Genomic DNA, 125914 nt, shown 5'->3' with positions numbered 1-125914 from the left:
ATGCATGTTTTCCAACCGCAAGCTAGATACACTTGAATGCTAATTGGATTTAAGCATTCTCAGGTGGTATTTATTTGTGTAATGAGGGAGGGTGTGACCTAAAGTCATTAATACCCTATATTAAGGTGTGCATAATTATTAGGCAGCTTCTTTATCTCAGGCAAAATGGGCCAAAAAAGAGATTTAACAGACACTGAAAAGACAAAAATTGTAAAATGCCTATCAGAGGGATGCAGCACTCTTGAAATAGCTAAGCTATAGAAATGTGAGCACAAAACAATCAAACGTTTTGTTGCAAATAGTCAACAGGGTCGCAAAAAATGTGTGGAGAAGAAAAGACACAAATTAACCGCAAAAGACTTGAGAAGGATTAAACATGAAGCTACCAGGAACCCATTATCCTCCAGTGCCACAATATTCTAGAAATGCAACCGACCTGGAGTGTCCAGAAGGACAAGGTGTTCGGTGCTCAGAGACATGGCCAAGGTAAGGAAGGCTGAAACACGACCGCCACTAAACAAGACTCACAAGTTGAAATGTCAAGATTGGGCCAAGAAATATCTGAAGACAGATTTTCCAAAGGTTTTATGGACGGATGAAATGAGAGTGACTCTGGATAGACCAGATGGATGGGCCCATAGCTGGATAACTAATGGACACAGGGCACTTTGACTCAGACACCAGCAAGGTGGTGGAGGGGTAATGGCATGGGCTGCTATTATTAAGGATGAGCTAGTTTGACCATTTCAGGTTGAAGATGGACTTAACATCAACTCCCAAACCTACTGCCAGTTTCTAAAAGATACATTCTTCAAGCAGTGGTATGGGAAGAAGTCTGCATCATTCAGGAAGGCCATGATTGTTATGCAGAACAATGCACCATCACATGCACCCAAGTACTCCACTGCTTGGCGAGCCCACAAAGGCCTTAAAGATGACAAAGTAATGACATATGGCCCCCTTCCTCACCTGACTTAAACCCTATTGAGTACTTGTGGCCCCTTCTTAAGCATGAGATTTACAGCGAGGGAAGACAATACACCACTCTGAATAGCATTTGGGAGGCCATGGTTGCTCCTGCACAAAAAGTTGATCGTCAACAAATCAAAAAACTAACAGACTGGATGGAAGGCTCATGGCAGTTATTGAAAAGAAGGGTGGCTATATTGGTCACTGAATATTTTTGAAATGCTAGAAGTGTTTATTTGTTAATTCTGAGTTGTTTATTTGTTACACTGAAAATTAAAATAAACAAGTGAGATGGGAAACTTTAAGCTTTTCATTTAGTTGCATAATATTTCTGCACACTAAATGCTGCCTAATAATTCTGCACACTTGTATATTCCCCTGAGAAGGCCTAAACTCCCCTTTCCTTTGTTAATCATTCTGGTTTTAGGTTTATTAACAATTTGGATTGACTGAGAGCACTGTATTTGTTCAACGATAAAATTAATCATCAGGAATACAACTTGCCTAATAATTGTGCACACAGTGTATTGTCCAATTCTTGCCTGATATACAATTTCAGTTGCTCAACAGTTCAGAGTCTCCTTTGTCATATTTTGCGCTTCATAATGCGCCAAATGTTTTAAATGGGAGACAGGTCTGGACTGCAGGCAGGCCATTTTAGCACCCAGACTCTTTTACTACGGAGCCATGCAGTTTCAATATGTGCAGAAATCATCCTTCTTTCAGTCTTGCTGAAAGAAGGCCTTCCCTGAAAAAAGATTTTGTCTGGATGGCAGCATATCTAAAATGTATATAAAACTTTGATTTGCCTTATAACTGGTACAACTCTCTGAGCTGCTTTTATTGAAAATTAATCAACATTTGACCTGAGGTATACATCATTCAGCATTAATGATGCCTTCCCAGATGTACAAGTTACCCATGTCATGTGCACTAATGCCCCCTCATACCATCACAGATGCTGGCTTTTGAACTGTGCACTGATAACAAGCCAGATGGTCCCTCTCCTCTTTAGCCTGGAGGATATGGTGTCCATGATTTCTAAAAAGAATTCCTACTTTTGATTTGTCAGACCTCAGGACAATTTTCCACTTCACCTCAGTCCATCATAAAACAGCTCGGGCCCAGAGAAGGTGCTGGTGTTTCTGGATATTGTTTATATCTGGTTTTAACTTGCATTTGTGGATGCAGTAATGAACTGTTTTCACAGATGATGGTTTTCTGAAGTGTTCCTGAGCCCATACAGTGATTTTCACTTCAGACATGTGTCTGCTTTTAATGCAGTGTCGCCTGAAGGCCTGAAGATCACAGGCATCCAGTGTCAGTTTTCAGCCTTGTCTCTTGCATACAGAGATTTCTCCAGATTCTCTGAATCTTTTAATGATATAATGTACCATAGAAGACATGATTCCCAAATTCTTTGCAATTTTACTTTAAGGAATGTTATTCTTAAATTGTTGCACTGTTTGCCCACACAGTCTTTCACAGAGTGGTGAACCCCTCCCCATCTTTACTTCTGAGAGACTCCGCCTCTCTGGGATGCTCTTTTTATACCCAATCATCTTACTGACCTGTTGCCAATTAATCCATTTTTTTTGGCATTACACAACTTTTTAGTCTTTTGTTGTTCCCATCCCAACTTTTCTGAAACATGTTGCTGACTTCAAATTCAAAATGAGCATATATTTAAAAAATAAAATAAAAAAAATTTCTCAGTTTCAACATGGGCGGCACGGTGGTGTAGTGGTTAGCGCTGTCACCTCACAGCAAGAAGGTCCGGGTTTGAGCCCCATGGCCGATGAGGGTCTTTCTGTGCGGAGTTTGTGTGTTCTCCCTGTGTCCGCGTGGGTTTCCTCCGGGTGCACTGGTTTCCCCCACAGTCCAAAGACATGCAGGTTAGGTTAACTGGTGACTCTAAATTGACCGTAGGTGTGAATGTGAGTATGAATGGTTGTCTGTGTCTATGTGTCAGCCCTGTGATGACCTGGCGACTTGTCCAGGGTGTACCCCGCCTTTCGCCCGTAGTCAGCTGGGATAGGCTCCAGCGTGCCTGCGACCCTGTAGAAGGATAAAGCGGCTAGAGATAATGAGATGAGATGAGATGTTGCTGACTTCAAATTCAAAATGAGCATATATTTAAAAAATAAAATAAAAAAAATTTCTCAGTTTCAACATGGGCGGCACGGTGGTGTAGTGGTTAGCGCTGTCACCTCACAGCAAGAAGGTCCGGGTTTGAGCCCCATGGCCGATGAGGGCCTTTCTGTGCGGAGTTTGTGTGTTCTCCCTGTGTCCGCGTGGGTTTCCTCCGGGTGCACTGGTTTCCCCCACAGTCCAAAGACATGCAGGTTAGGTTAACTGTTGACTCTAAATTGACCGTAGGTGTGAGTGTGAATGGTTGTCTGTGTCTATGTGTCAGCCCTGTGATGACCTGGCGACTTGTCCAGGGTGTACCCCGCCTTTCACCCGTAGTCAGCTGGGATAGGCTCCAGCTTGCCTGCGACCCTGTAGAACAGGATAAAGCGGCTAGAGATAATGAGATGAGATGAGTTTCAACATTTGATATGTTGTCTTTGCACTATTTTCAATGAAATATAGGGTTTTCGTCATTTGCAAATCTTCACATTCTGTTTTTATTTGTTTTCCACAGTGTCCCAACTTTTTTGGAACTGGGGTTGTACTTATAGTTAATACAACTACTGTATTAAGTCCACTGGTTCAAACTGCGAGGCACATAGCATCTATATTTGTGACATATTAAACTCAGTGACCCTGGCTCATGCCAATATATCCTGTATCTTGTGGTGAGCAGGTTAAACCTGATCATGAGAGCAAGCAATCTTTGGTCTTTCTTTCAGGAAGTGGTCGTCTTAAAGATCCAAACTTTTATTAGAAGTTGTTGCAAACAGATCTCTGCGCTATACGGCTGCTGCTGGGAGATGGTTTGCTGTGAGGCAAACAGCCATAAAAGTGCTTCCTTGCTTTGTAGCTGATAGAAAGTTGAGATAGTAACCTACAAGCTCTCTGTGCTTGCTTTATGAGGTGAGGTGTCTCCTCTTGTCTTTGTAATGTGGGAAACTTGTATTCACCCTTGTATTTAGTTAGTGTGTTGTACAAGCTCAATCCTAGAGCTGCATTAGGTTTGTTGTTGGAAATTATTATTGCTTTATTGTCCAGGTTTGTGAATGTGATTATGATTTTATAAAGTTTAACATTATGACTTGTTATACTGTATAAGACGATCCCAATAAAATATTGCTAACAATTCTATAAGACTGACTGATAGGGTATTGAATGTCAAATTATAGGATGAAGATCTTCTTGAAATGAAAGGAAATGGCATACTGTATGTTATCATCGTAAGACAGGATCATGTAGAAAACAGGCTCACATAAACAAAGCTGTTACAATGTGAGCTTATCCATTTCTGTCCACTACATAAATCTAAAATGGATATAAACCTTTGGTTTGACTTATAGCTGGCACAACTGTCTGAGCTGCTGTTATTGAAAATTAATCAACATTTGACATGAGAATTCAATATCATTGTGGAATAATAATAGTTATTCTATCCATATTCACTGGATATGAGCAATCGTGCACTCTGATTGGTGACTCTACTACTAGGCTATCAGCTCATATACCATGAGTAGAGAAAAAGGAAATGGCGGAGCGTATTGCTGAGCCAACCGAGGATGAAATAAAAACTCTACTTGAAAACAAACCCAAAAAAATACAAAAAAATAAAAGTAGCAAAATATGGAATAAAAGTATTTGATGGTAAGAACATATCTTTTTTATTTTTCAAGAATTATTATTATCGCATTCTTCACAAATTGCTACTGTCATTTCGCCAGTTTGTTTACATTCTAAGTGGAAATTATTTTGTCAGACATTTTGTATAAAGTTTTTATTTATTGAATTTCCAAAAAACAAAAACAAAAATACTTGGTTTCTCAAAATCCAGTGAATGTGGATAGAATAAAACAGTTATTCCACTCAATCTCGTCGTACATGGCTTATAGCTGACTCGGTGCGACATGCCTCATTGGCTATCAGCTCGTGTATGACTCGATTTTGTGAGCCTTGTACAACAATGTGAGCTTAAGGTAATAAAGATATTTCTTCTGAAATGAAGAAATGCCATTAGCATGTTTCATTTATATTTCACCATTGACACAACTGTATTTGTTGCACTCACGTGAGTTCCACCCACCTGTCCCATGTTACATCTTCTTGGTGGCTGTTGGACAAGATTCATTTCAGGGCTCACACTGAGATTTAAATAAAAAAAAAAAAATTCTGGCCCTGCCAGAACTTTGTCATCAGCTGTCTTTGGAATAAATTGGTCACCAGTGAGCATGCCACATAATATGCTACAAGCCTATCTCAACTCAAGACCAAAGAATTCTCCTATGGTGTGAGATATTTGCTGGCTTTATATAAGTAACAATTACAGTTTTTTAATCAACTTATATTCCACATACAGTGAATGCTTCTGCTCTTCATTTGCTCAAATCAAGATGGTCTATTGATTTACAGTCCTGTGCAAAAGTCTTAGGCACATGTAAAGAAATGCTGTTGACCAAAAATAGCCTAAAAATAATGAAATGAAATGTTTCAACCTGAAAAAAATACTATAAACAGTAAGCAGTAAGCCATAATAAATGAAATAAAGTCAATATTTGGTGTGAGATGACTCTTTGCTTTAAAACAAGATCAACTATGAGCTACTGGTCACTTACGTATCCCCCCGCTCTTGCTTAGATCAGAATGCAAGCAATTGAAGGAATAGGACACTTATTATGAATGTTGACTTCAGCAAATAATTAACCCTGAAACAAGTAAGTAAAGGGCAGTGTTCTCCCCAGGGATTTCAAATAGCATCCTGGTAAACTGTCATTTTGAAATAGCGTTTTGCTTCTTGAAATAGCGTCAAAATCCACCCTATATGTTTTGTAAATACATTCAGTCGGTAAACAGGAAGTCGATGTGTGACAGACCTGAAAATGGTATACGTGATATAGAACCCCAAGTTGAAGCTCGGTACTAAATATCAAGCAGTTGTGCTTTGTAGTTGCTGAGAAAAATGTAACTAAAATTGTGTAAATCCACCCTATATGTTTCGTATGTACATTCAGTCGGTAAACAGGAAGTCGATGTGCAACAGACCTGATAAACGGTGTACGGTATATATATATATATATATACATGGTATAGAACCCCAAGCTGAAGTTTGGTACCAAGTGGCTATGATTGGTGGTTGCTGAGAAAAAGGGCATTTTGGACGGACGGAAATATGGAGATATGAACGAAAGTACAGAGGTAAAAACCAGTATCCCCCCCCCCCCCCCCCCCTTGGAGTGAGGCTTTTAAAAAATAGTAGACTCAGTTACAGTGAGTGCAGTTTTATGAGGAAATGAGCTGTAGGTTTTACTGAGCATCTTGAAGAACCAGCCACAGTTCTTCTGGACACTTTGACTGTCATACTTGCTTCTTAATTTTGCACCAAAACCCAGTAGCCTTCATTATGTTTTCTTTTTTAGTCTAAAAAGTGGGCTCTTATGTAATATGCTGCTCAGATACAAACTTTTTTTTTCTGTAGCATTAAATTTTGTGCTGGAAAACAAACATTTGGAACTCTAAAATGTTTCTGTGTTGTTGACTCTAGAATGTAGAAGACATAAAATAGAAATCTGTAACAAATTTTGTATGAAAAAAATAGGGTGCCAAGACTTTTGCACAGTACTGTATATCGAAACCTTAGCTTGGTCTGCTTAAAGCTAATGACAGCCTCTTTTCATCCTTTCATTTCAGAAGGCACTGGATGACATAAATATTTTGGCACATCACGTGGAACGGTTGTCACTGTGATATTTGGAAAAAGTAACATCTGGTATTCTCTCTCTCTCTCTCTCTCTCTCTCTCTGCTTTTTTTCTTTGTCTCTTTAAATGCTTTTAGACTTCCTCTCTCTGCAGCAATTAACATAAACTCCAGGTGCAAGCACACCCACACCACATCAAGTGCTAAAAGACAGGATTTAGCTGCCATTCCAGGACAAAAAAAAATCCAGTCCAATTCAAATGCACCTGAAAATGTTGTTTATCATGATGGGGAGAGAAAAATAGTAAAACCAAAAGGTTAGAGCATTGGCTTTTTTCATGTGAATGCCAATCATCAGTGTTTTATAGAATGAGAAAAGAAAGCAACACACCAGAAGAACAGAATGAACTTCCAACTTATGGTGTGCTTTTCTGGGAAAATAATCAACAACAGTATGTTGTGATGTTACCTAACATGAAGTCGAGTTTCTGTTACCACTGTGAAGTTCAGCATTTTTGAACCACAAACAGTATGTCCTGAACTTAACCGATGTTTACATTATTTAATTTATTAATGAATAACATGTACTTTTTCTCTCTTTATAGTTACATTTAAGTTCAGTTTTATTTGTCATATGCATGTTAACACAGGGTCAACATTACAATGAATTATGTTGGACGAGAGAAGAAACAGAAACAAGTCTCTCAGCATTAAAGCCCTACACTGTCAGAAACAGGAGTACAGTAGGAGTCTATTTCTGTCCCCCAAGGTGCAATCTACACTAATGTACTCCCTAAGGCTCATTATTGGACCTCAAGGTACCTATGTGTACCTTTTTAGGGCCAAAAAGATACATATATGTTCCCAATCAGTATATAAAGTGTACAAATAAGTACCTTAGAGGGTACTGATCCAGTGACAGCCATTGTACCTCTAAAGCTACTTTATTTTCTGAGAGTGTACAGACATTTAAAAGTACAGCGATGTACAATGTACAAAAGCCATAAATATAAATAGAATTAAAATAAGTTAAAATAGAAATAAAGTTAAAAGTCACATATAAAGGAAAGTATGTGCGTGCATTATCTCGGGGGGGGGGGGGGGGAGCAAATGTACTGTAATGTTACATTATAGAAGCTATAAACAGTTATTACCTCATTAGCCTCTCTACTGAACTCTCTTTTTGTCTCCTTCCCAAATTGAAAAATATACTGACTGTAAGAAAAGGCTGACACTGGAGACTTCTTCCAGAAATGTTATAAATAAATAGCCATCTCCTTACAGAACACTTCAGCATATCAAAGATTGTATGGCTTTCTTGTTAAATACCAAATACATTTTTCCTCAGGTTTAGTTTATGTGTTGCCTCCAACTAGTGGCGAACTGTGTTGTGGGATGGGGAGGTAATGCAGGGGTTACTGAGAAAAATAGGATTGATAAAATGAACAAAAGGGCAGGAAAAATGGTGGGGTTGACAATTACATTGGATAGAGTATACTATGAGGGCGGCACGGTGGTGTAGTGGTTAGCGCTGTTGCCTCACAGCAAGAAGGTCCGGGTTCGAGCCCCGTGGCCGGCGAGGGCCTTTCTGTACGGAGTTTGCATGTTCTCCCCGTGTCCGCGTGGGTTTTCTCCGGGTGCTCCGGTTTCCCCCACAGTCCAAAGACATGCAGGTTAGGTTAACTGGTGATTCTAAATTGACCATAGGTGTGAATGTGAGTGTGAATGGTTGTCTGTGTCTATGTGTCAGCCCTGTGATGACCTGGCGACTTGTCCAGGGTGTACCCCGCCTTTCGCCCGTAGTCAGCTGGGATAGGCTCCAGCTTGCCTGCGACCCTGTAGAAGGATAAAGCGGCTAGAGATAATGAGATGAGATGAGATGAGAGTATACTATGAGGGCGGCACGGTGGTGTAGTGGTTAGCGCTGTCGCCTCACAGCAAGAAGGTCCGGGTTCGAGCCCCGTGGCCGGCGAGGGCCTTTCTGTACGGAGTTTGCATGTTCTCCCCGTGTCCGCGTGGGTTTTCTCCGGGTGCTCCGGTTTCCCCCACAGTCCAAAGACATGCAGGTTAGGTTAACTGGTGATTCTAAATTGACCATAGGTGTGAATGTGAGTGTGAATGGTTGTCTGTGTCTATGTGTCAGCCCTGTGATGACCTGGCGACTTGTCCAGGGTGTACCCCGCCTTTCGCCCTTAGTCAGCTGGGATAGGCTCCAGCTTGCCTGCGACCCTGTAGAAGGATAAAGCGGCTAGAGATGATGAGATGAGATGAGAGTATACTATGACCGCCTGGAAAAAATTACCATTAAGATTATGCAGGACTCTGGTCATCCTCTCCATACTTGTTTGGGTAACAAAGTTATGGAGCGCAGTGGCCGGCTAAGACCACCTGTGACACGAACTAAGCGGTATGCTCTCTCCTTTATACCACAAGCGGTTAGGTGGCATAATGAGCACTTTAAACGCACCTTTGTAGAATTCTTTTAGCTGTATGTCTGTGTGTTTAATGTTAACTTATTATATCTCTCATCTCATCTCATTATCTCTAGCCGCTTTATCCTTCTACAGGGTCGCAGGCAAGCTGGAGCCTATCCCAGCTGACTACGGGCGAAAGGCGGGGTATACCCTGGACAAGTCGCCAGGTCATCACAGGGCTGACACATAGACACAGACAACCATTCACACTCACATTTACACCTACGGTCAATTTAGAGTCACCAGTTAACCTAACCTGCATGTCTTTGGACTGTGGGGGAAACCGGAGCACCCGGAGGAAACCCACACGGACACGGGGAGAACATGCAAACTCCACACAGAAAGGCCCTCGCCGGCCCCGGGGCTCAAACCCAGGACCTTCTTGCTGTGAGGCGACAGCGCTAACCACTACACCACCGTGCCGCCCCAACTTATTATATTGTATATACCTAATTTAATGTTATTTGTATTATATCAGTGCCTGTAACTATAGGTGCAGATGCATGTGTATACCCTCAACAGAGGCTAGTTTTATTTTATTATGTGGGCATGACGGTGGGCATATGCAATGTAATTTCCACTGACATGGATGCAATAAACTTGACTTTGACTTTGACTGTTACTATTAGACCTGGGACTTGAGCTCAGCCAAAACTTACCCAGATACATCAAAAAAGGAGCAGGACAAAGGATTTTGCAAGGGATTAGCGGCAGGCTGCCAGGTTGCTCTGTTGTGTGTAGTTGTCAATGTTGATTTTAAAACTAACTCAGTAAATTACACAGGGAAACGAATACTTAAGTCTGAATGAAAAATACTGTGGCGAACATGCAGTGTGGAAGAAGAGTCTGGAGACAGAAATCTTAGTTTCTCAGTCATTAGCCTGTGCTACTTGCTCTCGATAGCACTGACTTGATTGCTTTATTAGTATTCGCTAACACTACTAATGAACGCTACACTGGCTGGAAGGTGACTTCACTGCTGCACTGATGGCGCTGATGTGCGTTTAAGCTCGTGTTGGCCTTCGAGAAGGCTTCAGGCAATAAATTTTTGGTCCCTCCCACTATAAATCAAATCTGATTGGTTAATTCATCTGTCACTTCCTACATAAACATACACTGCCATGGCCTTCTGTCCCGGCAGTGAAGTCCTAATCAATGAGTGAGCCAGCTCTCAACTCTTCTCAGCCTAGAGACAACAAACAAAAAAATCTCACTGGATAACTCAATTTTAATGTTTTCAGGACAGTAACCCTTCATTTCTGAAGCAAATTTGATAGAAAATGAGACCAAATTAGAATTAGAAGAGAATAATTATAATGAAATTATGAATGAATGAAAGCAATTAAAGAATGAAAGAAATCAAAGATAATATTTGAAATGCTGATATGTTTGGGCCTTCTCTGAACACCTAGAAGGTCCTGATGGTTCCCTTCTGCATCCAACATACAAAGATGTGTGAATTAGTGTTTACTATATAAACGACAGCATATTAGAAATGCGAAATTAAATCGACCTGTGATTTGATTTATAGCCAGAACTAGGGTTAGAATTTCTGCTATAAAAATGTAATCACCACCTTTTGATCAATCACAAAATAGCGCTATGATCAATGCAAAAGCTTTTTAGAGCAGAATTCAATTCTACAAAGTGGTTATATTAAAGCTCTGGTTCCAAACTGGTTCTTTATTAAATCTGGTGATGATAACACCTGCAGAACACTGCAATGTGCTTGACCAACCATGGACTACTGACTCTGAATTAGTAGTGAAAAAGGAGGGGTGGAGCTAGCAGAGGAATGCCTAGAAGACCGCAGCACTGAGAGATCAGTGCCAACAGGCTGGCACAAGCAGAATTTTCCTGGCTCTCCAACCTCTTGATCCAAATGGGTAAAGCATCCCAGGATCCTTTATTTATACAGTGTGTATATTTACAGTGGTGAATGGTTCGGATGCTGCAATGTGCGAAAGCAAAGAGAAAGTGTTGCCCTCCTTACTGGGGGAAAGTTATTCTGAGGCAGAGAGAGGTGTAGTGTTAGTGTTAACTGAGGTGTTAGTGACGTTGCTGGGGCTTTCAGGGCGTGGGGCAGTAAAGTCTTGCCTCGGACTGACATTCAGAGCATGGTTCATGCCTGCCTATAACCATTCTAAGACTATTTATACAAAAATATTTAAGAGTAATCAGAGTCAGGTATTGAGTGTGCCATGGCAACAAAATATTCAGGCCTTTGGCAGACCATGACCTGGGAAAATACCGTGACCAATATGACGCTAGCGCTACCAAAAATTCAGATGCTATGTGAATAATATTCCAAGCAAAGGTTGGTCAAGGCAATTTAACCCTCATGTTATGCTTGTTACCTAGCAACATTATGTCCCGCTAGCCCTGGGTTTAGAATTTATCGAAATACAGTTGTAACATTTATCTTAAAATATCTGCAACATTCATTTTTCCGAATGGCAGGTCAGAGGAGAAACATGAGTTACTGCATTACCTTTTTGGTTCATATCACACAGCATGGCTGATTTGGTGAGGTTTTCTGTTACGAGATGTTTATTTACCATTAATGGAAAGCATGTCCCCTAATTTTCCTTACTAATCCATTTCAGAAACAACCCAGATTTTGGCAATAAACACAACCCTTAAACATCTTCTTCTCATATGTCAGCCATAGTTGACTATTTATTGCAGATTTGTTTGCTAGCTCAGGAGAGCTACCCAGGGTGGACATCAAGCAGTTCCCACCCAACCATTACATTAATGGTATTTAGCAGACATTCTTACCCAAGGCGATGTACAATGTACCCAGAGCAATTGGGGGTTTAGTACACTTCAGCCATTCCTGCTGGTCCAGGGAATCAAGCTAGTGACCTTTGGGTCCCAAAGCTGCTTCTCTAACCATTAGGCCATGGCTTCCCATTCACATGGGCAACCAGTTACCTAACCGCATGTCTTTAGGGGAAACCAAAGCACCCGGAGGAAACCCATGCAGACACAGGTAGAACATGCAAACTCCACATAGAAAGGCCCCCCTCAGCCGTGAGATTCGAACCCGGAACCTTCTCACTGGAAAGCTAACCACTGCACCACCATGCCACCACCCTTAACCATGATTTTTATGCTTTGACCCAGAACATAAAGATTAAAGCTCACTATCAAGAGCACTGTTACTTTCCAATACCATTTTCATTTAGCCCAAGGAGTACTCTATATGGCCAACATTATACCTTTAGAGGATTTTTTTAATGTTCCTTGAAGTGGCAGGTGTTGAATGGCAGACATTTACCTTTCAACAAGCTTGACATGCATGTTCATTTGACCATATCTGACAATATCACCATCCACCATTACTGCATTGACAGAACAATGTGCATATTAGCATACCTGTGTGATAACCACAGGGACCTGGGTTCAGTGGAGGTAGTGGTTTTCTTTTTATCATTGTGTAAGGTTCTGATCTCTGCAGCTGGAGGCACTACAGCCATACTTCAACACAACTGTATGGACTTTATAGCTATGCTGAGATGACTGAAGAGAAAATAACTTTCAAATCAAGAATATGGTTCTTAATTTCTTAAATACAATTTAGGTAAACTCTCAACCAAAAGACAATGCTGTGTTTCAACATCAACTCAAGCTTTCACCTTCAGACTATTTTTGGTTTGTTAAGTTCATCATACTCTTGATGAGGGACTTAAACCTCAGCAATTCAATTCACCTTGGCTGATGGTGGTCTTGGAAAAGGGCAAGGGTTTAAATTTATTTTTTTTAAAAAATTCAAATACAAACACAAAGGCTCCAATTCATCTTGAAAATGCAGTACATTTTGTGCAGAAACTATGTCATCAACATATTTTCTGAGGTGTTAGTTTAGGCAGAAATAATTAAATAATGTTGGCTGGCATTGAGTGGCATATCAGCTATATTCCATTCAGCTAGCATGATATTGAACAAGTCGAAGATGAGTAGCTGAATAGAATATACCTGATATACCATGAAAAAAGCCAGCAATTATTATTATTATTATTATTATTATTATTATTATTATTATTATTATAAATACACACTCTCTTCATATCAGCATTCTTGAAGGCCAATGCTAGCTTACTTGCGACTTGGTGCTGTTAGCACGGCAGTCTAGTTACCTTCTAGCCAGTGTAACATTGAGTAGTAGCATTACCAAAGGCAAATGCTAGCTTACCCACGACTCAGTGCTGTTAGCATGGTAGTCCAGTTACCTTCTATCCAGTGTAGCATTGAGCAGGCGCTTTAGAGAAGGCTAACACTAGCTTACCCGCAACTTGGTGCTGTTAGCACGGCAGTCCAGTTACCTTCCATCCAGTGTAGTGTTAGCAAAGGCTAATGCTAGTGCAGGCAAGCCGAATATTATTATTATTATTATTTTCCATGTTTAATTTACTTAGTTACTTTTAAAATCAACATCGACAACTACACACAATGAAGTGACCTGACAGCCAAAATTCTCTCAACATCTTCTGTTTTTAACAAAGCAAACCTGTCAGCCCTGTTTCTTTACAAATTGTCACAGTCCCTCACTAGCGTGGAAGTTTTACGTCTCCGACGTGTGACGTCATGTTGTTTTGACAATGTGCAATATTGTAACAATATTGCACACTCATTCTCCATTGGGTAGAGTGACATAATACACATAGGATAAGTGATATGCTAACAATATTGCATGCTATCGAACCAAATGAATGAAACCCAATATAAGGGAATAGAACACATGTTTTTATTCCATTGAAAAAGTGTCTTGTATGTATAACAATTTGGTATATTGTATGTACCATATCCTATTTGTATTTTGCAATATACTGGTAACATATTATGTTATTTTTTTATAGCATTTCCTGTAGCTTTCACACTTGACATGTAATCCTATAGGAAGTGCCTGCAAGGCGGGTGGAATGTGGATGATTTTAAAAAGCACTACTGTTTACTTTTTTTTTTTAAATCACAGTGGAATAGAAGTTGAAACAAAAATCACCTTTTCACAAAAGCACCCAGTGCCATCCAAGCACTTCTTTTTTTTTTTATTTCTTAAACCCTATGCATAACATAAACAAGCTCCAGTTAGTTCAAAATGCAGCAGCAAGAGTCCTTACTAGAACTAGAAAATATGACCACATCACCCCTGTCTTATCCACACTGCATTAGCTCCCAATCAGATTTCGTATTGATTATAAAATACAACTATTGACCTTTAAAGCACTGAATGGTCTCGCACCACAGTACCTGAGTGAACTTCTGGTCCTCTATGACCCGCCACGCCTACTTAGATCAAAAGGTGCAGGCTATCTGCTGGTACCTTGTATAGTGAAGGCTACATCAGGGGGCAGAGCCTTTTCTTACAAAGCCCCACAGTTATGGAACAGCCTTCCAAGTAGTGTTTGGGAATCAGACACAGTCTCAGTGTTTAAGTCTAGGCTGAAAACATATCTGTTTAGTCAAGCCTTGTGTTAATGGTGTTTATGAGGTAAAGGTGTAGATCTGGAGGGTCCTCAGACATAGCGTGTTTTGGTAAACTGGGATGTATGGATGCTGTCAGTCCCCACTCGCTTGCTCACTCGAGTTTGTTGACGGTGTAGTGGCTGCCGCTTTATGGCTTTATGTCCCGGGGTTCCCTCATGCCTGTGTTACCTTCTGGCTCTCCCCTTTTAGTTATGCTGTCATAGTTAGTTGCCAGAGTCCCTGCTTGTACTCAGTGCAATATGTATACTGTTCCTACTTATTCAAGTAACATTGGCATACCTAACAACCTGTGTTTTCTCTCCCCCCCCCCCCCCCCCCCCCCCCAAATCTGTCCCTCTGAGTTACATGTCAGTCCTGGGATTGAGATGCTGACCTCTTCTGCTCCTTGGACCTGCCTGATCCATCCTTGTGCCCTGTGTCTGGTTGGAGTCTCATCGCATCGCTCCTGTGGAAGACGGCCCCATGTGGACAGTTGGGGGTCGTGCCTGGAGGATGCTCTGGACTCTTGCAGTGGTGCTTTTCTGGCTGGGGACTGCAGTTGACTTGCTGACTTTGGGACAGCGGTTGTCGTGAATGGTTTTGCGCTCGGGTTTCCGTCGGTGGGGGGTTTATAGCATCAACAAAGCTGACTTTATGTTAGGACTGCTAATGTTATAGTCATGTTGTCTGTTGCCCAAATGAGGATGGGTTCCCTTTTGAGTCTGGTTCCTCTCAAGATTTCTTCCTCATGTCGTCTGAGGGAGTTTTTCCTTGCCACCGTCACCACAGGCTTGCTCATTGGGGATAGATTAGGGATAAAATTAGCTCATATTTTAAGTCGTTCAAATTCTGCAAAGCTGCTTTGCAACAATGTTTATTGTTAAAAGTGATATACAAATAAACTTGACTTCTTACTTGACACTATGTACTTGGTACCGAGTCCAATAGAATGCTACTATAATTGATTTCTGGTAAAACATTTAAAAAAAAAAGTTGTTTTGGTAAGTTCTATACTTCCTAAAATGTTTGTAGTATCTATGTACACTGTGGTATTTCTGTTTTTTTTTTTTTGTCCAGTTGTAGTTGAGGAGTTGCTGAATGAAAAAAGTGGCATCTTTGTGCATGGGACCATTACTATCATGATGTCATTCAATGGAATAGTGTTTAGGGCAATAGATCTTTTGGTCATAAGGTTCCCTCCTTTCACTGTCTAATCTAGAATAAAATTTAGGTGAAGATTTAAAAAAATGTAAATTTCTCATTTTGTTTATTACAGTTTACATAGGTGTAGTAACAGTCAAAATGCTACGGACACTGGAAATATATTTTCCTAAGGGCTCACATATCCATATAGACCAAGATTATATATATTGACCTGATAATTGTGGAACTATGTTTGATTAATTTTGGCTATGTCTGTCTAACCAAGCCACACCTCCCAGCACTCTCAGCCTTACGAGGTTAATCAAGGCAAACATGAAAAAACAAACCTTGTTACTGAGCAAATATAAAGCATTTTATGACACATTAAATCTACAATATTTAATTGCTAATATACATATACATATATGTATACACACACACACACAATATATATATATATATATATATATATATATATATATATATATATATATATATATATATATATATACACACGTACATACATACACACACATTATATATATATATATATATATATATATATATATATATATATATATATATATATATATATATATACACACACAAAATATCAACTTGTCTATTTTTGGGACATTCAGTGGTATACAATGTGACATCACGTCACATATGACCCTCAAATTTTCTTAATTCTCTTGATTGAGTCTATCTCCTATCTATCTCTCTATGTCATCCGCCAGGACGTCCCACTAACAAAACGCAACTTTTTCATTGATCTCTTTCCATTATAACAGTTCGCAGTTCCTGGGTGTTCGCTATTCCAGAGTCATTCAGTAGTGTAGTCGTGTTTCTTCATTGGAGTTTCTACTGAGCAAAAAAATACATACTTGTGGCGCCACTCAACAAAAATGGGCAGTAACTTAATGATGACGCTTATTGACCACAGCCATTGACGGATTATTCTTCATCTGCCTGACGTCATGTTAAGTACAATGTTTGTCTCTTCATGTAGACTCTCCCGCTGATTCACAACCACTGTGCTGATTTTGATTGAAAGCTACAGTGAAGGCAAACAACCTCCTCAACATCAGTGTTAAAGCAAACTTTATTTCAGATTTATTACTGATAATAATTATTATTCCATCCACATTCACTGGATATGAACAATTGTGCACTCTGATTGGCTACTCTACTACTAGGCTATCAACTTATATACCGTGAGTAGAGGAAAACAAAATGGCGGAGTGTGTTGCTGAACCAACCGAGGACAAAATAAAAACTCTCCCTGAAAACAAAACCTCAAAAAATACAAAAAAACCAACAAAATATGGAATGAAAGTATTTGATGTTAAGAACGTATCATTTTTTTGTTTTTTTCAAGAATTATTATTATAGCATTGTTCACAAATCACTACTGTTATTTCGCCGGTTTGTTTACATTCTAAATGGAAATGATTTTGTCTGACGTTTTGCATAAAGTTTTGATTTATTGAATTTGCAAAATATAAAAATAAAAATGCTCTGTTTCTTAAAATCCAGTGAATGTGGATAGAATAAAATAATTATTCCACTCAATCTTGCCATTCATGGCTTATCGCTATCAGCTCTTGTATGACTCGATTTCATAGAATAACTGTTAAATATATATAACAGTTAGTTAGTTCAGTGAAACTCAGAGTGACGAGAATTGTTATGATTACAAGGTTGTGTTTTTTTTTTTTCAATAAATTAGCACAAAAGTCCCTCGAGCTAGCATGTTTCTGGAAAAAAAAAATCCAATTGTGAAAGCACCCTAAAGAGACTGTTGAATATTAAATACAAAGCTCGATGGTCCTCTTTCTACAGTTCGGGAGATTAGCAGTTGGCCTGTGTGCCCACATTAGGAGCTTGACCGGTCATAAGTAAAGAGTATACCAAAGGTTATTTTAGCAAAGTAGCAAAATAGATGCACTGAACTCCTAAAGCATTCTGGGTATTCTGACTATGCTAACAGGGGGGCTTTCACAAGCGTTGCTAAGAACAGAACAGAGTAGTCCCAACCATGCACTAGAATAAACGGAGTACCCTTTATTTCTGCCTCCTTCACTAAAGGCATCATATGATAATGTTTCATGCTCCACATTGTTCCGTTGTGTTTATAATCAATATCTGCATAATGAACAGTCATAGGTTTCATAGTATTAAGGGTCCGCAAGGTGTTTCATATTAAAAATGACTGTGTCCACATTTTCATTTGGTAATTAAAGATGTAGAAAATTAACATGGCACCAACAGAGCAACTGAATGATTTAGATATGGAATTGAAATAATGAAATAATTTAAGCTATTTTTGGTAACTGCATTTGATCTCTTGTGAATAATGAATATATATATATATATATATATATATATATATATATATATATATATATATATATATATATATATATATATATACACACAGTATATACAGTACATATATATATATATACACACACACACACACACACACACACACACACACACAAAATTCCATATTTTATTACAAAATTACAAAAAGTCCAGATCAATCAATCAATCATCAATTGCTTTAATTATATAAATTATTATAATTAACATACTCAAATATAAGTTTGAATAATCTGTATTGTTTTTTTTAATCATGAGTATAAAATGTGTGAAATTATGGGAATAACTTAATGAAAATAATGAAAATAAAGACTGAAATAAAAATATTCTGCATGTTTTAATCATATACATTGAGCCTGGCTTCGTTTGCCATATCTGTTTGAAACACTGCTCCATAAATGGAAAGAGTGTATTTTTATCTTGATGTGGCCATCAGGTTTCCATGGACAGTGTGGCAGTGTGTAATCTGAAATATCTAGCCCAATTTTAATCACACTTAGTTCACACTGGGTCACCTCAGATCAATATGATGGAAGGAGAATGTTTTTGGGGTTTTTTTTGCATGCTATCTTTTGAAATTTTCATATTTTCAGCACTAATGGATGAACAGTTGTCCTTCTTTGCTCTGGATGCTGGGGGCTTGTATTGGTGTTCTAGATCATGTGTCACGTTATGGGATAAAGTCTTTTCTGTCCTGACAGCAATACAGGATTTCCATTTTTAGGCACTGCACATATTTAAATCTCATCCCCAGTGACAGCAACCGCAAAAGATATATTTGGACTTTCTTGGAATAAAATTATACGAAAAGTATTTTGTTAAAGAGGGTAACAGGTTTGTTCGAGTTACCCTGATTCCTGAACTTGGTCAAACATGTGCTGATACCGTACCATATGGTTGATAAATAATGTGTTACCTGATTCAAAATATCATTCAGCGATGCATGCTTAATTATATGAAAATACATACAGTGCATATAGAACATAAAATTAATAAAAACAGATTTATGTGCAGATATTTGTACTTAAAGGAAAAATAAACTTTACCTTTTTCAGATAAATAAAAAGTTAAATATGACTTCTGTGTTGGTAAGGTCTTGGGCCACTATGAGCCACCAGAATAGTTTCAATGCACCTTTAGATATTTTCTACAAGTCTCTAGAACTCAGTGGTGAACTGTTACTATTAGAGCTGAGACTTGAGCTCAGCCAAAACTGATTTCCACTGTTTGTCATTGTCGATGTTGATTTTAAAAGTAACTAAGCAAATTACACAGGGAAATGAATACTTAAGTATGAGTGAAAAATACTGTGGTGAGCGTGCCAGTATGGAAGAAGAGTCTGAAGACAGAAATCTTAGTTTCCTGGTTGTTAGCCTGTGCTACTTGCTCTCGATAGCAGTGGCTTGACTGATTATTAGCATTTGTTAACACTACTGATGAATGTTACACCAGCTGGAAGGTGACTTCGCTGCTGCGCTGATGGCGCCGACTCACGGTTAAGCTTGCATTGGTCTTTGAGAAGGCTGAGGGTGATAAATTTTTGGTCCTGCCCACTATAAATCAAAATCTGATTGGTTAATTCATCTGTCACTTCCTACATAAACATACACTGCCATGGCCTTCTGTCCCGGCAATGAAGTCCTAACCAGTGAGTGAGCCAGCTCTAAACTTCTCAGCCTAGAGACAACAAACAAAAAATCTCATTGGATAACTTGATTTTAATGTTTTCAGGACAGGAACCCTTTCATTTCTGAAGCAAATTTGATAGTAAATGAGGCCAAATTAGAATTAGAAGAGAATAATTATAACAGAATTACGAATGAATGAAAAAAAATAAATATAACATTTGAATGCTGATATGTTTGGGCCTTCTCTGAAGGCCTAGAAGGCCCTGACAGTTCCCCTCTGCTGGAACTCTATTGGAGCAATGAGCACTGTTCTTCCAAAAGATAGTCCCTCAATTGGTGTTTTGATGATGGAAGTGATGATGATACACACTCTTCCAAAATCTCCCACAGGTGTTCCATTGGGTTGAGATCCTGTGACTGTGAAGGCCATAGTACAAAATTTACATCCTCATGAAATTATTCAGTGAGTCCTTGTGTCCTGTGGATGGGGCATAATCTTCCTAGATGAGACCACGCCCATCCAGATAGAAATGTTTCATCATTTGATAAATGTGATCAGTCAGGAGATCTTTGTATTGATTTGCAGTGATGCTTCTCTCTGACACAAGAAACAAGTGGCAACAAACTATAACCGCAAAGCAAAGATATTCCTCTCAGGTTTATTCTTCCCTTTAATTTGTTTCTCATTTATATGCCATAATTCCACTGTATTCCCCTTGGTCCCTCTTGTCCACCTGTGCCATCAGGTACCACCAGTTGGGCATATTTGAAAGAGCTGTGAGACTGACATGTCCCTACTTGGTGACCTTTCATGACACAGACATATGAAAAAAAAAATCTGCCTAGCTTTCTTAATTCCCATCTCAGTTTAGCACTCCAAGAGAAAGGAAAAGGACCTGTCAGCAGGACTTGTATACTACTGATCTGTGGCTAATGAAAATATAGCAAATGGTAAATGGTTCTAAACCAGCATGTCCTCACACATTGGATTCAACTCAAGAGAAGACACTATCACTGTTTTAGGACAGGGTCAGGTTTAGTGCAAAAAGAACTATAAACTACACTCACCGGCCACTTTAATAGGAACTTGTTCTTGATTCTAAGATTCTTGTTCTTGGCTGCAGGAGTGGAACCTAATGTGGTCTTCTGCTGTTGCATGCTGAGATGCTTTTCTGCTCACCATGGTTGTAAAGAGTTGCTATAAATTACTATATCCTTCCTGGCAAAAAAAGATCAAACCAATCTGTCCATTTTCCTCTGAGTTCTCTTATCAACAAGGCGTTTGTTTCCACCCACAGAATTGTCGCTCACTCAACTCACTGTTTTTTTGTTTTTCACAACATTCTGTCTGTGTAAACTCTAAAGACTTGTGTGTGAAAACCCCAGGAGATCGGCAGTTTCTGAAATACTCAAACCAGTCCATCTGGCTCAAACCAACACCCATGCCACGGTGAAAGAAAGTCACATTTAGTTTGAGATCACAATTCTTCCCATATTGATGGTTGTAGTGAACATGAACTGAACCTCCTGATTTATATCTGCATGATTTGATGCATTGTGCTGCTGTTAAGGGATTGGCTGATTAGATAACTGCATAAAACAACAGTGAATGTATATTAATGGTTTAGTTGCATGCCTTATGCCATGTATTCAGCTTTCGAAGCATGTTAGTTATGCAGCAGATGAAAGACCTAGGCCGTTTAAATCTGTCAACATGCACAAACTGAATAAAATGATTAATGTCATAAATTGAAATACGACATTAATTACTAAGACAGCAATAATGTGGAGTCATGCAATTATTACAAATACATAATCAGTAATCAGCAGGGTATGTGTGTTAGGTATAATCAACAATAAGGTTGTGGGATGCTCTTTCTCTCTCTCTCTCTCTCCCTCTCTCTCTCTCGGTTAATAAGACAAACAAATGTAGATTGTATTGTTACTGATAAACCACAAAGCAAAAACTCTCTACCTCTACCTCTGATTATTACAAAGAGCCAACACTAGAGCCTTTTATAAAAGTTAAATAAGCATCTCCTCACAGAAAACTTCATGACATCAACCATTTATTCTGTTTTATGTGTCGTACGTTGTTACGATAGAAGAAATACCATATTAGAATGAATGCATTAATATCAGCTTTGCTGATATAGCTGGAACTATTGTCAGAGATGCTGTTATAGAAAATTAATCAACACCTTCTAACAAATTAGATTCGGTTAGATTTGAGCATTTAGCAGTGATCTGGTATAAACTAAAAATATATTACATTAACATTAGAGAATGCAACAACAACATTGACTATTAATCAAATGGCAAATTTGATGATGATGATGATGATGATGATGATTAATTCTTTTTTTATGACTCTTTAGTTGTTACTTGGGAAGAGCAGGAAGCTCTGGTGTCATTACAGAATGTTCTGCACAATGTGTTGCTATGGTTCCAAATGATACTGTTGTTGTTGTTGTTGTTGTTTCCTTTGCTTACAAATATAAAACACTATAACATGAATGAAGTATTTTTCTATGTGCATCACAGACTGTTTTTAATAGTTGCTGCTTCAAAGTTCATGAAAGTCCTTTAAATCCCTGTCTCTAGAGAAGGGCAGTGGGTAGGTGGGGGTGAATGCCATACCGAGGGGGGCTGTTGAAGTTGCTGCCTTAACTTAGTCATGGGAGAGGCTGCTCTGAGGGTGGAGTCTTGCGCTGTCACTGTGTTTCTGCTTAAGTATTACCTGCATTGCTTCAGCAGGAGGAGTTCACTTGTGCTGTGTGAATGAATGAGTAAGAGCAGAGGGAGAGTGAGACAGAGAGAAGAGGGACACCACTGGGAGAGCACAGTCCAAGTTTGACGTGATTCAACGGAGAACATTTTCTTGGAAAGCTCTTGCTAGAGATTGAAACAGGTCTATTTTGGCAAGTAACTTTCAAGACTGCAGTGCAACTAGCTCTGAACATGGCTGGTTGTCTGCAAAGGACAAGACTTTGTGGAACCCAGACACTTCTGAAGTCCCTCCTTGTATTATTTTCATTAGGTCTTTGCTTCTGCAGAGTGCAAGCAGATCCATTTGGTTCGGCTTTCCATTACAGGCACCGATCTGGACCTAATGCTGAAAACATCTTGGTGGCCAACAATGGGATTAGAGTTCCTTTTGGACGCTCTGTTTATTTGGATCCTATCAATGACCTTGTCACTGAAGTGAAACCAGGAGATCGTTGCCACATCACAGTACTAGACAATGACCCACTGGCACAGAGACCCGGAATGCTGACTCCAAAGAAATTCCCATGTCAATTTGGAGCTAAGGAAGTGAAATATACTCATTTTGGCTCACGTAGTCCAAGCAAGGACCAGGTGAAGTTACAGCTAAGGTATGACTCCCACACAGACACAGTGGTCATCCCGTTCATGCTAGAGGTAGAGGTTGTCTTCCAGCAGCTGGAGATCTTAACCCGTAACATGCCTCTTGTTGTGGAAAAGCTTAATGGTCAAAGCAACCCCATTGATAAAAAGGGCCTGGAGTTTGCTTTTGAGGATGGTGTCACAAAGTGCAAGGTGGCCACACTCATTGGAACAGGTGGCCTTCCCAGGTATGGCACTCTTTCAGACAACTCTATTAATGGACAGATGGTTGACTGTGATGAGTTTGTCAAAAAAGGTATAAGATACCAGCATACTGCCACCACTAAATCTCCTAACAGAGATTATATACCAATGATTGTGGAAGTACAAGATAATGATGGTAATACTATTCAACAAGAGCACTTCCAGATCATGGTCCGAATAAAAGAAGGCATTGAAAACACACCTCCAAAAGCCAGCTTTATAGCTATGATGATGATGGAGGTTGATCAGTTTGTAATGACTGCCATAACATCTGATATGCTGGCAGCTGAGGATGTGGAATCAGTTCCTGATGATTTAATCTTTAACATAACGTCTCCCCTGGGCCATGAGCAAGGATATATTATCAGCACAGATAACCACAATTTGCCAATCACTTCTTTTTATCAAAGAGATGTAAAAGATCTGAAAATTGCCTATAAGCCACCTACTGAAGATTCAGAAGTAGAGAGGATTTTTCAGATTGAATTTGAAATAGTTGATACTGATGGGGCTGTGTCTGATACTTTCGCATTTATGATTGTTGTGAAACCAATGAACACTTTAGCCCCAGTGGTGACCAAGAACACAGGCCAGTTGCTATTTGAGGGTCAGTCAAGGCCTCTTTCTAGTTTTCAGAATCTTGAAATCAGTGATGAGGATAACCTTGAAGATGTGAAGATTACTGTAATTGATGGCTTGAGACATGGTGAGCTGACAGTATTAGGATCTCGTCAAAAATTCTTTACACCAGCTGATCTAGATTCCGGCACTGTAATATACCAACATGATGGAAGTGATACTTACAGTGACAACATCATATTTAGAATGACAGATGGAAAAAATGAAGTGGAGTTTCTGTTTCCCATTACAATTGCCCCTACTGATGATGAGCCTCCCATCATTAATGCTAACACTGGTATTGTGCTGTTCAAGAATGAAATGATGCAAATTTCACCATTTATTTTGAGTGCTACTGACATAGACTCAGAGGATTCAACGATTAAATTTATACTGGAGGAACCTTATTCAGCTATTGGTGAACTGCTTCTTAGACAAGTGGAGCCCCCTGCAGATGCTTCTACTTGGAAATTTAGTGAGACAGATGAAATGTTTGAACAGGTGGTGACAGAATGGTCCCAGCAGGATATTCTTGATGGGAAACTGTTTTACCACCACAAAGGTCCACACAGCACCACCACTGTCACTGACCTGTTTGTGTTCAGAGTTCAGGATGATAATGACCCACCAAACCAATCAGGAGAACACACATTCACCATTAAAATCCATCCAGTAGATGATATACCACCATCACTTTACCCAGACACTACCCTGCACATGACAGTTAAAGAATATGAGTTGACATTTTTGAGAAAGAAGTATCTACGCTATACAGACCTGGACTGTGATGACCGGGATCTCAAGTATACCATCATTAAGCCCCCAATAGATACAGATGAAAACAATCCTGTGCCTCTTGGAGCCATCGTACTTACTGACAGTCCTGACACTGCCATTACAGAGTTTACTCAAGCTCAGATAAATCACCATAAAGTAGCATACAAACCCCCGGACCAGGAACTGGGTATCACTCCCAAAGTGGTTCAGTTCACCTTTACTGTTGAGGACACTGCTGGTAACTCAGCAGATGGCTTGTTCACAATATTCTTGCAGCCGGTTGACAATAAGCCTCCTGTAATCACCAATACTGGTTTTACTGTGCTGGAGAGAAGTAGCTACATAATAACAAATAAAGAACTGAATGCATCTGATCAGGACACAGAGGATGATAATATTATCTTTAAACTGATCCAAATTCCCAGATATGGGCAGCTACAATATTTAGGAATTGATATGTCTAATGGAGAAACATTCATGTTAGAAGATATTGAAAGTGGCCGGCTGGCCTATATCCATGGTGGTGACGAATCTCTCAGTGATGTTATCAAAATTGATGTCAGTGATGGCTTTCATGAAGTGCCCATAGTTATTAAAATTAATATCAAGCCAGTTGATGATGAGAGTCCAACTATTATGCTGCCAGCAGGTCTTTTAGGTGCTTCAATTGATGTTCTTGAGAATGGAGCTACAGAGATCACCAGTCATGTCATCCAGGGCCAGGATGAGGACACCGATGATCTAATGCTGACTTTTATAGTGGAGGAGCCTCCAAGACTAGGAGAGATCATGGTGAATGGTGCTCCAGCTGAGCGATTTACTCAGCAAGACATTATCAATGGTGTGGTTGTCTACGTCCACACAAGTGGCGAGATTGGACCCATTAAGGAGCATGACTCTTTCAACCTCACTATCTCGGACCTGTCAGATGAGTGGGTGGTAGGTGGTAACAAAGTTCAAGGAGTTCGTGTTCATGTCACCATCCTTCCTGTTGACAGTATTGCCCCTGTTGTTAGTGTCGGGTCTCAGTTTGTGGTAGTGGAGGGAGAAAAGAATGTTATTACACTAGAGCACATTGGAGCTGAAGATATTGACACGGATAATGAGGATATCCTCTGCACTATTATAGTCCAGTCAACATCTGGCTACGTGGAAAACATTTCTCCAGCCCCTGGGTCAGAAAAGTCAAGGGCAGGCACTGCTATCACTGCCTTTAACATCAAAGATGTTAGTCTCAGCCATATCTACTATGTCCAGAGCATTCATAAAGGTGTAGAGCCAGTGGAAGACAGGTTTACTTTCCACTGCTCCGATGGCATTAATTTTTCAGACAGGCACTTTTTCCCTATTGTCATCATCCCTGCCAATGATGAGAAGCCAGAAATATTTATCCGTGAGTTTGTAGTCATGGAAGGCATGAGCTTAGTCATAGACACTCCAATTTTGAATGCTGCAGATGCTGATATTCCAGGTGATGAATTAGAATTTGAAATCATCAAGAATCCCAAACATGGCAACATTGTCCAACAGTTGAGCACTGGGAGTACTCCTGTAGTGAAATTCTCCTTGGAACAGATCAAAGAGGCATCTAATATTGTTTATGAACATGATGACTCTGAAACCAAAGAAGACAGTTTTGAAATTAGACTCACTGATGGGAAACACACTGTTGAAGAGAAGGTTCTGATTATGGTTATTCCTGTTGATGATGAGACCCCAAGAATGACTATTAATGATGGACTGGAGGTTGAAATTGGAGAAACTAAAGTGATTAGCAACAGAGTCCTCAAAGCCACAGATCTGGACTCTGAAGACAAAGAGCTTACTTACATTGTGCGTTATGGCCCTGGCCAAGGCTACCTTCAGAGAATTACTAAGCATGGATATGTTATTGGCAACATCAGCATTGGAATGAATTTCACACAAGATGAAATTGATAAACAGCTCATTCAATATGTCCATACTGGTCAAGAGGGCATTCGTGATCTTCTAAAGTTTGATGTCACTGATGGTATCAACCCTCTTATTGACCGCTACTTTTATATCAACATTGGCAGTATTGATATGGTCTTCCCTGATGTCATCAACAAAGGGGTGACCCTCAAAGAAGGAGGCAAAGTAACCCTCACCACGGACCTCCTCAGTACAACAGACATTAATAGTCCTGATGAATACCTTAGTTTTACCATCACACGTGCTCCTAGCAGGGGTCACCTAGAGAGCACTGACCATCCTGGTGTACCAATATCCACCTTCACCCAACTGCAACTGGCTGGTAACAAAATCTACTACATACACACCTCTGATGATGAAGTGAAGATGGATAGCTTTGAGTTTGAGGTTACTGATGGTTACAATCCAGTATTCCGCACTTTCCGGGTGTCCATCACTGACGTGGACAACAAGAAGCCAGTCCTGACTATTAATAAACTGGTGGTGGAAGAGGGTGAAACAAAACTCATCACACCTTTTGAGTTGACAGTGGAAGACCGTGACACTCCAGACCATCTATTGCGTTTTGTGATTACTCAGGTGCCAGTGCATGGTCAACTACTGTACAATGGGACTCAGGTCATTACAACCTTCACCAAGCAAGACCTAAATGAGAACCTAATTAGTTATAAGCATGATGGCACTGAAACCAACGAGGACAGCTTCTCCTTCACTGTTACTGATGGAACTCACACAGACTTTTATGTTTTCCCGGATACAGTCTATGAGACACGTAAGCCTCAGATGATGATCATCCAGATTAACACAGTGGACAATGGCATGCCTCAACTTGTTGTCAACAAAGCTGCATCAACCCTCAGAGTTCTTCATACTGGGCATCTTGGATTTTTAATTACCAGCAAAGCTCTGAAGGCTGAGGACAGAGATAGCCCAAATAAAGTTTTGAAGTACTCTGTGTCTGAGGCACCTCTACATGGCTTCATCATGAATGCTGCTATGGGCAATGACAGCATCAAGACCTTCTCACAAGGTAAACTGTTATGTCATACACATTTTATGAAACAAGCCAAATTATACAACGTCTACAAAAATTATGAAAGCTGAATGTGAACTAGTTTGGTGCCAACAGATTTACTTTAATTGCAAAAAATATTTCTCTTTGATAGCTGATATTGATGACATGAAGATCTACTATGTGTTACTTGATACATCCAATGCCACAAGTGATATTTTCTACTTCACAGTGGAGGACAATGGTAAGAACATTTTGTCTTTCCAGCTAATAGCTAAGCTCTCAGCTTCTGCATGCTCTGAAGTTTAAAATTTTATACTTAATCACACACGTGGTCAGTTTTAATGATAGGTTTTATAAGAACTTTATAAATGTTTAAATCTTTCTCCGAAAGTGTATTATGCCTTGGACAGTTTGTTCTGCCTGTGATGATTGCTTTGAAGTACTTAATACTGTCACCTCACAGCAAGCAGATTCTGGGTTCGAACTTGCCAGTCAACTGGGACCTTTCTGTGTGGAGTTTGCATGTTCTCCTCATGGGTTTCCTCTGGGTACTCTGGTTTCTTCCCCCAGTCCAAACACATGCAGATTAGGTCAACTGGCTACTCTAGATTGTCCATAAGTGTGAATGGCTGTCTGTCCCTCTGTGTTAGCCCCATGATAGATTGACGAACTATCCAAGGTATACTCCACCTCTTGCCCAATGTCAGCTTTGAGCTGCAATGGATGATTGCTTTGATCTGTATAGAAAATGCATGAATGAACATTACATTAATGGTATTTAGCAGACGCTCTTATCCAAAGTGATGTACAACATACCCAGAGCAGCCTTGGGAGCAGTTAGGGATTTAGTGCCTTGCTCAAGGGCACTTCAGCCATTCCTGTTGGTCCAGGGAATCAAACCTGCAACCTTTTGGTCTCAAAGCTACTTCGCTAACCATTAGGCCATGGCTTCCCCACAAATGACCATCACTAGAAGAATATGTTAAGATGGACTTGAATCATGGTGAGCAGATTTATTTAAATTTGGATTGTGGGAGGAAACCCATGCAACCTTCTCATAGGAATATTGGCCATGAGGTTCAAACTCAGGACCTTCCTGCTGTGAGGTAACAGTACTAAGCACTGCACCAAGAATACCAAACACAACATTTCTCGAAATTATACAACCATGATATGTTATTATTGGGCTTTATATAGAAGCAATAATATAGTGGTGAGCTTATCAATAGCAAAGATGCTAGCATGGGATAGTGACTGGCAATGACAGCAACCATGTCTCATATCCTTGCAGACAGCACTTCCCCTTGCAACAGGACAAAGACCTGAAAGCTCCTTTTAAATCAATTATGAAAATGAATTTTTGGTAACAAAATATGAAGTGTTTTTGACTGGCTATCAATCTTTGACCTGAATCATACTGAACATGTATTTCATGTTCAGAGTAAGGGCAAAGGTTGTTCAAACAAACAGGAAGTGAAAATGTCTGGATTATAGGCCGGGTAGAACATCAACATGTGGAAAAAAAACTAGTCCTGGAGATGCAGTTATAAATTATAAACAACTGAATAACCAAGTTCAAAAGACAATTTTATTCAAGATGCAATTACTTATTGTTCCAAGTAGTTCCAAGATGTATACTCAGGACAGATGTTCCTCTGAACGGACCAAATATTCCTGTTGTTTGGATGTTCAGCTTTGACTATTTAGGAAGGCAATGAAGTGGCCTGTGTTGAAAAAGAAAACAAAGAGACCTTATAGTAACTTTGACCTCTGTTTGTCAGGACACTGTTTGAGATTCCATTCAGCTCATCAGTGGCAGCTGTGAACATGCTTACCTGTGTTTGGTTCAGTTTACTCTGTGTGTGGTCTCTCTCTCTCTGGACATAAGGTTCTTATACTGTCAGTTCTCCTACTCCCAACCCCCTACCGTATGCATACCTGAAAGAAGGAAAAGAAAAGAGAAATCATTATCTAATTAGACAGAGGAGCCAAGTCTGGACAGGACTTCAGAGGTTTGGTGGTCAGCAAACCACAGCACATGGCCAAGTAATGTGGCTACAATGACGAGAGTCTATCATACAACTGAAAGAAAAGATAAACAAACAAAAACCACTTTGGTGTGGCTATGTAAATGCATTTTCAGAAATATTATATTTGACAATTATAAATTGATAATGAAATGTATGTGGAGAGAAATTCACATCTTGATTTGCCTTCACTTAATTTCCCAGTCAGAAAGATTATTGATGGAGGTCTTCTAGTTGAAACCCAAGCCATCATTTATCTTGAAGCAAATTCTCTAGTGACTAGACTGGACCCCAGGCTTGGCATTTAGTCTCTTTGGCAATCCATCAGCTGGAAAGAACGTCCATTTGGAGCCAGCATTGTTGAAAAGGGAGAGTTTTCTGATGGTCAGAGACTTGGAGAGGCTGCCCAAGGCATGATAGTATTCAGTGATAGAAACAAAAGTATAGGACACTTTCTTAAAGGATTTTACATTGAAATAAAATAACTTGTCCAAGACTAGGCTTAAACCATGATGAAAAACATGGCTCATTTTGGTTTAGACTACATCTGATATTCAAGAACTTAATAAGTCAAGTGCTAATGATACACAATGCAGGAAATAAAGCCTGTATGAACCAATCAGTGAGTAGAAGCAGCTGTTTGAGAGTTCGTTGGTATCAGTCATTCTTCCTGTATGTGATTGCGGTTTCATGTTCAAACTTGTCCAAGTGGTCCAACCATAGAATCCCCCTTCATAAACACAACCACTTCAGTTGAAATGCTTCCTGTAGAATAGTTTCCTTCCCTCTGCCTTGTAGATTTGCTTTGCATTTATTTGCCTATATTTCGTTGGAGTCAGGTCTTATTTTATCTTTATTAACTAATTAAACATATTTGTTACACTTTAACTGTGATTTCTCTATGCATACATAAGTTAACTTTACTGTTCCACAAGGCTGGAGGTAAAAAGGCTGGGGTTTTTTTCTCTGTTATTGCTATATGTGAGTACAATTAAATTATACACAAATATGGTATTTATTTCCACTACGACAAGTACAGTGGTGCTTGAAAGTTGGTGAATCCTTTAGAATTTTCTATATTTCTGCATAAATATGACCTAAAACATCATCAGATTTTCACACAAGTCCTAAAAGTAGATAAAGAGAACCCAGTTAAACAAATGAGACAAAAATATTATACTTGGTCATTTATTTATTGAGGAAAATGATCCAATATTACATATCTGTGAGTGGATAAAGTATGTGAACCTGTAGGATTACCAGTTAATTTGAAGGTGAAATTAGAGTCAGGAGTTTTCAGTCAATGGGATGACAATCAGGTGTGAGTGGGCACCCTGTTTTACTTAAAGAACAGGGATCTATTAAAGTCTGATCTTCACAACACGTTTGTGGAAGTGTATTATGGCACAAACAAAGGAGATTTCTGAGGACCTCAGAAAAAGCGTTGTTGATGCTCATCAGGCTGGAAATAGTTACAAAACCATCTCTAAAGAGTATGGACTCCACCAATCCACAGTCAGACAGATTGTGTACAAATGGAGGAAATTCAAGACTATTGTTACCCTCCCCAGGAGTGGTCGACCAATGAAGATCACTCCAAGAGCAAGGCGTGTAATAGTCGGCGAGGTCACAAAGGACCCCAGGGTAACTTCTAAGCAACTGCAGGCCTCTCTCACATTGGCTAATTGTAATGTTCATGAGTCCACCATCAGGAGAACACTGAACAACAATGGTGTGCATGGCAGGGTTGCAAGGAGAAAGTCACTGCTCTCCAAAAAGAACATTGCTGCTCATCTGCAGTTTGCTAAAGATCACATGGACAAGCCAGAAGGCTATTGGAAAAATGTTTTGTGGACGGATGAGACCAAAATAGAACTTTTTGGTTTAAATGAGAAGCGTTATGTTTGGAGAAAGGAAAACACTGCATTCCAGCATAAGAACCTTATCCCATCTGTGAAACATGGTGGTGGTAGTATCATGGTTTGGGCCTATTTTACTGCATCTGGGCCAGGACGGCTTGCCATCATTGATGGGACAATGAATTCTGAATTATACCAGTGAATTCGAAAGGAAAATGTCAGGACATCTGTCCATGAACTGAATCTCAAGAGAAGGTGGGTCATGCAGCAAGACAACGACCCTAAGCACACAAGTCATTCCACCAAAGAATGATTAAAGAAGAATAAAGTTAATGTTTTGGAATGGCCAAGTCAAAGTCCTGACCTTAATCCAATTGAAATGTTGTGGAAGGACCTGAAGTGAGCAGTTCATGTGAGGAAACCCACCAACATCCCAGAGTTGAAGCTGTTCTGTACGGAGGAATGAGCTAAAATTCCTCCAAGCCGGTGTGCAGGACTGATCAACAGTTACCGGAAACGTTTAGTTGCAGTTATTGCTGCACAACGGGTTCACACCAGATACTGAAAGCAAAGGTTCACATACTTTTGCCACTCATAGATATGTAATATTGGATCATTTTCCTCAATAAATAAATGACCAAGTATAATATTTTTGTCTCATTTGTTTAACTGGGTTCTCTTTATCTACTTTTAGGACTTGTGTGAAAATCTGATGATGTTTTAGGTCATATTTATGCAGAAATATAGAAAATTCTAAAGGGTTCACAAACTTTCAAGCACCGCTGTATTACATTACAGGCATTTAGCAGACATTCTTATCCAGAGCAATATACAACAAGTCCACACACATATACCCAGCACCTGGGGAGCAGTTGGAGGTTAGGTGCCTTGCTCAAGGGCACTTCAGCCATGGATTCTCCTGCCGGTCCAGGGATCAAACCAGCAAACCTTTGGGCCCAAGGTTGCTTCTCTAATCTTTCGGCCATTGCTGCCCAAGTATAAGGATGTGTGTGTCTGATTGTAATAATCCTAGATAAGCCTGCTGTGGTACCAGAAGTCGAGAAACTCCTTATTAGACATGCAACCAGATCCTTTAGTTACTGTGACTAACATAGTGAGAAAAGAAATTGTAGAAAAATGATATATAACTACAAATATATTTATTTATGAAAGTGAAGAATCCAGAGAAGCAACTCCTGTTTACCGTTTACAGTTAAATAATGGATTTAAATAAACCAAACCTTTTTATTTAGAAATGAGAACTAATCTGCTATAAGTTGTTTAGAATGTTTTCTACATGATAAAGGCAAATGTGACTTACTATCGTAAGACATGCAGGTTTCTACATTGGATGAAATATGAGTAAAATAATAGTAAGTAAGAGAGATGATAAATTATTATTATTATTATTATTATTATTATTATTATTGAGCTATTCTAGTATAGGGAACAGAATGAAACTGACAAATAGGGAGTGCGGGTGGAGGTCACATTTTCTTGACATGAACTGAAGATTTACATTTGGGAACCACTGTTCTAGCCAATGGCAAGCTGCCGAGCATGTCCATGCATGGACATTTAGTCCTGTGTACATCCTTTCTAGCTGAGATGAATGGATCCCTGAATACTCGTACCCAATTTAAATCACTTTTTTTATTGTGAAAAGAAAGCAAAACAAGTACTATGTAGAATATTCTGCCCAAATATCCAGTTTCTCTTCTGTCATGTGAAACCAAATCTTAAATACTCTCTTCAAGTGACACGCTTCAACTTACACCAAAATAGGTCATTTGATCACTTATTATAACCAGGCTCACATTTCTTTTTTAAGACTCGTGTCTCCTGTAGTTACTTAACCTGGTCTGAGAGAGGAAGATGCAGCAGACAGGTGTGTTTGTGCATATGGGCAAGGAAGAGTTGATCTGCTTCCCAATCGCTTTTCAAAGCCTTCTCTACAGCAACCCTGTAACCCAAATCCAGGTCTAGATCTGCCGATAACCCCAGGGTTTCCTTTTGACTCAGGTTAAGGGCAACTTCTACTTCAGCAGGTTGGAGGAGCACTTGGGTGAGATCATTATTTTATTATAGTTTGAATGAAAGTCAGTAGTTAGAAACATTTAACAAAACCCTAGTGGTACCTATGACTGCAATAGCAGTCCTGAGGCAAGTCATTCCATTATATTATAATAATATGTTAACGGCATTTAGCAGATGCTCTTATCCAGTGTAACATACAACATACCCAGAGGGTATGGGGTGCCTTGCTCAAGGGCACTTCAGCCATTCCTGATGATCCAAGGAATCAAACTGGTGACCTTCTGGTCCCAAAGCTGCTTCTCTAACCATTAAGCCATGGCTTCCCTTTATTAAAAGGAAAAGTTCCACCTTGAAGCACATTAAATATGATTAAATTTAAATACAGTATCTAAGCTGTAGGGTGGCATGGTGGTGCAGTGGTTAGCACTGTTGCTGCACAGCAAGAAGGTTCTGAGTTTGAACCCCATGGTTGACAGGGGCCTTTCTGTATAGCGTTTGCATGTTCTTTCTGTGTTTGTCAGGGTTTCCTCTGGGTGGTCTGGTTTCCTCCCACAGTTCAAAGACATGCAGATTAGGTAAAAATACCCAGCTACTAGGGGTGTATACTTAGTGCTAGTCCCAAGCCTGAAAAGCTCAGGGAAGGTTGTGTCAGGAAGGGCATCTCGTGTAAAAACCTATGCCAAATCAAATATGTGGATAATGATGATCCACTGTAGTGACCCCTATCTGTGATGTGTTTAGAGATTGTGATTCTAATTTGATGGTTGGTGTTGTATTGTTGTTAATCCAGTCAGAACTTGCTCAGATACAATGGTGTTTAATAGGGAACAACAAGCATAACATATAGATAAAAAATCCAACATAGAATTAGTGGAGATAGGAGTGGTGTAGTATCCAAGATCAGTCTTGGTCTCAAAACCACTTTTTGATGGTATCATCTTGAAATTGACCACATTTTTACTTGGTCTTATCTCAGTCTCAGACAGTTAAAAGTCAAAATCCCTACCATGCCAGGACTTGGTCTTTCCAGGCAGTCTGCTGTCTCAGTACAAACCAGGCCCTTAAGGCACATCAAGCGGCACCAATCTCCATTTATATAGCCCTTGGCCTCTCACCTGTTTATACAGCTACTGTAGGATTACAATGGGGAGCTGGTCGTCTGGTAACTACAAGAGTCTGACTCCCCAATTACATCTGTATTGCAGCGTGCCTTGCCAGCTGGCAGTAGGTACCATTTTTATGATGGTCTTTGGTATTAACCAATCGCGAGTAGGACTCGCAATCTCCCAGTCGAGAGGTGGCCACACTAACCACTTGGCCAGCTTGCGATTCTTAGACATAGAGGACTCGGGGTTTTATTTCAAGACCACAACTGGGGGGATTTCACTAAATCACCTGTGCATTGTCTGACTTATTTATTAACATTGTTACTGTGATTGGATGTAAAATTTCCTGCTTCAAATGCAACCAATAACATGACCCATTACTAATTTGAAATTTTTGTTACAGTTAATGGCTGTTTCTCCTCCCCCACCCCCCTTCACACACACTGGTCTGGTTCTGGTCTTGACTCAGTCTCAACCCCTCAAAGTCTTAGTCTTGTCTCGATCTTGGTACACTCTGGTCTTGGTCATGATTTGGTCTTGGTTTAGGTGGTCTTGACTACAATGCCAGGAGACAGCAAGCATGGGGTTCAAAGTTCCAGCTATACACAGCTTGGCTAGTTAGTAATTTACGATGTGATGAGTAAGATGGCATTGGCATGAATGTTAAAGCTTTGGAAACTGGTTTGTTTGGGCAGATTGTACAGATGAAGAGGCGAGACAGATGGACAGGCTAAAGGACTAAAATGCTCCTGGATCATTCTCTTTAATTGGAAATGAATTCATATTGACAAAACTATCAGCAGGTAGTCAAAAAGCATTGTGAGTAATGTAGGAAATCATTAACCAGAGTGAAAATACACCAGCTTGTTTATGAAAGATGTTTAAACCAATAAAGTCAACTCATAAAATAAAGCTCTTGTTTTATTAATGATCGCATTGATTATGAATATTGATATGCAAGTTGTTCAGGGTGAATTTTTAATTCAAAAGACCATACAGTCAGTTGGCTCCTGAAGGGTGAAATTGGCCACTTGTCCAGAGCAGTTTCTTTTCCTGCCTCATGATCTGACATGTCAATCATGTCAACAGCTGCTAAAGTATTTCAATGTTCGCTGTTGCTCATGACTGTTGAACTTCCTCTTCAGTCCTCCTTCTTCATGTATCAGCATACAGATTTATAGAGGGTTTTTTGAACACCCTTGAGGACATGATGTATGGCTATGAGGTTATTTATAGCTCTTTCTCTCTCAGTCATGACATGAAGCATACGTTTTTAGGTGCATCTCTCTCACTCTGTTCTGCCATGCATTCACATTCTCCAGAGATATTGCATTTTCTCTCCTTCAGGCTCCCATTTTATCTCTTACCTTCTCACTTTCTCCTATGTTATGCACATTCTTGTGTTTCTCTGTAAGGATGCTAATATCACTCTTTTAGGTTATTTCTGTCCAAGCCTGGGGGATGAGGTGTCATCTTCAATACCGATGCCTCAGTTCACTGGTGTCAGTGTTAGGTGAGGGTAACTTGTCATCCCATCATTCATCACACCAAGGGTTGGGGATCACACCTCTTATGGGGATTTAGGTAGTTTACAGAAAGTAGAGACTGTTAATATAGAATATGTAGAATGATGTGAGAAAGTTATTGTAAGACACCATCATATCCTTAGGTGAGATGTTACTCAAGCTAGAGTCAGGGCTAGATACATTGATAACAGAACTGTATGGAAATGCATACTTTCCATAATTTTATCATGGCTAGTGTTCAAATTGTACAAAAACAAACAAACAACAAATTGGTTAGAAGTATTGTTACATTTATTTTTATTCACAACCCCAATTCCAAAAAAGTTGGGACACTGTGTAAACTGTAAATAAAAACAGAATCCGATAATCTGCATATCATGGAAACATATCAAATGATGAAACTGAGAAATTTTATTGTTTGCTTGTTTTTTGTTTGTTTGTTTAAATATATGCTCATTTTGAATTTGTCAGCAACACATTTCAAAAAAGTTGGGACAGGGGCATGTTTACCACTGTGTTGCATCACCTCTACTTTTAACAACACTTTGTAAACATTTGGGAACTGAGGAGACCAATTGCTGTAGTTTTGAAAGAGAAATGTTGTCCCATTTTTGCCTGATATACAATTTCAGTTGCTCAACAGTTCGTGGTCTCCTTTGTCATATTTTGGGCTTCATAATGCACCAAATGGGAGACAGGTCTGGACTGCAGGCAGGCCAGTTTAGCACCCAGACTCTTTTACTATGGAGCCATGCAGTTTTAATATGTGCAGAAAGTGGTTTGGCATTGTCTTGCTGTCTGTTACAGTTCTAACAGTTTTGGATCATAGAAAACACATACTAACCCAAAGCTGAATTTACAAAAAGGTGGAAGGTTAGGAGATGGCCTTTGGCTTGGGGCTAATTTTGTTCTGCATATACTGGCTTGAATTGGGTATGTGTTGAATACCTAACATGGCCCTATGATGAGTATATATAGAAAGAGAAAGCTAGGATAATTATAATCACCCTCCTCCTCATTCTGACTAGATATACATAGTACTATACTTGCACACACACTCTTGCTCACACTTGCATCATGCTGTATGAAGCAAATGTTGACCTCTTAAATGTCGGATCTCTCAAACCTTTGGCCCCTGAGTAGACTGCAAAGTGTTGGTGAAACGGTCGGTTATGTGATTTAGTGAAGGACCTAAATGGAGTAAATATGAGCACTTCCTCAACCATATAGCAAATCTTATTATTGTGCAAGGTTTGGGGAAAAAACTTATATATGGAGTTTGCATGTTCTCCCTGTGTCCATGTGGGTGCTCCGGTTTCCCCCACAGTCCAAAGACATGCAGGTTAGGTTAACTGGTGACTCTAAATTGACCGTAGGTGTGAATGTGAGTGTGAATGGTTGTCTGTGTCTACGGTATGTGTCAGCCCTGTGATGACCTGGCGACTTGTCCAGGGTGTACCCCGCCTTTCGCCCGTAGTCAGCTGGGATAGGCTCCAGCTTGCCTGTGACCCTGTAGAACAGGATAAAGTGGCTAGAGATAATGAGATTATATATATATAGACACACACACACATACATACACAATAGGTTCTATATCTAGCGTCATTGTTTAATAAGTATTGCATGATTGCCTCTGACCTCACAGATCTTCTTTTTCTTCCCTAACCCTTCCATCTCCTCCTGTCCTCTATATCTTTTTTCTGTCTTACCAACCAGCCTCATGTCCTCCTTCACCACATCCATAAATCTCATCTTTGGTCTTCCACATCCATTTCCTTTTACCTGGCAACTCCATCTCCAGCATTCTTTTCCCAATATACCCTGGGTCTCTCCTCTGTATGTGTCCAAAGCATCTTAATCTCACCTCTCTCACTTTGTCTCCAAGCCATCCTACATGTGCTGTCTCTCTAATATACTCATTTCTAATCTTGTCCAACTTTGTCACTCCCAGTGAAAATTTCAGGATCTTCAACTCTGCTACCTCCAGTTTGACCTCCTGTCTTTTTGTCAGTGTCACTGTCTCCAAACCATACTATCATATGCATGGCCTCTGACCTCACAGATACAAAGCTATATATATGATATGCTGTCAGGTTTTGAGAAAATTCAATATATAAAAAAAAAAAGTTATAAATCCACGCATATTACAAAGACAAAAAAATGGCTGTAGTTCACTGTTATGTATAAAGGGAGCAATGGAACAGTGTTCATGAATATAATGGGCATTTAAATTATAACGATATGCAATGACATACTGTATGTTTATAAATTGACCACAAGTGCATTTATTTATTTTTTATTTACTTACTTACTCACTCACTCACACCCTCAGTTCTGGGTTTCCAACAGGATGCCATCTTAAGAATCTTGGCAAACGTCTTTTAGAGGACAGTTAATATGGCAGTGCTAATTTAGCATGGCTCATGAGATATTAGCATCACAGCAAAACACATGTGGCCAAATATCATCCAAGGTATTTACAGATAACTCTACCATGAGCACATTTATATAAAAATGTTACTCTGGATCTGAAAGACCGCTATGTGTATTGGCTATTAACACAGCAATAAACAAAATACAATTTTACATGTCCCACCTATTAAACATTTAATTCTGCATGGAATAACATGGAAATCTGATGTGCCATATTGACACCCAATCTAAATGTTTATTTTAAAATGTGCATAGTGGGTATAAAAAGATCTTAGCCAGTTTGACTTCTGTTCCTTGTTTTAAAGGCCATTGTATGCCTCGGAGGATGTGGCTGTTACTGAGCCATGCATTCTTTCTTCATGTTATTACACCCATAAATACCTCAGGAACCCTGCAAGACTCTTAGAGGCATTCATGGAGACTCCCAGTGTTCTGGTGAATTACTGGCACCCTTTTTGAGGAGGTGACTTTATGGCTCTTTTCACCCATCATATTTTATATACAGACTACATCCGAGGGACATTTTATTATGATTTTAAACTCATTATTCATGAAAAAGACAAAACACTAAAGCAGAAATGCTAAACATCCACTGGGATGCTGTTCATCCCATACAAATTCCATTTACATTCTCCTGTTTGAGAAGGAGTGAGCACCCCATGGCAGTGGGTTTTGGCCCACCCAGTCAGTGCCTGCTGTCCTGCTTGGTTTTTTTTTTTTTCATTCTGTGCTGAAATAAAGGCTGACAAAAGGAAAGAGCAAGGGAGGGCAGAAGAGAGTACAGCTGTCAGTCTCTGTGCCTTGGAATCTAAAAACCAATGGGAGTCTGTGTAGTGTGAGAAAAAAGGAAGGAAAAGTGAGCATTGCCAAATGGAAGTGCCTGTGTGGGTGTGAGGTCGCCAAGCAGAAGAACGCATGGACCACCATTGGGCCGAACCTAAAAATGACCATCAAACACCACCTGGGTGTAAAGCTGTTTAGTAGGTAACAAAAAGTTACTCTAAACTCTGACAGCTGAGAACGCACTGGCAATGATGCAACTGTACTGCAAGTTAATGGTGCATACCAATGGATTTGAAACTAGTTAGAGACCAATATTATGTAGAGCAGTCTTTCAAGTACAGCTTCAGTTGTGCCACCAATGGCAGTGATGGCTAAAGTATATTATTCTATCCACATTCACTGGATATGAGCAATCACACACACTGATTGGCTACTCTACTACTAGGATATCAGCTCATATACCGCGAGCAGAGAAAAACAAAATGGCGGAGCATGTTGCTGAGCCAACCGAGGATGAAATAAAAACTACTTGAAAACAAAACCCCAAAATATACAGAAAGCAATAAAATATGGAATGAAAGCATTTTATGGTAAGAGCGTATCTTTTTTTATTTTTCCAAGAATTTTTATGATAGCATTTTTCACAAATTGCTCCTGTCATTTCGCCAGTTTGTTTACATTCTAAGCTGAAATGATTTTGTCGGACATTTTAGATAAAGTTTTTATTTATCAAATTTGCAAAATATAAAAATAAAAATGCTCCATTTGTCAAAATCCAGTGACTGTGAATAGAAGAAAACAGTTATTCCACTCAATCTCATCGCACATGGATTATAGCCAACTCGGTGCTACGTGACTCATCAGCTCATGTATGACTCAATTACATGGAATAACTGTCAAATATACAGTATTTAAACAACTTAGTTTCGGTTATTATTCACCGATATTCACTGAGCTTGAGGTGGATAATTGTTTTCGTATAAATACACAGGTGATTATTTAAAAAAAAATTAAAAATCATATTTTTAAACATAATTTATTTCAAACTTCAAGAGCAGCATGCAAATGTAATAACAGCATGGCACAGACCTGTGACACTTATCTACATAAAATACTCTGTTTTGAAATCGATAAAATAAATCACAGTTCCACCTTACCTTTGTATAGTTTTAGACCAAACTTTGTTGCATCTTTAGTGCTTTTAGGAACAGCATTTTCTTTCATCATTTGTAATTCTTCTTCACAGTGAGAAAGCGACTGGTCACCATTTTGCCGAGTCACTCAACATGATTATGGAGAAATAGTCCGAATTTCTCGACCAATCAGCACATGCAATTTCCTATAATCACCTCTGTATTTATACTAAAAACTATTATATACTAGTACACTAGTATGTAAATTATTATGGCTGAGCAATGCATTATGTCACATTTATCACAGTAGAGCATTTGTGGTCTGTAATGCTTTACTGGATTTATACAGTGTTTCCTCCAGATACCAAACATCATAAACACAAAAGTTTAATTCAAACCAAAATAAAAAATAACTACACTTTTTGTGTACTTTGATTGAAAAGTGTGTACTTGGTCTATCTATTTTAGTTCGTCCTTCACATGCATTCAAAAAAAAAACTGATGATAAATAAATAATCGAGCTAATTTCCATTCATTATACCCACAACTGTATTTCACATGATTTCTCAATAAATCAGTGGTGATGATGTGTTATAAATGTGCCAGTGTTATAGGCTAAAAAATGGATATCAAAACCAGGAAAAATGTCACTTTGAATCCATGAAAAGTGCAAGAGTCTACAGCCTGGGCTAAAAAGAAATGAGCCCCAGATTTGTTTCTTCCTACCATTCTGTGTATTTTTCTTAGATGTGTTGTTTCCACAAAAATCCAAAATAATCAGTTTAACAATCACATTTGTCAATCGCAAATAACTTAGATGGATGCAGAATGTACAATACAACAAGACCGTCGATGATGGCGTAGCTCACTCCAGAAGGAACGATCTATAAATGGGCCACCTGAGCAATAGTTACTGAAAGTAGAGTTTATAGTCTCACATTAAACTTTCCTCTGACCCTTCAGAGACATGGTCCCATAAAGCTGAAACACTTCCTATTTGAATTTAGCTGGAAAAAGGCCAGAATTGTGGACTGTGGTTGACAGCTTTACTTACCAGATGCACATAATCTCGAGCAGGGGTGCCAGGGTGAAATTGGTAAGGGGGCCAGATTTTTTTCAAGTGGGACCTTGGGGGCCGAATTACACTTTTGGCCTGAAAAGACCAGACACTAACTCAACAAAAGGACATTATTTTATATGATTTTTGAAGGCCTATATGCCCAAAAGGAATTGTAAAGCTATAGCCTCAAAATGAGGCGCACAATAACATGGCAGACAAAAGCAATTTACCCTCTGAAAATGTAACAGTCTAAGCATGCAAGTAGCCTACATTTATAAAAAAAATGCTACAGAAATGGACTAAGACACAAATAACACAAGTGTAAACTGTAAATGACTTAGATCAGATTGATTGATCTTGCACATCAAAAACATGTCAATGCATAGACCTAATTAGGCCAATTAAAACGATTGGCAAGTAGGCCTAAACGAGTCAAAAGAAAGAAGTGCCAGGGTAAATAATTCCACCAATAGGTCAAGTGACTAAATATCCAGTAGCATTAGTTTAAAAGAGCCAAATATGACTGAACATACCAATAAAAACAAACTACAGATGGCACATTAACTTTGCTGGTCAAGTCCCACATATATTTCCACACACCCATCCTGTTTATTCCCCCTCAAGCACACAGCACAAGGTTACATGGGGGAGAAATACCAGCTACATTTTACATGTGGAAGCCAGAAGTCTTTTACTTTTTACCAGCTTGTCAACATTGGGGGACAGACTCTGGGCAGTTGCTATTTTCATGACATCGTTGAGATGTCCATGGGTCAGACGACTACGCAGTTTCGATTTATTAATATTCATTACTGAAAATGCCTGTTCACATAAATATGTTGTCCCGAACATACAGAGTATTTTACCGGCAAAGGCCGTGATAACTGGGTACTCTGGTGGCAATGACTGATAGAAAGATTGGATTCCAACAGATGCGTATTTATCCTTGACGAATGCACCCTCCGAAAATGGCTTGGACACTTTTTTGCGATCTCCCACGCGATGATGTAGCTCGCCTTCACTGCCCCTAACATGAAATAAAATGTACAACAAAGATATTGAGACACCCCTCTTTGAAAACAGCCGCATTTAACATTAAAGGAGAACTGAAGATGATGTATGATATTAAAACGAACCTTCATGTGTCTCTCGAGACTTTGAGAAAGCTGCTTGCTGTTTTTGAAGGTTTGAGGCAAGCTCATTTAGCTTTTCAGTCCTGCGTTGCCCGGTGAATTGGCTGTATTCATCGGCGTGGGTCTCGTAATGTCTTTTGACATTGTATTCCTTCGGTACAGCCACTTGTTGCGAACAAATCAGACAAACAGGTTTTCCCCCTACTTCCCAGAAAAAGTATTTCTCTCTCCATTTTTCCTGAAAGATGCGACCCTCAGAATCAACTTTTCTCTTTTTAGACTGTTGTTGCTTGTGAATGAGCAACAACTAGCCTACTCTACATTAAATCCGGGTCATTGCACCTGCGCGTGCTGCAGCAAGCAGAGAGCAGCTAAAAACGAACCGATGGATTACATGAAAATGGAATCAAATTGAAACATTAGATTTAAAATCATTACAAAAAAACACAACATTCGATTTTTATTAATTTATTATTAAAAAAAAAAAGTCTCATGAACCACCGGGCCGGATGTGATGACCAATCGGGCCGTATCCGGCCCGCGGGCCGTTACCATGGCACCCCACTAGAGTAATAGTTTTATTCACCACACAGCACCACAGGTTGCTTGCATTGTCTTAACTGTTGCATGTTGAATGATTGGCTGATGCATTCTATTGTCACAGTTAGAGCAGGTCCAACGTTATGCGCACAGTAGGCGACGTGGATTTTTCAACAAGTGTTGCCAGTTGAAAAATCCATACATTTTCAGTAGCCCGTAACATGCATGTTGGGGAGTAGGTCAGATGTACGGACCACAGGATGTGAAAGAGGCTATTGCATTGTCTTGGTACGGTAGCAAGGTTCCTCCTGTTGTTGAACCACCTCCAATCTGCCAGATGTGGGATTGCTTTTGTGTGGAAATTGTTTGTGAGGGATTAATTAATCCCTGACTTTGTTAATAATTGTAATGAAGCAAATCTGTGTAGAAGCTATATAGATCCAAGGAATACCGACCTATTTGCCAGAAAGAATCCAAAACGGCGAGGAATTGACCGAGAAGAAGTAATTATTGTTGAACTGCTTATTAAGGCTTAACTAGCCCATAACTTCATTAATAATTGTAATGAAGCAAATCTGGGTAGAAGTTATATGCACCATAGGTACCCCTACCTTCATGCCAGAAAGAATCAAAATCGGTGAAGAATTGAGGGAGAAGAAGTGATTTGTGTGGAAACTGCTTGTTAGGGATTGATTAATTACTCCATATCTTCATTATTAATTGCATTTATGCAAATTTGGGTAGAAGCCATATGCACCCCAGGCAGACATATCTTCTTGCCAAAAAAGAATAAAATTTGGTGAAGAATTGAGAGACAAGAAGCAATTTTACTGAAGTGTAGATTACGCCAGATGGACGACAAACAACACATGATGGCATAAGCTCATCACCTGTCTGCCGGATGAGCCAATAATTAGTCCTTCTAACTCATTTATATCAGCGATCCTTGATCTGCTACTGTATTTACTTTAAACTGAGAGTAAATATTTCTAATCCAAAGACTTCATTAGTAATACCATAAAGATGTCAGTGGACTATTAGATGTGTTTGTCAAACTGGTGAAGTGTGTTCATGCATTTCTGTCAACAGGCGTGACATTTATATCCACATTAGTAATTCAATCCTGTTTTTTAACACCTTATGGATCAAGTGCTGAATGCTTAATTATAGACCAACTATTAACATCATTCAAAGAATGTACATAGCTCTTAGTTGTTGTTTTTTTCTTTAATCATTTGACAAATTTCACAGCTAAGCTTTTTTCACAAAAATCTATCTTCTTTCGTATTATTTTATTTCAAACAATGCAGTAGATTGAATATACAGTGTATTGCATGATAATGAACTACATCTCTAAGCTACAAAATCTTTTGTCTAAAGAAATACAGGTATAGTCATGTAGAAAGATATTTATTTTCTATATTCTTGAAAACAGAGTGGTATTATTCAGGGCCAGAGGAATGTTGCGGGGCTAACGAGGCCATGTACCGGATACCAGACTGAAAAAGAGCTTTTTGTCTAAGCAGTGTTCAGATGATAATCCTTTGGTACACAATCACTAAGCTCACTATCAACTTATTCTCACGCTGGGCACGTTGCCCATATGAAAGTTTTCTTCTATAGAACAAGCTGCAGTTTGTACCGTACCTTGACTATATGAATGGATTTGAAAAACCAAGAATCTGATTTTCTCATATTGCATATGCTTGATCATATTGGAAATGCACTACTATTAATTTTCTATTCGACCAGTAATTTGGGGGGAAAAAAAACGTGTGACTAGTTGTCTTTTCCTTAAGTAAAAATGATTTCAGGTCATCATTTATTTTTAGTATGTGCAGTTAAATGTTGATTAGCAGCAACAAATAATTATCAAACCAAACTTCATTTAACAGCTGTGCACGTGCTACTAATTACACTTCCAGTATCAGTGGGTTTTTTTTGTTTTGTTTTTCGGTTACAGTTTAAAATAACCAAATAAACAAATCATTGTCATAAAGGTACAAAATAATAAATCCCTGTATCATTTAAAATCATTAAACATTTAAACATGGAGCAGTTACGCTTGGTTCACACATTGGCGTTTCAGCCTTGCATATGTACAGCATATCAGGATATATGGCAGTAAGAAAGGAACGTCACAGCATCGCCAGCTTATGTAGCTAATACTCTAGGATGCATAACACGAGCTCCTTGTACGCCAGGATGCCGCATATTTTTAAGTCCGCACTTAAAAATCCGTAACACATACGTAGCAGCTTTGATACATCACACATACATCATGTGTACGCCGTAAAAACGAAAGCTATGCAGCAGGAATGTTGCTCGAACACCTATTATGCCGTGTGAACGCTTTAGTTGATGTGCCTGATGAAGGTGGCTCCAGGGCTGGCTGGGTGGATGCGGCTGATGTCTTCCCTTGCCCTTCTTGGGTCCTGACTTCTTCGTTGCCATGATGCTTTCTTGACTGTGACAAATGACAATGAACTCAGGATGGGGCCCCCTTTAGTACCCAACTGTGAATGCTGCAGATATGCCACAGGTACGCAGCAGCAACATCACACGTAAGAACAAAACGCCACACCAACGAAATGGTTACGCCACGGCAACACATCATATGCCACGCATACACCTCAGTACGCCATAACTTTACATCCCTTGAACCCCATACAAACCCCAGATACGCTACAGGAATGCCACACATACACCATGTATGTCACAGGACTTTAATTTTGGACAAAATACGCCTCATTTCTTGGCATTTGACCCCCACGCCGCTTACGTGGCAGGATACGAGACAGTGTGACACAAGCATTAAGTAGAACTGCACACAGGACTGAAATCCTGGAATCCTGTTGGACAAAAAAGTGACTTTCACTGTCATGGCATAGGGGTTAGTTATGAAGCTTGCAGGACAAAGAAAGGCCATATTGAATAATCATGCTCATCTCATCTCATTATTTCTAGCCGCTTTATCCTGTTCTACAGGGTCGCAGGCAAGCTGGAGCCTATCCCAGCTGACTACAGGCGAAAGGCGGGGTACACCCTGGACAAGTCGCCAGGTCATCACAGGGCTGACACATAGATACAGACAACCATTCACACTCACATTCACACCTACGGTCAATTTAGAGTCACCAGTTAACCTAACCTGCATGTCTTTGGACTGTGGGGGAAACCGGAACACCCAGAGGAAACCCACATGGACACGGGGAGAACATGCAAACTCCACACAGAAAGGCCCTCGCCGGCCCCGGGGCTCGAACCCAGGACCTTCTTGCTGTGAGGTGACAGCACTAACCACTACACCACCGTGCCGCCCTGTTTATATTTCTGAAAATAGTAAATTCATTAGAAACTAAAAGGGCACTCAGTAGGGTGCATACCTCCACCAAGCCACATATTCAGATTTGCATCAAAATCTAATTAATTGCTCCAGGGCCCATGACCAACCTGTCCTTAAATTTCATCAAAACCTGTTCACTACTTTTTGAGTTATGTTGGGAAAAGACAAAAAAAAAAAAAAAAACATGGAATCACATACATATCTGGCTTTGTATCAAAATCTAATCAATTGTTCCTTGGCCCATGTCTCACCTTACGTCAACATTTTCATCAAAATCCGTCACTACTTTTTGAGTTATGTTGGGAACAAATAATATAAAAAAAAAAAGAGGTGAAAACATAACCTCCTCCGACACAATTGGCAGAGGTAAATATTGCAAGCAGGTAAAAATAAAAATTATAACAGCGTGCAAGTAAAACAGTCTTATGCACACATCAACACTTAAGCATAAAAGTGATATGGATGTCCCATTAAAACAAAAGAAAACTAGAAGGTATTAGGCTTTGATCTGTCTATACCAAAGGAAATTGAATTGACAAAATATGATCTAGGAATGTAGATCTCTGCCGCCTAAGAGATTCTGCTTAACGAAACGATCCAGGAGCAGACAGTCACTGACACAGACACAGCTGCTCAGAGATGTTTCTCAGTTTATTGTAGGACAAAGATGAGTATATATTCACATTAAAGTGTGTGTTGTAACCACTACACCACCATGCCACCCTGATATACCAGTACATCACCTGTCAGGATCATAGTCTTATGAAAAGAAGAAAGACGTTACTAGTCAACATCACCTTCATTAAGCAGAGAGCAGAATGTGCGAGCAAAGATAAATCTCAAGGATTTAACTAAACAAAACAAGTAGCAATCAGACCAGTCTGTACCAGTTCCAAGCATGCTAAACCCATATCTCTATCAGAAGGGCACTCGGTAGAGTATGTGCCTCTGCCAAGCCACATATAAAGGTTTGCATCAGAATCTAATCAATTGTTCCTTGGCCCATGGCTCAATTTTCCTCTGAATTCCATCAAAATCCATTCACTACTTTTTGAGTTATGTTGGAAAAATACAAACAAACAAATGGAGGTGAAAGCATAACCTCCTCCACCAAAGTTGGCAGAGGTAATAAAGACTGCCCTACTGTAGTCTTACACAATGTCCAGTTGCCTATAGAATTGGAATCATCTAGTCTAAAATACATCTACTGTATTAAAGTATAATATAGTCTTCTTTCTTTCTTTCTTTCTTTCTTTCTGACTACTAGTGACTAGTGAATATTTAACAGTTATTCCACGAAATCAAGTTGTACATGAGCTGATAGCTGACGAGGTACGTAGCACTGAGTTGGCTATAAGCCATGTACAATGAGTGGAATAACTGTTTTATTCTATCCACATTCATTGGATTTTGAGAAACAGAAGATTTTTTAATTTTTATTTTTTGCAAATTCGATAAATAAAAACTTCATACAAAACATCCAACAAAATAATTTCCACTTAGAATGTAAACAAGCCGGCGAAATGACCGTCACAGTTTGTGAAAAATGCTATAATAATAATAATAATACTTGAAAAATAAAAAAGAAACATTCTTACCATCAAATACTTCTATTCCATATTTTGTTGCTTTTGTTTGTATTTTTTTGGAGTTTTGTTTTCAAGTAGAGTTTTTATTTCATACTCGGTTGGTTCAGTAACACACTCCACCATTTTGTTCTTCATCTTTAGAGTTTTTTGGTGGTTGGCAAACCAACTTAAAGGTGCGTTACCGTCACCAACTGGGCTGGAGTGTGGAAAAGGCGTTATTGGGGGGAAAAAAACTATTCTTTTAACTATTTCTGTTTCGTTTAAATACTTGATAAAGTGATATACCTGACTTGATGTGCTCTACCATTTTGTTTTTCTCTACTCATGGTATATGAGCTGATATCCCAGTAGTAGAGTAGCCAATCAGAGCGCGCAATTGCTCATATCCAGTGTACGTGGATAGAATAAACAATATTATTCAGCTAGTCCCGTGCAGCAAGGTAGGGTAGTGCTTTGCACTGTCTCCTCACAGCAAGAAGGTTCCGGGTTTGAGTCCCACAGCTGTGTGGAGTTGGCATGTTCTCCCTGTGTCTGCGTGGGTTTCCTGTGGGTGCTCTGGTTTTCTCCCACAGTTCAAAGACATGCAGGTTAGGTAAAAATACCCAGCCACTAGGGTTATACAAGACAGTGCATAGTTAGTGCCAGTCCCAATCCCAGATAGATTGGGAAGGGTTGTGTCAGGAAGGGCATCCAGTGTAAAACCAATGCCATATCAAATATGCAGAACAGATCCACTATGGCAACCCTTAATGGGAGCAGCCAAAAGAAGAAGAAATTGACTCATCGCATAGTTCCCAAAGTGGGGTCTGGAGGTCCAGGATGACACATTTTAGCAACTTACCCAATGTTTTCATGTAGATTATTTAAATAAGAGAGGTTAAGTACTGCACAATGCTCTTGCAAATGTTAAAGATTAAATTTGAGTTGAACATGTTTAAGTGAGACTAGAAGTGCAGTAAATCAGCCTGATGGAATGCAGAGCAGGCAAAAACGTATACAGTCAATATTTTTAGACATGACTATCAGATACCTGAGCTTGCTCAAGCATTAAGCTGTCTTCCCTACAACTAGAGAACTTTCCTTGTCCAGTATGCTGTGGGAAGTGGAAGAATGAGAGATGTTGGCTGTGATCCTATGTAATGCATATTGCAGGACCTTGACTTACTACATACCGTATCATGGCAATGACATGCTGGGTGTCATCCATTGCAAATGGTATTAGGACTTGTTTTGTCTACAAAAAACCTTGTGGTTTTGTGTTTGATGAGCAAGTCATAGAGTAGGCCCCATCCTATTTTTCTCTCCAACATCCCCACTGAGGTCTTCCTTCTTTAAAGTCACATAGCTGAACACCTATCTCCAAAGGCGTAGATGGATCAAATGCAGGTGGACTGTCTGCACTGTATGTTCTATTCATGAGATGATAAACACCCATCATTTATTTTTAACTATTTTCAAACTTGAAGGACACTACAGCAGACCATACTGGCACATCCTTAAAAGATCAGCTAAATAGGCATTCCTTGAAATCAGAGAAGGCTTCACATTGACCTGACTGGATCATCTTACTCGCATGCTTGGTCTGAAAGGTTCGGGTAACAGTCATTCAGACAGGAAGTGTGAACAGGACCATACTATGTCCTTTATTCCTGATTAAAAATCTGATGCTATGTTACAAGTCCTCTGGCATTCTTCCACAGTATAAAAATTCTCAGATAATCCAGATTTAAAGGCTTCAGGAAAGACAGTATCAGAGGCAATGATCCGAATAGGATCACTCCATCTCATAAGACAAGTCTGCTTTAAGAATTGTTCAGCATATATCTTGAAAAGTATTTATTACTCTTTTTAAAGTTAGTTTTAGAGTTTTACACCAGATTTTGCTCTCACATACAAAAATCACACATCAGGAAAGAACTTGGGCTAGGAGTTGGGATCAGCAAGATTGGAATGTATTATGGGACCTGTTCACTGGTGACAGATGTCATGCCATTATGACCAAAGGTAGCAAATGACAACTTCCTAGCAGTTTTTAGTTTTTTTAGCTCATCTGGCTGATCAGTGATGAGCTTATCCCATCATGTGTTGCCTGTCATCTGTCCGACGTCGTCCACATTTCACAAAAATCGCTTCTTCTCTCTCAATTCTTCACCGATTTTAATTCTTTTTGGCAGGAAGGTAGGTCTGCCTGGGATGCATATAACATCTACTCAAATTTGCATAATTACAATTAATAATGAATATATGGAGTAATTAAGCCCTAACGAACAGTTTCCACACAAATTCTTCTTCTTCTTCTCCCTAAACTCTTCACCAAATTTGATTCTTTCTGGTATGAAGGTAGGGGTACCTAGGGTGCATATAACGTCTACCCAGATTTGCTTAATTTCAATTATTAATGAAGTTATGGACAAATTAAGCCTTAATGAGCAGTTCAACAAAAATCGCTTCTTAATGGTCAATTCCTTGCTGTTTGGGATTCTTTCTGGCAAATAGGTCGGTATTCCTAGGGTGTATTAAGCTTCTTATATAGCTTGTATATAGTGTATATAGCTTGCAACATTTATAGAGCAAAGTGGCCCACTTTAGATTGTTCCTTCTGGACTAGACAGGGCCAGAGTGAGCTACCCCATCATTGACGGTCTCATTTTAATTAAAATCTGAGTGTTCCTGCTGCTACAATGCTCATCTAAAAGCCACCAGTTGGAGGACCAGTTTTCTTAAACCTCCCAATTAGGCAAAGCTCCTAACTGCTCCGGGGTTCTACATGAAAACTACTAATTTGGGAAAACAATTAAATTTTAATGAAAATTTAAACTAAGTGTAAGTAAAACATACATTTTTTATTTGTAAATGTACATTTTGTCTTAGTAACTAATTTCAACCAGAACCATTATCAAAGTTTTAATGAAGGATGAAAAATATTGAGTCCAGTGTCCAAACCTTTCACTGTTTAACATTTTCAGAAAAATATTCTTTCTTTCTTTCTTTCTTTCTTTCTTTCTTTCTTTCTTTCTTTCTGTGAGTTTTAGCATGATAGTTAGCATGATACACAAAACTAACTGCATATTTATTTGAGCAGAGCTTGAAACTGGGGGGGGGGGGGGGGGGGGGGCAGTACTTGTAGCAGCAGGTAATAAATGGTCCCTCATATGTTTATATGTCCATAAAGGATATTTAACAGTCATTCCACAAAAATGAGTCGTACATGAGCTGATAGCCGACGAGGCGCGTCACACCAGGTTGGCTATAAACCATATATGACCAGATTGAGTGGAATAACTGTTTTATTCTATCCACATTCACTGGATTTTGAGAAACAGAGCATTTTCATTTTTATTTTTTGCAAATTTGATAAATAAAACCTTTATACAAAATGTCTGACAAAATCACTTTCGCTTAGAATCTAAACAAACTGGAAAAATGACCATTGCAATTTGTCAAAAATGCTGTAATAACAATTCTTGAAAAAATAAAAAAGATATGTTCTTACCATTAGATACTGTTATTCCATATTTTGTTGCTTTTTTTTTTTTTTTTTTTTTTTTGAGGTTTTGTTTTCAAGTACAGTTTTTATTTCGTCCTCAGTTGGTTCAGCAACACAAACCGCCATTTTGTTTTTCTCTACTCATGGTATATAAGCTGCTAGCCTAGTAGTAGAGTAGCCAATCAGAGTGTGCAATTGCTCATATCCACTGAATGTGGAGAAAATAACACTCATTACTTTTTAATTAACTTTATTTCAATGGTCAGTTCTACTTTTTTTTTTTTTTACTTCATTTGACCACTTGTCACTTTTTAGTTTTAGAAAATATGCACTTGACAAATACAGTACATGTTTTAAAATCAAAAGGAAGTGCTACCCCAGTGCTGAGATGAATGAAACTTTGCACAGCATTGAATTTGAATCTGGAATCTGGACCTGAATAAATCATACATGTCGTTGAGAGCTGTGGTTGGTAAACAGGCTCAAGGGGTCAATATGAGTTGCCCAGAGCTCCTGTGGCTCTTGTCACAGTTGATGATCATAGCAGTAACTGAACCTCCTTCATTTCTTGTTCCACTCTTTAGTCCCATGACCTTCACTTTCAACCTAACTGTCTGAACCTATAGCTTAAGATACCTGGGTATACTTACACACTCTTTTTACACAAAGTGCTAAGTGTTACTTGTTACACTCCTCAAAATTAGACCTATCTGTTAATGAAGATAGCTGAAAGAGACAGCACAGTGACCATGATAGTGATAGTGCCCCAAATAACAGTCAATCTGCCTCTCCATAAGATTTAATGTACTGAGCTCAGAGTTTGGCTGTTACATACATTAAATCTGTTCTTGTAACTTGAGTACCATGACAAAGGCAGTTGATTAGTAACAACCCCAAAGGTTGTGAGTGCAAAGTGCATGAACAGAGGGAATTCATCAAGATTCATTTCTTTCAAGCATTTACTTGACCCCATTGTATTATGAAGCATAAAGTGACATGATCAGCACAGTGGCACTGTTACTGGGGTTACCATCTGTACAGAGTTTCACATATTCTCATTATGTCTGACAGGGTTTCTTCTGGGTTCTCCTGTTTTTTCCTCTCATAAACATGCCAGGACGTGGATTATCCATCCATCCATTATCCATAACCACTTATCCTGTGCAGGGTTGCAGGCAAGCTGGAGCCAATCCCAGCTGACTATGGGCGTCTCAGAGGCAGGGTATACCCTGGACAAGTCGCTAGGTCATTGCAGGGCTGACACATGAAGACAAACAATCATTCACACTCACATTCACACCTATGGTCAATTTAGAGCCACCAATTAGCCTAACCTGCATGTCTTTGGACTGTGGGGGAAACCGGAGCACCCGGAGGAAACCCACGCAGACATGGGGAGAACATGCAAACTCCACACAGAAAGGCCCTCGCCGGCCACGGGGCTCGAACCCGGACCTTCTTGCTGTGAGGCAACAGCGCTAACCACTACACCACCATGTTGCCCAGGAAGTGGATTAGCTACCCCAAATTGTTCTTGGGACTGAAAGTGTGTAGGTATTGTGCCCTATGTGTTCCCACTTCACGCCAAGTATTTCTGCAATAGTCTCCAAATCCAGTCTAACCTTGACCAGGATAAAGCAGTTACTGAAGATGACTGACTAAATAAATAAAAAAATGATCAATTGACAGCTAAAATGGCCCCCATTCTGTTTTCTAATTTACTTCTGTTAAAACAGGGGGCAACAAACTAAAGGCACAGCCGTTCCGCTTGAACTGGGCGTGGATCTCTCTGGAGAAAGAGTACTACTTGGTAGACGAGGATGCAAAGTTCCTGGAGGTGACGCTCAAACGGAGAGGATATTTGGGAGAGACATCATTTGTCAGTAAGTATTTACTGAAATTAGTTGCACTGTTTTTACCAGAGGGGAACCATCAGGGCCTTCTAGGCCTTCAGAGAAGGCCCAAGCATGTCATCATTTCAAATGTTATATTTAATTTCTTTCATTCTTTAATTGCTTTCATAATTTAATGATAATTATTCTCTTCTAATTTTAAGTTGGCCTCATTTTCTATCAAATTTGCTTCAGAAATGACAGGGTTACTATCCTGAAAACATTAAAATCAAGTTATCCAATGAGATGTTTTTGTTTGTTGTCTCTAGGCTGAGAAGAGTTTAGAGCTGCTCACTCATTGGTTAGGACTTCATTGGCGGGACAGAAGCCCATGGCAGTGTATGTTTATATAGAAAGTGACAGATGAATTAACCAATCAGATTTTGATTGGTTTTGATTGATTTTGGAGGGACCAAAAATTTATCTCCCTAGGCCTCCTCAAAGGCCAGTGCAAGCTTAACCGTGAATCAACTCTATTAGCACAGCAGTGAAGTAACCTTCCAGCCAGTGTAGCATTCATCAGTAGTGTTAGTGAATGCTAATAAAGCAGTCAAGCCAGTGCTATCGAGAGCAAGTAGCACAGGCTAATGACCAAGAAACTAAGATTTCTGTCTCCAGACTCTTCTTCCATGCACACTCGCCACAGTATTTTTCACTCAGACTTAAGTATTCATTTCCCTGTGTAATTTATTTAGTTACTTTTAAAATCAACATTGACAGCTACACACAGCGGAGCGACCTGGCAGCCTGCCACTAATCCCTTGAAAAATCCTTTGCCCTGTTGCTATTTTGATGTCTGGCTAAGTTTTGGCTGAGCTCAAGTCCCAGCTCTAATAGTAATGGTTCGCCATTGGATTTTACTATAATTCTTTAACAATTATGTGAGTGTGGTGTCTGGAGTGACTACAGGAAAATAATGTTTGGGTTTTGTTTTTTTGTTGTTTTTTTTTTTCACTTTCATGACATTGTTATCATGAAATAGCATGTTATTGCTATCAATTTATGTACAAGATAAAATCTGGGGCTATGACTGGAGTAAAGGTTTAACATGGAGCCATTTCTTTAAATTATTTTCTTGTTAGTGAGTGGGCTCTTATCAGAAGCCAGTAATTTATGCTTATTAGGTGATATATGTGGATTGATTACGTATTCATATTTTTGTTGTATATCTTTACTGCCGGGGCGGCACGGTGGTGTAGTGGTTAGCGCTGTCACCTCACAGCAAGAAGGTCCGGGTTCGAGCCCCGTGGCCAGTGAGGGCCTTTCTGTGCGGAGTTTGCATGTTCTCCCCGTGTCCGCGTGGGTTTCCTCCGGGTGCTCCGGTTTCCCCCACAGTCCAAAGACATGCAGGTTAGGTTAACTGGTGACTCTAAATTGACCGTAGGTGTGAATGGTTGTCTGTGTCTATGTGTCAGCCCTGTGATGACCTGGCGACTTGTCCAGGGTGTACCCCGCCTTTCGCCCGTAGTCAGCTGGGATAGGCTCCAGCTTGCCTGCGACCCTGTAGAACAGGATAAAGCGGCTAGAGATAATGAGATGAGATGAGATCTTTATTGCCTCTTGAAGGTGGTGTTTTTACAGCCTTGTAACAGTGATTTATTTCATCTTAAACTATAACATCTCTTTTATGACTTAACAGGTATGACATTCTTTTTATAAAATCTTTGTCAGAGTTGCTATGAAGTAACTAGATGCAAAATGAATCCTGTCTAAAAAAACTTTAACCAGAATGTCAAGGACGTAGCCACTAATCTGGCCTGCCATCAAAACAACCATGACTATTGAAACATCAAACAGAACTGAAATGTGACAATGTGAGAAAGGACCAACCTCCATGACAAATTGTTGACAACAGGAAAATCAACAAAGGACTACATTTTGTTCCCTGAGGGAAGATCGACCCAAAAAATCGATCAGAACTGAATTTGCATGATAAATGAGAGAGGAGATACAATTCTAGTCAGAAGAAAATGTGTTAAGTTGACCTAATTACTAATTTATTAGCAAAAAATTGACACAATGACCAAGTGTTGTACAGAAGGACTAGTTTTTTCAAACAAAACAATCAGAACTGAAATCCATTGAGAACTGAGGGAGGAGATATGATTTAACTGAAAATAAACAAAGTTGTAAACAAATTGTTTACAACAGGAAAATCAACAAACAAATGACCAAGTTTTGCTCCTCAAGGGAAGATCTACCCAAAACATCCATCAGAACTGAAATTGGATGAGAAATGAGAGAAGAGATAAAATTCTAGCGAGAGGCCTGGAAAATTTATTAATTTGACCTAATTAGTAACTCGTTAGGAAAAAATTTAACAAAACAACAACCAAGTTTTGTGTAGAGTGATGAGATCTTTCAAACAAAACAATTGGTATGGAAATCCATGGAAAACTGATGGAGGAGATGCGATTTAACTGAATTGTGGAAGACGGATGGATGACAGACATCATGCCATGGCAATAACTCATCAGCCTTATGGTCAGATGACCTAAATATAATAAGGGTGCTGTCAGATGTAGTCATACTTACATATATAACTGCAACTTTCATTCTATTCTATTTTAGATGTCTAGAGCTTTTAACAATACACTTTCTCGCAAAGGTCCCTGATAAACTTTTGAAGGAACCTTGAGAGGAACCAAACTCATCCTCTTATGGGTGACACCAGATAAAGACATACAGTGCTAATTGTATGGAAAGGATGTTCAATGTGAACACATTGTGAAGAGTCCTGGGATAAGTACAGGACAGCCTTTATGATTATACATGCTCTATTTGTTTTCTTCAAGGCATCGCCACTAAGGATGGCACAGCTGAAAAAGACAAGGACTTTCGTGGAAAAGCCCAGAAGCAGGTCCAGTTTAATCCAGGCCAGACTACAGCTACCTGGAGAGTGAAGATCTTCACTGACCAGGAGTTTGAAACCTCAGAAACCTTTGAGATCCAACTTTCAGAACCAGTTATGGCAGTTCTAGAGTATCCAGATAAAGCCACTGTGGAGATTGTGGACCCTGGTGATGGTAAAGATCATTTTTCCAAGGAGTAATACTCCACAGGAATGAAAAGAAATAAAATTAATAATAGGCTTAAATTAGACATAGATGCATGTAGTGTATGTTCCCAAATTTTGACAAGTGTTGTGTCTGATACTTACATTTCATCAAGATATGTGTTAGTCCAACAGATTTTACCAGATGTTCACATTATGGATTTTGAGTTATACCTACTGCATTACACTATTAAGCCTCTGTATGCAGGAAATACAAACCAAAGTGAAACTGGACCCAGGAAAGTTACTGTAAATCTGACATGAAATCATGTGCATGCAACCCAAAATGGTCCATTTTCCAGGCAGAAATTTGGCCTTCAAAATATCCATGATGTATATGATGTTTCAGCTTGGTCTATAGTGTATTTTTGGATCAGAATGGCACTACTTTTACTATGGATTTGCAAAACAGCTATAGGTATTTTAATTTGATGCCTCACTGATTGGTTAGCACCATGCCAAATTCATTTTTGGCACTGTCCCAATTACGTCAGAATATTAGTTGACGATACTCTGTTTCTAAACAGAGGACTGAAAGTCAGCAGGAAAAAGACAGAATATGTATGTATAAATTGTGGAGACCAGACAGAAGGAACAATAAAAATCCAAGATGAACCAATCCCAAAAAGGAAATCTTTTAAGCACCTTGGGTCCACAGTACATGAAGATGGAGGTTCAGATGAGGAAGTTTTGAAAAGAGTACAAGCAGGCTGGAGTCCTTGGAGAAGGATCTCAGGGATAATGTGTGACAAAAATGTACCAGTGTGAGTCAAGGGGAAGATGTATAAAATGATTGTAAGACCAGCAATGCTTTACGGCACTGAAACCCTACCCCTGACAAAAATGCAAGAAAGAAAAATGGAAACAGCTGAGATGAAAATGCTAAGATTCTCTCTGGGAATTACAAGATTGGCCCACATAAAGAATGAAGTGATTAGAGAAAAGCTAAAAGTAGGACAATTGTCTGAAAATTTGAGGGAATATAGGCTGAGATGGTTAGGTCATGTGTACTGGAGGGATGAGGATTATGTCAGAAAACAAGTACAAGAACTGAAAGTTGATAGTAGGAAAAGAGGAAGACCAAAGAGGAGGTGGAAAGATTGTATAAGAGAAGATATGGCTTCTGTTGGTGCAAAAGTGGAGGATGCCATGGACAGGAAAGAGTGGAAGAGAAAAATCCACACCGGCGACCCCATATAGTGGGAATAAAGCCAGTAGAAGAAGAAGAAGCAGAAGACTCTGTTTCTAATATGGGACCAACTTTAACCTGGACAAAATGTTACCAACAAAGCTAGAACTGTTGTTGATGCAAGATAGTCACTCATAAAATGTGTTTTTATTCTTTCTAACCTCTGAACATGCAGTGTGGAAAACATGGAGACCAGGACTCAGAATCAGTCAGGACATGTACAATGAATGGATGCTGTCGAGTGTTGACTCATTTCCAGTTCTGGACAGTAACTACACAGTAGTCATTTAAATTGAGTCCCTATCTCAAGTCGTCTAGAACCAGCCTCAGTCCAACACAGTCATGGATGACGTTAAAATTGGTAAATGTATCCTGTAGTGGCACTATTGAGGTGATTATTCATTGACAGTTACTGGGTCAGCCAGCAAAAATGGTACAAGATATCGCACACTTTTCAACGCCATTTCTGCGCATTCTGTAAACAGAGCATCTGGTACAAAAATCCCATGGCAAGACACATATATATTTTTGTCAAAGGAAGTGTTCCATGCTCAGGTGTGAGTTTTATTTTTGTCTTTTGTAGAGTCCACTGTATTCATCCCTCAGTCTGAATACCTAATAGAGGAGGACATTGGAGAGTTGCTGGTTCCTGTACGCAGATCTGGAGATGTTAGCCAGGAGCTTATGGTCATTTGTTACACAGAGCAAGGTAAGTGCTTACACCTCAGCTACTCATTTTCCTTACGCTGGAGCAGTATTAAAATCCTTTCAGTTCATTTTGCTAGTCTAAACTGTGATCAGACTTGTATGAAAACTGATCATGTTTTTGTGTTTTATTTCCAATTTGAATTTTGACATGGTGTTTTATTCAGGCAGTGCCACGGGGACCATCCCCAGCACAGTGCTCTCATACTCTGACTACATCACTCGGCCTGAGGACCACAGCAGCGTGCTGCGCTTTGACAAGGATGAACGGGAGAAGCTATGCCGCATCATCATCATCGATGACTCGCTGTATGAGGAAGAGGAAAGCTTTAATGTGTCATTGAGCATGCCAATGGGAGGTCAGGTGGGAGCCAGCTTCCCTAGTGCCAAAGTGATCATCCTGACAGACATCAATGATGGTGAGTGATAAACATACAAGATAACATACATACAGTAACCATTATTAGTTCACTTATATGAGGCTGCGAGGGTATTTGAGGAAAATAGTGCCTTTATTATTCATTCGTTAGCTTGGGGTGGTGACACAAAAGAAGAACATGTCCAGCTTGGTTAATCATATTGCACTGAATAGGTAAGGAATAGAAGATTTGGAGGCATTCTGTTACAGGAAAACTATCAAAGTTGTGGTGGTCCCGTGTAGCCTGACACAAAGTGGAGCTATTTTTACCTCCTTGATTATTTTCTAATGATAGCATGTCTCAAGGTGTTTTATTCCTCTGATAACAGAGCAATTCACCAATGATCACATTTTTTATGAACTAAATAATGACACATTTCATTTTTATCCATTTATGGTTGCATTTAATGTTAAGAAACAGCCAAGTAAGTTACTGATATCACTTATGTTATAACAGCTATAAAAAGCCTTTCTGACACTGGAGACTCCTTCCTTAAACATTAAAAAAAACCTGTCTCCTTTAAGCATCACTATATTTAACAGTTATTCCACAAAATTGAGTCATACATGAGCTGATAGCTGATGAGGTGCATCAGTGTTGTAGTCAAGTCACTAAACCTCGAGTCCGAGTCCAGTCTCAAGTCCCCAGTGTTCAAGTCCAAGTCAAGTTCGTCATTAGGGAAAATTTCAAGTCAAGTCCGAGTCGAGTCCAAGAACATGACTCCAACTGCACCATTTGATGGTGGCTGTTGCTGCCTTTATGTGAAACCGTCTCTGCTACTGTCAGTGCGTTTACATGCACATCCAAATCGAGCTACTGTCGGTAATCGAGCTAAGGGTCCCAGCAGGGGTGCCAGAGAAATCCAATCCTACATGCACACAAGGAAATCGAGCTATTGTGTGAGGTACATTGTGCACCCAAGCCACAGGTGGCGCTACACGCCCCATCGTGTTGGTACACTTCCGGTTGTCGTCATGAAGAAGAGCTATTCAAGAGTATAAACAAAGTTATCAGTTCCGTGTTCACAAGAAGAACGACGACGAGGACAGCAACATCGAGAGATGTTGTTCCTCCTGACCTCTTCTGCTGCTCGCTACTACTACTGTTGTCATGCCGACGAGGCTGTTGTGTTTCCCGCTTGTGGTCTCATCACTCGTCACTTTCGGAAGGGGCAGCGCTGAAGTAAGTAGCTCGACTACGTAGCTCGATAGGGTTTACATGCACTAAGTAGCTCAGCTACAATCGCATAATCTAGGTCGCTCAATTACGAGAAATCCAGTTCGGTTCGATTTCAGCCAAGCTAAGGTGTTTCCATGGCATTTAGAACTTCGATTTCAGTCGAGCTACGGCAGAAATTCGATTTTCTCTATGTGCATGTAAACGCACTGAGTGTTGGACTAATGTTACTGCTCAACTGCCCCATTTTAGTTAATAGGCTACAGATAAAAAGCTTGTTCATCGCTCAGCAGGCCCCACCCACTATCAACAGGGCAAATAACATGAAAGAGGGTTAACACTAGCTAGTTCATCACTCAGCAAGAAAGCCCCACTATCAACAGAGCAATGAACATCATGTGTCACTTCCTTCTCTGGGTGGAGTCTTACCAAATGACGAATGAAGTTCAAGGTTGTCCCCGTCGTCCCCTCGATAATTCTTCTACATATGGAACACACAGCAATGCATTTTTCTCACTGCACGAGAAGTCTGTATAAGCAAAGCGTTCAATCCTAGGGGCATTCTCTCCAGGCATTTTAGCGCCATTAATGTTAGTTTGTTCCTGAACATGGCATATGAACAGGTGAATGTGCATTCTCTTGCACGAAATTGGTATAAAAATTAATGTAGATATAAATATCTTATGCCAAATTATTATGGCATGTTACAAAAAATAAAGAAAAAAATCGGTCCTCATCTCCAATTTATGAGTCCCAATGAAGTTAATGCACGAGTCTGAGTCATCAGTGCTCAAGCCCAAGTCAAGTCACAAGTCCTTAAAATTAGGGCACAAGTCAGACTTGAGTCCGACTCCTGGACTCGAGTATGACAAGCCTGAGGCGCGTAGCACCGAGTTGGCTATAAGCCATGTATGATGAGACTGAGTGGAATAATTGTTTTATTCTATCCACATTCACTGGATTTTGAGGAACATAGTATTTTTCTTTTTATTTTTTGCAAATTTGATAAATAAAAACTTTATACAAAACATCTGACAAAATCATTTACACTTAGAATGTAAACAAGCCGGCGAAATGACAGTAGCAATTTGTGAAAAATGTTACAATAATAATTCTTGAAAAATTAAAAAAGATACATTCTTCCCATCAAATACTTTTATTCCACATTTTGTTGCTTTTCTTTTTTTTGGTATTTTTTGGGGTTTTTCTTCTTCTTCTTCTTGAGGTTTTTTTTTTTTTTTTTTTGTGATTGGCAAATCAACTTAAAGGTGCATTACCACCACCGACCACACTGAAATGTGGAACAGGAGATATGGGGGGGGGGGAATATATTCTTTAAGCTATTTCTGTTTCTTTTAAATACTTGATGATAATTTTTGGGGTTTTGTTTTCAAGTAGCATTTTTATTTCGGCCTTGGTTTGTTCAGCAACACGCTCAGCCATTATTTTCTTTTTCTCTACACATGGTATATGAGCTGATAGCCTAGTAGACAGTAGCCAATCAGAGCATGTGATTGCTCATATCCAGTGAATGTGGATAGAATAACAATGATTATAAAACTTTCTTTGCTAAATAAAAATACATTGTGTCCCTGTGAATTAGTTGTTATAGAAACAATAGTGTATTATAATGAGTGCATTAATATAAAAAAAAAACATCTGAAACATTTTAGTAAAGCTATAGAAAGATGTAAGTAAAAGTAAGATGTGACCTTTGAGATCACAGATGTGGCTCACAATGTGGCACATTTAGAAGACTAAAGGGAGATATCAGATTGAGTCAGTTCAGGTTGGCATTCTACAGTGAAAGCAAGCCCAAAAATACAGCCATGTCTGATAACACTCGAAGTGCTCTTTTTTCATTGTTTTCGGGGTTTTTTTTTTTTTGTTCTTCTTACCTACCCCATTTAGCTAGACTGAACTGAACAACTGTATTGACGAGTGAAGTTTCATATACACAGAAGAGTCAGTTTGCACCAGGGTGGATTCAAAGGGAAGACAAATGAGGAGGAGATAAGCTTTTAGTCTGTAACATGCAAAACCACAGCTAGAGTCTATCTGGAGGTCTATGTGGATAATATGAATTTGGTCATATATTCAGCTTAGTAGAATCTTAAAAACCACATTGTAGGACTGAATTAAGGAATTTTCAGAAAAAAATGGGTCAGAAAATTTGACTTTAGCAATATTTAACTATTATTCGCTGAAGGCGAACTGAAATATCGGTGATTATTATATATACAGGACATGTTTTCAATGGAATAAAACATGTTCTTTTCCCTTCTAGCGGGTTTCATTCATATGGTTTGATAGCATGCAATATTGTTAACATATCACTTATCCTACGCGTATTATGTCACTCTATCCAATGGAGAATGAGCGTGCAATATGGTTACAATATTGCACAGTTGTCAAGGCAACATGACATCACACATTGGACCTGATGTGAATATTCAGTGAGAAAGTTTTCTGCTGCACATGCACAGAAGCATTTCTTTGTTCGCTAGGAAAGAGCAAGACACACTGAACACTCAAAAGGCTACCAAAACTTCATTAGATATTCTTCACACATAGTTACAAGAGAAAAACATCAAAAAACTGGAAAAGAGACATGTCAGAGACATCAAACTTCCACGCTAGCGAGCAACTGTGACAATTTGTAAACAAGCATGGCTGACAGGTTTGCTTTGTTAAATAAGGAAGATTTTGAGAGAATTTTGAAAGAGAAAGACGCGCTGAACACCCAAAAGAAATGTATAATAATAATAATAATCTCATCTCATTATCTCTAGCCGCTTTATCCTTCTACAGGGTCGCAGGCAAGCTGGAGCCTATCCCAGCTGATTACGGGCAAAAGGCGGGGTACACCCTGGACAAGTCGCCAGGTCATCACAGGGCTGATACATAGACACAGACAACCATTCACACTCACACCTATGGTCAATTTAGAGTCACCAGTTAACCTAACCTGCATGTCTTTGGACTGTGGGGGAAACCGGAGCACCCGGAGGAAACCCACGCAGACACGGGGAGAACATGCAAACTCCACACAGAAAGGCCCTCGCCGGCCACGGGGCTTGAACCCGGACCTTCTTGCTGTGAGGCGACAGCGCTAACCACTACACCACCGTGCCATCCAATAATAATAATAATAATAATAATAATAATAAGTGGCTTTTTTGTGCTATATCAGATATATTCCACTCATTCAGTATCATGCTAGCTGAATGGAATATATCTGATATACCACTCAACACCAGCCAATATTATTTAAACATTACCTGAGACAAAGTCGAGGTTATTATTCACCGATATTCAATGAGCCTGAGGCAAACAATTGTTTTAGTATAAATACACAGGTGAAAAAAAATTATTTAAAAAATTATTTATTTCAATCTTCAACAGCGGCATGCAGATGTAATGCACGCAGACTCGTGTCACTTATTTGTGCCGACTCACATAAAATACTTTGTTTTGAAATCGATAAAATAAATCACAATCCCACCTTACCTTTGAATCGTTTTGGACCAAACTTCATACCATAGCATCTGTAGTGCTTTTAGGAACAGCATTTTCTTTCATCATTTGTAATTCTTCTTCACTTACAGTGACAAAGCGATTGGCCACCATTTTGCTGAGTCATTTGAGGAGATTATTGAGAAATAGTCCAAATTTCTCAACCAATCAGAGTATGCAATTTTCTATAATCACCTCTGTATTTATACTAAATAGCAATATTACTGACCCTGAAACTTATTTACCAAAATTATTGTCTGTATTGCCTTTTTCTTACACGTTATACATAATATCTGTTTGATAGCAAAATGTTCTCTCTCTCTTTTTCGATCACATTATTACCCATTTTCATGACTCCCAAGCTCATAATGCACATCTCCAAAATTCTTTGCACATCCAAAAGCATTTGCTCATTTCCTGTTTCTAGTTCCAGGTTTGATGCTTTGCCCATTCTTCCCACCTCATTTCTCCTTTATTTCCTACTTTCCATGGTTAAAATCAATCATACTCAGTGCATGACAGTTATCTGTCACTGTGCCACAGCCATCTTTAGAAGCCTTGTAACCTGAGAACCCAAAACATGGAAAAGGAACAGAATTCAAAGGAGAGGTCTAATGAGTCACAAGCCCCTGCAAGGACAGATCAGTGTGAGCATGTCCATACAGGTAGAGAGGAAGGAAGGAAAAAAGTTTGTATTGTTCTTATATGGGGGTGGCACGGTGGTGTAGTGGTCAGCGCTGTCGCCTCACAGCAAGAAGGTCCGGGTTCGAGCCCCGTGGCCGACGAGGGCCTTTCTGTGTGGAGTTTGCATGTTGTCCATGTGGGTTTCCTCCGGGTGCTCCGGTTTCCCCCACAGTCCAAAGACATGCAGGTTAGGTTAACTGGTGACTCTAAACTGACCGTAGGTGTGAATGTGAGAGTGAATGGTTGTCTATGTGTCAGCCCTGTGATGACCTGGCGACTTGTCCAGGGTGTACCCTGCCTTTCGCCTGTAGTCAGCTGGGATAGGCTCCAGCTTGCCTGCGACCCTGTAGAACAGGATAAAACGGCTAGAGATAATGAAATGAGATGTTCTTATATGTTTATTAAATTAGTCTCATTCTTAGACACTCCATCCATTCCCTTTGGGGTGTCTGATAGATACTGGAAAAAAAGTTATTATCAAAATCTTGAATCTGATTGGATATATGCACCTCCATGTAGATGCACTTCCATGCATTGGTTTCTGAAAGAAAAATATTTGGAGACTGGGACTCAAGCCCACAGAGCTGATCAGGTTGCAGTCTTCAATATTCTGAAGTTTGTGCCAAAAAGTTTACAAAAGATAATGGATGCTCTTTATTCTGTAGGCGGAGAGTCTGAAGCTAGATTAAGGATATAAATAGTCGTGTATGTAAATGACTTGTTTTGGCCACTCTACATTCTTGACATGTATGCCTATAAAAATTGTACTTTGGGTATGTACAAAGCTAAAGTATATTGACATTTATTCTATCCACATTCACTGGATATGAGCAATCATGCACTTGTTTGGCTACTCTACTACTAGGCTATCAACTCAGATACCATGAGTAGAGAAAAACAAAATGGCAGAGTGTGTTGCTGAACCAACCGAGAAAAAAATAAAAACTCTACTTGAAAACAAAACCCCAAAACATACATTACATTAGAGGCATTTAGCAGACACTCTTGTCTAGTGACAGCCATTCCTGCTGGTCCAGGGAATTGAACTATCAACCTTTTGGTCCCAAAGCTGCTTCTCTAACCATTAGGTCATGGCTTCCCCAGTACAAAAAAAAAATATCGAATGAAAAGTATTTGATGGTAAGAAGGGTTTTTTTTTCAAGAATTATTATTATAGCATTTTTCACAAATTGCTACTGTCGTTTCGCCAGTTTGTTTACATTCTAAGCAGAAACAACTTTGTCAGACGTCTTGTATAAAGTTTTTATTTATCGAATTTGTAAAAAAAATGCTCTGTTTCTCAAAATCCAGTGAATGTGGATAGAATAAAACTGTTATTCCACTCAATTTCGTCAAATATCAACTCGTCGTCTATCAGCTAATGTACGACTCAATTTCATGGAAGAACTGTTTTCTTTCTAATGCTTTCTTCTGAATTCCTGGTCAGCATTTGAATTTTATTTAAATAAAAAAAAAAAACTTTTTATGGATCTAAAAAAAAAAAGTTGATCAAGAGTGAATTGCAAGAAGATACAGTCCAAATAAGGGCCTTGATCAAAACCCCAAAAATGGCTCTCTGATATCCTAAACTCTGAATTCACCTTTTTTATGATCACTAGCACAAAGCTTCACACATTAACACAGGGGAAGCCATGGCCTAAAGGTTAGAGAAGCTGCTTTGGGACCAAAAGGTTGCTGACTTGCTTCCCTGGACCAGCAGGAATGGCTGAAATGCCCTTGAGCAAGGCACCTAACCTGCAACTGCTCCCTGGGCTGCCCACTGCTGTGGGTACATCAGGGTCTTCTTGTGCATCGCTAAATGCCTGTAATGTAATAATAATTAAACCCATTGGTGTTACCCACAGGCTGTGGTTAATAATAATCAGAGGAGAACTGTCAGGGCCTTCAGAGAAGATCCAAACATTTCAGCATTTCAAATGTTATCCTTAATTGTTTTCATACTTTAATTGCTTTCATTCTTCATTATAATTATTCTCTTCTAATTCGGCCTCATTTTCTATCAAATTTGCTTCAGAAATGAAAGGGTTACTGTCCTGAAAACATTAAAATCGAGTTATCCAATGAGATTTTTTTTTGTTTGTTGTCTCTAGGCTGAGAAGAGTTTAGAGCTGACTCACTCATTGGTTAAGACTTCATTGCCAGGACAGAAGACCATGGCAGTGTATGCTTATGTAGGAAGTGACAGATGAATTAACCAATCAGATTTTGGTTTATAGTGGGAGGGACCAAAAATGTATCCCCCTCGGCCTTCTTAAAGGCCAGTGTGAGCTTAACTGAGAGTCAGCGTCATCAGCGCAGCAGTGAAATCACCTTCCAGCCAGTGTAGCATTCATCAGTAGTGCTAGCGAATGCTAATAATCGGTCAAGCCAGTACTATTGAGAGCAAGTAGCACAGGCTAATGACTGAGAAACTAAGATTTCTGTCTCCAGACTCTTCATCCATGCTGCACGCTCACCACAGTATTTTTCACTCAGACTTAAGTATTTCTTTCCCTGTGTAATTTACTTAGTTACTTTTAAAATCAACATCAACAGCTACACACTACGGCGTGACCTGGCAGCCTGCTGCTAATCCCTTGCAAAATCCTTTGCCCTGTTGCTTTTTTGGTGTCTGGCTAAGTTTTGGCTGAGCTCAAGTCCCAGCTCTAATAGTATCGGTTCACCACTGATAATACTGGTTATATTTTATAAATATATACAGTCCAACTTATATATCTTTCCAGTAAAAGCAAGAACAACATGGTCGTTGCCCTTAGTGACATGGAACCTGAGCCTGAGACAGATTTATATGTAAATAATATATGTACATTCACAGACTTGACTTCTGTATTGTGACAGAAGAGGATTCATGCACACAATGTAGGCCAGAAGTGTGGCCAAAACGTCTTGGTAGGTCTAACAGATCTTGCTAGTGTATTTGTATATGTATGTGTGTGGTAGGGGCCAAACAGGGATGTGGGAGGTTCAATTGGAGAGGCCTGTGGTTTGGATCGAAGCCAAAAAACAGGGTCTGATTGTTATGTTCCTCTGGTTTCTGGAGGACTTCTATGGGAGTCACTTTCTTCCCTCTGCATCTAACCTCTTTTTTTATCCTTTCTTTTTTCTGCTCTCACAAAGACACATTAGTGTGTCTTGGCTGGAATAACAGACCTGTCTTGCTTGTCATCTTTGGCAGGACGTAAGTAGGGGCAAGGTGCTTCCTGTGCTGTTAGATGGTGATGACACAGGGAGTCTGTCTGTCTCTCTCTCTCTCTCTCTCTCTCTCTCTCTCTCTCTAAGAACTCCAAGTCATTCTGACGTTCCTTTTGACTGAGGGAATGGCATTGTACAATGCAGCAGGTTCTCTACTCAGGGCTTGTTTTCCTAAAATCACCCTTATGACACCGTTATACTTGTTACACTGTCGCAATTTGCCAAGAACGATGTACTCAATGTTGTTTACCATCCACACATCAAGTTAGTTCTTGTTCTCACTTGCATTAGAGCAGCTACAGACAGTATAAACATTCATTTGCTCACCGTCCTCTCTCTTTTCTCTCTCTTAATGTTAAAACAAAAAATGCAGCTTGCCATGTTACCAAAAAAGGGGAAAATCTTGCACAACCTTCTCCCCTGGGAACATGATACGGATGTGGTGATATGGTTGGAAATAACGAGTCAAAATTGTATGAGTGAAAGTGTCGACACATAAATGAACATGAAAAAAAGTAAATTATTTGACATTTTTTTCCCACATGGTACTGTATCATACACACATTCTGAACTTGCATGATTCAGTTCCTGTTGAAAAGTTACAAAGGTTATAATTAGGTGTGGAATTAGTGTTCATACTTTATCTTATCTCTCCTTCAGAAATGAAGCAAAACCTACCTTGATCACACTTGTTTGTTTGAATTCCTGTAAAGGTTTTATGAAATGAGACTTGTTTTATTTAAGTAAGTCGATGTGTACCCTTACAAAAAAGAAGTTTATTCAAATGTGCTTCTAGTATACTTCTTTTAAACTAAAAATAAGAGAGTATGCTTTCAGTTTACTTTTTATTTACTTATCAGAGATCTCATCTCATCTCATTTTCTCTAGCCGCTTTATCCTGTTCTACAGGGTCGCAGGCAAGCTGGAGCCTATCCCAGCTGACTACGGGCGAAAGGCGGGGTACACCCTGGACAAGTCGCCAGGTCATCACAGGGCTGACACATAGACACAGACAACCATTCACACTCACATTCACACCTACGGTCAATTTAGAGTCACCAGTTAACCTAACCTGCACGTCTTTGGACTGTGGGGGAAACCGGAGCACCCGGAGGAAACCCACGCGGACACGGGGAGAACATGCAAACTCCACACAGAAAGGCCCTCGCCGGCCACGGGGCTCGAACCCGGACCTTCTTGCTGTGAGGCGACAGCGCTAACCACTACACCACCGTGCCGCCTTATCAGAGATATACTTAATAAAGTTATACATAAGTATACTTGGCTTATACTGAAAAGTATATAGAAAAGTCAAAGAATATTAAGCTTATACTTAAACTTTTGATTGATATACTCAACAAAAGTGTAATAAAGTATTAAAATATTTGTGCCTTATGTTTAAGTGTACTTGCCCTATAGTTGTGCTTATCCTTTTAATAGTAGCCTATAAAATACTAATTTTTCACAAATATTGGCTGCTTTGTGATATACAGCAGCATGTTTTAAATCCCATCTTTTAAACCTACATGTATCATAAGTTTGTGGTCAGCTCAAAACACTTAAGTTGTCTACTGGTAGTGTGCATGAGGTAAGGGTTAGGGATAGAAAACTAATACAATAAGTATACTGCAATTACCTAGAAGGGTAATTGCAGTATATTTCAAAACTAAAAAGTGGAATAGATGTATATAAACAGTAATGAATAATATATTTCTAATATGCTATGAAGTATACTTTTATAAACTAAAAAGTGGATTAGAAGTGTGTAACAAGTAAACCAATAGTATATTTCCAGTATACTACAAAGTATACTTTAGTAAACTAAAAAGTGGACTAAAAGTATAAAACAAGTAAACTCAGTATATTTCCAGTATACTATGAAGTATGCTTTTGTAAACTAAAGAGTGGACTACAAGTATAGAATGAGTAAACTATTAGTATATAAGTTTACTTGTGGTATACTTGCAGTACGAAATAAAAAAAAATACTAGTTGTATACTCAATGTTTACATCTCTTAGACTTAAAGTCTACTTTTTATAAACTAAAAGTGGGCTAAATTAGTCTCAAAAAGTATCAGATTAGTTTACTTACAAGTATACTGTAAGTACATTGATATCAGTATACTTGGTACACAAAAGTATACTTAAGGAAATATACTTTAACTTTACTTAAGTATACTTAATAAAATTAACTTGAAGTCTCCTTCTTTTTGATAAGGGTAAAGTACAGGTGAGACTAACAGGAGGTGCTTATGCAAATATCTTGGCCTGTAGTATGCATACAGATTAGTCTGGATTTGATTAGATGTTTAACCAAGCATAACCAAGCATCATGATCTGTAAAATGTACTCAGAAGGTCCAAATATAATAATAGTAAATAAATATATTCAATATTATAATAAGTATATTGTATTTTTGCGTGGATGAGTGTTTCTGTGAATACTGAGAAATTTGGGGTGGGCAACTTGGCAAAAATGGAGTATGTTGGATTTTGGGACAAATACTGCCAAATGATAGTACCACATCCCAAGTGAAAGGTACACAGCAGAGCCATGCTCAAATGCTTTTATATTTTTCAGTATACAACATTAATCACATCCGTCATTTTGTGAGATGTCAACTATCTGACAGATCGACCAGCTACTATCTATTCCTGTAATACAATCCTGGTGGCTGTAATCCTTAAGGATTTTGATCAAATGGCTTGTTGTCGAGAATTTGGCTTCATCAGTAGACATTGTTGGTGGAATTGTAGCCTGCACTCAGTATCCAGCAGCATTCACTGCAAAAAATAAAAATCTTAGGAAGTTTATTTATTTGTGGCGGCACGGTGGTGTAGTGGTTAGCGCTGTCGCCTCACAGCAAGAAGGTCCGGGTTCGAGCCCCGTGGCCGGCGAGGGCCTTTCTGTGTGGAGTTTGCATGTTCTCCCCGTGTCCACGTGGGTTTCCTCCGGGTGCTCCAGTTTCCCCCACAGTCCAAAGACATGCAGGTTAGGTTAACTGGTGACTCTAAATTGACCGTAGGTGTGAATGTGAGTGTGAATGGTTGTCTGTGTCTATGTGTCAGCCCTGTGATGACCTGGTGACTTGTCCAGGGTGTACCCTGCCTTTCGCCCGTAGTCAGCTGGGATAGGCTCCAGCTTGCCTGCGACCCTGTAGAACAGGATAAAGCAGCTAGAGATAATGAGATGAGATGAGTTTATTTGTCTATTTTCAAGTCAAAACATCTAGCCACCCTTATTATAAGACATAATTGCCCAACAAGCAAAACCTCATTTAGCTAGAAAGGCTAGTTTTTAGACAGTCCATCTTGAAAATCTTGAAATGTCTTGAAAAAGTCTTATTTGGAGCACCTTTGAAAATAAAACAAGTTTTTTTTTTTAAAACAAGTAAGTACATTTTGGACATTTGTCAAATGCGGTTCATCTTGTTTCAAGAAAAAAAACAAAGTATGCTTGTTTTGGGAATAAATGAACTTTACTGAAATCTTTGAATCTTTCATTACAATTCATACATTTCAAAACATATACTCTAGACAAGTGCCTTCGAAAAGGCTATGAGTGAGTGGAGGGCGTTTTAGTGAGGTCTTTTTGGAATGCTGTGAGTTAAGTTCAGTGTTTTTTTGTTTGTTTGTTTGTTTGTTTGTTTGTTTGTTTGTTTGTTTGTTTGTTTGTTTTGTGTCTGATCTTGTAAACCCCTCATACACATGAATAGTCAGTGCCCCCAAAATGCACTGTTGCTTTGGCGTTGTGTAAGCACTGTAAGTCAAAATGCATAGACTTTTTTTTTTTTTTTGTGCCTGATCTTGTAAACCCCTCGTACACTGCACTGTTGCTTTGGCATTGTGTAAGCACTGTAAAGTCAAAATGCATAGACTTTTTTTTTTTTTTTTGGTGCCTGAGGTCCTGGGGAAGTGGAATGTTAAGACATGTTTTAATGTTTGAATGTTGAAATGGGAAAAAAAAAAACTTGTTGCAATGCTACATGTGTCGTCAACTTGATTCAAGATAGTCTCTGGTCTCATATCTAGAGTATTTTACTAATTACAGGTCACAAAAGGAGAATCTTTTAAGCTAGCAATGCTTAGTTGTAGAATTTAACAATCCTAATATTAGTATATTTATTTTAAATTCAGTTTTTACTGCTAAGACTTCGTCATGAATTTAAGTGAAATACCCTTAAAATGAAATAAATAAAAATGACTTGAATGGCTAAATGCAAGAAGTACAATCTTGTTATAAGGACTATTTTGATTATTTTGAGTTAATCAGATCTCGCATAATAAGTTCCCCAATCTTATTTTGGAATTATTTCATCTAAAAACAGGTTAGATTTTTCATCTTACTTTAAGAAATCTTACCAAGTTAAATTTGACTAGTTCCATTGGCAGACTTTTTCACCTGATTCAAGCAAATATGCTTTGTTTTAATCTTTTGTTTCTTATTTTTGAAAGGCCATTTTTTGCAGTGCAATGCTACATCTACCTTCAATTAAACGTCACATAGATGATGTCACATAATTGACAAATTTGGGGCTTTTTGACTTGCCATGTCCATTGGTATCAACCTATTATTGCCCAGGGTCGTGTGTGAAGGCAGTGGGCTGCCACTTTGTTTCATCATACTGACTACGTACCACAGTCAATCACGCAGATGTAATCACTGTCACATAGTTGACACGTAAAAAAGGTACGCTTCAGTTTTTACACACTCACATGTAAAAAGCATACTAAAAGCAGTACACATGATCATGTGTACAAGATGTTGTTCTGTTGCCCTGCCAGATAACACGAGGCAGGTGAATCTTTTATCTGAGTAACCGTTGCAATGCTGGGGCTGAATTCAGCACCATCACAGAGTTGACCGCAAGTTCATGGGACACCTACTTTGGTTGAGTTGCAGTCAAAATGATTAAAAGCTGCATCGATTTGAGTTGTATTTTCTTTAAACGCACTCATATCCTTGATATGCACAGAGGGTAATCTTGTCTGCTGGCTTTCAGTGGAGAAATAATACTGTTAGTTCAAACCAAGGTTGCAGGTAGGACAAGCCAAGTTGGTCATTTTCACACTTATTTCAACTTTTTCCAACAACTGAGAAATGTCTGAGAGGTCTGCTGAATTTTTTTCAGGGAGTACTTGCTGTACGTACAGGTTTTAGGCCTCGCCACATTACACAAGCCTATAGATGGCTGTTGGACACAAATTTCTCAGGATACACAGAAACACTCGGACATGTTTAAAATTCTAATTTTTTGTTGATACTCCAATATAGTAAATATCCCCTAAATTAATACTGCAATACACAATAACCACCTCTGTATAGTACATCAGTGATTTAGACTCTTGTGTACCCTACAGAGCCAGCTATGTATTTTGGAGAGATGGAGTACACAGTGGATGAGAGTGCTGGCTACGTGGAGGTATTAGTATGGAGGACCGGTACTGACCTCTCCAAGACGGCTACAGTGACCGTGCGCTCTCGGAAGACGGAGCCCGTCTCAGCTGAAGGTAGAAATACATGTAGAAAAACACAAACTACCGTACAAACATGCTGCTCCAGTGTTACAGATTTATATATGGAACAGATCTATATAGAACAATATATATACACTGTTGCTTTTTACTCTGACTGCCTATAGCTGGTCTGGATTATGTTGGCATCAGTCGCAACTTGGATTTTGCTCCTGGCGTCACCATGCAGACATTCCGTGTGACCATCCTGGATGATTTGGGCCGTCCAGAGCTAGAAGGGCCAGAGAAATTCGAGCTGGTATTGCGCATGCCCATGAACGCTGTGCTGGGAGAGCCGAGCAAGACTGTCATCACCATCAACGACACTGTTACTGACCGTGAGTCATCCATTGTGCTCAGTAACCTTGATGCTAGCTTCTTACCATTACAGTACTGACTGTATGTAAGTGGTTTATGGAAATAGGCATATAACGATTCACCCAGTTCACGATTTGATTCAATTTACAATATTCACGATTTGATTTTCCGTCAATATTTTTAAGAAATTAAATTAAGAAAATCTCATTACCTAAAAATGCAACATCTCATCTCATCTCATCTCATCATTTCTAGCCGCTTTATCCTGTTCTACAGGGTCGCAGGCAAGCTGGAGCCTATCCCAGCTGAATACAGGCGAAAGGCGGGGTACACCCCGGACAAGTCGCCAGGTCATCACAGGGCTGACACATAGACACAGACAACCATTCACATTCACACCTACGGTCAATTTAGAGTCACCAGTTAACCTAACCTGCATGTCTTTGGACTGTGGGGGAAACCAGAGCACCCAGAGGAAATTATTATTATTATTATTATTATTATTATTATTATTATTATTATTAAGAAGAAGAAGAATTTGTGCTAGCAGCACTGGCACAAATTGTTACTCTCACTCAGGATCTTTCTACTTTATTTATTTATTTATTTATTTATTATTATTTTTAATCCTAACATTTTTAGGACACTATTGGCCCTTTTCCACTACCCTTTTTCAGCTCACTTCAGCTCGCTTCAGCTCACTTCAGCCCGACACGGCTCGCGTTTCGACTACCAAAAACCAGCACGACTCAGCTTGTTTCAGCCCTGCTTAGCCCCTAAAACTCGCACCGTTTTGGAGTGGGGCTGAAGCGAGCCAAGCCGTGCCGAGTGAGGCTGGGGGCGTGAGCAGACACTCCCCTGTGCACTGATTGGTGAGGAGGAGTGTCCTCACATGCCCACACACGCCCCGCGAGCGCGCTGGGATCTGTAAACACCGCAAACCCGGAAGAAGAAGAATTACGAATTACGAGAATTTCTGAAGCCTTATGCGCCTCGCCTCATCTATACGCTCTTGCCAGTATCTGTCCGCGTTGTCGGTGACAACAAGCCACAGCACCAAGACCAGCAACACTAACGACTCCATGTCCTCCATGTTTATTGTTTACTATTCGGGTCGTGAGACTACCGCTTAAAAGCTCACTGAATCAGTGACATACAGAGCATCGTGGACGAGTTCGCGGAGCGCAAGGCTCGTCGTATGCCCTTCAAATAATGCGCGCAGTAGGCTATTGATGTTTTATTATGAGCCATGTACAGTATGTCACCTAATGTTTTTTTGTTTCTGAGTTACATGTTCGTTTGAAGGACTTAATGTACAAAATAACATAGTTGCACCCCGTAGTGTTGAAATTGGTAAACACAGTGCATTCAGTGAGGTTTGCACCGCCGTCCTTTTATTTCTGACTCTTCCTGTCACCGTTACAACCTCTGAGCGCTCATTCGTATGCCCTTCAAATAATATGCGCAGTATAGGCTATTGATGTTTTATTATGAGCCATGTACAGTATCCTAATGTTTTTTGTTTCTGAGTTACATGTTCGTTTGAAGGACTTGATGTACTAAATAACATAGTTGCACCCGGTAGTGTTGAAATTGGTAAACACCGCAGTTGCGGACATTTTGTAGCCTAAAATGATGTTATGATAAGCTTTAATAAAGGGCCCGGTCATTTGCCCCGCCCCCGGCCCGGCTCTGACTTGTTCCGCCACTGTCACTGATGTCACTGTTTGCGCTGCTTAACGACATCACGTGACGTCCACCCACTTTCGCTAACTCCACCCAATGTGTCCACCCACTTCCAGCCAGCACGGTTCAGCGCGGTTGTAGTCGAAATGCAACTCCAACAGCCCCGCTCAGCACGACTCAGCTCGACTCGGCACGGCACGGCTCAGCCGCGTTTGTAGTGGAAAAGCGGCATATTTCTCCCTCAGTTTTCAACCAATCATGACCAAATTTCAAATGAAGAATACCTCTGAGCTGAATTACATTGCTATAACTTTTGGTGCTGATCCAGATCAGTGATTTGGAATGATACATGAAATATAGGATTTTTTTCAATCACTTATAACTTTTCATTCAGGGTTTTTTTTTTTTTTTTTGTTCAGGGCGACAGGGCACAACTTTTCCTCATGAAGCATCATTCTCTATCTCTTACCGTTTTGGATCTATAGGGTACGATGACCAGATATCCCAGTTTGTAACAGCTAGCACAAATTGCTGTGACTTTAGCTACAGTTATCTAATTATTATTATTATTATTATTATTATTATTATTATTATTATTATTAATGTTCTATTCTTTATCAACTTAAATATTTCTTTGCTAAATTAAAAAAAAATTATTTGTTTCATTTTCTTAATAACCAATAATAATTATTTACCCACATTTGTAAAGTTTGGAGTCAACTATAATAGCCTATTAACTAAAATATTCCTTTTATTAAATGAAAAAAATAACAAACAGACCTTTTCTTAGGAAACTTTTCTGAACATTTCTACTTCCTCCATTTGCGTCTTTTCTCTTTATCTTTCAGCAGTCTGTAAAAAGATAGCTACGATTTCTTGTTTAAGCTATTTATACAGTCACACAACATGTCTTTCCCATTTTAGATCTTTTTTTTGTGTGTTTTTTCACAGCATTACAGCTGTGTTACTTCTGTCTGTAGTGAAGTCACGTGTATTATCGCTACTGTATATTATTGTGCTCTCTGCCGTTTAAACAAAGCAGTTGCCATGAGGAAAAACTAAGAAATCACACAGCCTAATAATAATTACAATTCATTTTTTATTTCATTAATTTTGAATCATAAATTTGTATCGCGATTTATCATCACATGATATATCATTACACGCCTCTGTGGAATGCATGATAGATCTAATACCAAAATAAGATCTCATATTTGATGATCTGTGTTGTGCTTCTTTATTGGCAGTTCCCAGAATGCAGTTTAAAGAGGCAGAGTATAAGGTGGACGAAGCTGATGGACAGGTGAAGGCCATCGTGTACCGCAGTGGTGACATTAGCCAGAAATCCACTGTTCGCTGCTACACTCGCCAAGGATCTGCCCAGGTCATGCTGGATTACAATGAGCGACCCAACACTGATGCATCCATTATTACCTTCCTGCCAGGTCAGCAAGTCTCTAATTCCATTCATCCACTGTATTACTACAACCCCAATTCCAAAAAAGTTGGGACACTGTGTAAACTGTAAATAAAATTAGACCAACAATTTGCAAATCATGGAAACCTTATATTTAATTGAAAATAGTACAAAGACAACATATCAAATGTTGAAACTAAGAAATTTCATTGTTTTTTTTGGAAAATATATGCTCATTTTAAATTTAATGTCAGCAACACATTTCAAAAAGGTTGGGACGGGGCATGTTAACTCTGTGTTGCATCACTTCTTCTTTTAACAACACTCTGTAAATGTTTGGGAACTGAGGAGACCGATTGCTGTAGTTCTGAAAGAGAAATGTTGTCCCATTCTTGCCTGATATACAATTTCAGTCGCTCAACAGTTCGGGGTCTCCTTTGTTGTATTTTGTGCTTCATAATGTGCCAAATGTTTTAAATAGGAGACAGGTCTGGACTGCAGGCAGGCCAGTTTAGCACCTGGTCTCTTTTACTACAGAGCCATGCAGTTCTATTTCATTTCTCCTGACCGCCAGAGGCGGTGCTGTAAGCACCTGGATGTCCATCACATGCACATGCAGTTCGAGTGTCTGTATACCAACAAGGTCGCTTGCAACAGGGGGTGACGTATATCACTGCACCGGTACTTAAGGTGCATTCACCCCGGAAGCGTTCTCTTGCATCTTCTCATGCAGAGCAGATTATTCGAGTAGTACTATTTTCTAAGAGCAATTGCTGGAGTCTTGCAAACCCTTAACGGGTTGGAGCTGCGTTTTTTTTCGCCCTCTTAAGACTGCGATTTGCCATTTGCTTAAGGTAAGAAACTGTTTATGAGTAAGTTCGCTGACTTTGGCAGCTAGCAACTTCCAATTATAAATTTCAGTTTTACCGCTATCATAGGGGTGTTTTCTCGCCTTGTAATGATCTAATAAGTATCGTTTTGTTGCAAGTATGACACTTATTTGGTGCTTGTGTGCGCTTCTGATTCGCACGGTAGCTTGTTTACTTCAGCTAATTGCTGAGTGAAGTTCGCTCTGACTTCGGCAGATAGCAACTTCTAATTATAAATTTCAGTTTCACTGTGATCATAGGGGTGTTCTCTCGCCTTGTAGTGATCTAATAAGTAGCGTTTTGTTGCAAGTATGACACTTATTTGGTGCTTGTGTGCGCTTCTGATTCGCACTGCAGCTTGTTTACTTCAGCTGATAGCTGAGTGAGTTCGCTCTGACTTCGGCAGATAGCAACTTCTAACTATAAGTTTCAGTTTCACCGCGATCATAGCGGTGTTCTCTCGCCTTGTAGCGATTTAATAAGTATCGTTTTGTTGCAAGTATGATACTTAATTAGTGCTTGTGTGCGCTTCTGATTCGCACTGTAGCGTGTTTACTTCAGCTGACTGCTGATTACCTAAACGCGGCTGGGTGAGCGTGTTCGCTCCTGACTCTGCTGCGGATATTTCATTTGGTTGCTTGGCTCTGTATTGGTACTTCGACACTGCTTGTTTACCGTCACCTAATCCATATTTAGGTAAGTAGAATAAACAGCGGTCATGTTTATGTGCCGATTGTCTCAAACCTTTAAGGTAAGTAAAGTATTTTCAACTAAACCGGTTATGAGTGAGTCCACTCGGACTTCGGCAGCCAGCAACCTCTAATTATAAGTTTCAGTTTCACCACGAGCACATGGGTATTTTCTTACCTTGTAGCTTGTTTATTTCAGCTTTGATTGCTGATTACCTGAACGCGGTTGGGTGAGTAGGTTCGCCCGACTCCACCGTGGATATTTCGTTTTGTTTGCTTGACGCACTGCTAGGCTTGCTCAGCTGGAAAGCAGTTTGGGTTCTTGACTGCCCCCAGCACCGAGCGACTACGCTCTGCCTCCTAAGTCTAGGAAGCACCCTAAGCAGCCGTCATGGGAGGCTCCCTGTAGGCCCAAGTACCAGAAGGTGGACCCCTTGGCGCAACAAGTGGGCACCTTGGCTCTTTTTGTATTGTATTGATTTATTTTGCAATAAAAACATAAAATGTAAACATAATATAAATATAAATATTACAGAGGATAACACAAAAGTAAAAATACTTTTTTCCATTGTGGTCCTTCAGAGCTTGCTGAGATTAAGGCTTTGCTCTATAACCTACAACCGCCTGAAGCACAGCCTGCTGATGCTCTCGCCTCTGCTGCTTCATTTACTCCTCCTGAGCCACAGCCTCCGGTGCTGTCCCCGGCCGCGGAGCTTCAAGAGGAGGACGTGCTTTCCACTATGGTCAAGCCCGCGATAAAAATGGAGCCTGGAGTTGGACACGGCACCATCTGAAGTGCGGATGCAGAGTGCCTTTTTTAGACTCCCCCTCTGCTGTTTTCACTGTTCCACCTTCAGCCCCCTTTATTGAGGAGCTGTAGAGATACAGGATGCGTCCAGTCAGGGTCTGGTCATCATGGAGGCGTTGAGACCCGACACTCGCTGTCCACGGCCACAGTGTCATTTGACCAATGACTTCATCAGGAAGAGCTATGACTCTGCAGCACGGGCTGCACGCATAGGCAATTAATTATCTCACCTGATCCTGGCCCATCACTGCAAAGCCTAAGCGAGGCCTCGCTGCAGGCATTTGCTTTCATGTCCAGGGAGCTGGGCAGACTAATGTCGTCTTTAACTCTCGCCAGGCGTCAGGTATGGTTGGCTCAGTCACCACTCTCAGATCCCTGCAGGAGGGCCCTCCACACTCTCCCAGTGATTCCGGGACAGCTCTTTGGTGCCACCGCAGGCACGTCGGGGTACAATTCCCACTCCCCCCCCCCCGTAGGTGGCGTGGAGGCAGACGTTGGCTACTCCACTCCGGCGGTTGGACACTTCACCAGTCAACAACTTGCCTACTGGGAAGTGGTAACATCGGACCCCTGGGTTATATCCACCCTCTCTCAGGGTTACAGCATACAATTCAGAGGACGACCGCCGAGATTTCAAGGGGTCAAAATGAAAGCTCTGGCAGTACGCCAGGAGGTCTTGACCCTCCTGAAAAAGGGGGCCATCGAGCCATTAGATCCACCTTCACAAAACAGTGGGTTTTATTCCACCTATTTCATCATCCCCCCAAAAAAAAGGGGGTGGGCTTCGCCCCATACTGGATCTGAGACATTTGAACAACCATCTCAAGGTCTTCAAATTCCGTATGCTGCGCACATCCGATGTCTTAAACAGCATCAGACGGGACGATTGGTTCACAACCATCGATCCGAAGGATGCATACTTCCCAGAATCTTTGAGATTCGTCGCAGCAGCACTGTCCCTACTTCAGAGCAGGGGAATGCGTATCCTCCCCCTACCTGGATGACTGGTTGATTGGTTCTCAGTCAAGGGTAGACGCGCTCAGCGACCCAGCCGTGTTGGTTTTCTCACATCACCAAACTTGGGCTCAGGGTGAACCACGCCAAGAGCTCCCTTACGCCCAGCCAGAAGACTGTTTTTCTTGGCCTTCAGCTGGATTCTCAGCTGTTGAAGGCAACCCTGTCTTAGCGATGGGTGAGCGATATTGTCCGATGGCTACATCGCTTCAGGAAGGGACGAACCCTGACCTTCAGGTCTTTCCAGACACTACTAGGTATACTCACCGCGGCCTCGTTGGTAGTTCCGTTGGGCCTCCTCACACTCAGGCCTCTACAAATCTGGATGAACAGCCTTGGGTTACATCCACAACATCACAGGCACAGGCCAGTCAGAATCACAGCCAGTTGCTCCTCATGCCTACATCCATACCCTCTCGCAGAGAAGTAGTCGCCACCGATGCATCACTGATCGCCTGGGGCACAGTGTGGCAGTGCAGGACTGCCCGGGGCATATGGGCCCCACAACAGCAGGGACAACACATCAATGTGTTAGAGCTGCGGGCCGTTTTCCTCGCCCTGAAACATTTCCATCCGGTTTTAGCAGGTCGGCATGTCCTTATAAAGACCGACAATACATCTGTGGTCTATCATATAAACCACCAGGGCGGCACCAGGTCACTACCTTCCCTGAAAGCTCACTCGGCACCTACTGACATGGGCTTATCCTCGTCTGGTGAGCCTGAGGGCAATGCATTCACCAGGAGTGAGGAACACTGCTGCAGATCTTCTGTCACAACAGAACCCCGATCCGGGGGAGTGGAAGCTGCACCCGGAAGTGGTGCAGAGTATTTGGCTGCAATACAGCAGGACAGAGGTGGACCTTTTCGCCTCCCAGGCCATGACACATTGTCCCCTGTGGTTTACACTGAAAGAAACGTCAAGCCCCTTGGGCCAAGACACACTGGCACATGAGTGGCCACAGCAGCTCCTATATGCTTTCCCACCACTCCCGCTAATTCTGCCCACTCTCGAGAGGATCCTCAAGGAGGGTCACAGGGTGCTGTTGATAGCCCCCGATTGGCCGGGGAGAGTCTGGTTCCCTACCCTGTACAAATTGCTGCACAAGGAGCCTTGGTGTCTCCCTGCACGGATGGACCTCCTCTCACAGATGGAAAGTCAAATTTGGCATCCGAACCCAGTACGGTTGCAGCTGTGGGTGTGGCCTCTGAAGGGCCCAACCCACTGCTAGCAGAATGAGTCGACCGTTGTGTGGACCATCCGGTGTTCCCGCGCACCTTCCACCAATGCGCTCTATGCCAATAGGTGGAAGCCCTTTGTAAGTTGGTGCCAAGCACGCCATCAGGAACCAGCATGTTGCCCGATACCAGGGATTCTCAGCTTTTTTACAGTCTCATCTGGACGAGGGCCTTGCACCCTCCACCATCAAGGTGTATGTAGCGGCTATATCCGCAATGCACAACAGGGTAGACGGGCTGACTGTGGGATCCCACACATGGGTGAGCCACTTTCTTAAAGGTGCTCAGCGCATAAGACCCCCTCAACGCAGCCCAAGACCAGCTTGGGACTTGCCTCTGGTTTTAAGTGCACTGTGTAAACCTCCATTTGAGCCCCTACAGGGGACGGAGCTCAAGTGGCTATCTTTAAAGACAGCCGACGTCATAGCTAAAAGGAATGCTAAGAGAGCGGGCGAACTACACACCCTGTCTATCGGCCGGGAGTGCTTACAATGGAGCCCGATGGCACGGGTGTAACATTGTGGCCTAATCCTTCGTTTATGCCCAAGAACTTCTCCTCCTCTTCATACACCAATCAGCCCCTCAGCCTGGAAGCCTTCAGACCACCACCTGAGGAGAATGAGCAGGGCCAAGGTCACGTCCTTCTTTGCCCAGTTCGAGCACGGAGGGCATACATTGAAGCGACTGCTGCATTTCGGCAGTCGGATGCACTGTTTGTGGGCCACGCTGGACATAGGCGCGGCCATGCGCTGTCCAAACAGACTGTCAAACTGGACCGTGGAGGCCATTAGCAGCAGCCTCCCGGTCCCTCCCCACATCCGAGGCCACTCCACTCAGAATGTGGCTGCATCATGGGCAGCTCTACGTGGAGTTCCACTCTCTGATATCTGCGCCGCTGCCTCATGGGTCTCAACTTGCATGTTTGCAAGGTTTTATAGGGCGAATGTGGCCATGCACAATCCACTGGCCACAGCCACCCTTTTCAGCCATTCGTAGGGTAAATAGGTCTTCCTCGTGACCATGTTGGTATAAGTCATCCAGGTGCTTACAGCACTGCCTCTGGCAGTCAGGAGAAATGAAATAGAATGATGGTTACGTATGTAACCACGGTTCTATGAATTTCGGATGAAAGTCAGAACTTGGCTGTCACTCGGAAGGCTGACGAGAAGACTGCCAAGAGAACGCTTCCGGGGTGAATGCACCTTAAGTACCGGTGCAGTGACATACAGTGGTGCTTGAAAGTTTGTGAACCCTTTAGAATTTTCGATATTTCTGCATAAATATGACCTAAAACATCATCAGATTTTCACACAAGTCCTAAAAGTACATAAAGAGAATCCAGTTAAACAAATGAGACAAAAATATTATACTTGGACATTTATTTATTGAGGAAAATTATCCAATATTACATATCTGTGAGTGGCAAAAGTATGTGAACCTCTAGGATTAGCAGTTAATTTGAAGGTGAAATTCGAGTCAGGTGTTTTCAATCAATGGGATGACAATCAGGTGTGAGTGGGCACCCTGTTTTATTTAAAGAACAGGGATCTATCAAAGTCTGATCTTCACAACACATGTTTGTGGAAGTGTATCATGGCACGAACAAAGGAGATTTCTGAGGACCTCAGAAAAAGCATTATTGATGCTCATCAGGCTGGAAAAGGTTACAAAACCATCTCTAAAGAGTTTGGACTCCACCAATCCACAGTCAGACAGATTGTGTACAAATGGAGGAAATTCAAGACCATTGTTACCCTCCCCAGGAGTGGTCAACCAACAAAGATCACTCCAAGAGCAAGGCGTGTAATAGTCGGCGAGGTCACAAAGGACCCCAGGGTAACTTCTAAGCAACTGAAGGCCTCTCTCACATTGGCTAATGTTAATGTTCATGAGTCCACCATCAGGAGAACACTGAACAACAATGGTGTGCATGGCAGGGTTGCAAGGAGAAAGCCACTGCTCTCCAAAAAGAACATTGTGGCTCATCTGCAGTTTGCTAAAGATCACGCGGACAAGCCAGAAGGCTATTGGAAAAATATTTTGTGGATGGATGAGACCAAAATAGAAGTTTTTGGTTTAAATGAGAAGCGTTATGTTTGGAGAAAGGAAAACACTGCATTCCAGCATAAGAACCTTATCCCATCTGTGAAACATGGTGGTGGTGGTATCATGGTTTGGGCCTGTTTTGCTGCATCTGGGCCAGGACGGCTTGCCATCATTGATGGAACAATGAATTCTGAATTATACCAGCTAATTCTAAAGGAAAATGTCAGGACATCTGTCCATGAACTGAATCTCAAGAGAAGGTGGGTCATGCAGCAAGACAACGACCCTAAGCACACAAGTCGTTCTACCAAAGAATGGTTAAAGAAGAATAAAGTTAATGTTTTGGAATGGCCAAGTCAAAGTCCTGACCTTAATCCAATGGAAATGTTGTGGAAGGACCTGAAGTGAGCAGTTCATGTGAGGAAACCCACCAACATCCCAGAGTTGAAGCTGTTCTGTACGGAGGAATGGGCTAAAATTCCTCCAAGCCGGTGTGCAGGACTGATCAACAGTTACTGGAAACGTTTAGTTGCAGTTATTGCTGCACAAGGGGGTCACACCAGATACTGAAAGCAAAGGTTCACATACTTTTGCCACCCACAGATAAGTAATATTGGATCATTTTCCTCAATAAATAAATGACGAAGTATAATATTTTTGTTTCATTTGTTTAACTGGGTTCTCTTTATCTACTTTTAGGACTTGTGTGAAAATCTGATGATGTTTTAGGTCATATTTATGCAGAAATATAGAAAATTCTAAAGGGTTCACAAACTTTCAAGCACCACTGTACGTCACCCCCTGTCGCAAGCGACCTGGTTGGTATACAGACACTCGAACTGCATGCACATGTGATGGACATCCAGGTGCTTACAGCACCGCCTCTGGCGGTCATCCGAAATTCATAGAACCGCGGTTACATACGTAACCATCGTTTTAATGTGCAGAAAGCAGTTTGGCATTGTCTTGCTGAAAGAAAGAAGGATTTCCCTGAAAAAGATTTTGTCTGGATGGCAGCATATTGCTCTGAAACGTGTATATATCATTCAGCATTAATGATGCCTTCCCAGATGTACAAGCTACCCATGTCATGTGCACTAATGCACCCTCATACCATCACAGATGCTGGCTTTTGAACCGTGCACTGATAACAAGCCAGATGGTCCTTCTCCTCTTTAGCCCGGAGGACATGGTGTCCATGATTTCTAAAAAGAATTTCTACTTTTGATTCATCAAATCTCAGGATGATTTTCCACTTCGCCTCAGTCCAGTGTAAAAGAGCTCAGGCCCCAGAGAAGGTGGCGGTGTTTCTGGATATTATTTATATCTGGTTATAACTTGCATTTATGGATGCAGTAATGAACTGTTGTCACAGATGATGGTTTTCTGAGGTGTTCCTGAGCCCATACAGTGATTTCCACTACAGACGCGTGGTTGCTTTTAATGCAGTGTCGCCTGAAGGCCTGAACATCACTGACATCCAATGTCAGTTTTCAGCCTTTTCTCTTGCATACAGAGATTTCTCCAGATTCTCTGAATCTTTTCATGATATGTGCCATAGATGATTCCCCAATTCTTTGCAATTTTAAATTGTTGCACTGTTTGCCCACACAGTCTTTCACAGAGCGGTGAACCCCTCCCCATCTTTACTTCTGAGAGACTCCGCTTCTCTGGGATGCTCGGCGAGAGGCCGAGGACTGCAGAAACAGAGATCGGCGCCGCCTGATGCGCCATATGGCACGGGAAGGACTTTAGACTTAGACATCTTACTGACCTGTTGACAATTAACCAAATTTGGGGGGGGGGTTTTCACATTACACAACTTTTCCAGTCTTTTGTTGCCCTTGTCCCAACTTTTTTGAAATATGTTGCTGACATCAAATTCAAAATTAGCATTTTTAAAAAAATAAAAAATAAAATTTCTCAGTTTCAACATTTGATATTTTGTCTTTGTACCATGTTGGCCTAGTGGTTAGCATGTCTGCCTCTCGATTGGGAGATTGCAAGTTCTACACGCGGTTGGGTCAGACCAAAGACCATCATAAAAATACTACCGTCTGGCAAGGCATGCTGCAATACAGATGCGAGTGGGGAATCAAACTCTTGCAGTTACCAGAGGACTAGCCCCCCACTGTAACCCTAGCTGTATAGGCGAGAGGCTGAGGGCTATCGAAACGGAGATTGGTGCCACACCCATACACTTCAAAGAGCTGGTTAGTACTGGGACAGGAGACTGCCTGGGAAGACCAGATTCTGGCATGAGAGAGACTTGGCTTTTTTTTTTTTTAACTTTGTACTATTTTCAATGAAATATAGGATTTCCATGATTTGCAAATAATCATATTCTGTTTTTATTTATGTTTTACAGTGTCCCAACTTTTTTGGAATTGGGGTTGTACCCGGTGCCTTGCAATAAACTGGCTTCCCAGGTTTTATAGATTCAGCTCCAGATCTAGCTCCACTCTGTCCAAGATAAAGTGCTTACTGAAGATGAAATAATGAATGAATAAATATCTATGTAACTCCTTTCCCAAACCCTGAAAGTTTTCACACAGTCTGTGTTTCTATGTGTGTCTGTTTGTAGGTGAGAATGAGAAGCCATGTGTGGTCACTTTGTTGGACGATTCCATTCACGAAGATGATGAGGAGTTCAGACTCGTTCTGGGAACACCCAAAAGCAAGTCACAGTACGGAGCTGCGCTTGGGGAGCAGAAGGAAACTCTCGTCACCATCACTGACAAGAAAGACAGTGAGTTCAAACACACTCACACTGCTAAATCACTACTTACAAAATGAGCAATTCTCACCACCTGGTCCTTATTGAAAGTCTTTCAATTCAATCCAATTTTATTTGAATGGTGCTTTTAATAACAGACATACACGATAGTCCCAATGCTGGGTGGCACCAAATAGCGAGAAGCATACTAGGAGCAGGAGACTTGGGACTTACTCATGGAAAGCTATGTCCATTTCTCAAAAGTGCCCCATAATAGATAACCCAAATAGCTAGCCTAGTTATGGCTGAATGACATCCAGGAATGACAATTACTGTAGTTATATAACTTTGTGGGAAATTGTTGATGGTTAGGTGTTTAGCTATTGCTTTAGATGTCGGTGCTCAATTCAAGCAAAGATTACATCTTTTGAACTAAACCTGAGTGTGCAAACTTCTTTTTCAGTCATTATGAATGGAATGGTTGATAGTATCAGTTTGGATGATTTGCACATTGAATGATTAGTATCAGAGCTCCCAAGCTAGCATGTTAAGTAATTTCTTTGCATTAATTTGGTGACTGACCCCTTGAAAATGGTTCCTCCAGGAACGATGACGTTTCAGTTGTCAAGACAACGGAAAAACTAAAATACAAAAACAGAAAGATACGTCACAATGCTCTTGTGCACAAAACAAAATGCTCTTGTATTTGTATTTGTATTTTAGTTTTTCCGTTGTCTTGACAACTGAAACGTCATGGTTCCTGGAGGAACCATTTTCAAGGGGTCAGTCACCAAAGGGCTAAAGATGCAAAGGACCAGTTAAATTTTAAGTCCCTGTTAATAATTTCTCATGCATTCCAGCCAAGCATTCAAAATCCTTATGCATATAGTATATGTGCTGGAATAGACAGAGGTTGTCCACATCTTATTCTTAAAAGTGGTAGCTAGTTAAAAGGAGTTTTCTGCTTACATTTCAATTTCTATTGAAATTGTTATTTTGTATACTATTTAACAAGACCTACCATGCTAAAGTATTTGCAAAAGCCAAGCCTGCTCACTAATAATTTGGATCTATGGCTAATTTGTGAAATAAATATATACATTAAAAATTAATGGTTGAAAACAACTATTTCGATTCTGTTTTGAATGGATATTTTATAAATTATAAAAACAGTCAGGTGTGGCTTGGATCAGTGAGCTAGCAGGGCTAAGTCCCGCCTATCTTTCAAAGGTTAAAAAAAAATCAATATAAGGTTTCATATTTTGGGCATCCACATCATCTTTTCTGTGCTTAAAAAACATTATAAAGAAGATTATTTGTGATTTTTTTTAAACCGAGTGTAACAGTACCATGAGCAGTTGTACAAAAACACAGAATGATATGAAGCGAGGCTGAGGGCGAACTGAAATGAGCCCAGTGCTGTAGGTTCATGAAGCCAATCAGGGACAGTCAACAGTTTACCATGTGTGACCAGTAGGCATGTTATGGACCATGTCGCAGATGTCTTAAATGTGAACCAAAGAATATTTAGTCTATCATTATTTTTCTGCTAAAATATGTTTGGAGGGGAATCTGGAAGTTGATATACTGAGCACACATGGCCTAATCAAAGTATGATTACAACAAAAGGACAGATGCCAAAACCAAAAGTTTAGTGTTTTGTACATCCATCCATTTTCTGCTGCTTATCCAGGTCTGGGTTGCGGGGGTAGCAGCCTAAGCAGAGCAGCCCAGACTTCCCTCTCCCTGGCCACCTCCACCAGCACTTCCCAGGGAATAATGAGGCATTCCCAGGCCAGCCGAGAGATGTAATCTCTCCAGCATATCCTGGCTCTGCTCCGGGGTTTCCTCCCGGCAGGGCATGCCCAGAAAACCTCCCCTGGGAGGTGTCCAGGGGGCATCCTAACAAGGTGCCTGAACCATCACAACTGACTCCTTTCAATGTGGAGGAGCAGTGGTTCTACTCTGAGTCTCTCCCAAATGACTAAGTGTAGTGAATCCCTGATGTGGGTGGAGTACAGAAGCATGGCAGGTGGGAACTGAAGTTCTTGCAAACTTTATTTCTGTCAGCTTTTCAGCTTCACTCATGTGCTATTCTCTCTCTCTCTCTCACACACACACACACACACACACACACACACACACACACACACACACACACACGTGGTCTGGTCAGGACTCAGCTCTTCTTTGCTCTCCCCCTCCTTTTATGCTCAATCCCTGCAACAAACACACATACACCCACATTAATTGACACCAGGAGTAATGACTTAGCCACTTACCTTCCCCGACCCTGCCCTCCATTCACAAACTGCCACTTGCCCACGCCCCCGTTGCCACATACCCCCACTGCCCGACTCAGGCCAGGGAGCCATCCGGCCTGAAGCAGACTCCCCCCCCCCGAGGGGACAGGAAGTCTGCTACCACCATCTGTGCCCCTGGCCTGTGGACCACCTCGAACTTAAACAGCTGGAGGGTGAGATACCAATGGGTGATCCGTGCATTGGCATCCTTCATGTGGTGGAGCCACTGGAGGGGCGCGTGGTCCAAACAGAGAGTAAAAGGGCACCCCAGCAGATAGTGTTGGAGGGCGAGGACCACCCACTTGATGGCAAGACACTCTTTTTTGATGGTGTTGTACTTGCTTTCACGCATCGAGAGTTTACGGCTGATGTACAGCACAGGGTGCTCCTCGCCCTCCACCTTCTGGGACAAAACGGCCCCCAGCCCTCTGTCCGATGCATCAGTCTGCAAAATAAAGGGAAGAGAGAAGTCAGAGGAGTGCAAAAGTGGCCCCCCACACAGTGCAGATTTTACCTTAGAGAAAGCCTGTTGGCACTGCCCCGTCCACTGGACTGGATCTGGAGCCCCCTTTTTAGTGAGATCGGTTAACAGGCTGCTGACATCAGAATAATTAGGTATAAACCTACGATAATAGCCAGCCAGCCCCAGGAACTGTCTCACCCCCTTTTTGGTCTTGGGCCTTGGGCAGGCCACAATCACTGCAGTCTTGTTAATTTGGGGACGCATCTACCCATGACCCAAATGGAACCCCAGATACAGTACTTCCACCCTCCCAGTTGCACACTTCTTCAGGTTAGCTGTGAGACCTGCATGCTTCAGCGACTTTAGAATGGCCCTCAGATGTTCCAGGTGCCACAGCCAATCATGGCTATAGATTATTATGTCATCTAGGTATGCAGCTGCGTAGGCAGCATGAGGGCAGAGGACCTTGTCCATGAGCCACTGGAACATAGCAGGTGCCCCAAATAACCCAAAAGGGAGCATGACAAATTGGTGTAATCCAAATGGTGTGGAAAAGATCATTTTCTCTCAGGATAGAGGAGTCAAGGGGATCTGCCAATATCCCTTCGTTAGATTCAGTGTCGAATAAAAGTGAGCAGGACCTAACCAATCAAGTGACTCATCAATGCAAGGCATTGGGTATGCGTCAAATTTAGACACCACGTTGACTTTTCTATAGTCCACGCAGAACCGGACTGACCCGTCGGACTTGGGAACCAGGACCACTGGGCTGCTCCAGTCACTGTGGGACTCCTCAATTATGCTCATTTCAAGCATGGCCTTGAGTTCATCCTGAACCACCTTTTTCTTGTGTTCAGGCAAGCGGTAAGGGCGGCTACGCACTACCACCCCGGGGGCATCTCAATGTGGTGTTCTATGAGGTGGGTATGACCGGGAAGGGGTGAGAACACGTCAGAAAATTCCTTTTGCAACTGGGCCATCTCCGTGAGTTGGGCCGGTGAAAGGTGGTCTCCACAAGGGACCGGAGTGGTTCAAGATGTTACATTTTTTACCTCCGGCCCCAGCTCCGCCTTCTCCAGGACTACCAACGCCACAGGGACCTCCTCGTTCCAATGTGTTAACAGGTTGAGGTGGTAAATTTGCAATGCCCCACCCCTATCTGTTCGCCTCATCTCAAAGTTGACGTCCCCGACTCGCCGTGTGACCTCGAAGGGTCCTTGCCACTTGGCGATTAATTTGGAGCTCGACGTGGGCAATGATACGAGCACTTTGTCTCCCAGTGTGAATTCTCTAAGGTGTATGCCCCGTCATACAGCTGGATTTGACATTCTTGTGCCTGCTGTAAATTCTCCTGGGTTAGGTGCGTGAGTGTGTGGAGTTTTGCGCGCAGGTCGAGAATGTATTGAATTTCATTCTTGCTAGGCGAAGGTCCCACCTCCCAATTTTGCCAGCAGATGCTGGAACACCTGGCAATCTTCCCACTGGGCCAGCATCAAGGCTTCAAAGTGTTGCTCTTGCTCCTTCCGGAGGGTAGTCAGCGCTTGATGCTGGTTCTGCTGGGCAGCAGCGAGGGCATGGACGAGCTTCATAAATGGGGAGGACTCCATGGGGTGGTTTCCTTCTGTACTTCCTGGGTTTTGGCACCACTGTAGTGAATCCCTGATGTGGGTGGAGTACAGAAGCATGGCAGGTGGGAACTGAAGTTCTTGCAAGCTTTATTTCTGTCAGCTTTTCAGCTTCACTCATGTGCTATTCTCTCTCTCTCTCTCTCTCTCTCTCTCTCTCACTCACTCACTCACTCACTCACTCACACACACACACACACACACACACATGCACGCACGTGTTCTGGTCGGGAGTCAGCTCTTCTCTGCTCTCCCCCTCCTTTTATGCTTGATCCCTGCAACAAACACACACATTAATTGACACCAGGTGTAGTGACTTAGCCACGTACCTTCCCTGACCCCACCCTCCTTTCACAAACTGCCACTTGGCCACACCCCCGTTGCCACACCAAGCTTCTCACCCTGTCTCTAAGGGAGAGCCCAGCCACCCTGTGGAGAAAACTCATTTCAACCACTTGTCTCCGCAATCTCATTCTTTCGGTCACTACCCACAGCTTATGACCATAGGTGAGGATGGGAACATAGATGGACCAGTAAATTGAGAGCTTTGCCTTTTGGCTCAGCTCTCTCTTTATTACAACAGACTGGTTTAGCGTCTGTATCACTGCTGACGCTGCCCTGATCCATCTGTCCAACTCCCGCTCTCCCCTACCCTCACTCATGAACAAGACCTCGAGATACTCAAACTCCTCCACTTGAGGTAACAACTCCCCCCTGACCCGAAGTAGGCACACCACCTGTTTCTGGCTGAGCGCCATGGCCATGGACTTGGAGGTGCTGATCCTCATCCCAGTCACTTCACACTCAGCTGCAAACCATCCCAGCACATGCTGTAGGTCGCAAATTGATGAACCCAACAGGACCACATCATCCACAAAAAGCAGAGACGCGATCCTGATGCCACCAAACCAGACACCCTCCGCCCCTTGGCTGCGCCTACAAATTCTGTTCATAAATGTTATGAACAGAACCAGTGACAAAGGGCACCTATTTAAAAGGGTTTTTTGGTTTCAGTAAGTTTTGAAAAAACTTTTCTGTATACCATGTTTGTTATTTAGATGAAATGCAGTTCAGATTCAAATGGCAAAAATTATATATAAACTTTTAAATTATACATTATTGATATATATTATTACTGTGAGCAGGCCTAATGGTTAGCATGTCCACCTCTCAACCAGGAGATTATAAGTTCTACTTGCAGTCGGGTCGTACCAAAGACCATTATCAAAATGGTACCGACTGCCACCTGGCGAGACATGCCGCAATACAGATGTGAGTAGGGAGTCAAACTCTCATGGTTACCAGAGGACCAGCCCCCCACTGTAACTCATAGATGTAATCCATCTATGTAATAGGTGAGAAGCCGAGGGCTTGTTGTCGGCTGTCCATCACTAGCAATGATGACTGCTTCTTTAGGATGCACAAAAACGCAGATGGGCCACAAGGCCCGCACCAAAGCATCAGAGTCATCCGCAGCAGTGACATGAATGGCCTGGTTGAGCTGTTATGGAAAGCCTGGATTCGTGAGCTCTTGTATACTCGCTTTGACACTTGTCTTCAATTGCAGACACTGAGCTTTTAACCATCCTTCACCATGTTGCTCTATCCGAGACATCCCTTTCCCATGTATTCTTCTCCTAATGAAGTGCCTTGCACAGTAAGGTAAGATGAACGATGGTGTGCCCCCATCGTGTTGTCTCTCTGGACCTCCAGACTTGATGCCAAGTGGTGCACAAAAGTGCTACAGACCTGACAGGTATGGAAGTTGCCCCACAGTGACAACTGACTTGCCGAGTGATGCCATCCATTGGCTATTGGCCTCTTCCGCATGCCATCTGATGGTGTGCCATTAACCCTGTTGGGTTCATCTGCCACATTGCACCGAGAAGTGCCCTGCTGCCAGAGCCTTGTTAGTGATGTACTATTTAACCCATAGCTGGAATCCAGGCAGGTGCTACCACTCTGGGTCAGAGCAGACCTGGGAGCAATGGTGATTAAGGGGTAACTCCACTTTTCCCAATACTCAAGTCCTCCTGGACCTGAGACTCACCACCGGTTGCAGTTTAAAGTCATACCCAGGACTAGCCAAGGGCTACTAAAACGGAGATTGGTGCAGCCCAATGCACAGGGCCTGGTTAGTACTGGGACAGGAGACTGCCTAGGAAGATCAGGTCCTGGCACAGGAAGGGACTTTGAATATATATTGTTCACTGCAAACCCTACATCCCCCCAAAAAAACAAAATAGCATTACCACCAGACACCACTGAAAACAGGTGTAGGTAAATGATACTTAGGACCAGAATATACTTACCGCTCAGAACGCTTCTGTGCACGAATCATGGCTGTTACACGTTCCCAGTGCTCTTTTGACACATCCTCTGAGCACATCATCAGAAATTAAAGTGACATGTCTGTGAAGATTCTCAGTCATCCAAGTCATAGTAAACTGTGGGTGGTAAAAGAAAGCAACTGGACTTGTTTGAAGATTCTTGAAGACGTTTCACCTCTCATCTGAAAGGCTTCTTCAGTTAGTCAGACAGAACTGAAGAAGCCTTTCGGATGAGAGGTGAAACATCTTCAAGAATCTTCAAGCAAGTCCAGTTGCTCTCTTTTACCACCCACAAATTAACGTGACACATGTGCGAGTTGCAGTACCAGCAAAAATTGGGGTGGCAGTGTTCATGTTTTGGTACGTGATATTAGCATCATTGTTTCCTTGTCTGAAGTGATCAACATGGCTGAACGCTTCGAGGAAGAGAAATTTTTATCTTTAATTTTTAATAATTTTTTAAAAATTTTAAATTTTAAAATAATTTTTTATATTCAGCATCTTTTTTCCCTCAATTCACAGCAGAGCAAAACTGGACATTGTTTTCTCACCATGATGATTTCTCGCACTGCCACCTGTTGGAATCCTCCAGATTTACATAAAGTACGTGCATATGTAAAGTCAGTACATTGCTTGCGTAGCAGCAGCATCCGCAAGCATACAAGTTGCATACCGTCAAGTATATCCTGGCCCTTATGGAAATTATACTGTATTGATTTTGAAATAAAGATGATGATTGTCCATACTTCTGTCCTCAATTACTTAAAAATAATAAGCAAATGATTTTAAGACCACTGTCGGCTCACAGCAAGAAGGTCCAGGTTCGAGCCCCGTGGCCGGCAAGGGCCTTTCTGTGCGGAGTTTGAATGTTCTCCCCGTGTCCGCATGGGTTTCCTCCGGGTGCTCCGGTTTCCTCCACAGTCCAAAGACATGCAGGTTAGGTTAACTGGTGACTCTAAATTGACCGTAGGTGTGAATGTGAGTGTGAATGGTTGTCTGTGTCTACGGTATGTGTCAGCCCTGTGATGACCTGGCGACTTGTCCAGGGTGTATCCCGCCTTTCGCCTGTAGTCAGCTGGGATAGGCTCCAGCTTGCCTGCGACCCTGTAGAACAGGATAAAGCGGCTAGAGATAATGAGATGAGAGATGAGATTTTAAGACTTTTTTTTTTGCCATAATCTCAAATTCACAAAGTCAACAATGTGACAAAGTCCTATTTATGACAAACCACAACCACTGTAACTAAACACAAGCATTTTGTTTCTATCCTCCAGAGTCTATTATTAGATTCTCTGAGGTTAAGTACAGCATACAGGAGCCTCAGGTTCCTGGAGAGATTGCTGTGGTGAAGATCCCTGTTGTCCGTCTGGGTGACACCTCCAAGGTATCGGTGGTTAGAGTCCACACCAAAGATGGCTCTGCTACATCAGGAGAGGACTACAACCCACTGTCTCAAGGTCAGTAGATATGATTACACACACATAGTCCAAGCTATAAATCTGAGAAATAAACCTGGTTTGCTCTTAAAGACAGACTTTATATACTTATAGATATTTTTTTCATGGTCCATGTATTATCTTTATGACTGCATGTGTGTATAGATGTGGAGTTTAAAGAAGGTGAGACGGAGCATGTGGTGGAGGTCCAGGTTCTATATGATGGACAGAGGGAAATCCGTGAGGCCTTCACTGTCCACTTGAAGCCTGATGAATACATGGTGGCTGAGACACAGGTCAGAGGTCATTAAATGTATAAATATTCCCACTGACACAGAGTAATGTGCTTTGGCTTCACTTGCTAAAATAGTCACCTAGCAGCTGTCTCTGTCAGCAGGGGCAGGTCACTGTCTCCAGTAGAGACAGACGCTGTCTCCTCATGCGCACTCTTTGTAATATGAATGTGTCTCAGCGGACATGCTGACCTATATGCAAGCATTCAAGTCAAGTCAAGTCAAGTTTATTTGTATAGCGCTTTTAACAATAAACATTGTCTCAAAGCAGCTTTACAGAATTCAGTATGTTATTTCCTGTACAGCCCTGAGCAAAGAAGGCTTAATGTAGTGCTCAGCATATGGGCATTAAGGCATAATGTGCTGTATCAAGTATCATAGATAATAGACTACATGCTCATATTGAAATTGTGCCCACTGGTATGAAGAAGTTAAAACAGCAGTGTCTCAGTTATGTGCAATTCTGACCCTGAACTTACTGAACTTACCCTGAAGTTAATTTTTCGATTTGAGCAAAGAGTGTCCAGCCGTACTCTCTAATAGTTTGAGCTAACCACAACATGTTCCATTAAAATTTAGATTTTGGTCATTGCCTGCATTCCATTGTATATATGTGTTGCGCCACGGGATTTATGTACCAGATGCTCTCTTTACAGACTGCGTAGGAACGGTATTGAAAAGCGTGCAATATTTTACACTGTTTTTGCTGGCTGATCCAGTAACTATCAACCATTATTATACAAGCCCAATTCCAAAAAAGTTGGGACAAAGTACAAATTGTAAATAAAATCGGAATACAATGATGTGGAAGTTTCAAAATTCCATATTTTATTCAGAATAGAACATAGATGACATATCAAATGTTTAAACTGAGAAAATGTATCATTTAAAGAGAAAAATTAGGTGATCTTAAATTTCATGACAACACCACATCTCAAAAAAGTTGGGACAAGGCCGTGTTTACCACTGTGAGACATCCCCTTTTCTCTTTACAACAGTCTGTAAACGTTTGGGGACTGAGGAGACAAGTTGCTCAAGTTTAGGGATAAGAATGTTAACCCATTCTTGTCTAATGTAGGATTCTAGTTGTTCAACTGTCTTAGGTCTTTTTTGTCGTATCTTCTGTTTTATGATGCGCCAAATGTTTTCTATGGGTGAAAGATCTGGACTGCAGGCTGGCCAGTTCAGTACCCAGACCCTTCTTCTACGCAGCCATGATGCTGTAATTGATGCAGTATGTGGTTTGGCATTGTCATGTTGGAAAATGCAAGGTCTTCCCTGAAAGAGACGTCGTCTGGATGGGAGCATATGTTGCTCTAGAACCTGGATATACCTTTCAGCATTGATGGTGTCTTTCCAGATGTGTAAGGTGCCCATGCCACACACACTAATGCAACCCCATACCATCAGAGATGCAGGCTTCTGAACTGAGCGCTGATAACAACTTGGGTCGTCCTTCTCCTCTTTAGTCCAAATGACACGGCGTCCCTGATTTCCATAAAGAACTTCAAATTTTGATTTGTTTGACCACAGAACAGTTTTCCACTTTGCCACTGTCCATTTTAAATGAGCCTTGGCCCAGCGAAGATGTTTGCGCTTCTGGATCATGTTTAGATATGCCTTCTTCTTTGAACTATAGAGTTTTAGCTGGCAATGGTGGATGGCACAGTGAATTGTGTTCACAGATAATGTTCTCTGGAAATATTCCTGAGCCCATTTTGTGATTTCCAATACAGAAGCATGCCTGTATGTGATGCAGTGCCGTCTAAGGGCCCGAAGATCACGGGCACCCAGTATGGTTTTCCGGCCTTGACCCTTACGCACAGAGATTCTTCCAGATTCTCTGAATCTTTTGATGATATTATGCACTGTAGATGATATGTTCAAACTCTTTGCAATTTTACACTGTCGAACTCCTTTCTGATATTGCTCCACTATTTGTCGGCGCAGAATTAGGGGGATTGGTGATCCTCTTCCCATCTTTACTTCTGAGAGCCGCTGCCACTCCAAGATGCTCTTTTTATACCCAGTCATGTTAATGACCTATTGCCAATTGACCTAATGAGTTGCAATTTGGTCCTCCAGCTGTTCCTTTTTTGTACCTTTAACTTTTCCAGCCTCTTATTGCCCCATCCCAAATTTTTTGAGATGTGTTGCTGTCATGAAATTTCGAATGAGCCAATATTTGGCATGAAATTTCAAAATGTCTCACTTTCAACATTTGATACAGTATGTTGTCTATGTTCTACTGTGAATACAATATCAGTTTTTGAGATTTGTAAATTATTGCATTCTGTTTTTATTTACAATTTGTACTTTGTCCCAACTTTTTTGGAATCGGGGTTGTACATATGGGCCACTTTCTCCATGGAATAAAACATGTATTCTGTTCCTTTCTAGTAGGCTTATTGATAGCATGAAATATTGTTAAAATATCACTTATCCTCCATGTATTATGCCACTGTATCCAATGGAGAATAAGCATGCAATATTATTACAATATTGCACATTGTCAAGACAACACAATGTCACATGTCAGAGACGTAAAACTTCCACATTAGCGAGCGACAGTGACAATTTGTAAACAAACATGGCCATCAGGTTTGCGTCGTTAAAAACGGAAGATTTTGAGAATTTTTGCTGCCAGGTTGCACCATTGTATGTAGCTGTCAATGTTGATTTTAAAAGTAACTAAGTAAATTACACAGGGAAAATAAAAATAATAATATTTGGCTTGACTGTGCTAGCATTGGCCTTTGCTAATGCTACACTGGCTGGAAGGTAACTGCACTGCCACGCTAACAGCACCGAGTCGCAGATAAGCTAGTGTTGGCCTTCGCTAAAGCTACTGCTACACTGGCTAGAAGGTAACCGGACTGCCGTGCTAACAGCACCGAGTCACAAGTAAGCTAGCATTGGCCTTCACTAATGCTACTGCTACACCGGCTGGAAGGTAACTGGACTGCTGCACTAACAGCACCGAGTTGCGGGTAAGCTAGCGTTGGCCTTTGAGAATGCTGATATACAGTAAAAAGAATGTGTATGTATTATAATAATAATAATAATAATAATAATAATAATATTGGCTGACTTTTTTTCATGGTCTATCAGATATACTCCATTCAGCTACTCGTCTTCAACTTTTTCAATATCATGCGAACTGAATGGAATATATCTGACATACCACTCAAAGCCAGCCAATATTATTTAAATAAATCACCTCCATAGCACTCCTACAGGATGCATTTACCACTTTTAACATCAACCACGACTGAGACAAGTATAGATCTTCCTTCCGCCATGAAAATTGCTGAATGACATTTTGATTTGTAGTGAAAATGCATCGATCATGCAGGCGCAGTTTTTGCACAACATTTGCTTGGCAGTGCTAATAGTTCACCATGTGTTTTCTTGACCTTCTGAGCAGCATTTTCTGGTCTGTTGCTCAACAAATCTAGGAAACTCCCCAATAATCTACAGTCGAGATGGTCTCCTGATGGAGTCACAAGGTTCTGTATTATCTGTAGTCAGTGTCTGGAAAATAGACCATTTTGGGTTCTGTGCACATGATTTCATGTCGGATTTACAGTAACTTCCTTTGGTCCAATTTTACTTTGGTTTGCATTTCCTGCATCCAGAGGCTTGGGAGTGTAATGCAGCAGGTATAACTCAAAATCCATAATCTGAGCATCTGGTATGAAAATCTGGTGGACTGACCCATATTAAGATTTCATGAACTAATTTTTAGTATCTCATGGCTTCATTAATTTGTGTGTGAAACTGACTGTCAGCCCATGATATAAAAAATTGTAAAATACTAGCAATAATTTTTTTCTTCACTTGTTCGTTTCAGATGAGCAAAGCCATTGTGTACATTGAGGAGATGGACAGTGTAGCTGATGTTACTTTCCCAGCGGTGCCCCAGGTGGTGTCCCTGCTCTTGTATGATGATACAGCTCGGGCAAAGGAGCATCCATACCCGTCAACAGGCTACCCTGTAGTATGTGTGACTGTGAGTGTAACACACAACCTCACACTAACTCACAATGCATTTGCCCAGACTGTGCTCCATACAGCATAGCTGATATTTTCTGAATGTTAGATGTGCATTGCTAGATTTAGTTTGCATTTATTCCACAGTACTGTTGAATTCTCAAATATGATTGGTCAAAAGGTTTTAATTAATTGTCCATAACAGCAGCTCTGATAGGAGTTCAGGCTGCAACTTGAAGTAAAATGAATACAGTATATTAAACGTGCTTCATCTAATACATTATTGTTTCTTGGGTAAAAACTTACACAGGGACTTGTATGGTAGATACACATACAGCAATCAGCCATAACATGATGACCACTGACAGGTGAAGTGAATAACGCTGATTATCTCATTACAGTGGCACCTGTCAAGGGGTGGGATATATTAGGCAGCAAGACACTGGTCAGTTCTTGAAGTTGATGTGTTGGAAGCAGGAAAAATGGGCAAGCGTAAAGATCTGAGTGACTTTGACAAGAGCCAAATTGTGATGGCTAAATGACTGGGTCTGAACATCTCCAAAATGGCGCATCTTGTGGGGTGTTCCCTGTATGCAGTGGTTAGTACCTACCAAAAGTGGTCCAAGGAAGGACAACCGGTGAACCGGCGACAGGGTTATGGATGTTGAAGGCTCATTGATTCGCATGGGGCATGAAGGCTAGCCCACATGATCCAATCCCACAGAAGAACTACTGTAGCACAAACTGCTGAAGAAGTTAATGCTGGATAAAACAGAAAGGTCTCAGTATTAACTTCTTCAGCAGTTTGTGCTCCAGTAGCTCTTGTGTGGGATTGGACCATATGGTCTAGCCTTCATGCTCCATGCTGATAATGTTATGGCTGATTGGTGTAAGCTGAACATGGTGACTAAATTGTTCCACAACATTAAAAAAAATGTAATCATTGGTGAATTACTGTGGTATAAAAGGAATAAACTCCTGGACACGCTTTTATGGGAAAATAATCAACATTGAATAAAGGTATTTTTAAAACATAGATAAAACTGTTTTTGCTCCACTTTAGGAGCCAAAATATACATTTGCACTTAAGTGATACTTCTGAAGTAGTGAAGTTTCTAATTCTTTTAATTCTTCCTGGAATTTTTATCTGTGTCCACTCACTGTTTCATTTTTTTTTTCAGGCCTGCAACCCTAAATACTCTGACTTTGACAAGACTGGTTCTATCTGTGCTGTGGAGAACATTAACGACACCCTGACTCAGTATCGCTGGCTTGTCAGTGCCCCCACTGGGTTGGATGGAGTCACCAGTCCCATGCGTGAGGTCGACACCAACACCTTCTTCACCAATACCAAATCCATCACGCTGGACTCCATTTACTTCCAAGCAGGCTCACGTGTGCAGTGTGCTGCCCGGGCTTTTAATGCTAATGGAGATGCCGGGCTGGAGCTCAGTTCCCCTATTGTGATCATCAGCCGGGAGGAGGGTGAGCTCAGTATCAGTCAGCTCTTCATTGACGTTTTAGTATTAACATCATAACGCTACAGTTACAGCTACTGTTATCTAATTAAAATGACCTTTGAGTTGAAACCGGTTCAATATTGTTTGACTGTGTGATGTATTTCTATCTTCTGTGATGTTACCATGAGTGTTATAGGGCATTGGGTGTTTCTCAATGTCACTATTATTTTCTTTATTTAGGATTATTTTTGATTGTTCCAATACATTCAACTTCAAATTTATTTGATACTAAGCATAGAAGAACTAAAATTCTTCTAAGCATTGCTGTCATCAAGTTGGGATGAAATGAAAATCTGTAAACCATTTTGAACATTTTCTGTAGGTCTTTGCCAGCCTCGCATTCCTGGAACTGTTGGTGCGGAGCCATTTTCAGCAAAAATCCGTTACACTGGACCCGATGACCCTGACTACCCCAACCTCATCAAACTAACTGTCACCATGCCACACATGGACGGTGAGTATCATCGTTTACACAACTATATTGACCTCGTGCATCAGCAATATCCAACACAAAAACTTTGAGCACCTATGCCAAATAAAACACTTTTGATCACAAATATTAGACAAATATTGCAAGTATTTTAAGTAATTGGATTAGCAACACATTTAATTTAATAGCTATAAGGCCATGTATTCCTGAACACCTGAACATCACCTCAACAACAATTAACTCATCATCTAACTAGAACAGCACTCGGTACTAGGTACATCACTAGGTACACCAAGCCACATATTCTATGTATTGCATCAAAATCTAAGCAATTGTTCCTTGGCCCATGGCCCACCTTTCCTCAAAATTTTATTAAAATCTGTTTACTACATTTAGTTACATTGGGAACAGCCTAAAAATAAAAAATAAATCCTGGATCCACATACAGTTGTGGTCAGAACTTTACATACAGTGACATGACTGTCATCTTGGATATGAATGTCATGGCAATATTTGGGCTTTCAGTAATTTCTTTGAACTGTTCTTTTTACAGCATACATCTTTAATAGAATAAAAGAACACTAGAATTTGGTGTACAAGTTTTAATTTTCTTTGGGTTTTCTGAAATCAACACAGGGTCAAAATTATACATACAGGGTCAAAAATTTACATATGCTCACTTAGATTATTAATTCAGAGGTGCTGAAACTTCCAAAATGTCTCTTATCTTGCCAAGGCTGAAGTCTCTTAACTTCCTGTTAGTGATCATGATTGACTACAGCTGGTAGCTTCTCTGTGCCTTCATAAAAAGGGTTTGTTTACAGCACTCATTGGATTGACCAACACACAGTAAAATGGGAAAGTCCAGGAAGCTCAGTGCAGATCTGAGAAAGAGGATCACATATATACAGAACTTCTGAATGTCTCTTGGAGCTATTTCTAAACAACTGCAAATTCCAAGATCAGTTCAAACAATTGTATGCAAGTTATTTGCCAAGCCACTTTGCTTCAAGAAAACCCAAACTGTCACCCTCAGCTGAAAGGAAATTGGTTTTGGATGGTCAGGAACAACCTGGGAACCACCATGGCACAGCCCTGCCATGAACTGGAAGCTGAAGGATCACTGTCTACAGTTCAGATCACCATGGACTAAGAGGCTGCGATCCAAGAAATAACCCCCTGCTGCAAAATTGACACCTTCAAGCTTAACTAAAGTTTGAAGCTGACCACATGGACAAAGAAAAAGCCTTCTGGAGGATAGCTGTATGATCAGATGAGGCAAAGATTGAGTTGTTTGGCCACACTGACCACCATGTACAGAGGGACACTGTACCAGCTGGTGGTGGTGATAGGATCATCATGCTCTGGGGCTGTTTAGCTGCCAGTGGAACTGGTTCATTGTACAAAGTGGATGGAATGATGAAGAAGGAGGACTACCTCAGAATTCTTCAGCATAAATCATCAAAAACTTGAACACAACTCGGAACTTGGGAGTTACAACAGGACAATGAGCCCAAACAGGCATCAGAGCTGGTTGTGGAGGATAAAGAAGGCTAATATTAAAGCTTGAAACAAGTCCTGACTTCAACCCTATTGAAAATATATGGACCGTGCTTATAAGTCGAGTCCATGCCAAGAAAAAAAAAATTTAATTGAACTCTACCAATTCTACTGTGGAGAGTCATGAAATATCCAACCAGAATTCTGCCAGAAGCTTGTTTATGTTAAACAAAAATGTTTGGTCAAGGTGAATCTTGAGAAGAGACATTTTACCCAAATATTAGGTGTGCTGTATGTATATTTTTGACCCAATATGTATAATTTTGACCCTGTGTTGATTTCAGAAAACCCAAAGAAAATTAAAACTTGTGCACCAAATTCGAGTGTTTTTTTTAATTAAAGATGTATGCTGTACATTCTGCCACAGAAAAAGAACAGTTCAAAGAAATTACTGAAAGCCCAAATATTGCCATGACCTTCATATCCAAGATGACATTCATGTCACTGTATTTAAACTTCTGACCACAACTGTACATATCCAGATTTGAATCAAAATATAATCTATTGTTCCTTGGTCCATGGCCCACCTTTCCTTGAAATTTCATTAAAATCCGTTCACTACTTTGTTACATTAGGAACAACCAAAAAAACAAAAATCCTGGATCCGCATACATATCCGGAATTGTCTCAAAATCAAATCAATTTTTCCTTGGCCCATGGCTCACCTTTCCTCCAAATTTCATCAAAAGCCATTCACTACGTGTTGAGTTACGTTGGGAAAAATCAAAGAAACAAACAAACAGAGGCAAAAACATAACGTCCTCAAACAAAGCTGACAGAGGTAGTTATTCAAATTATTAGAACATTATGAGCTGAAGTATGAGTGAATTCAAATACAACAATGTAACCATTCAAGATCACAGAATACAGTATGGTGTTGGGGAAGCCATGGTCTAATGGTTAGAGAAGCAGCTTTGGTACAAATGGTCACCAGTTTAATTCCCTGGACCAGCAGGAATGGCTGAAGTGCCCTTGAGCAAGGCATCTAACCCCCCACTGCTCCCCAGGCTGCTCTGGGTATGTTGTATGTTGCTCTGGATAAGAGTGTCTGCTCAATGGCATTAATGTAAATGTAAAAATCTGCACTAATTTATGCTCTTGTTACCTGGCTGTACTACTCAGGCATGCTGCCGGTCATCTCCACACGCCCTCTCTCAAACTTTGAGCTGACTCTGAGTCCGGATGGTACGCGGGTTGGGAACCACCGCTGCTCCAACCTGCTTGATTTCAATGAGATCCAGACAGGTCATGGCTTTATCACAGATGCCACCAAGAACCCAGAGATCATTGGTGAGACGGCACCCTACCAGTACAGTGTGTTCATGCGCAATGCCAACTCTCTACGATTCTACCGCAACCTGAACCTAGAGGCCTGCCTGTGGGAGTTCAGCAGCTACTATGACATGTCTGAGCTACTCAATGAGTGTGGAGGATCCATTGGCACTGATGGACAGGTGAGAGATACAGGGGCTGTACTCAGAACTGGCTTTAAGTTTTTTTGTTTGATTGTTTGTTTTTTAAGAATATATTGCTTGATTCTGCAGGATATGACATCATTAATAATTATTCCACGAAATCAAATTATACATGAGCTGATAGCCAACGAGGCACAGAGCGGCAAGTCACATACAATGAGATTGAGTGGAATAACTGTTTTACTCTTTCCACATTCACTGGATTTTGAGAAACAGAGCATTTTTATTTTTTGCAAATTTGGTTAATAATAACTTTATGCCAAACATCTGACAAAATCATTTCCGCTTAGAATGTAAAAAAGCTGGCGAAACGACGGTAGCAATTTGTGAAAAATGCTATAATAATTCTTGAAAAATAAAAACAAACATTCTTGCCATGAAATACTTTTATTCCATATTTTGTTGTTTTTTTCTGGGGTTTTTATTTCGTCCTCGGTTGGTTCAGTAACGCGCTCTGTGATTTTCTTCTTCTTTAGGGTTTTTGGCGGTTTGGCGCAACCAGTTGGGCTGGAGTATGGAACAGGCGATATTGGGGGGGGGGGGACTATATTCTTTAAGCTATTTCTGTTTTTTTTTTTTTTTAAATACTTGAAAACAATTTTGGGGGTTTTGTTTTCGAGTAGTGTTTATTTCGTCCTCGGTTGGTTCAGCAACACACTCCACCATTTTGTTTTTCTCTACTCATGGTATATGAGCTGATATCCTCATAGTAAAGTAGCCAATCAGAGCGTGCAATTGCTCATATCCAGTGAATGTGAACAGAATAAAAATAATTGGACACTGATAATATTTTTGTTGTTGTTTTAGTGCTATACTGTATAATGTTTAAAATGACTGACTATACAGAAATGGATTATCAGCATACTGTCCATGTGCATAAAGAAAATGCTTTCCAACAAGATGCACAACATTCATAAATATCAAAAAGATTACAGTTGGGGAGGAAGTAGACAAAGGGTCTACTGAGTTCTGGGATAATTATTTCTCGAAAAATTAGTCCCCATGAATGAGGAATGAGGAACATGTGGAGAGGGAAAGGGGGATTGCTCATAACGTAAAGCACACCACCTTGAAGTATAGTTTCCTGGGCATGTAAGTCTTCACGAAGAAAGTATTCACTTGGCAATTTTTATCAGGACAAAAAAAATTGGGCATGTTATTGACTGGCCAAGTCAGTCATCCAAGGTCAGCTCCAATAACTATGCATTTTGCTGACTGGAAACAAGACTGAAGACAGGAAGACCCCAAAACAAATAGGAATTGAAAACGATAGGGGAAGCATCAGTTGGGAAACCATCATGTGACGGTCTGCAATCTCCAAGCATTTTTAAATAGGATTTTCAGTCAAAGTACTAAAAATGGCACCATTTAAGAGAAATTATTGTTTGTCATTTACTAGCTATCCCAGGAATAGTAGACATGTGTATAAAATAACTGTATACAATATACATTAATGTTCTGTAGCTAAATCTAACATCCTTTATTTAGTCATTTGATCCATTTTGAAAATCAAATGCTAGAATAAAGGGACAAAATAATCAAAATGCTCACTTTCTCATGGAATGCACTGTATATAAATGCAGGTTTACTGGTATTACTAAAAACCATAAACAATTCAACAAACTATTCGCACAAGCAAATAACACTGACACAAGGCTTTGTAAAGTAATGCTGAAAGTTCTGGCTATTTAAAGGGAGCAATGTGACTGCGAACAGGTGAGTGCCATTAATAATCAGGTGACTGAGTGGGAAGAGGAGACTATAAGTCATGTGATGAGATTGTGGCTTGTAGATCATGGGAGTTGTGGTATAGTTTTGTAGTTTATAACTTGTGTATCCAGTTCTTTGAAAACAGTATTAAAGTGCATGGAATTATTAGGTAAGTAGTTTGAGTCTACAATTGGGGTGAGATTTGTGGTCCGATAATATTAACAATTATTCTATCCACATTCACTGGATATGAGCAATCGTGCGCTCTGATTGGCTACTCTACTACTAGGATATCAGCTGATATACCGTGAGTAGAGAAAAATAAAATGGCAGGGCGTGTTGCTGAACAGGACGAGATAAAAACTTTATTTGAAAATAAAACAAAAATTATCAAGTTTTGAAAAGAAACAGAAAAAGTTAAAAGAATATAGTTTTTTGTTTGTTTAAGTCCCCCCCCATCTCCTGTTCCACACTCCAGCCCAGTCAGTGGCAATAATGCACCTTTAAGTTGGTTTACCAAGCGCCAAAAAAAAAAAACAAAAGAAGAAGAAGAAGAAGAAGAAAACCCCAAAAATACAAAAAGCAACAAAATATGGAATAAAAGTATTTGATGGTAAGAATGTATCTTTTTTTATTTTTCAAGATTTATTATTATGGCATTGTTCACAAATTGCTGCTGTCATTTCACTGGTTTGTTTACATTCTCAGGGGAAATGATTTTGTTGGACGTTTTGTATAAAATTATTTATTGAATTTGCAAAAAATCAAAATAAAAATGTTATGTTTCTCAAAATCCAGTGAATGTGGATGGAATAAAACAGTTATTCCACTCAATCTCATCGTACATGGCTTATAGCCAACTCAGTGCTACGTGCCTCATCAGTTATCAGCTCATGTACGACTCAGTTTGTGGAATAACTGTTAAATATGTATGTTAAGAATTTGTTTGTTTGTTTATAAATAATGTGTGGATCAGTTTAACATAATGCTTGAGGTCAACATCAAGGCTTTTTTATTATCATTTCAACCAGATTCAATTGGTACAGTAGATAGTTAAAATGAAACGTTTCTCCAGGGCTATGGTGCTACATGAAACATCACTGGACGACAAATCTACATATAACAACATAAAGTGCAAGAATGCAGCGAGTGCAAACATTGCAGACAATAAACTACACAAACAACATAAAGTGCAAACAACAAGGACAGTGCAAAAAAGGGCAACTAGCACAAACAGACAGTACAGTGCCAACCAATACCTGTCACTGATAATGTGCGGAAAGTCTGAGTTTTTGTTTTGAAGCTTCTCCAGGAGATCACCTTTTATGATGTTTTCTGCATGATTTCTGTACTGAAGGAGTGTCTGGGGATGGTAGACACGAACACCAGTTGATCCGATGTCCAGGTGCTGTACAAGGTCGGGCAAAGGAACAAAACGGCACAAGAAAGCTCCATTTTGGATCTTGAAAGACCGCAGCGTGCTACTGCCGCACCGCCATCATGGAAGTTAATCAGTCAAAATCAGCTGAAACATCCTTTTTCATAAGTCATGCATAGGTTACCAAAAAAAAAAACGATGTACATTCACTCAACCATGTTACCTGAACAGTCACCCCTTTGAAGTATGATCTCATTCTCATCTCTCATCTCATTATCTCTAGCCGCTTTATCCTGTTCTACAGGGTCGCAGGCAAGCTGGAGCCTATCCCAGCTGACTACGGGCAAAAGGCGGGGTACACCCTGGACAAGTCGCCAGGTCATCACAGGGCTGACACATAGACACAGACAACCATTCACACTCACATTCACACCTACGGTCAATTTCGAGTCACCAGTTAACCTAACCTGCATGTCTTTGGACTGTGGGGGAAACCGGAGCAGCCGGAGGAAACCCACGCGGACACAGGGAGAACATGCAAACTCCACACAGAAAGGCCCTCGCCAGCCATGGGGCTCGAACCCAGACCTTCTTGCTGTGAGGCAACAGCGCTAACAACTACACCACCATGCCGCCAGTACATTTTCTTATTTTTCTGTATTTTTTTTACTGATATTGTGATACTGTGAAACTGTGATAGTGGCATTATAATGTCCATATTTTATAGATTGTAAGTCAATTTTATGATTTAAAACAACCCTATTACTACTTTAAATTTCGTTTGTCAGGAAAAAAAAATCCTATAAAAAATATGAGATTGTTGTCTGAAATGGTTAAATGCACATTTTCTTCGAGTCATTTCTATCCATCCATTATCCGTAACCGCTTATCCTGTGCAGGGTCGCAGGCAAGCTGGAGCCTATTCCAGCTGACTATGGGCGAGAGGTGGGGTACACCCTGGACAAGTCACCAGATCATCACAGGGCTGACACATTGAGACAAACAACCATTGACACTCACATTCACACCTACGGTCAATTTAGAGCCACCAGTTAACCTAACCTGCATGTCTTTGGACTGTGGGGGAAACTGGAGCACCCGGAGGAAACCCACACAGACACGGGGAGAACATGCAAACTCCGCACAGAAAGGCCCCTGTCGGCCACGGGGCTCGAACCCGGACCTTCTTGCTGTGAGGTGACCGTGCTAACCACTACACCACCATGCCACTCTTCTTAGAGTCAATGTTGGGGAGAAAAATGTGTTATTAAAATCGCTAATGTGTACCCCAGTAGTGCAGTCCTGAATCGCCAGAAGCCTATACAATGATAATTTTTTCTGTTGTTCCAGGTTACATGCAACAGCACTGATTATTCAGTCATTATGAAACAAATCCTATCTGAGACTAGGAATAGCAATAAACAATACAAGACCTGTGGCTTTCAGGACCAGAATTCTGCACCTATACATTTTTTTTTTCATGATGACCGTACTTTGTGTCTAATATGAAAGTTTGTTTCTTATGTGTAGGTCCTGAACTTGGTCCAGTCCTATGTCACCCTGCGTGTGCCTCTCTTCGTGTCCTATGTGTTCCACTCTCCTGTAGCAGTTGGTGGCTGGCAGCATTTCGACCTGCAGTCAGAACTACGACTCACCTTTGTGTATGATACTGCCATTTTGTGGCAGGATGGCATCGGTAGTCCACCTGAGGCTGAACTCCAAGGTAATCAGTCTGTGTGTAGCTGCACAGCCATCTAGTGGTGGTGTCAAGAACTGTTCATGGTACAGAGATCAGCTGTGAGGATGTCACCATATCCTGATCTGATGCATATAAAGCCACTGAGGTGGCATGGTGGCTATTTTTAATAAAGGTGGGCCAAGAATTAATAGATTGATGTTACAGGTTAAATTTCTTGGAATCTATTTCATGGTCATAAAAGTAATACTAAACTTCAAGACACATTGGAGTGTCTGGTGTTGCAACATGGATATACAATAAGCATTATTCTATCCACATTCACTGGATATGAACAATCGCACGCTCTGATTGGCTACTCTACTACTAGGCTATCAGCTCATATACCATAAGTAGAGAAAAACAAAATGGCGGAGCGTGTTATTGAACCAACCGAGGACGAAATAAAAACTCTATTCGAAAACAAAACCCCAAAAATACAAAAAAAAAAAGCAACATGGAATAAAAGTATTTGATAGTAAGAACGTATCTTTTTTTTATTTTTCAAGAATTATTATTATTGCATTTTTTTCACAAATTGCTCCTGTCATTTCACTGGTTTGCTTACATTCTAAGCAGAAATGATTTTGTCGGACGTTTTGTATAAAATTTTTATTTGTCAAATTTGCAGAAAATAAAAATATAAATGCTCTGTTTCTCAAAATCCAGTGAATGTGGATAGAATAAAACAGTTATTCCACTCAGTCTCGTCATACATGGCTTATAGCCAACTCGGTGCTACGTGCCTTGTTGGCTATCAGCTCATGTATGACTAGATTTCGTGGAATAACTGTTAATTAGACAAATTCTTGAAAAGAATAGATTTTTTCCACCAAATAATTAATTGAAGGTGATGTATAAAGTATACTATATGACCAAAAGTATGTGGATCTTCCCCAAACTCTTTTCACAAATTTGGAAGCAGAGAACTGTCTAGAATGTCTTTATGTACTGTACCATTACAATTTCCCTTCACTTCAGGGTGAAATTGGAACTCTGAGTAAATGCCACACCTCCTCACCAGTGCCTGGTGAAGGTGGACTAAATCTAGAATGGGATGTTTAAAAGCACATATACAGTGGTGCTTGAAAGTTTGTGAACCTTTTAGAATTTTCTATATTTCTGCATAAATATGACCCAAAACATCATCAGATTTTCACACAAGTCCTAAAAGTAGATAAAGAGAACCCAGTTAAACAAATGAGACAAAAATATTATACTTGGTCATTTATTTATTGAGGAAAATGATCCAATATTACATATCTGTGAGTGGCAAAAGTATGTGAACCTCTAGGATTAGCAGTTAATTTGAAGGTGAAATTAGAGTCAGGTGTTTTCAATCAATGGGATGACAATCAGGTGTGAGTGGGCACCCTATTTTATTTAAAGAACAGGGATCTATCAAGGTCTGAGCTTCACAACACATGTTTGTGGAAGTGTATCATGGCACGAACAAAGGAGATTTCTGAGGACCTCAGAAAAAGTGTTGTTGATGCTCATCAGGCTGGAAAAGGTTACAAAATCATCTCTAAAGAGTTTGGACTCCACCAATCCACAGTCAGACAGATTGTGTACAAATGGAGGAAATTCAAGACCATTGTTACCCTCCCCAGGAGTGGTCGACCAACAAAGATCACTCCAAGAGCAAGGCGTGTAATAGTCGGCGAGGTCACAAAGGACCCCAGGGTAACTTCTAAGCAACTGAAGGCCTCTATCACATTGGCTAATGTTAATGTTCATGAGTCCACCATCAGGAGAACACTGAACAACAATGGTGTGCATGGCAGGGTTGCAAGGAGAAAGCCACTGCTCTCCAAAAAACTTGCTACTTGTCTGCAGTTTGCTAAAGATCACGTGGACAAGCCAGAAGGCCATTGGAAAAATGTTTTGTGGATGGATGAGACCAAAATAGAACATTTTGGTTTAAATGAGAAGCGTTAAGTTTGGAGAAAGGAAAACACTGCATTCCAGCATAAGAACCTTATCCCATCTGTGAAACATGGTGGTGGTAGTATCATGGTTTGGGCCTGTTTTGCTGCATCTGGGCCAGGACAGCTTGCCATCATTGATGGAACAATGAATTCTGAATTATACCAGTGAATTCTAAAGGAAAATGTCAGGACATCTGTCCATGAACTGAATCTCAAGAGAAGGTGGGTCATGCAGCAAGACAACGACCCTAAGCACACAAGTCATTCTACCAAAGAATGGTTAAAGAAGAATAAAGTTCATGTTTTGGAATGGCCAAGTCAAAGTCCTGACCTTAATCCAATCAAAATGTTGTGGAAGGACCTGAAGCGAGCAGTTCATGTGAGGAAACCCACCAACATCCCAGAGCTGAAGCTGTTCTGTACGGAGGAATGGGCTAAAATTCCTCCAAGCCGGTGTGCAGGACTGATCAACAGTAACTGGAAATGTTTAGTTGCAGTTATTGCTGCACAAGGGGGTCACACCAGATACTGAAAGCAAAGGTTCACATATTTTTGCCACGCACAGATATGTAATATTGGATCATTTTCCTCAATAAATAAATGACCAAGTATAATATTTTTGTCTCATTTGTTTAACTGGGTTCTCTTTATCTACTTTTAGGACTTGTGTGAAAATCTGATGATGTTTTAGGTCATATTTTTGCAGAAATATAGAAAATTCTAAAGGGTTCACAAACTTTCAAGCACCACTGTAGATATGATGATCATGTGTCCACATAGTTTTGGTCATATAGTCGTGGGTTCACGTTACACAGTTCTTCCCCATGGCTTTGGAATCTTGTGGATACAACAGAACAATTCAAGGCCATGAGACTTTATGGATAGCTTGTGGTTATGAAATATTTAAATAATATTGGCTGGCATTGAGTGGTATATCAGATATATTACATTCAGTTAGCATGATACTGAACAAGTAGAAGACAAGTAGCTGAATGGAATATATCTGATATACCATGAAAAAAAGCCAGCTAACATTATTTTATTATTATTATTATTATTATTATTATTATTTATACATATACATTCCTTTCGGGTTTTCAACAAGTCTTTCTCTTTCAAAATTCTCTCAAAATCTTCTGTTTTTAACAAAGGAAACCCAGCAGCCATGTTTGCTTATAAACTGTCACAGTCACTCACTCGCTAGCGCAGAAGTTTTACCTCTCTGACATGTGACATCATGTTGTCTTGACAACCATGCAATATCGTAAACCATATTCAACACTTATTCTCCATTGTGTAGAGTGATGTAATACATGTAGGATAAGTGATATGCTAACAATATTGCATGCTATCAAACCAAATGAATGAAACACACCAGAAGGGAATAGAACAAATGTTTTTGTTCCATCGAAAAAGTGTCCTGTATGGATAATAATAACTCATAGACTCATTGTATTAATTCTTGGCCATGCCTTATTAAAAAAATAACAACCATGTGACCTCAGTGGCTTTGTACTGTGGATATAAATGTATAAGAGGATACATTATGCAATATTATGGTCTATATTTTTATATACAGGTACATAGATACAGTTCCACTCTAACTTTTGTACACTCCAACTCATTCATGGGCTTTTCCATATTTTGACCATTTTCTACAATACTGAAGATATCAAAAATATGAAGTAACATATGGAACATAGATACATTTAACAAAAAAGTGTTAAAAAACAAAATATGTTTGATATTTTAGATTCTTCAGCATATCCAACGTTTACCTTGATGGCCCTTTTGCACACTATTGGTGTTATCTTAACCAGCTTCATGAGGTAGTCACCTGGAATGCTTTTCAATTAACAGGTGCGCCTTGTGAAAAGTTAATTAGTGGATGAGTTTCTTGCCTTCTTAATTAATACATTTGAGATCAAATAGTAAATAATAAAAATACAGTAAATCACCCTATTCCACACCACAGCTGTAGTAATCCATACATATTATGTCAAGAACCACTCAACTAAGTAAAGAGAAATGACATCATCATTACTTTAAGTTATGAAGTGACTTTTAATTAATAAAAATAAATAATGAACATTGAATTAGAAGGTGTATCCAAACATTTGACTGGTAACATAGTTTTATAGCATAACAAATATAGTTCTGTATATCCTGAACTAACCTACAGATAACAGTAATTCCAATATGAATATTTCATATAGATGCAAAATTTATTTCCCTGAAAGACTTTTTTGAAAGATTTTAATTTACTCTTTATCCCTGATCTCACTGCTTTTTTATTATTATTATTTGTGTAATAATAATCTTTAGGTGCCATGTATCCTACCAGTATGAGAATCAATGAGGAGGGTCGCCTGGTGGTCAACTTCAAGACTGAGGCTCGATTCAGGGGACAGTTTGTCATGTCTCACCCAGGTAAAGTGTTCCTCCCTCTTACTCACACATAGGCAAAGCTACATAAATGATTGACAGGCTTTCTATTTAAGGCATGTCATTTTTTAGATTATTTATTCATGATGGGCAAAATAAGCGGAATTGGATCTAAACCTTAAAACATGTTATTTTATCTAAACCTTAAAATTGTAATATGTAATTGTAACAGTACATCAGTAGTAAATTATACACACACCGGCCACTTTAATAGGAACTTGTTCTTGATTCTAAGATTCCTGTTCTTGGCTGGCTGGAGTGGAACCCAATGTGTTCTTCTTCTGTTGAATGCTGAGATGCTTTTCTGCTCACCACGGTTGTAAAGAGTTGCTATGAGTTACTATATCCTTCCTGGCAAAAAAGCTCGAACTAGTCTGCCATTTTCCTCTGACCTGTCTTATCAACAAGGCGTTTGTTTCCACCCACAAACTGTCACTCACTCAACTCAATGTTTTCTGTTTTTCGCACCGTTCTGTCTGTGTAAACTCTAGAGACTGTTGTGTGAAAACCCCAGGAGATCAGCAGGATCTGAAGTACTCAAACCAGTCCATCTGGCTCAAACCAACACCCATGCCACAGTGAAAGAAAGTCACACTTTGAGATCACAATTTTTCCCATTTTGATGTTTGAAGTGAACATTAAGCTCACTGAAGCTCTTGATTTGTATCTGCATTATTTTATGCATTGGGCGGCACGGTGGTGTAGTGGTTAGCACGGTTGCCTTACAGCAAGAAGGTTCCGGGTTCGAACCCAGCGGCCGGCGAGGGCCTTTCTGTGTGGAGTTTGCATGTTCTCCCCGTGTCTGCGTGGGTTTCCTCCGGGTGCTCCGGTTTCCCCCACAATCCAAAGACATGCAGTTAGGTTGACGTGGGGCAGCCTTGGGCTGAGGTGCCCTTGAGCAAGGTACCTGACCCCTGACTGCTCCCCAGGCGCTCTGGTGTGGCTGCCCACTGCTCTGAGTGTGCGTGCGCGTGTGTTCACTGCTTCAGATGGGTTAAATGCAGAGGATGAATTTCACTGTGCTTGAAGTGTGCATGTGACGAATAAAGGTTTCTTCTTCTTCTTCTTCTTCTGTCAATGCATTGGCTGATTAGTGAACTCCATCAAACAGCAGGTGTATGGGTGTTCCTAATAAAATGGCCATGAGTGCATTATACATATATCAAATCAATTTACTATGGTCTTGTTCACAAAAATCATTTCATTGGCCTACAGGAAGCAGTCTCTCGTCCATGGTGATGTGTGCTGATCACCCTGGTCTTACATTTACTCTGTCTCTGGTCCGAACTGAGCCGACTTACAACCAACCAATGCAGCAGTGGAGTTTTGTTTCTGACTTTGCTGTGAGTACTCAACTAAAAAAAAAAAAGAAAAGCTAGTTGAATGAAAGGTAGTTGAGACATACAATATATAGGGTATTCTGGTTCGTGCCTGTTTTTCCTACATTATATTTAAGTTATTCCATGAAATCGAGTCGTACATGAGCTGATAGCCGATAATGCGCGTAGCACCGAGTTGGCTATAAACCATGTACCACGAGATTGAGTGGAATAACTGTTTTATTCTATCCACATTCACTGGATTTTGACAAACAGAGCATTTTTATTTTTTGCAAATTTTATTTTTTGCATATAAATAAAAAATTTATACAAAATGTCCGATAAAATCACTTCCACTTAGGCGGTCTTAAAAACCTATCGATGGCTGCACAAATTGACTTTAGTGTTGTTGTTTTTTTGTAGAAAGTGCCAGCTTGCTGTCATACTGAGGCACAGAGTAGCTTTAGACATTTATTTAATTCTTCCATGGACATTTCAGTGATGTAATTTTCAAGCTTTTTTGAGCTTTTGAACCAGTCTAAAAAATTTTAATGCTTAAAGATGAAGAATGTAAACAAACTGGCAAAATGACAGTAACACGTTGTGAAAAACGCTCTAATAATAATTCTTGGAAAAATAAAATAAGATACACTCACCATCAAATACTTTCATTCCATATTTTGTTGCTTTTTTGTATTTTGGGGGGTTTTGTTTTCAAGTGGAGTTTTTATTTTGTCTTCTGTTGGTTCAGCAACACGCTCCGCCATTTTGTTTTTCTCTAATCACGGTATATGAGCTGATATCCTAGTAGAAGAGTAGCCAATCAGAGTGTGCGATTGCTCATATCCAGTGAATGTGGATAGAATAATCTTATATATCAAATTCTCACACATGCTTCTATTTATTTTTAGCATACTGTATTACCACCAAGGCAGCAGATCCATCCTTCTAATATATTTTTTTTCCAGATGTTTTTCCACTATGTTCAATTTAGGGTTATTTTAACAATTGCACTGCCTAGATTTTGTCACTTCAATGTGGTTTAAATACTTTCCTGACTCCACTAAAACAGATTTCACTCATACTATGGTTGTGTGTGTATGTGTGTGTATAGGTTAGAGACTACTCTGGCACCTACACAGTGAAGCTGATTCCATGCATTGCTTCTCCTAATGGAGAGTTTAGTATTCCACCCGTGTGCCATCCCCGAGAACCTCTGACATTTGACATGGACATCCGCTTCCAGCAGGTCGGACTGATTTAATATGTTTCAACTGTTTATGGTGTTTGTGATTTCTTTTATGCTAAGAAATCCCAGAATAAGAAAACATTTTGCTTAAAACATATCTAACCACCCTGGTGGATCTGAAAATGAGAGCTCTGATTTATCCTTGACCCCTCTTTCTTTTCCTCTCAGGTGAGTGACCCAGTGGCTGCCGAGTTCAGCCTGAACACTCAGATGTTCCTACTGTCTAAGAAAGAAATCTGGGTATCTGACGGCTCTATGGGCTTTGCAGAAGGCACTGATGCTGCTTTCACTGAAGGTAAAACTTATGATAAAAATAATCTCAACTGAAGTGAATAAACCTGAAATGAATCCATACATTCATAGTGTCCACACTTATGGACAGTCAATTTAAGGCTACCGAGAAACCACAAAGCCCTCGGTCTGTTTTTAGGATGGAGGGGTTTGAGCTTTCTCAGTGTCCTCAGAAGCAGTTTTACCTTGGACTGTTCCAAGGTCTGATATCAGTACTATGCCAATGATACCAATATTCACTCCCCAAACATTAGACTATTCAGCTCTCTTTTAAATATCTAGCATTTTCAGAAACACCCTTAATGCTAGCAATGCACTCATAGACAACATTCAAATCAAAATATTGAAACATAAGGCAACATTTCCATTCTTTGGACCAAAACTGATAATAGTAGGCATATCAGGCACTCGCTGGCCGTGCTGTGAAAATTCTGCATGCAGACGCTCATCTAAGTTTCCAAATCTGTCATTGCTTAACTCTTGAATATTTTCCATCATGATTACTATCATTAAAAATCTTATAATTTCTGCTTGCCAAAGAAATTGATCTTGTTAAGATCTGTTTGGTACTTTGGGAGTAACAGCAGGTTGAAGTTGGTACAACAGAGTTCATTTTCTGCTCACGGGACGTCGGGAAACTACCGGTGATTTTCTTTTTGAGTCACAGAAAAGTGGTCAGGCTCTCTCTCTCTCTTCTGATCAGTTTCCTACTGGATTACTCATCAATATCAATCAGATAACTTTTATAGGGATGCTCTTGCTGTTTCTGATGAAGTATTCAGCAAAATTTTCCGTCTGCTAGTTTTGATGTTATGCTTCACGGGAGACTTTGAAGTGAGTTTTCATAGCTTTACTTACTTTTTTGTTTTATTGGGGTTTTTTTTCCAAATCAAAATGATTAATGTAAATAAATAACAATTTTAGAATACACCTGTAGTTGTTTCGAGATCTTAGTAGTTGGAATGATATTTTTAAAAAATGGAAGTCAGAAACGTGAGTGTCAATTTCAGTTCAGTTAATTGGAATTGTTTATTGGATGTGGATCTCACAGTTTTTTTCGAGGTTAGCTTTGAAAGCTGTGAATATTATCATTTATATTCTTTAATATAAACACTAGTAGGTCCTGCTTTTGAGAAATACAAATGCCTACAGAGCACAAAGAGAGTATTAGAAATAAACTTTTATTACCTTTTCATTTCACGGTTTTACCTAATTAACATAATTCATGCTATTTAAATACGAATTTGCATACATTGTTTTACTAATTTTTTTTTCAAACTTTGTATTTAGTATACAACCATCTATGTGCCTGCCAATTCCCATGTAAATATCTTGAAAAATAGAAAAGTTATTAAGAAAAACCATTTGATCTCATTGGTTAATGAGGCCCATTTTGGACCATGTGATCCTCATACAGAATATTGCAGCAGTTTTCTAAAAATTAAGTCATTTCTTCAATCTTTGATTTGTAATATCTCAAGAACAGATAAACATATTTTAATTCTGTAAAAAAGTATGTTGTTCTGCACTCAATTCTGAATTCAATGAGAATTCAATTTGGACTGAATTTGAATTTTCACCTGATATGCCTAATAATATATCTATGCTCACACCATATTCCAAACCAAATGTCCTGTTTTGAGAAACAACAAAGTCCATACATACATACAGTCAACCTCAAATCCATCCATCCATGAGCCCAAACATGGCAGTAGTGGCTCAGTGGTTAAGGTGCTGGGTTGCTAATCAATAGTTTGGGGATTCAAGTGCCAACACTGTTGAGCCCTTGAGCAAACTCTTTAACCCTATCTGTTCCTGGAGCAATGTATCTGCCCATCCTTTTATTCACAAATGTGTACATGAGTGATATTCATCCTTCGGGGTCAAAGATGACCACGACTTCAATTTGGTGGATGGCAGTTGTGGGTCTGGAGGTGACTGATGAGGCCAATACGGGCTTTGAAGGTACGCCCATATGTCAGGCATGTGTGGGTAGGTGCTTTAGTTGCGGTGGCGATAGTTCAAGCCTTCCCCGCAGCTTGTTTCTTCTGGGCCTCGGCGATACATTGATTAGTCACAGTGTACATTAATACACTGGCATTATCAAACAGTGACATTTTCATCCTCCTGATTAAACATACAGTAGTTTTCATCAGGTGTCATAAATTAATTCTAATCGTCAACCTTGAATGCACACACACACACACACACACACACACACACACACACACACACACACACACACATTCAGAGCTGTGCATTCAAGTTTTGTTCTACAAAAACAGAAAAATAAGAGAAAGCCCTGAGATAAAGCACAGTTCATTAGTTCACAGTTCAATACATTGTTTCCCCTTGCCAAAGTATGAAATGCAACGTCCTTCCAAGCTATATGTACTGATTATGAAAATTTCACAATAATACTGTAAAAACTGAGACCATCACTGATCACTAATTAAAAAAAAGATAATCCATTGTTAGGATCAAACACAAATGTTTAAGTAGGAATATGATGAATATTGTAAAGTATGATTACTCTTGGATGTTCCAATAGGCTCCACCATTTATGGACGCGTGATGGTGGACCCAGTGCAGAACTTGGGAGATTCCTTCTCCTGTAGCATAGAGAAGGTTTTCCTCTGTACAGGAACAGATGGCTATGTGCCAAAATATAACCCCACCAATAAAGAATATGGCTGCCTGGCTGATGCCCCCTCACTGCTCTACAGATTCAAGATCCTGGTACACAAATTTCTCTCTTATATATTTGTCCTTTATGGCATGAGTTGTGTCATAAATATATGACTGATTTTACAACAAGCAGGGTCAAGCATTTTGTATGGTTAGATCAGCTCCATTCTTAATCAGTTGTACTTCCTAAGCTTGAATTTCAACTGACAGTTTGTATTTGCACTTTAGGACAAAGCCCAGCCTGAGACCCAGGCTACCTCATTTGGAGATGTGTGGTTTGATGCTACACTGGCAATAGATACTCCAGGAGGCGTTCCTCTTGCCCGCCAGCCTGGATCAGATGGGTTCACGTTGTCCTCATCCCCTCTTTTCCAGGTAAGAAACTTGTTTGGACTTGCCTGTATATTTTCAAAGCCATACTTATTGTCAGTCAGTTCTTGATGTGTTGTATTGTCTTTAGTATGTTTGCAGATGTTCTTTTTGGTTCTCTTTGACCCAGAACCACATTTTAAGTTGTGTACATCATAAGTAAAAAATAAAGTGATTAGCTTTCTGTTTACACCAATACTACAACTATTGGTTTATCTACCTATTGCTTCTTGCTTATCTTATCTTAAAACTGTAGTGACAAATTAATGTGAATGTTTGATATTTGCTTTATAAATTTTAATAAATATTGCTAAAACATAGGTGATATTAATTTGCAGTTGCTCATTTGTTAATCAAATGAAGGTAAATAAGAGTTTTCCTTGTTGCCATGGATATAATATGTGAAATAAATGCCCCTATATTCTAGGTTGCCGCTGGTCGGGAGTGGTTCATCCATGCTATATATACCGTCCGCTCTAGAGAGAATGCTATCCGTGGCATCGGTAAGAGAAGTCTGGAGTACCACCATGGCATTTCATCTGTCCTTCCAAATTCTGGTGACATGACCCGGAACCGCCGTGCTGTGCCTGACCCAGAGGTCTTGGACATTGGTGTGGAGAAAAGCCGTGGTACTAATATCCAGCATATTGCCCTGGACCGCTCTGACCGGCTCAGAGTGAGCCAGAGACAGCCATGGGGCGGAGAAACTTACATAGAGCGCCCCCTGGTGGAGGGGAGCTTGGGTAAAGAACCTGGCATTGACTCTGTTCTACCTGCTGGCATGCCCACACTGTTGGGAGTGGCTGGATTAATCCTTCTAGTGTGTCTAGTGGTAATTCTAGTGGCTCTCTTACTAAGGCATAAGAGGAAAGAGAAAAAGTATCCACCCTACTCTACTTCTTCTTGCTCTGCCTATGGCAGTGGCAGCAACAGCAGAGAGACTGCAGGCACAAGATACAGTGGGGACAGCTCTGAGGTTTAGACATCAGCCATGAGGCATTTCTTGGTCCTTCATATGGTTTGACATGCCTGTTATGAGTGTCCCTTCAACCCATGAGAGAAGAGGACATGTTAGATTCAGAATGAAGTAACAGCACAAAAGAAGCAAATTCTTGGAGTGTTCACTTTACAAATGACTTTGCTTTCCATTTCAGTATACACTCCTCAGCTTAACCCACTTTGGCTTGTATTCATACATCCGATTTCCAAATAATTGGGCGAAATTTATTCAGAAGAAATTGCTCATAATGCTGATAAACAGTAAATCTGTGCTTTGCAGGATATTTTATCCTGGCATTAGGTTCTTAAGTCATGGTGCTTCTTACCTGGATTACCAGGAGGTATGACATTTCACAAAGCCCAAAAGAGAAATCCCATCTGAACAAAAATTTCCAAAAAAAAAGTCACCGTAAAATGATGTAAAAACAAACATGGCAGTCTTTTTGTACTAAAACACAAGTAAAAGCCCACTGTTAATTTAGGCAGCAATAAGGATAGGTCAGCAGGATTTTGACCTGTACTAAGAATGTGATCTTGGTCAGGATTGTGAGTTAGTTGTGTGGGTTTTTTTTTTTTTTGGGGGGGGGGGGGGGTCACATTTAGTGCAGGTTCCTTGTGTTAAATTTAATCTGTAAAATATTGTTTTGAATGCGTGTAAGGTGTGTTTGCAATAGACATAGATGTAGGAAAGCTGGCTTGTTCAAACATTTATGTGGAAAAAAAAATTATGTATAAAAGTATGTATTTTTGTAGCACATCAGTGTTCCCAGGTCAACACACCAGTTATTGTGGTGCTATGTAAAGACATTGTGAGGTTTCATTTTGATAAGTGGGTAAGTATTCAGACTCTGTTTTTTATATATTTTTCAGGATGTGTTAAATGTGGCTGAGTATTACACAGAAGTAAGTGTAATACTTATCCTGTGTGTGTATGTATATAAGTACAGTACTTATACACTGCAGGCAATGCCAACAGAACGTATTATTAAATCTTGATATAACTTGAAAAGTTTGATTGTAACAGGTTAAAACTCATCAAAGAATTATATTATGTCCATATTCAAGTGCCATTACGATTTATATAGTCTCAGTTTGTGATGTCACTTCCAATTTATTGTTTAATGTATTAAAATTTTATTTCCAAATACCAGTTGTTTTTCTTATTGCCACAGCTTGATGAATATGTTTAAGTACTAGATATGTTCACAAGTATGTTTAATAAATAAATAAATAAAAAACTTCATGCATTTGGTTCAGTGCAAGAGCTAGGTGAGATTTCATAGCAATCTCCACATGCACAAATGGTGGGAAAATCTTAAGGTTAAGTTCAAAGTCAAGGCTTTTTTTATTGTCATTTCAAACATGTACAGTTGGTACAATACACAGTTAAAATGAAACAAAGTTTCTCCAAGACCATGGTGCAACATTAAACATCACAAGACTAAAAATCTACAGACAACAACAAAGTGCAAGAGTGCAGCGAGTGCAAATCTCATCTCATCTCATCTCATTATCTCTAGCCGCTTTATCCTTCTACAGGGTCGCAGGCAAGCTGGAGCCTATCCCAGCTGACTACGGGCGAAAGGCGGGGTACACCCTGGACAAGTCGCCAGGTCATCACAGGGCTGACACATAGACACAGACAACCATTCACACTCACATTCACACCTACGGTCAATTTAGAGTCACCAGTCAACCTAACCTGCATGTCTTTGGACTGTGGGGGAAACCGGAGCACCCGGAGGAAACCCACGCGGACACGGGGAGAACATGCAAACTCCACACAGAAAGGCCCTCGCCGGCCCCGGGGCTCGAACCCAGGACCTTCTTGCTGTGAGGCGACAGCACTAACCACTACACCACCGTGCCACCCGTGAGTGCAAATATTGCAGACAATAAACTACTGTAAATAAACTGTTTCAGAGCCTGGCTCTGAAGGCCTGAATGCTTCAGTACCTTTTTCCAGATGGCAGGATGGTGAAGAGATTGTGTAAAGGGTGCATGGGGTTGGCCATAATGCTCGTAGCTTTCCGGATGTAGCATGTGGTGTAAATGTCCTTGATGGAGAGAAGAGAGACTCCAATGATCTTCTCAGCTGTCCTCACTATCCGCTGGAGGGTCTTGAGATCTGAAACGGTGCAATTCCCAAACCAGACTGTGATGCAGCTGCTCAGAAGGCTCTCAATAGTCCCTCTGTGGAATATTGTGAGGATGGGTGATGGGAGATAGGAAGTAAAATGCTGTAGGAAGTATAGATGCTGCTGGGCTTTCTTGGCTATGGGGCTGGTGCTGAGGGACCAGGTGAGGTTCTGTGCCAAATGAATGCCAAGGAATTTGGTGTTCTTGATGTTCTCCATGAGTGAGCTGTCGATGTACAGCAGAGAGTGGTAACCTAGATCTCGTCAGTGTGGGTAAAAGAAGAGAACATGGCTTCTGGTCGTGACAGTGCGTGGTTTTCTGTGATATGCTACGCGATAATAAAGGGCCTGTTACTCCAACATGCGAGAGACACTCTACCTCTTCAGCAACATGCCTATATTCCGGCATCAGAATATATCGCCATGAGTGCGAGCATTCCTCCATCTTTTGGCTTAGAAATTCTGTACAAGCAATGTGTTATGCCTTGTCATGCCTCTGTGAAAAACACCAGTAATATTCAATCTGACAGAAATAAACACTTCCTGATAGTATGCCTTCTGATGTGTGGTGATGTCCACCCATGTCCAGGGCCAGTCAACAAACGCACACCCTGCTTCCCATGTGTCATTGCTCAAAGGGTGTTATCAAGACAAGCAAGGCTGTTCCCTGTGACATTTGTAATGGTAAAGTGCATATAAAATGTGCAGGAATTAAACCATGCACCTTTGACAGTTTGTTTAATACAGGAAACAACTTCAGTTACAAATGTCCAAACTGTGCTTGTTCTACTTCCAGGACACATTATGTGGATAGCAATCAGGATGTGAATTGGGACTCTCTCCCGGGTTTTATTGACGATGAAAACACAGAAGAAGTGTCATCAGCCACTTTCTCATCTTCCCATATGGGAACACCTGACTATGAGTGTTTTAAAAAGAAGGGCCTGCATTTTCTGCATCTGAACTCAAGAAGCCTTCTGCCAAAAATTGATGATGTTTGATTGCTAGCCAAGGAGAGTAAAGCGGCCTGCATAGGCATCACTGAAACTTGGCTGGATTCAAGGGTACCTGATGCAGAAGTCTCTATTGAAAATTACATTCTCTATAGGCAGGATAGATCCCGTATGGGAGGTGGTGTCTGTACTTTCGTCCAAAAGGACCTTGCCTGTAACTTCAGACCTGAATTTGGACAGAATGGTCTAGAGTCAGTGTGGCTCGAGATACTGCTACCAAAATCTAAACCTTTCTTTATAGTTGTTTGCTATAGATCTCCTAAACAAACAGATTTTTATGATTTACTAGTAACATCATTGCGTAATATACCAAACATTTGTGAATCTGAAGTAATTTTACTGGGTGATTTCAATTCTGATTTCAGTAAGAGAAGTAAAAGCAATAGTCTCATGAAATCTTTGTCATCATTTTGTCAGGTTCTTGGTGTTACTCAGTTAATTACTGAACCCACCAGAGTGTCTGCATTTTCCAAATCAATCATAGATTTGATCTTTGTTACTGATCCTTCTAAAATAATATGCCAGAGTGGCGTTGTACACATGGATATTAGTGATCATAGTTTAATATTCTGCACAAGGAAAATCTGTAGAGGCCAGATCAAAAAGCATAATTCAGTATTAATTAGATGCCTCAAAAACTATTCCAGTGCTTTGTTTTATGAAGTGTTACAAAATGCCGACTGGTCAGTAGTTTACTCAGAAAAAAATATTGATTCAGCTTGGTCTGCTTTTAAAAATGTATTCACTTGTGTATTGGATAAATTAGCCCCAATCAAGAAAGTATGCCTAAAACAGCACACTAAACCCTGGATTGATGATAGCATCCTTGAGTCTCTTAGAGCCAGAGACAAAGCTTTCCATGATTTCAAAAATGCTTCGGATCCTGTTATAAAATTAGAATGTAAGAGAAAGTTCAATAAAATTAGGAATAGGGTTCAATTTCTAGTTAAAAAAGCAAAAGCAGATTGCATCCAACATAATGTAGAAGCCAATACCAAAAATCCTAAAGAACTGTGGAAGGTGCTTAAAAACTTAGGATTACCTACTAAAGGTGTCAGATCTACTTCCTCTTCGATTGGACTCCAAATCGACGGGGAAGTTTGTTTTGAAAGCAAAACAGTTGCTCAGGAATTTAATAGTTTTTTTTTTTTTTTACAACAGTTGCTGACGAGCTAGTTTCCAAGCTCCCACAAGGTACTGGCAAATTTGGTTTAAAATTTGTTGAAACTTACTATAGTAGGTTAGGAATTCAGCAAAATAGTTTCTGTTTAAAACCAGTCTCAGAAGACCAGGTCTTAAAAATTATCAACAGTATTAGTGCAAACAAAGCTTCTGGCCTAGATGGATTGCCTGCTAAATTTCTGAAAGATGGGGCAAAACAGGTCTGTAGCCCATTAACCTTCGTTGTAAACATGTCAATCAACCAAGGTGTTGTACCTAGTGAGCTTAAGGTTGCTAGAGTCGTACCAATCCATAAAAAGAGTAGTACCCTTGATGTTAGGAATTGTAGGCCAGTATCAATTCTGTCTATTATGTCAAAAGTATTAGAGAAAGTGGTCTGCCAACAGATAGGGAGTTATCTTGATGAACGTAAACTGATGTATGACTTGCAATCTGGCTTTCGCAAAGGGTACTCAATGGAGTCTTGTCTGATCTATTTGACAGATCATATCAGGAACCAAATGGATAAGGGGATGCTTACTGGTATGGTGATGCTAGACTTACAGAAGGCATTTGATACTGTTGACCACCAAATTTTAATTCAAAAATTAGACGCACTTGGTTTGGATGAGATTTGTAGGAATTGGTTTAGATCTTATTTGTGTAATAGGAATCAATTAGTGGATATAAATGGGACTTTTTCTGAACAAGCCAAAATTACTTGTGGGGTACCCCAGGGGTCATTTCTGGGGCCCCTTTTGTTTTTAATTTATGTGAATGACATGAAAGGCGCAGTTGACTGTGACTTGTTGCTATATGCTGATAATTCGGCTCTTCTAGTCTCAGATAAATGTGTCAACAAAATTGAATCTAAATTGGAAAATGAACTTGGCTCCATTTGTGATTGGCTAATAGATAACAAGTTGTCGATCCATTTAGGCAAAATGGAATCCATTCTATTTGGTTCTAGAAAAGGTTTGCAGCAAAATTCGGCACTTTGTATAACTTGCAATGGGGTCCAAATTCAAACTAAATCTTCTGTTAAATATCTAGGGGCTGAAATTGACCAGTGTCTTACTGGTCATCTAATGGCTGCAAATTTGATCAAAAAAGGTACATCTAGACTAAAATTTTTGTTCAGGCAAAGCAAATTTCTCACATGGTCTATGAAAAATCTCTTGGCTTTGGCTTTGATTCAGTGTCACTTCGATTACTCTTGGTGGTGGTGGTATAAAAGTCTCACTTCTAGAGACAAATCCAAAATTCAAATTTTGAAAAACAAAATTATAAGATTTGTTCTTGGTCTTTCTCCTCGTTCTCATATTGGTGCTTCAGAATTTAGACAGATAAATTGCCTTCCAGTTGAAAAAAGGGTAGATCAAATTATACTCACACACTCACAAAATTGTTTTGGGCAATGCTGCTAGCTATATGTACAAGGGCTTTATTCGGGTAAACCAGCATCATCATTACCAGACAAGGAGAAGTGCATCAAATTTTGTTATAAACAGAGTAAATTCAAATGGTAAAGTTTATTTCAGTCATGTTGCAAAAACCCTTTGGAATGCACTTCCTACCTACTTGACCCAAATTATCGATTCAAAATTGTTCAAATTTAAGGTCAAGGAGTACTTTCTACAGAAAATTGAAAATAGCAAAAATAGTGTCTTCATTTTTTATTAATCTTTTCATTTTTCCAGGTCTTCTTGCCCGAATTTCTGTTTCCCTTGGCATTTGGTACCTTTTGTTTTCTACCCTTTATTTTCATTTTATCCTTGTTTACAAGAGTTTATCTACACTCACTTTGTATTTAATTTTATTTGTGATATTTGTCAGTTTATATGTGATATCTCTTTTAGTCCATTGTATTTAATTTATACTTAACAATGCTACACGTGATATTATATTCTAATCTGTGTTGCGCAATCTTATGCTAACTTGCTTATGTTTTTTATGCACATTTATTTTTTT

At 40.2% G+C, this 125914-nt stretch overlaps 1 protein-coding gene across 3 annotated transcripts; it reads left to right on the top strand.

The window, feature by feature from the left end:
- The first annotated feature begins 22709 nt into the window (after positions 1-22709).
- On the top strand, positions 22710-119933 carry frem3 (Fras1 related extracellular matrix 3). 3 transcript variants are annotated; one of them, XM_060924879.1, is made up of 25 exons: positions 22710-27882; positions 28019-28108; positions 53663-53809; positions 56614-56844; positions 58646-58771; positions 58935-59186; positions 73136-73285; positions 73417-73626; positions 76540-76737; positions 85958-86122; positions 94085-94267; positions 94412-94542; positions 98393-98551; positions 99714-100017; positions 100375-100506; positions 103165-103496; positions 108136-108339; positions 111660-111672; positions 112597-112701; positions 113932-114059; positions 115150-115284; positions 115453-115579; positions 118127-118314; positions 118492-118638; positions 119060-119933. In XM_060924879.1, exons 1-25 carry the CDS (start codon positions 22854-22856, stop codon positions 119612-119614), a joined length of 9441 nt encoding a protein of 3146 aa, XP_060780862.1. In that variant the 5' UTR covers positions 22710-22853; the 3' UTR covers positions 119615-119933. The 3 variants fall into 3 exon arrangements, with proteins under 3 accessions (XP_060780862.1, XP_060780860.1, XP_060780861.1); XM_060924877.1 differs by lacking the exon at positions 111660-111672 and having other exon boundaries at positions 108136-108328; XM_060924878.1 differs by lacking the exon at positions 111660-111672 and having other exon boundaries at positions 108136-108332; positions 112592-112701.
- The last annotated feature ends 5981 nt before the right edge of the window (positions 119934-125914 follow it).

The sequence above is a fragment of the Neoarius graeffei genome, chromosome 7 (genome assembly GCF_027579695.1).
Source record: "Neoarius graeffei isolate fNeoGra1 chromosome 7, fNeoGra1.pri, whole genome shotgun sequence".
NCBI lineage: Eukaryota > Metazoa > Chordata > Actinopteri > Siluriformes > Ariidae > Neoarius > Neoarius graeffei.
Note: the sequence above shows the minus strand (reverse complement) of the source record. Positions and strands in the feature narration are given on the sequence as shown.

Excerpts from the sequence above, each read along its gene's own strand:
- frem3 (XM_060924879.1), top strand. The coding sequence starts at position 22,854 with ATGGCTGGTTGTCTGCAAAGGACAAGACTTTGTGGAACCCAGACACTT. Across the intron at positions 112,702-113,931 it reads GTTTGTCATGTCTCACCCAG|GAAGCAGTCTCTCGTCCATG; the intron begins GTAAAGTGTTCC and ends ATTGGCCTACAG. Across the intron at positions 114,060-115,149 it reads GTTTTGTTTCTGACTTTGCT|GTTAGAGACTACTCTGGCAC; the intron begins GTGAGTACTCAA and ends GTGTGTGTATAG.